The 144,179-nt window shown below is 43.7% G+C and overlaps 5 protein-coding genes and 1 pseudogene across 6 annotated transcripts in view; 4 read left to right on the top strand and 2 right to left on the bottom strand.

Moving 5' to 3' along the window:
• LOC120046151 (leucine-rich glioma-inactivated protein 1-like) overlaps positions 1–4,514 on the top strand; it is an 8,044-nt gene extending 3,530 nt beyond the window's left edge. For both annotated transcript variants that reach the window (XM_038991151.1, XM_038991152.1), the window contains 6 exons: positions 605–676; positions 778–849; positions 1,957–2,028; positions 2,184–2,353; positions 2,692–2,856; positions 3,067–4,514. In XM_038991151.1, the coding sequence (XP_038847079.1) occupies positions 605–676; positions 778–849; positions 1,957–2,028; positions 2,184–2,353; positions 2,692–2,856; positions 3,067–3,887 (1,372 nt within the window). In that variant the 3' untranslated portion in view covers positions 3,888–4,514. The remainder of the gene's footprint in view (positions 1–604; positions 677–777; positions 850–1,956; positions 2,029–2,183; positions 2,354–2,691; positions 2,857–3,066) is intronic.
• A 352-nt stretch (positions 4,515–4,866) lies between these two features.
• Positions 4,867–9,313, top strand: LOC120046150 (solute carrier family 35 member G1-like). The gene is made up of 3 exons (XM_038991149.1): positions 4,867–5,249; positions 6,304–6,475; positions 6,568–9,313. The coding sequence occupies exons 1-3, from the start codon at positions 4,952–4,954 to the stop codon at positions 7,316–7,318; spliced, it is 1,221 nt and encodes a 406-aa protein (XP_038847077.1). The 5' UTR covers positions 4,867–4,951; the 3' UTR covers positions 7,319–9,313.
• A 46,513-nt stretch (positions 9,314–55,826) lies between these two features.
• On the top strand, positions 55,827–91,754 carry LOC120045364 (1-phosphatidylinositol 4,5-bisphosphate phosphodiesterase epsilon-1-like). The gene is made up of 32 exons (XM_038990241.1): positions 55,827–55,832; positions 56,048–56,297; positions 68,572–68,888; positions 71,479–71,624; positions 71,800–72,061; positions 72,284–72,495; positions 74,553–75,186; positions 75,434–75,589; positions 75,705–75,822; positions 76,049–76,196; positions 76,433–76,555; positions 76,945–77,081; positions 77,496–77,734; positions 77,939–78,000; positions 78,120–78,285; positions 78,642–78,749; positions 78,965–79,081; positions 79,263–79,421; positions 79,572–79,701; positions 81,520–81,644; positions 81,818–81,935; positions 82,295–82,432; positions 83,184–83,477; positions 84,278–84,441; positions 85,433–85,694; positions 85,987–86,105; positions 86,269–86,397; positions 86,498–86,695; positions 86,935–87,105; positions 87,341–87,553; positions 87,964–88,172; positions 88,772–91,754. Exons 1-31 carry the CDS (start codon positions 55,827–55,829, stop codon positions 88,129–88,131), a joined length of 5,589 nt encoding a protein of 1,862 aa, XP_038846169.1. The 3' UTR covers positions 88,132–88,172; positions 88,772–91,754.
• Positions 91,755–92,877: 1,123 nt separating this feature from the next.
• Positions 92,878–100,892, bottom strand: LOC120045363 (annotated as a pseudogene).
• Positions 100,893–101,770: 878 nt separating this feature from the next.
• On the bottom strand, positions 101,771–121,094 carry LOC120046149 (TBC1 domain family member 12-like). Its single transcript, XM_038991148.1, has 13 exons — positions 119,506–121,094; positions 117,548–117,671; positions 113,067–113,197; positions 112,498–112,580; positions 111,986–112,103; positions 110,414–110,520; positions 108,464–108,538; positions 107,688–107,779; positions 107,456–107,527; positions 107,230–107,358; positions 106,736–106,845; positions 106,285–106,543; positions 101,771–103,593 (listed from the first exon to the last, which is right to left on the bottom strand). The coding sequence occupies exons 1-13, from the start codon at positions 120,705–120,707 to the stop codon at positions 103,522–103,524; spliced, it is 2,574 nt and encodes an 857-aa protein (XP_038847076.1). The 5' UTR covers positions 120,708–121,094; the 3' UTR covers positions 101,771–103,521.
• A 1,307-nt stretch (positions 121,095–122,401) lies between these two features.
• LOC120045362 (D(5)-like dopamine receptor) lies at positions 122,402–123,526 on the top strand. The gene has a single exon (XM_038990240.1). The coding sequence runs from the start codon at positions 122,417–122,419 to the stop codon at positions 123,524–123,526; it is 1,110 nt and encodes a 369-aa protein (XP_038846168.1). The 5' UTR covers positions 122,402–122,416.
• The last annotated feature ends 20,653 nt before the right edge of the window (positions 123,527–144,179 follow it).

The raw sequence follows: 144,179 nt of genomic DNA, 5'->3' as shown, positions 1-144,179 counted from the left end.
CAGCACATGAACTGGGTGGGGGTGGGGGGTCTTGGCTGCTGAGCTGAAATAAAAATGTCTCAATGAAATGAAACCACAATAAACTTCTCTCAGAGTACTCTTAACATTACAGTAAAGCTATTTTCTGAGGTACCACCCATTCCTCAACATGACTCAGTGTGAAAACCTACTTGCACATAATGTCCCTCATGTGAACAGATTATTCACAATGATCTATCACAAGACATTCGTTTCAGGAAAACATGTATCTTGGCATGGAGGTTTCCCTCTTAATGGTGCCAAATGAGTCAGAGTTTGTGGGAGATATTAATAATACTGTCTGAATAGGCTGTTCTATGACATGTTTTGTTGGGAATACATATGTTATTATTAGAGGCTTGTGAAACAGTTATTTTGGAAACTCAGATTAATAAAACAGTACAAGTGTGAACAGGAGGATTAGGATAAATGAAAATGAAGTGGTTCACATTTTTTAGCAGAGGGGTTGCTTGGAAACTCAACCACTGGGAAATATTTATATTCAAGTGTGAGTAAAAACGACAATGTGACAGACCAGTGGTAATAGAAATTATGGAATGTGAACTCTTTTCTATTTTCTTAACAGTCTATTCACTGCCAACACGTTTGACTCAATTGATGAGGATGCGTTCCTGGGACTACCGCATCTGGAGTACCTGTGAGTTGTACTCTCTCTAATGGATAAGATACTCAAAAAATGCATAATATGATGATTTAATCCTCAAAATATGTTGTCACATGTTATTACCTCATTCACAGGTTTATCGAAAACAACAAAATTGCTTCAATATCACCATATGCATTCCGGAGCCTAAAAGCACTGATACACCTGTAAGTATAAGAATGTCCTTTTTTACTTTCTTACAATCTGAACTCGTGGAAAATGTGTTAGAACAAGGGTCTTGTGTCATTTACATATTGTGGTTAACCATACTTGAAAACAGAAATAAAGTATTGTAACCAATATCCTTGCAGGCTTTTTGCTTCTGCCTAGGGTGCATACCATTATCAGCAACATGGTTGACTGAGGCCCCCATAGGTACATTCAAATATTAAGCAAATGGACCTCGGTGGTGTCCACTTTATCATTGTCAAAAGTGCATAGGATGCAAGTCCTATTCCAGTGATATTGAACAAGGTTAACCTCCCTCACTTCTGCCCACCCTTAGTGGCTTTGGCATAAAGTTGATCTTTATGGTTGTCAGGGATACACTATTTTGGCATAAAGCAGATGTTTCTGGTTGTCAGGGATACAGTATTTTCAACCTAACTTCCGTTTCCCCTGAAAAACATAAGTAGGGACTACGCTCAGGCGGCTTTCTACGACTGCTACGTTAGGTTACTTCTGCCAGATCAAGTTGCCAAAGGACACTCTGTGGTGGATTTAATATCACATGTAACCTTGGTGACCTCGCTGACCGTGAATATTTCCAGTTTTCACACCAGAATATTTGCATCAGGCACTCAAAAACCCTTGAAACGCAAATAATGTATATTGGCAAACATGATACAAAAATATTGGTTTTACTTATCATGTGACCATCATCAGTATGCCTTGCCAACACTCTGAACGGTATATACACTCATTTCTTTCTATAGAAAAAAAGACAGACATGAGTGGATATGTGTTTGCTGAATCATTGTTCTAACTTATATCCTTTCACTATTTTTTTTGTAGATTGTATGAGTCCACTCTTAAATATCTAATTATAACCAAGAACGATATGACCTGGGGGGCAAAACTAAATATAATATCTGCTCTGTAACCTTACTCATACATCTGAAAAGGGCCTATCCAGTGACAGGGTGAAACATAATGCTGGGTTCCAAGAACGTCTCCTTTTGGAAGTCAGCCACAATATATTGTGTTGATTCAGGACATACTGTATTTTTCCTGTTGTGGTCTAAAATTAACATTGTTTTCCTCTTTTTTATTAGGAGCCTGGCCTATAATAACCTTGAGACATTACCCAAAGATGTTTTCAAGGGCATGGATGCTTTGGCTAAAGTGTGAGTCTTTTTTTCTTCTTCACATAACCAGCGTCCTTATGGGTAACGTCAACATCTAAAGTGTACTTATGTTAAACAAAAAAAGTGTGAGTATCTTTTCATTCAAAATATTCAGGTTTTGATTTATGCATACTTTGCTAACCTGTTTTTACCAGAGATCTGAGAGGGAACCACCTGGAATGTGACTGCAAACTAAAGTGGCTGGTGGAGTGGATGCGTACCACCAATGCAACGGTTGACCAGATCTCCTGCAGTGGGCCCCCGCTTTTCCAAGGGAAACTGATCAATGACCTTGTGCCCGGGTCATTTGACTGCATAACAGCAGGTGATTGGTGCAAATATTATTTCACACCTTGGAATGTTAATCTCCTTAACTACTGCTGCCTTGTGCAATTCAGCACTGTGGCCATTTCAATTTAATGCAATAGACTCCAATAGACGCTAAGACTCCAATAGACGCTAAGACTGTAAATGAATTACTAGTCAGGATAAAGTGAAAATGATAACACTAGTGATTAATTACACTGTAGAGTATGTACCTACAGTAGCCTACAGACTACTGAAACAGTCACCAAGGAAGAATTCCAGTAATGTTGCCTCCTCTGGTAGTGATGTAAATCAAAAAAATGTTGTTTACATGAATACATCTGTTTTGTATTGCAGAGTTTGCCTCTTATCAGCCCCTGACGTTTGAATCCATTTCGGTGGAGTCCTTTACCTTTGGCATGGACCAGTTTGTTGTGTTTGCCCAGCCCTTCACTGGTACATGCAGCTTCCTGGAATGGGATCACGTTGAAACGGTTTTCCGAACCTATGACAGCGTTCAAAGTGAGCAATATGTGTTTTATAGTATATCACCAGATGACGAAATGATATGCCAAGTGTGAACTGTTATTGTAGTACTGTATCTGTCTTACCAAAAATACTATATATTTTGTAACCTAAAATGTATAGTTGTATGTTTGTAGTGTTTTTCTCACAAATATTTACTTTATATTCCTATGTTCTAATACTTCGTTTTTGGTCCTTGTTTTACAGGTACATCCACTGTGGTATGCAAACCCATGGTGATTGATAATCAGCTGTTCATCATTGTAGCCCAGCTCTTTGGTGGCTCTCACATTTACAAGCGGGACATCTCTGCCAACAAATTCATAAAAATCCAGGACATTGACATCCTGAAAATCAGGAAACCTAATGACATTGAGACTTTCCTTATAGATGGTGAGTCCTTCTTCGTGATCGCAGACAGCTCCAAGGCCGGTTCTACCACAGTGTACAAATGGAATGGCAATGGGTTCTACTCTCACCAGTCCCTCCATGCCTGGTACCGTGACACAGACGTGGAGTACCTGGAGATCTCTGGTAAGCCCCATCTGATCCTAGCAAGCAGTTCCCAGAGGCCTGTTGTCTACCAGTGGAGCAAGAGCCTGAAGAAGTTTGACCGGCGCACTGATATCCCCGAAATGGAGGACGTGTTTGCGGTCAAGCACTTTAAGGTGAAGAGTGAACTTTTCATCTGCCTGACACGTTTCATCGGGGACTCCAAGGTGATGAGGTGGGACGGTTCCATGTTCAAAGAGGTACAGACAATGCCTTCGCGAGGCTCCATGGTGTTCCAGCCCATCTCCATTGGCAACTGGCAGTACGCCATCCTCGGCAGCGACTACTCCCTGACGCAGGTGTATCAGTGGGACTTGAAGAGGGGCCAGTTTGTTTACTTCCAGGATCTAAACATCCAGGCACCAAGGGCATTCTCTCTGGTGTCCATTGACAACAGAGAGTTTCTGCTGGCCTCCAGCTTCAAAGGGAAAACTCAGATATACGAGCACCTCATGATTGACCTGAGTAATAATTAATTAATGAAAACAATTAAGGAGTGTGCAGTTGACAAGTGCAGTAGCACTGAACACTGTGGAGAGGATGACTATACTGCACCGCTATTTGCATGATATAGCCCACTAATAAGAAAGAATTCCTGATGAATGCCTTGCTAGAAACATCTACCGTGTCCCTCTCTTTCACAGCACTCTTTCTTCTTTTTTCCCTCGTAGACAAAGCAATTGTTGACGTACAGCAGCTAAGCCCTACACTACGGTAACTACGGTAATTCCTGTGCTATTAGATAAACTTAAGAGGTAAAATAAAGTAAACAAGAATTTTGCTTGTAAAGTACTCATTAACATTTAACTGACAATTTCCCAAATAAAATGTTTACGTTTTTACAATGATGAGTGAATTAATACAGCGTTTTGTATGTAGAGGGGACCACTCCAATCATGTTATATCTTTCATATGGAGCTATAGTTTTAGATTTTGAAATTACATTTTTAATTGAACCTAATCTAGGCCTAAATCTGTGTAATTGCAATACTACAAAAACCACATATGTATTCTAATCTGTAGTAAGAGTGTGTTTTGTTTTAAATGTTGCTGTATTTTATGTATAGTAGACTAGTAATAAACCAATTTCATAAAAGCATAAATGAGTTGTCTTCAATGCCTTGTTTAATAAACAACACAATTGCATTAGCCTACACATGATTTAAACATCTTGTCCCATGAAGTTAATCTAAAATTGCTATCATAATCATTCTATAACAACAACCCCTTTTTAGATAAGTACCCCAATAATGTCCAACATTTATTTCAGATTTTTAGAATGAGGTGAAGGTTGAACCCTTTCGTGAACTAGACATGAATTTAGGGTAACGTTTTGGTTGGCCAACTGGATTGCCTACCGGGAAGGAAATTTCGCTACCGGTATGTTGTTTGTTGGATAGCTGCCCCCCGTGGTTAAAGTAATCATTGCATGTTAATACAGTGGCCACCAAGGTTACATATTAAACCGGTGTGACACTCTCTCTCAGGCAGAGAAGGGTGTAAGCTACCTCCAAGGCATGTTCACCTGTTGCATCTTACAATGGGGGATTTAACGGACAGTAATAGCATTGATGACCGAGTTCTATCGGTCGTTCCTCGTAGAGAGGAGGACATCAAAGTTGTATTTCACAAAGTTGGCGATGACGACGACGATGAACACACTACTGAGAAAATCCATTTACAAAGTAATAGTCATGATGAGAGGGGCAATGATAAGGACGCAAGGACTAGAACAATGGAAAGCAGCGCGATGCAAAGATTCTGTCCTCTCATATATTGTAGAATTGGCGGCGGCGGGGATCCCATCTCAACGGACGCAGGAGACACAGTTGCCAAAGGTAGCCTTCACGGTAAAGTTAGAGAGAATGTATATCATTTCGCTATTTTAAGAGATCTACTAACGCAACCACGTGTTTGTTGTGTATTAATGCAGTCCGTTATATGACTGGATCGGCTTCCATCTAGTTGAAGTGATAAACTTTAGGATAGATGGGGTAATGAAAAGCATTGGCGTAGCCAATGGTGACCTCCGTAGCAGCAAGTTATGTAACTGACGTAATCGCTGTTCTCTAACTACGGAATTACTTTACTGATAATCATACACATTGCCGCCAATGCGATTTCATTTAAACTAGTTAATAATAGCCAATATATTGCAAAATTGTGGCCGCGTCACCTCTCACTTTCATCAGACTGATGATTAATTATTGAACGTAATCCGGTTGAACATTTTCATCATCTTTAAAGGGGATGACGAGGCATTTTCCCACCAGTTACAATTATATGTAGCTCTAACTTCTTGAATGGTTTTCCCAATTTTTACAACAGAAAACACTTAGTAATTTATTAGGTTTTTTTCCAACATTGGCTCCTTATTTGTAATTTTGGTATGATTACAAAATTGGAAAGAATGAGCACCTAGCCGACAGGTTGTGAATCAAACTCACAAAGAAGTCTCTAACAATGGTGTCGTCTGTTCTCAGATGACTAACACTCTTCTGCATCCTTCCACACTGTTTCCCATGTGTTCCTCCCGCCAGTTAGAGGACATGGGTTCATTGCACTCTTTTTATGTCGGAAATAAACATTAGCAATCAGTGGGTACAGTGTGTGACAGGCCAATTTTCAGGTTTATGTAGTAATATTCAATACCTGTAATCCCCCTGCAGCTTTTAAAACTTGTCAAAAGGTTGCCTGTAACTGTAAACCTTAGCAGGGATTCCCTTCAACAAAAGGGCTTTTAATATCACATTTGAATACTGTACCTCTTCCTCCTCCCATTTTGCCATTCCAGACAAACACATATTCAATTCCGTCTTAGTAGTAGGTTAATGTTCAGTTCCAGTCAAGCTATTTTAACCAGTTAATGTGTCCTCCTCCCTCTGTCCTCAGAGAAAAAGCATTGTCCAGGACTGGGCCTGTTCTATGGCCTGCTGGCAACAGTGTTCTTCTCCGTTATAGCTCTTCTGGTGAAGACAATCGATGGAATCCATGCTGTAGAAATCAGTGCCATTCGCTGCTTCTTCCAGATGCTGTTTGTGATGCCTATGCTTATCTATCACAAGTACGTTATTACAAAACTGTATTTATCTGTATTGAACAACTTGACCCCTGATATTTACATACAAATATTTCACAATTTCCTGTTTTTTTTAGGACTGGCTTCCTTGGACCAAGAGACAAGCGGATCTATTTGGTGATGAGAGGATTCTTGGGTTCTAATGCCATGATCCTATTGTTCTATGCAGTTCAGCAGATGCCCCTGGCTGATGCAACAGTCATCATGTTCAGCAACCCAGTGTTCACTGCCTTGCTAGCCTGGATCTTCCTCAAAGAGAAATGCACAATCTGGGACTGTGTCTTCACTGTGTTCACACTGGCTGGTGTCATAATGATAGCCAGGCCTCCCTTCATATTTGGTGCTCGTATAGAGGAAATAGAGGGAGACTACACCAATCATCTCAAGGGGACTATTGCAGCCTTTGGTGGAGCGATGGGAGCAGCCTGCACTTTCGTAATACTCAGGAAAATGGGCAAAAGTGTCCACTACTATCTGTCCGTGTGGTACTATGCTGTCATTGGTTTCATTGAGTGTTTCATCACTTTGTTTATACTTGGTGAATGGACCATTCCATTTTGTGGGAGAGACAGGTGGATCCTTATGCTGATAGCGATCCTGGGCATTGCTGGCCAAACGTTCCTCACCAAAGCACTCCAGATCGAGAAGGCCGGCCCTGTGGCCTTGATGAGGACCGTCGACGTGGTCCTAGCTTTTATTTTCCAGTTCATTTTTTTCAACCGAAAGCCCACCATGTGGAGTCTCGGTGGGGCATGTTGTGTGGTCGTCAGTACTTGTGGTGTGGCGCTAAAGAAGTGGTACAGCAACACACACCCAAGAAAGAGCTAAGAACCACACACCACACAAATAAATTACTTTTTTGCAAGGAATAAATTAAAGTTTATCAGTTAATATGTTAATGTTCAGCAGACGAGTGAAAACCAAAAAAAAAAACCCCACAGAAAACCAAAGAAGCAACATTACATCCAAATGTTACTGTAAGGGTTTGAACACAAAACTGGACACATTTCAGTATTTACATCTACATACTGTACTTAGAAAATAGGGTTTCTCAAAGGTGCTTTGGTAAGGGTGTATGTCAAACCATAATGACTCAAAGAACACTTAAATGGTTCTTTGTATTTCAGAAAAGGGTTCTTTCATCTTTTAGTGATAATTAAAATGTAGCAGTGGCAGCTCATTCAAATATTTTGTGGCGTGGTTTGCACACAGATCCTTTTGTGCAACCGTGAGTGAGTGTCATTCCAGTTTATCTAGTATGTTGTGTTGTGTCATTAAAAATGACTCGGGCCAGTAATGGTCTCTTGTTAAGAAGACTCACATAAAGCCTTGTGTCAATTGAGAACTGTTGAGTGAATCTCAATTCTCTCCTCAGAGACCCCCAGTCGTTCCAGAGCTAGCACATCTGATTCAACTTGTGAATTAACATAGTAATAACACCATCATTTTAACAATATAATATGGCTAACCCTATAAGAAGGGTGTTATATATAGCACCAAAAAAGGTTGTAACCTTTTTTTATTGGATATTTGTATAACCTTAAAAAATTGTTCTATATAGCACCAAAAATGTGGTTACAACCGAATAACACTGGTAGTGGCACTATATAGAACACATTTTTTTGTCTGTACTGAGTTCATCAGTACCATGTCAGTACAGTATAGGCTGTCATTGTAAAATAATAATTTGTTCTGAACTGACTTGCCTAGTTATATAAAGGTAATATATATAATTCATTTTTTTATCAGCAACATCTTATTGTATTTTAAAATGGGCTGATATCCTTTATTTTAATATACTGCTGGTCAGAATCGGTTTGTTGTGGAAATTTCGAAAGTGACCGGGTGATTTTTAAAAAAAAAATTCCCGCAAATATGTTTAAAAGATTGCTTTGTGCAATGTGTCACTGAGATTGCTGGATAGCAATAATATTCTGTTGACCCAACGGGTAAGCAGGATAATCAGACGACTTTATGCATACCTTACGTTTCTCCTGCCTAGTTAAATAGTAGAATTTGATGGAAACGTGATATTTACAGTACAAATAGCTTTATGTCAGTATACCACAGAAAACAACTCGTTGCCTTCCATTTAAAACGTTTACTAGTCATTTAGAACTAAGCACTTGAGTTTGCACATTTTTGTTACATGCAGTATCAGTTATGATGCTTTGTATAAGTTGTATACTCCTAGTTCTCTCAGGGTTTCTATGCTGTTTTATAGTATTTCTTAATGTATCAATAGAAATAAATAGATATTTATGCTTTATCAAAAGCACTTTCTCCGACTGATTGAACGTTTTGGACTTGAATTTGTTCTTGTTTATCAAATATATTGATGTAGTGAAAATGCTTCTTAACTTTTTTGTGTTCAATCATTTTCAGGTAGGTTTACATAAGTTGGTCATAACGAAAGTATGAACAATTTAAATGAACCATTTCATTCTTACATTTAATTCAGAGCCTGTTTATATGACATCATACATTGTTTCTAGAACTTCAAGTGACTTATTTTACAATATGTTGTGTTCAATTAAGGTGGACACAGTATATCTGAACCTTTGTCTAGTTCATGTTTGATTTTATTTAACGGATACTGATTTGATTGATGAAACTGTAATGTTGGATGCACTCGCACAAAGAGGAGCATACAATATTTGAGTTACTACCTTCATGCCTTACTAAATCCTTTCTCATCTATGTAATTATTATATTACAGTATTTCTATGACAATTTCAGATTTTTTATTAGAAATAAGGATTATTCTAAATGTTGTATATTTGTCATATTTTTTATTCTAAAATAAATTGCATATACATTTCACATATTTGTCTTGATATCTCAAACTAAGGAAGTTTGATGTTTTCCATGTATTCATACATTCACATGTGTGCAATCCCTGCTGTGATCCACCAGAAGATCTGACCCAATGATTTTGTTCCAGCCTGGCTAGACAAAGTCATCCATTATGAACACTATAGCTTTTCTCAAAACACTGAGTCAGAGCCTTTTACCTCTAAGGGTATTGAATTCATTGAATAACAAAGCTTGTGTACTGTTGTTTTGTTTCGTGCTGTACATGGGACAGATGGCTTCATAATTATATATATATATATATATACACCAGATATACACAGAATATAAAAAACATAATGAACACCTGCCCTAATAGTGCAACTCCATATTAGGAAGGTGTAATTCATGTTTGGTATACTCAGTGTATATTATTTTGTGTACCCCATGTATAACATTTGTAGCCAGCAGAGGGCAGAACAAACTTCAAAATCATCCAATGTGTTCAGACAGGATGGAACAATGATGTACACTATATATACACACAAGTATGTGGACACCCCTTCAAATGAGTGGATACGACTATGTCAGCCACACCTTTTACTGACAGGCGTATAAAATCGAGCACACAGCCATGCGATCTCCATAGACAAACATTGGCTGTAGAATGGCCTTACTGAAGAGCTCAGTGACTTTCAACGTGGCACTGTCATAGGATGCCAACTTTCCAACAAGTCAGTTCGTCAAATTTCTGCCCTGCTAGAGCTGCCCCGGTCAACTGCAAGTACTGTTGTGTAGTGGAAACATCTAGGAGCAACAATGGCACACAAGCTCACAGAACGGGACCGCAGAGTGCTGAAGTGCGTAGCGCACAGTACAGAGTCAATGTGCGGGGTCACCGGTGTCGAGGTAATATGTACATGTAGGTAGAGTTATTAAAGTGACTATGCATAGATAGTAACAGGGAGTAGCAGCATGGTAGAAGAGGAGGGGGGGGGGGGCAATGCAAATAGTATGGGTAGCCATTTGATTAGCTGTTCAGGAGTCTTATGGGTTGGGGGTAGAAGCTGTTTAGGAGCCTCTTGGACCTAGACTTGGAGCTCCGGTACCACTTGCCGTGCCTTAGCAGAGAGAACAGTCTATGACAAGGGTGGCTGGAGACTGTGACAATTTTTTGGGCCTTCCTCTGACACCGCCTGGTATAGAGGTCCTGGAAGGCAGGAAGCTTGGCCCCGGTGATGTACTGGGCCGTACGCACTACCCTCTGTAGTGCCTTGCGGAGACTGAGCAGTTGCCATACCAGGCAGTGATGCAACCCGTCAGGATGCTCTCGATGGTGCAGCTGAAAAACCTTTTGAGGATCTGAGGACCCATGCCAAATCGAGCACACAGCCATGCAATCTCCATAGACAAGAGTTCCAGTGTTTGACTTCCATAGCCAGCTAGCTAACATAGCATCCCTCTCTATTTCAGCCGGGTGTCTGAGTAGGCTAAACCAGCTAGCTGTACTTGATTGCTAAGTAAGTGAAAGTGAGAAAAAAAGATATATATATATATTGCTAGCTCTCTCTCTCTCTCTTGCTTCTTCATTTTGAAGAAATGTATTTATTCAAAACTGTTCAACTATTGTCTTTCTCTTTGAGTCAACTACTCACCACATGTTATGCACTGCATTGCTAGCTAGCTGTAGCGTATGCTTTCAGTTCTAGATTAATTCTCTGATCCTTTGATTGGGTGGACAGCATGCCACTTCATGCTGCAAGATTTCTGATAGGTTTAAGGATGTCTTCCGGAAGTTGTCATATTTACTGTGGAAGTCTATGGAAGGGGGGGGGGGGGGGGGGAGAACCATGAGCCTCCTAGGTTTTGTACTGAAGTCAATGTACCCAGAGGAGGACGGAAACTAGCTGTCCTCCGGCTACACCATGGTGCTACCCTACAGAGTGCTGCTGAGGCTACTGTAGACCTTCATTGCAAAACAGTGTGTTTTAATCAATTATTTAGTGACATGTGAACATATTTAGTATTGTTTTATCTATAAAGGATCACTTTGTTTCACTATACATGAAATTCACTGAGGAGGATAGTCCTCCCCTTCCTCTGAGGAGGAGCCTCCACTGTAAATGTGCAGATACCACTTAAATGTATAGACTGGTACAAAACAAGGTGCACAATGGCAAAGTGATCTCTGTGGTGAAGTATCTGTCATGATATTTCCTGTCCCTCTTGTGGCAAAATAAACTGTGGACATAAATTATGAAAGCCCCATAAAGTCTTGCATACACAGCTACAGTCAACTGACTGAATATCCTGTACTTTGTTTAATGATAATATTTTAATGTGTATCTGACTCATGTTGCAGTTTAAAAATAAATAGTAAAGAATCAAGTTTTATTGATGAACTAAAGTGCACAGATTTGTTGCAATTAAATCAGTAGAATTTCATGTTCCAATTTGATTGGGAGTGGAGGGCTTGCACTGCACATTCCTCCTGAATGGCATACAAGTTCCCATCAGAGGAGAATAAAGGAGATAAACAATTATTTTATTATTAATATATCATGAATAAACTATCACATTTTCCAGGTTTAACAGAAATACAGTTGAAAACTAGCAGCAGGTAGAGTGTGTAGATTGATGAAGAAAAATTACAATTTAATCCATTTTAGAATAAGGCTGTAACGTAACAAAATGTGGAAAAAGTCAAGGGGTCTGAATACTATCTGAATGCACCGTATACCACTCCCCTCTCACATTTAAGTGATTTAGCAGATGCTCTTATAGAGTTAGTGCATGGCAAGACAACCATATATCAGTCATAGTAAGTACCTTTTTCCTCAAAAAAGACATTACATTTACATTTTAGTCAATGCTATTATCCAGAGCAACTTACAGTAGTGGCTGCATACATTTTCATACTGGTCCCCTGTGGTAATCAAATCCACAACCCTGGTGTTGCAAGCACCATGCTCTACCAACTGAGCCACCTATGTTGTGAAATGTAATCACAGGTGACACACCTCACAAGTCAGCAAACCAGAAGGTCTGAACACACTGCCAGAAAGATGACACTCCTTTTACTGACAAATAAAATGTCTCACAGGCAGCGATGCATGTTGCTACCTGGGTATTAGAATGGGGGAATGAGAAATTTAGTTGAGCGTCATCCACATAGCAAAGGACTGGAGCGACCATGACACTATATGACAAAGCCAAGTAATTTGGTGTCTAGAGAAAAGAGGGGAGGGCCTAGAGCCGAGCCCTCGTGGCGGGGGGGGAGCACGGAGTCTAGAACCCAGTCCTCTCCTTGCCACCTGGTAGGAGAGACCTGCCTGTTAGGATGCAATTCATGAGTACAGAGCCTGAGACACCCAGCCCTGAGAGGGTGGAGAGGAGGATCTGATAGAGCCTGAGACACCCAGCCCTGAGAGGGTGGAGAGGAGGATCTGATGGTTCACGGTGTCAAAGGCAGCAGATGGATCTAGGAGAATGAGAACAGTGAATTAATCAGCTTTGGCAGAGCGGAGAGCGTCCGTGATAAAGTAGAGCAGTTTCAGTCTCAGGGACACCGGTCTGTAGTCTGACAGGGGTTGAGTTGGTTTCTTAAGGGGAGCACCTCAGACCATCTTCAATTCAGAGGGGACTCAGCCAGGGGTCAGGGATGAGTTGATGAGGGAAGTGAGGAATGGGAGAAGGTCTCCGGAGATAGTCTGGAGAAGGGAAGAGGGGATGGGGTCGAGTGGGCAGGTTGTCGGGCGGCTGGACATTAGTCAAAGGATTTCATATTGAGAGAGGGGAGAAAGAGGTCAGGCGTAGGGTAGTTCTGTGTAAGTGGGCTGAGTGAACGAGGAACTGATGTCGTCAACCTTTTTTTCAAAGCGGTTGACAAAGTTGTCTGCAGAGGGAGCAGGTGGAGGATTAAGCAGGGAGGAGAAGGTGGAAAATAGTTTCCCAGGGTTGGAGGCAGAGGCATAGAATTGAATGATAGAAAGCAGCTTTAGCAGGAGATACTGAAGAGAAGGTAGAGAGGAGGGAGTGGAAGGATGATAGGTCCTCCAGAAGTTTAGTTTTCCTCTATTTTTCAGCCCTGTTCTGTGAGCATGCAGTGAGTCACTCAGCCAAAGAGCAGGAGGGGAGGGTTGAGTGGGCCCGGGAGGAAAGGGGACAGTGGGAGTCAATGTGGCGGAAAGGGAGGAGAGTAGGGTCGAAGAAGCAGAGTCAGGAGAGGGAAAGATTTGGCAGAAGGAAGAGATGATAGGATAGAAGAGGCGAGAGTAATGAGCGAAGATTGCGACAGCGCATCACCATCTTGGTAGGGGGAGAGTGGGTAGGGTTGGAGGAGAGAAAAATAAACAAAGTAGTGATCAGTGACCTGGACAGGGGTTGTAGTGAGATATAGGCAAACAGTCTAGTGAAGAGGAGGTCAAGCATATTGCCTGCCTTGTGAGTGGAAGCGGAAAGGAAAGAGGTCAAAAAAAGGTAAAGAAAGAGGTGGAAGTCATGAGGCTTAAGTCACCCAGTACAATGAGTGGTGAGCCGTCGTCTGAAAATGTGCTTGTAAAGGTGTCAAGCTCGTTGAGGAACGCCAAGGGCACATGGTGGGCAATAGATGACAACAGTGTTAAGCTTGAGTGGACAAGTGACAGTATGGAATTGAAATGAGATGGACAGGTAGGAGAGGGGGAAAAGAGAAAATCTCAATTTAGGAGAAATGTAGTAGCCCTGTGCTACCACCTCGACAACCAGATGCTCCAGGACTATGAGAACACAAATCAGAGAGCAGCTGGAGTAGCAGTGTTATCTGGGATAGACCATGTCTCCGTTGAAGGGTGACATAGGCTGAGATGAACTCATATGAACTCAGCCTTATTAACCACAGATTGGAGACCAGGACGTCCACATGGGTTATGCATGCAGGGTACACTTGATTAGAAGGTTTGTAGCCACAGGGTGGGGAGCATCTGCAAAATCTACATGGAGAGCAGCGAACATGAATATAAATCATACACACTTGACAAAGCTATTCAAAAGAAAAATGAGAATCTGAAAAGAACAACTAGGTAAACTACTCAAGTGAGAGTTCTGTGAAGCCTTCCTTGAATAACTCCGCACAACTCAGAAAAACGTCTTCGCTAACACTTGCTAAAAAACCCCAGGGGAAACTGAAGTATGAATACGAATTGCTGATTGCCCTGCTGAGGTGAAAAACACACCGCCCCCCCTCTACGCACACACACACACACACACACACAGGGGTGCGTTCAGTTCGATTCAACGTTTGCTACGTTGCATCACGGTTTGTAGTAAATTACACATTTCCACTAAAAGGTGTCCACTGTTCTTCAACAGTATTTGAGGGTATGCTTGCTCTCGTTTGGTGTGTGTGTGTGTGGCCTTATCAATATGGGTTTGACTATTTGAAATCGCAAAACTATTGCAGCCACAACGCCGAAGGTGAGCACCCCAGGTCAGGACATAAGAATGACAATTGAAGTGATTAGGGGGCGGTACTAACAACTGCACATTTTACATTGGAAGTGTAGTTACATTTACATAGGCAACATGTTCCACCACCACTCAAATCATAACATGCAAGTTGTTGACAATAAGCATGGAATTGAACCTGAGTGAAAATGACACGCTTTGTCGCCACAACTCGACTGAGCACAGCAAAACAAAAACTTTTATGGGGCACTGTCCGTAACTAATGTGCTGGTGAAACACTGTAGCCTCAGACATTCCAATGTAGTGACCGTGCATTGAATCTGCTTATCGTAACTACCCAGCGGCTATTGTCCTCCTTAGCCGCAGCAATTGGGCTACTACCAACAACAGCAGCAGCACATCCTAGTCATTGCTTCTGGGGTGGCGTTTTGGGTTCAGCCCCACATCTCAGTCAGCAACTTTCACAGTTTCGTGAGGGATGCACTTTGAATTGAATCGCCTTCGAGGATAACGGACTGTTTACATTGAGTTACCACTGCATTTGTCTACATTTTTGGTAAGTTACGCACATTTTCTGGGAAGAGAAGTTGGCTCGCACGTGCCAAATTTGCTAATCATAACTAGCTTCAAATTATTAGCAATTCTTTACTGCGTTTAACTTTATCGATTTTCATACTCTATGACTACAGATTTATCGGGCTGTTGTATCTCGATTATTAAAGTCCCTTCATTTCATTTGATACTTATATTGACGAACCTCAATCTACACAGATTAGTTATGTAGCCTATGCCCAATTATCTGATTTAATTGCTGGCTCAACTAAATTAATAATTGTCAGGACAGGTGGTCCCTGCCAATGCTATCCATGTTTGAATTGACCTAGTCTTCTCATTCATTGTAAAATGAAAGTGGGGAATGGTAACCCAGAGGACAGTGCATCCTATGTGCCGCCACTGCTTTGAGGGGAAGGGGGTGTGTATTTATTTTGGTAGGACTATTCCAAAATGTTCTGAGGGTATCACCTTTTAGCCTTTAGCTTTTATGTGATTGTCCTCGGACCGCTCCTCTTCCTTCTGGACATTTTTTATGTTTAATTGGGAAGAAAAACATTAACAAATCAAAAGTTACATTTATTTTCAAATAGTTTCAGTGACGATTCAAAGATGGCTGACGACGCTTTCTGCCTGTCAGTTGTTCATATTGTAGCGATCCTCGCTATATCAGCCCTATTGGTGCGATGCGTAGGGTGTTGAGGCACCAGCGACCGGGGTTCGCTTCCCTGCTCGCTACATTGGTGTCAGAAGTGGAATGGCATCCGCGAGGACATCGGAACACCCAGTCTGGACATGTGAGGGGGCTGAGTAGTCGAAGCATGTTGATGTGCCTTCCCGTTCGGAGGGGGTAGTGTAGCGATCCTCACTTTGAGTCACATTACAATTTTCATCAAGTGAGTTAACTGTCATCTCTCTACCTGGGCAGAGCCCTCCATAAGGCGAATAAAATAGCGGTTGACTCATCCACTCCACCCTGAATTTCATCTCCTTCCCTCTGGGCGCAGGTACAGACTACCTAAATAAAAAAATAGGGCCAATTAGTCTTATTCCGAATGCAATTCTACAACTTAACAAAATGTTAGACTAATTGCACTTACACTATGAAACTACACTTATCCTGCCTATTTGCTTGTAAATATCCTTTGCTACTTCGTTTTTTATGTGATATGTTTTATGACTACTGCAAGATTAATTGCCTCGGAGGACATTGACGTTTTCTGAATCTGAAATAAAACTACTGGCATAATGCGTAGTCTGTTTGACTTGTACACCAGCGACCCAGGTTCACTACACTATAATCACTAGCACTCTATCCAGAAAGGCATGTATTTGGGGTATTGGCACAAGTATGGTTAAATGGTTGGTTGAAACCATGGTGTGGTGGTTAGCGGAATGCACTGAAAGAGAAATCCACTGCATTTAGTCAGTTGAGGATTCCAGCCTCCAAATCCAGCAGGCGTCCCTCTTGAACCAGCCCTCTCTGTTATTCCACACAGGGTCTCTGTTTCCACTGGCGTCTGTTGCCTTGTCTTCTAATCAATTCCATATGATCCCAGGTCTCTCACATGAAAATAATTCTGTTTGGTTCAGTTCTTTGGGATTTCAATGTTTTGGACCTCAAAGGATTATATTGAATGGTTTTGTACAATGGAAAAACACCAACACAATGCTTTTAAAGTTTACATACACATTGTTCATTTCCACCAGTCTTTCTTTGGAAGTTATATTTTCCACTTGTATTTAATGTTGCGTAGATTGACATTTCAACATCTTCAAGGGTGAAAGAATGTTAATCCATTGTTTTCACGCGCGACATGTCTGTCTTTTGTGAACTCCTATGAGGGGGATTCCTTCTGCCTTTGCTCAGTTGGCTGCACTCTAATTCTCACCCCATGGGAGTTTGGGTTAATTACATTCCCGGTGAGTCATCACTTGGATGAGTTGAGAAATAATCCCCAGTGAATTAGCCCAACGTTTGGGGTTGGTTTAGTTCTCCCTTAAAAATTACACCCATTAGCAAAGTAGTACCACATTTGGAATAGTGAAGTTGAACATCTGGTGTTCATGTGAACAATATCTGTAGGTAATAAAATCTATTTTATTCTCAAATAAATATGTTCAATTTGGTTTATAAAAATGCAAAAACAGTGTTGGAGAAGTAAAAGTGCAATATGTGCCATGTAAAAAAGCTAAAGTTTAAGTTCCTTGCTCAGAACATGAGAACAAATGAAAGCTGGTGGTTCCTTTTAACATGAGTCTTCAATATTCCCAGTTAAGAAGTTTTAGGTTATAGGAATTATAGGACTATTTCTCTCTATACCATTTGTATTTCATATACCTTTGACTCTTGTATGTTCTTATAGGCACTATAGTATTGCCAGCCTAATCTCGGGAGTTGATAGGCTTTAAGTCATAAACATCACTGTGCTTCAAGCATTGTGAAGAGCTGCTGGCAAATGTAGGAAAGTGCTGTTTGAATGAATGCTTACAAGCCTGCTGCTGCCTACCACCGCTCAGACTGCTCTATGAAATCATAGACTTAATAATATAAACACACAGAAATACGAGCCTTAGGTCATTAATATGGTCAAATCCGGAAACTAGCATTTCAAAAACAAAACGTTTATTTCAGTGAAATACGGAACCATATTTTATCGAACGGGTGGCAACCCTAAGTCTAAATATTGCTGTTACATTGCACAATCTTCAATGTTATGTCATAATTATGTAAAATTCTGGCAAATTAATTATGGTCTTTGTTAGGAAGAAATGGTCTTCACACAGTTCGTAACGAGCCAGGTGGCCCAAACTGCTGCATATACCCTGACTCTGCTTGCACTGGAACGCAAGAGAAGTGACAATTTCCCTAGTTAATATTGCCTGCTAACATTAATTTCTTTTAACTAAATATGCAGGTTTAAAAATATATACTTGTCTTGATTTTAAGAAAGGCATTGATGTTTATGGTTAGGTACATTGGTGCAACGATTGTGATTTTTTTCACGAATGCGCTTTTGTTAAATCATCACCCGTTTGGCGAAGTAGGCTGTGATTCAATGATAAAGTAACAGGCACCGCATTGATTATATGCAACGGAGGACAAGCCAGTTAAACTAGTAATATCAACCATGTGTAGTTAACTAGTGATTATGTTAAGATTGTTTTTTATAAGATAAGTTTAATGCTAGCTAGCAACTTACCTTGGCTCCTTGCTGCACTTGCGTAACAGGTGGTCAGCCTGCCACGCAGTCTCCTTGTGGATTGTGATGTAATCGGCATCCAAAAATGCCGATTACCGATTTGTTATGACAACGTGAAATCGGCCCTAATTAAATCGGTCAACCTCTAGTATGAACTGTGAGTTTCATCACTCTAGTTCAGGGCTGGGCAACTGGCGGGCCTGCAGACCGCCCTCGGAAGGAACTCAGTCGGGGTCTCAACTTGCTGTTGTGAGGAATACACAAGGGGCAATTTTGAAATTTAGTTGTGCATCAGTTTCTCTTATGTTAGTCACTGATATTTACACAGCTCTTTTTATTTGTATTTTTTACTTTTAGATTGGTAAGTTAGCTGGCAGCTAGACAGCTAGCTTGAATTACCATGACAATCTTAACATAATCACTAGTCACTCATATCAAAAACTGGGAGGGGGGTAAGTAGCAAGTGGTTAAGTATGCTAAGCGCATTCAGAAAAGGTCACCTGAACGCCTTCCTAATATTGAGTTGCACCCATTTACCCTCAGAACAGCGTGAATTCGTCATGGCATGGTGTCAAGAGTTCCACAGGGATACTGGCCCATGTTGAATCCAATGCTTCTCACAGTTGTCAAGTTAGCGGGATGTCCTTCGGGTGTTTTTACCATTCTTGATACACACTGTTGAGCATGGAAAAACCCAGCAGTGTTGCAGTTCTTGACACAAACCCAGTGTGCCTGGCACCTACTACCATACCCCGTTTTTAAACGCACTTAAATCTTTTGTCTTGCCTTTTCACCCTCTGAATGGCATGCGTACACAATCCATGTCTCAAGGCTTGAAAATCCTTCTTTAACCTGTCTCCTCCCCTTCATCTACTCCAGCGGTAAGCAACCCTGTTCCTGGAGTGCCGCAAGTACTGCAGGATTAAAATCCAATTAGGCACCACACCTGGCCAACTGAGCTAATTGATCAGTTCAGTGATTGCCTAAATTCAACACACCTGGTCTTCCAGGTCTGTTAAATCAAAAACATGAAGTGCCTGTGGCTCTCCAGGACCAGGGTTGCCTACCCTGATCTACAGTGATTGAAGTGGATTTAACAAGTGACGTCAATTAGGGATCATAGCTTTCACCTGGTCAGTCTGTCATGGAGAGAGCAGGTGTTTTTAATGTTTTGTACACAGTGTATATCATGTATCCTCTATCATCACACAATCATAACTTGTGTTGTGCCATGAGCCTATATCAGCAGACTATAGATTTGGGGGACGTATATTTCCCACATTACAATGAACAAGATTCAGGCCGGGATTCAATCCGATCGCCCCTTTTCGGCTAGGGTATGCATATGTCGGCTCATTCAGAAATTACCTTTAAATGTCAGTTGTAAATTTCCTTTAAATGTCAGTAGCGCGCTATAAGGTGGCTCTAACACCTCTTGGCCTCCCACGTCTACGTGAGGTCAGCTCCCACTCAGCCCAGTCAAAGCTATTCTCTGTCCTGACACCCCAATGGTGGAACCAGCTTCCCTCTAATGCCAGGACAGCAGAGTCCCTGCCCATCTTTCGAAAATGCCTGAAAACCTACATATTCAAAGAGTATCTTAAATAAGACTTCTGTCTTTATTTATTGAGGATAGATGTACTTATTATGACTGTGATAGCTAGGTGAGACAACCACATATTAAGATGAATTCACTGTAAAGGCGTTCGCATGCTTCCCAGGCAAAACAGTTTGGAAAAGTTTGGGCATATTTTGTGATGTTTTTACTTCAGTTACCGTCTTCGACTGTTCGGGCACACACTTTTTCTCTCGAGGCTAGCCGAAGTTGGTAGCCGAAGTTGGTAGGCCCTTCGTGGGTGATTGGTCAACAGTAGAGATTCTTCAGTCTTTGTTGTCAATCAACAAGGGATGACTCGTTTTCATGCAAATACTGCACCAAACATCTTAGTTGGATATAAAATTGTGCGACTAAGATCTCCTCTGCAAAAACATAACTCAAGAAATCGGTCATTCATTGTTATTTTTAGATAAATTCAAACTATCTTGAGGAAGTGTATACTGGCTACGGCGTCTCAATGGACAACAGTACAATTGCCTCTTTTTCAAATTTTTCAAGTGAAGGTCTTTTAAGGAAGTTTGCGAGCACACTTGTTTGCCTAGCTGAGTTCGGTACTAGCCGAACTGAAGCATGCTGACTTTTTCATTCACTCTGGATAAGAGCGTCTGCTAAATGACTCAAATGTAAGTATAACATGAATCGGAATGAATCTCAGCCTCAGTGTGAGACATTTGATTTGTCAGTCTGTTTCAGTAAAAGGAATATCATCTTTCTGGCAGTGTGTTCAGAGTTTCTGGTTTGGTGACTTGGGAGGTGTGGCACCTGTGGTTCAATTTCACAACACAGATACTTGAAACATTTCTCAACCTTGTGTCCAACCAACAAAAACACCATCATAATCCTGAGGTAGCCACAGGGATCTCTGCACCCGGTAGATAGGTCAAATTAAACTTTGTACAACAGGTGGATCTAATCCTGGATGCTGATTGGTTAAAACGGGGAAGAAATCTCTTATGGAATTAAAGAATATCTGTCCATTGTTTAAGTCTTCTTTGACACATCGTTTCTGATCAAATGAAGCACACATTGTTTTGATTGAGTCATCCAAATGACGTCTGCATAGATTCACTCAGACTACAGATAGTGCTGTGATAGTCATGAAATTTGGCAAACACTAGTACAGGTTGGTATTCAAATACTTCCCTTTGTAGCCTACTGAACGTTTATGCTAATTTTAACATGGTTATAGTTGAAAAAATAATATTTGTATCAAAAAAGCTGTACACAAATAACCTATTCCAGACAGGTCTGCACGTTTTCAAGTGTGTATGGCGTTTCTAGCGTAAACAGTTGAAGGCTGGTTACGGTCCAAAGTTTTGCCATGTTAACCTATGGCCATTGAAATGCATTGGCATTTATGCAAATATGGTTGTAGTGTAAAAAGTTATATATTTTTTAAATTAACCTGACCAGTGCTGGGTTCAGTAGCCAAGCGTTGTCAAACGTTGCAGATAGAAATGCCACTCCAGAGCTGACGTGATTCATTATTCTACGTTTGCCAGAGAGGCATTTCTGTTCTTTATAGGGATATGCTATTGGACCGTTTCAAAACGCTGTGTCCTGCTTATTGCTGGGCATTTGAAAGTTGTTTTGGTGTCGGTAGCTTTTAAGGTTTTGGTGCTACAGGTTGGCAGAATTTTGTTGACATATGCAATACGTTGGGATTGATGCAAATATGGTTGTAGTGGCAAACTTTTTAGTAGTATCAAAGACATTCAGCCTGCACATTTGAAAGTTATTTTGGTCTTTATGGTTTTGGTGGTATAGGTGGCAGCGGAAGGAGACTAATAAGCACGCTGGATTACTAAAGTTGTTCTTGCTTTCAGAAAGCACACCTAAATATAGTAGCAATAGAAAGCTGGGATCAGAGTTTTAAAACCATACTCAGGGCCGTTTCTAGCGTTATGGGGGCCCTGAGTGAGATTTGGTTGCCCCCCCCACCTCTTGGGCAAAAGATTTTAGTGGCCCACATCTGCAACGACCATGTTTTTCACTGTGTGAACGAGTTGTTGGCCTTTCTTCAACTCGATCGATCACAGTGAGGTCAAACAACTGTAACGGTGAGATTTCAAAGGCATGATAGGCTACTTCCACCCGACCAAAATAATTAGACTTCCGTTGATAAAGATGATGCACCCCCATCATCAGTTATCCTCATCGTTCAGAGTATTTCAATTTGATCATGAAGTGTTAAATGTTCTTTTTTTTTTTCGTTTACTTTGTCCGTGATAAGGGAAAAGCAGGTTGGCATTTATTGAGATGACTCATGTACTGGGGGCAGCTCTTCAGAGTGGTCACTAGCGGCACAGCCACAGTCATAACTCTAACCACACTGCTAACCCTAATGCCAAACCTTAAAGTAAGACCAAAAAGCAAATGTTTTGTTTTCATGAATTTTTAAAAGAAATAGTCAATTAGTTATGCCATTCAACTGCTCAGTTCTGCCTCCAGGGCAGGACCTATGACAAACGTTAACCTGCGAGGGATAATGGAGCGCTGAGCACCAAGTCATTATCAACTTTAGGGCTGTTGTCTTTAATGCTATCTGTCACAAAGGTGACACTGTTGAAAACAATGAACAAAATCTCTTTATGGAGGCAAAGGCCACCATATAAGTCCTACGGCTGCTCTGGTTGGTTGCCGTCTTGTCCTGACTACCCAACCCCTCAGGCCTCAAGTCAGTGTTATTATGTGTTTGTGTCTTCCAGCAGTGCGCTCAACCCTGAATACCACAGGAGAGGGAGAAGTCTGGCTCAGAAGATGTTTGATCTACAATATTTTCATCACACCCTTCTCAACAGAAACCTAGTGTGTGCCAAGACCTGATAACTGTAGAGGTAAGGACCAAAGTCCACTAATTATATAAAAAGTACAGTATTGAATAGGTTTGGGTCTACTGTCTTTTCCATGATCTGATTTCCTCCCTTGAATTGCACCGAGCTGTGATTAGTTCTCCGGACCTCTTTGTTTGTTTTGTCATGATTGCAGCTGAGCCAAAAACAAAGGAACTTTGATCTGTTGATGTGTGGACTGAGACGGTTGACTTCCAAACTCTACAAGAGATATCAGGGTTACCTTAGTAGTGCGTTGCATATTTTGAATGGGGCCCAACGCTCATTGCCAGTGAGGGTGTTAAGTCTGTTGCACTCCCAGCTTTCCTTTGCTTTGAGGATTCATGTTTTTCTTCATCCAACCAGTTTAGTGTGATTCATGGATCAGAGGAGTTTCCACAGGATATTAATTATTTTAACAACTTTCGGAGTAATTACCTTACTCCCTGTCATAATTATATTGTCACACAAAGTTACTGTAAAGTCGGTGCCTTTCCCGTGGAGCAACAACACACTGACTTTTGTTAGAGAAAGATTAAACTGAAAACGAACACATGCTTCGATCACGAGGGCCTTGTCTTCTGTCATCTGTGGAATATCAAAGCTTTTATTCAAAGGGCACAGACAGGCAGTCAAATGAATTAAATTGTATTAAGAATTGATGCAATTTCCAAACGAATGAATGGATTGCTTGTCTTTCTTCCATTGGCCAAAGTTATTTTCTTTCCTCTCAGAATGTGACATTGAGCCTTGAAAAGAGGCTGCATGCTCTGACACGTTGATTTACTGTGTGTCTGCTGTGTGGGTGTGAGAAGTTGGCTGGCCACTAGGCCTTGACTGCTAGCTAAATTGACCCAGAATCAAGACCCAATTCTCAACCATAATCTTCTCTGGACTGGTCCTCCCCCATTCTCACATTCCAGCTACCCACGCCTTTTTACAGCAGAATGTTCTGCTGCCATCCTCACGAGTGAGGTTTTAGACAGCTGTGTGTTTTTTCTGAGAGGTGACAATTTCTCTAACTTGAGTGTCGCTGAGGGAAAAAATGCGGTAAAAAATGCGGTCCATTGCTGTTCATCTGAAGCCAATAATTAAGCATGAAACCCAAATAGCGTTTGGAGAGACACAACAGAACTAGGATGTGATAACTGACATTCTACCAGCATGATGACAGTCTCAACAAAGTTCAAGTATCTGCACAATATGAAGCACGTGTGCTACAGTTGATCTTAAAGGCCTAGTGAAAATGAGTTGTTTGGCCAGGCTTGTTCTACTGTTGAGAGCAAGAGAAGAACGAAGAAGTCAAAGAAACTTGGATTATGTTGTGGTTATTTACATGTAAAAGGACCCATAAGTACCAACATGCAAAGGCATTTTTTTCTGCCTTCTGTGAGCGTAAGGAACATTGCCTTGTGCCGTGACATTCAGTTACCAAAAACCCACATAACTTTAAGATATTTTCTCATTTCTTTCCCTCATGAGGGAGGATAATGAAAGTTCACAGAAATAACAAGGTAAACCTATCAATTAGCTAGGGTTTTTACTGATATCGATTGTGTTTATGAATTAAGTGATTTAAAACTCAGAATTCTGTTACCAACTTGGTAACAGAATTTTTGAAAAATAGGTACGATTTTCTGCTATTGAATTGGCTACAATGGGAAATCATAGTAGCCACAAACCCTGCTACTGTCGTCCCTTCCACTGGCATATGTTCTGCTGTTTTCTTTCTCTGTCTGTTGTCTGGTGGTCAAAGCAAGAGTGTTAAGTCTGGACCCCCCCCCCCCCCCCCCTCTCTCTCTTCTTGCTCCAGTTAATGTCACTTCTCCCAGCTCTTACTGACACCTACCCATGAGCCCCTTCTTTCTATTAACTGTAACCAGCATCCTTACTCATTGAGCAATGACAGTCACCGGACGTCCGTGGATGTTGAAAAATAGTTTACATTTGGTTTGATTTCAAGGTCCACTCCATAGACATTTTTGTTTGGTACGGTCCAGACCGCCTTTAATTTCAACGTCCACAGTTGTTGATTTTTGTTCTGGTCCTGACCGGTGTTGATTTGGCCCAAACATATACGTCTATGATTGGATCAGATTTGGTCCAGTCTAGACCGGTCCAAATCTGAACCAATCATAGACCTCTATGTTTCACTAGTTTGGAGAGTACAGTAATGTAAAACAAGTTGAGTAGAGTTCAATACACTATAGTGTACTGTACTCTACTTTACTGTACTCGTCTGAGCTTAAGATGTCCAAAGTTGTGAAACATAGACGCCTGTGATTGGTTCAGATTTGGTCCATTCTGGACCATTCAAATTTGGTCTTGTCTGGTGCCGGAGTGTAGAATAACACCCAAATAGGCAAAGGAGGATATTGCGTATTTCTACCTTTTTGTGTACCTATTCAGGATACATCACCGGTAAAACCCCTAGAGTTGTTTGATGCACCCGTGAGTCATTCTAATTAACATAAAATAACTCAAATGTATCAATGTTTTTTATTTTTTTTTAAGGGAGAGATTTTTTTGTGTGGGCTGTGTCTCAATCCACTGCATCCACCATGTCGGACTTCCGCATCTGCGGTGGAAAGTGGCAGAGCTACGGCACTGTTTGTCGGACCAGGAGACATACATACCTACAGGGGTCCTAAACTCCAAAATCAAATAGCTAAATGATCCATGGTATGACCAGCTTAAAAAGAAAATCCATATGTCCGCTTAGTAGGGGTTACGAGACTGACATTCATATCCATTATTATGCATTTCTGTGTAGTACAGATCAGGGACCCATGATTACATTTCGCTACCACATTTCTGTTACCGGGTGTAAATCCACTTCACTTACTGTAGTTAATAACCAAAATAGGTGTCATGTTATAGCTGACGCTCCATTCTTTCTAGACATTTTTTTAAACTTAATTCGGAGCAGATATTTAAGCGTTTTTGGAAAACGTGGACACAAACTGAGGGAGATTTTACCTAAATTTTCTGACCAGACATTGCATCTGCAATTCTTCCAGTAAATGTGTAAATTGGTAAAAAGTAGTCCTTGAGCACAGTGTTGTATGGTTTATTCAACTTTGAATTCACTGTTTGTTTTTTGGACTGTTTTTTGGAGTCTCAGCGCAGATTTTGGATGGGCATTTGTGACTGAGACTGTTCTGGTGCTAATCTGCATTTTCCTCTTGTCTTCTCCTGCTTTTCTCAGATCCAGAAAGCAGGCATACCAGTTGGAGTGGGGAGGAGCAAGCCAAGGTGTCAGTGACTACCTTGCTGTCACACTTAGCCACACCACACTCACTACACTCCGGAGATGGGGTATGTAAGCGCTTGACTCCGGACGGTTCTGTCAGGAAATTCCTCGTTTTGCCAAGGTGGTCACCCTTTCTCCGCGCTGGTTTGTACAGCTGGAAAAGCTTCTGTTTCCACATCAGTCTGGAGCAGCATGACTGGCTGTGTATGTTCCTGATCAAGGCTATCCTATCCACCTCTTAATGCTGTGTGATCTGAAGCTTCTTGCCGGGGAGGGACAAAGGGACATCGGGGACATTCTAAGCGTCACTATGGCATCTGAGGACATAGGAGATGCTGTGGGTCGTGCGACAGTGGTGGACTCTGCCTTGTCAGCCGGGTCCAGAAATAACCATGTCACTTCAGACTACGGCATGCCTCTGAGTCAAAGCAACACACGTCCACATTCTCACCAGCCAGAGGTTAGCGACCAGGGCAGCGGAGACTGCTGCTCACCGCTCCCTCTCTATTGGAAGTTATCTTATGATAGCGGATCTTGTGATAGTGGGGAGGGGACGTTTCTGGATGCAGGATGCAAATGCTGGGAATACTCCAACCCTAAACATGCTAGCGCTGTAGCTGAGCTCAGCACCACATCTCGGGGGGAGAGGGGGACGCGTGCGTTGGGTTCCAGTTCCACCCAGCTGTGTCCGACATGTGATCCAGTGGAAAGTCTCTCAGCCTGCCAGGAGGCTGACTCTGTCTGTGGGACCACTGGGACCGAGACAGAGCCTCGGGAAAACCAGTCTGAGAGGAGAACAGAGGGGTTTTCTTCTCCTGCTGTGACTCCCCAGGCTGGTGCTCTGCCAAAGGTGAGCTACTCCGAGGGCTCTCCCTGCCAGCTGGAGCCCAGCATGGCTGGCACACAACGCCCCTGTCCATCCGCGGTGCCCTGCAGACGCAGCTTTAGGAGGAGCAGCCTGCAAGTGGCATCTCAGTGCCACTTCTCCTGCTCTCCCATAGGAGAGGGAGGAACGCCAGGAATGCCAGCCAGGACTATCGATGCCCGCTGTTGGCACTTCCTGAAAGATGGCTACTCCAGCCTAGAGAGGCTCAACAGGAGACCCAGAGCCAAGGTCTCCGTGGAGAGGTTCTTTATGAGGGCCTCGCTGGATACCATGCTCTCCTCCTCCAAGCAGTCCACCAGCCCCCAGAAGAGCGACAGCGACGGCGGCCTGTCGGACAGCGAGTTCATCCGCAACAGGAAAGAGCGCTCCACCGTGCTGGTGAGGAGGTACTACAAAAACAACCGCAAGGTTGAGAAGTCTGTGCGCGCAGGCACCAAGGCCATCGTGAGGTTTATGCACTCGGGACACATAGCAGAGAGGGCCTGGGAGGCTGTTTGCAAAAGGACCTGGCACCCCAGTGAAAGACCCATCGTGTCAGTCAGAGGGCACGGCGCGGGGCCTCTGGCCGTCAGCCTGCGGGGTTATAGGGGCCTGCTCAGATACACGGGGGCCAGACTCTCAGAGGTAAGCGTCTTTGTTTTTCACAACCAGGCTACAGGGTTCCTGAAAGAAACCTCTGTTGTCAGAGCTCTATGCAGCTGCAGCAGCCTTCTCTTATCAAAGTGTTGGTTTAGCTCCCACACACGACAAATCAACTCCTTCAAATACGGTAGTTGTGCAAATGGTACAATCTTGCAATTCTGAAAATATTTTTGTAATGTGCAGTATTTTTCTCATTATTTGGCTTCAGCAATTCAATCACTCCCAACTAAAATACAAGTGATCATTGGTTCTCAGAAAGAAAATGAAAACACTTTTTTAGTATTTTTTTCATCTGTTTGATTTAATGTTTCGCCTCTTACGCTCTGCAGGGAGAGTCATAAGCAGAACCACTCAGTCACACTGTCTCTTTGTCCACAGTAGTCCGCAGCAGTGGAAAAATGGATCTGGCCCAGTTAGTTCTGGTGCCAATATCACTAACAGCCTGGGCTACCATTGCATTGAAGTTATTGCCATAGAAATCAGTAATATCCACAGAGCGAGAGGGGGAGAAGCCCCTGGTTCAGTGTTATGGTTAATTTCCTATGGAACACGTGCCAAATTCGGTGTGAGGAGTTTTTTGGGATGCCGAGAGGACCTGTAACAGAGCGTTTAGACGAATAAGGCTGGAGAAAGAGCATCTGGCTTCCAGTCTCCCTTGTTGAATGAACCACTGCCTTGGCGGTTTAACACGCTCTGCTCCGCTGAGTGTGTGTACACCACAACAGAGCAAACCTCTGTGTCCAGAGAGTCTGTGCTGTGGTAACTAACCCGGTCGCTGCAGTGGTTGGAGACGCAGGGTTTTTATGAGTCCTTTGTGGTACAGAAATATGGGCTGCATTAAGTCTAAGGCTCGCTCACGTCTTGGCTAATAATGAGGCCATTGAAAAGGGTAATAGTCAGGGCGCCTGTCAAAACACCATCTGCACTATTCCTATGGCGTTACCATAGGAACCAAACAGAATGGTCACTGATTCTTATGCCCCCCCCCAGCCCCCACTTGAGTTTCTGACTATACAATAATTGAGTGGAGTTTTCTGTGAGGAATTCCAAGGTGTCCAGTGTTCCTGGGTTTATTTCCACAGCAAATGAGGTGAGCCAAGGCACACACAGGATTATGTAGTGAAGGGATCTTACCAGGGCAACGTTGGAGTAGTGAACTCCGAGAGAGGAAGGGAAATGAGGAAAAGAGATGTTTAGTGCCACGTACAGTGTCTTCAGAAATATGTTTAGTGCCATATACAGTGTCTTCGGAAAGTATTCAGACTCGTGACCTTTTCCACATTTTGTTACGTTACAGCCTTATTCTAAAATTGATTGATATTTGTTTTTATCTAATCTACACACACTACCCATAATGACACATCTTAAACATGTATTAAAAAAAAAAAACGGATACCTTTATTTACATAAGTATTCAGACCCTTTGATATGAGACTTAAAATTGAGCTCAGGTGCATCCTGTTCCCATTGATCATCCTTAAGATGTTTCTACAACTTGATTGGAGTCAAATTTAATTGATTTGACATGATTTGGAAAGACACACACCTGTCTATATAAGGTCCCACAGTTCACAGTGCATGTCAGAGCAAAAACCAAGCCACGAGGTCGAAGGAATTGTCCGTAGAGCTTCGAGACAGGATTGTGTCGCACAGATCTGAAGAAGGGTACTAAAACATTTCTGAAGCATTGAAGGTCCCCAAGAACACAGTGGCCTCCATCATTCCTAAATGGAAGGAATTTGGAACCACCAAGACTCTTCCTAGTCCGGCCAAACTGAGCAATCGGGGGAGAAGGTCCTTGGTCATGGAGGTGACCAAGAACCCGATGGTCACTCTGACAGAGCTCTAGAGTTCCTCTGTGGAGAAGGACAACCATCTCTGCAGCACTCCAACAATCAGGCCTTTATGGTAGAGTGGCCAGACGAAAGCCACTCCTCAGTAAAAGGCACATGACAGCCCGCTTGGAGTTTGCCAAAAGGCACCTAAAGACTCTCAGACCACGAGAAAGAAGATTCTCTGGTCTGATGAAACCAAGATTGAACTCTGGCTTGAATGCCAAGCGTCACGTCTGGAGGAAACCTGGCACCATCTCTACGGTGAAGCATGGTGGTGGCATCATGCTGTGGCAACATTTTTCAGCGGCAGGGACTGGGAGACTAGTCAGGATCGAGGCAAAGATGAACCGAGCAAAGTAGAGAGATCCTAGACGAAAACCTGCTCCAGAGTGCTCAGGACCTCAGACTGGGGTGAAGGTTTACCTTCCAACAGGACAATGACCCTAAGCACTTCCGGACAAGTCTCTGAATGTTGGGGCAGCGCACAATTGGCCCAGCGTCGTCCGGGTTAGGGGAGGGTTTGGCTGGCAGGGATGCCCTTGTCCCATCGCGCTCTAGTGACTTCTGTGGTGGGCTGGGCGCCTGCACGCTGACACGGTCGCCAGGTGTACGGTGTTTCCTCCGACACATTGGTGTGGCTGGCTTCCAGGTTAAGCGGGCATTGTGTCAAGAAGCAGTGCGGCTTAGTTGGGTCGTGTTTCGGAGGACGCATGGCTCTCAACCTTCGCCTCTCCCAAGTCCATACGGGAGTTGCAGCGATGACACAGGACTGTAACTACCAATTGGATACCACGAAATTGGGGAGAAAAAGGGGTAAAAAAGGTCTCAATGTTCTTGAGTGGGCCAGCAAGAGTCCAGACTTGAACCCGATTGAACATCTTTGAAGAGACCTGAAAAAAGCTGTGCAGCAACGCTCCCCATCCAACCTGACAGAGAGGATCAGAAGAGAAGAATGGGAGAAACTCCCCAAATACAGGTGTGCCAAGCTTGTAGCGTCATACCCAAGAAGACTCGGCGTAATCGCTGCCACAGGTGCTTCAACAAAGTACTGAGTAAAGGGTCTGAATACTTATGTAAATAGAATATTTCAGTTCATTAAAAAATTGCTAAAATTGCTTTGTCATTATGGGGTATAATGTGTAGATTGATGAGGGACTTAAAAAAAATGTTTCAATCCATTTTAGAATAAGGCTGTAACGTAACAAAATGTGGATAAAGTCACGAGTCTGAATACTTTCCGAAGGCACTGTAGCTGGGCTAGTAGGTTAACAAACGTTAGTTGCGTGAGACACCAAACTAGTTTGTAGTTGAAGTTGGTAGCTCATCTTTGTCTTAAGTTTGAATGTCCATTTGCATGCATTTGCAAATTGACAAGAGATCAGCCTCCCATGCGAACTTTATTGGTTACTTTGCAAGTTTCCATGTTGATTTTATTCAAACGAGACCTTCTCAGTAGCTTTATTTGTTTCTTTGATGTGGTCTGAGAGCAGGTCTGTAATTCATCACCATGAGTGTGCTTACCTGTAAAAAAAAAAACACTCCCAGCTCACCTGCCCTCAGGATCAAACATCCTTAAGATGGTGCCTTTTATTGTTTGCTCTTAAAGATCCTACCAATTTAGATTGGACCAAATCCTTTAATTTCCCCCAAAGCAGTTTGTCATGTCAACACTCATCTCTTTTGTAAGTTTGCACATGTAATGCCTCCTGGCAACAGATGTACTAGTGGCCGGAGGGCATGGCGAGAAGAGTTGGTTGCTTCCCGGAAAGTAGCCTGTAAAAATGCTGTTTTCAAATTAGCACTGGTGCAAGAACATCTTGACGGGACGGAAATGCAAACTTCAGCTGACCTCTTAAAGCACCATGACCCACTGGCTTGTGTAATCTCTGGGGATAGTTCTCCCAAGCGAGACCCTGTGTCATTAATTTACATTGGCCAGTGTGGGAGTAAACAAGATCCTAAGATTTTTGCTTAAGACTGGTATGAAGCTACAGTAAGTTGAACTTGTGTTTTCAGCGAAGCCCACAAAAAATACTGTATTTTATGGTATAAATATTATAGTATTCACTAGTTTTTTTGCAGACTATGCTGTAGTATTTACAGTTCACTATAGTATAAATACTTAAGTAAAATAACTATATAGTAATTGTCACTTTATATCAGTTTTTTTCAGATTGTAGTATACTGTAGAATTTACTGTATTGATTTTGAGGACATCACTGTAGTGGTTTTGTATTATCTTTGACATAGAAGGGGAGGCTTTCTCCTTGAGGAAACCTACTGGAGAAATACAAAAAATAAAATTTGACATAACCTGTAGGTAGGAAGAACTGGGTTGTGAACAGACTTGAACGCTTCTGCTATTTTCTATAATCTATAGGGAACCCAATATATGGTCTACACTTGACATGTCGGTTTCTCACTTATGGGAGCCACAAATTGGGATATGGGGGAGGGGAATGGGCAGGGTATATGCACATTTAAATACTTAAGTGTTTACTATAGTTACAAAAGTGTTTTTATGGACATTACTGAAGTATTTACTACGGTGTTTTTATTTTTTTGTGGATAATAATTCTATAGTAAGTACTGCACATGATCGAGGGATGCTACAGTGTGGAGTATAGTATACTACAAAATTAGCAGTGGAGTGAAACACTTCCCGCAATAAAAGGAACCTAGACAAATAGATAGCACACAGCTGTTAAATATTGTATGTGAATAAACTGATAAGCGTAACAGTCTTCAGTACATTGTATTGAGGGGAATTTCCAACGGGCTATGACTAATATATTGAAATCTGAACTTTGACATGAATGTGAGAATTACACATGCGATTTTGTCACTTTTTTTCCCTTCTCGTCTCCACTTAACTACAGGAATCAAGTCTGCAGTTTGAATAACAAAAACAGTCGTGAATAACCCTCATGTGCACAGCACTTCCTGTCTGTGTGGTAGACGGATAACTCGGGCCCTGTCAAGAGAATAAGAATTACAGGATTGGCTGATAAGGATGCTCACCAATGTCACTGACCAGGCTTCTGTCAGAGCCTTTTGAGACTGAGAAAAGAGGGACCCAGTGACAGAGAGGGGAAGTGGCTAAAAACTGGTCCTATATTTGTTTAGCCAGACCTCCATGGCTTTCTCTAGTTTCTCTTAGTAAGAAAAGTAATAGAAGGGATGGGAGTCGGTAGTATCGGCTCTGTGTGCGTGCACATAGCTGAATGTGTGCGGTTTCAGTAATGTAGCTACTAGCTGGTTGGTTAGATAGGAAGAAGGCCTTTTAAAATAGATCCATGGTTTACATAGAAGAAAAGCACTGAAGTCATTGCATTACAGCTAGCTCTTCCAGCAAATCTACCGACCTCGTTAAGTAGAGGGAAGAGCCAACAGGGGCAGGTTCTAAAGAAGGGTAAATTAAAGACAACTTCCTGCTTCCAGAAACCTAATCCTTGAATAAACAATCTTCGAAGGCTGCTGTTTGACCCACTGTGATTATTTCAAGACTAATAAATCCCAGGAAATTAGTAAGATGTGTTATGGTTGTTAGTGTCAGCTAGGACCGTTGCGGTGACCATATTACCACAGCACCGGAAGTAATATGTCATGACCACAGTATAATACATGGTAATCTCCTCTTATGTACTCTGGACATGCGTTGGTAGTACCCGACTTGCTAATGACCATCAGGTCCTAATGGCTTGGTACTCAGGGCTCTATTGTCCCTCCATCAGGTCCTAATGGCCTGGTCCTCGGGGCTCTATTGTCCCTCCATCAGGTCCTAATGGCCTGGTCCTCGGGGCTCTATTGTCCCTCCATCAGGTCCTAATGGCCTGGTCCTCGGGGCTCTATTGTCCCTCCATCAGGTCCTAATGGCCTGGTCCTCGGGGCTCTATTGTCCCTCCATCAGGTCCTAATGGCCTGGTCCTCGGGGCTCTATTGTCCCTCCATCAGGTCCTAATGGCCTGGTCCTCGGGGCTCGATTAGAAAGGCAGGTTGAAGGTTGAAAATGAGTGTAAAACATGGTCGTTGTGGATGTTGTTTCAAAGCCTAACACAATAAAATGGACAGCGCTTTCTAAGGTGATGATTAAAACTACCAAGGCATTTATTTTAAACACCCATATGCGTATTTGAGCTTATACACACACGCTCGCAGTGCATTCGTTAAGTATTCAGACACCTTGACTTTTTCTTCATTTTGTTATGTTACAGCCTTACACTAAAATTGATATTTTTTTTTTAAATGCCCCCCCTCAATCTACACACAATACTCCATAATGACAAAGCAAATACAGGTTTTTAGAAATGTTTGCAAAACAAATAATAAATAAATGATCTTACATTTACATATGTCAGGCATTTGAGCATGTTGGGGATGCTCTGGATCGACGTGTACGACAGGGTGTTCCAGTTCCCGCCAATATCCAGCAACTTCGCACAGCCATTGAAGAGGAGTGGGACAACATTCCACAGGCCACAATCAACAGCTTGATCAACTTTATGCAATGGAAATGTGTCACGCTGCAAGCGGGAAATTGTGGTCACACCAGATGCTGACTGGTTTTCTGATCAACGCCTCTACTTTTTTTTATTTTTTCAAAGGTACACTATATATACAAAGTTTGAACACCCCTTCAAATGACTGAATTTGGCTATTTCAGCCACCCCCGTTTCTGACAGGTATATAAAATTGAGCACACAGCCATGCAATCAGCTTGTTAATTAAAAGTCAATTAGCGTGACACTGGCAGTTTTTTAAATGACAATAACTGGCGGACAACATGTTGACCGCCACAGCCCTAGTGTAAGCCCAGCACCTCCCCAGCAGAAATGGACACAAACACAGTAAACTTCAATAGGACATATTTGTAATTAGTCTTCAGGACAGGGAGGCCTCGGGGTCTGGGACCATCTCTAGGCCGCTGACTAGCTTTCCTATAGAGGCAGCCTAGTGGTTAGAGCGTTGGGCCAGTAACCGAAAGGTTGCTGGATCGAATCCCTGAGGTAAAAATCTGTCGTGAACAAGGCAGTTAACCCACTGTTCCCTCAGCGGCCGACGACTTGGATGTCGATTATGGCAGCCACCCGCACCTCTCTGATTCAGAGGGGTTGGGTTAAATGTGGAAGACACATTTCAGTTGAATGCCTTGTTCAAATCAAAGTTTATTTGTTACGTGCCGAATACAAGTGTATACCATACAGTGAAATGCTTACTTACAGGCTCTAACCAACAGTGCAAAAGGTATTATGTGAATAATAGGTAAGTAAAGAAATAAAAGCAACAGTAAAAAAGACAGTGGAAAAATAACAGTAGCGAGGCTGTATACAGTAGCAAGGCTATATACAGGTACCAGGTAGTATGTAGATATGGTTAAAGTGACTATGCATATATGATAAACAGAAAGTAGCAGTAGTGTAAAAGAGGGGTTGGTGGGTGGCGGGACACAGTGCAGATAGCCCGGTTAGCCAACTGTTGAAGCCTTTTGGTCCTAGACTTGGCACTCCGGTACCGCTTGCCATGCGGTAGTAGAGAGAACAGTCTGTGACTGGGGTGGCTGGGGTCTTTGACAATTTTTAGGGCCTTCCTCTGACACCGCCTGGTGTAGAGGTCCTGGATGGCAGGCAGCTTAGCCCCAGTGATGTACTGGGCCATACGCACTACCCTCTGTAGTGCCTTGCGGTCGGAGGCAGAGCAATTGCCGTACCAGGCAGTGATGCAACCAGTTAGGATGCTCTCGATGTTGCAGCTGTAGAACCTTTTGAGGATCTGAGGACCCATGCCAAATTGTTTTAGTTTCCTGAGGGGGAATAGGCTTTGTCGTGCCCTCTTCACAACCTTCTTGGTGTGTTTGGACCATTCTAGTTTGTTGGTGATGTGGACACCAAGGAACTTGAAGCTCTCAACCTGCTCCACTACAGCCCCGTAATTGAGAATGCTCAGTCCTCCTTTACCTATAGTCCACAATCATCTCCTTAGTCTTGGTTATGTTGAGGGATAGGTTGATATTCTGGCACCACCCGGCCAGGTCTCTGACCTCCTCCCTATAGGCTGTCTTGTCGGTGATCAGGCCTACCACTGTTGTGTTGTCTGCAAACTTAATGATGGTGTTGGAGTCGTGCCTGGCCTTGCAGTCGTGGGTGAACAGGGAGTACAGGAGGGGACTGAGCACGCACCCCTGAGGGGCTCCAGTGTTGAGGATCAGCGTGGCAGATGTGTTGCTACCTACCCTCACCACCTGGGGGCGGCCCGTCAGGAAGTCCAGGATCCAGTTGCAAAGGGAGGGTGTTTCTGTCCCAGGATCCTTAGCTTAGTGATGAGCTTTGAGGGTACTATGCTGTTGAATGCTGAGCTGTAGTCAATGAATAGCATTCTCACGTAGGTGTTCCTTTTGTCCAGGTGGGAAAGGGCAGTGTAAAGTGCAATAGAGTTTGCATCATCTGTATGCAAATTGGAGTGGGCCTAGGGTTTCTGGGATAATGGTATTGATGTGAGCCATTACCAGCCTTTCAAACACTTCATGGCTACGGATGTGAGTGCTACGGGTCTGTAGTCATATAGGCAGGTTGCCTTTGTGTTCTTGGGCACAGGGACTATGGTGGTCTGCTTGAAAAATGTTGGTATTACAGACTAAATCAGGGACATGTTGAAAATGTCAGTGAAGACACCTGCCAGTTGGTCCTGGTAATCTGTCTGGCCCCGCAGCCTTGTGAATGTTGACCTGTTTAAAGGTCTTACTCACGTCGGCTACGGAGAGTGTGATTACACACTCGCCTGGAACAGCTGATGGTCTCATGCATGCCTCAGTGTTGCTTGTCTCGAAGCGAGCATAGAAGTGATTTAGCTCGTCTGTTTGGCTCGTATCACTAGGCAGCTCACGGCTGTGCTTCCCTTTGTAGTCTGTAATAGTTTGCAAGCCCTGCCACACAAGACGAGCGTCGGAGCCGGTGTAGCATGATTCAGTCTTAGCCCTGTATTGACGCTTTGCCTGTTTGATGGTTCGTCGGAGGGCATAGCAGGATTTCTTATAACCTTCCGGGTTAGAGTCCCACACCTTGAAAGCAGCAGCTCTACCCTTTAGCTCAGTGCGAATGTTGCCTGTAATCCATGGCTTCTGGTTGGGGTATGTACGTACAGTCACTGTGGTGACGACGTCATCGATGCACATATTGATAAAGCTAGTGACTGATCTGGTGTACTCCTCAATGCCATCGGAATAATCCCGGAACATGTTCCAGTCTGTGATAGCAAAACAGTCCTGTAGTTTAGCATCTGCTTCACCTTTGAAGTTGTTGTACAACTGACTAGGTATCCCCTTTTCCCCATTCTCCATTCTCTCCCTGCTCCATAGGAGTGTGTTGTGCCATTCCAGTGGAATGTGCCGAGACGGCGTGTTTTTGTCCCAGTTGGGTGATGCAGCTTAAGCAGAGATTAGGGGAGTGTTACACTGTTCTGTTTGCCCAGATGCTCTCCTACACAGAACCGGCTGAGGAGTAAACACACAATCACTGTGAGGAATCTTCTGTTTCTCTGAGATGTCCAGAGTGTTAGGCTAGGGACCTTCCTTATCTATTGATTGAGCTAGTCATTGATGTCCTGATCAACTGGTTAAAATTATATTGATTGAACTGTGATCACGACATTGGTCTTTGGTCTGCCATAATGTGTGACTACAGTACAGATGTGGGGCCCCGCCATCACCTCGTCTACTGTGGGAAAATGGCAGAAGTCCAGAGAGAACATCCCTCTTGTCATGTTCTATGGAGAGTTTTGGCCCCCTGAGGAGACCTTTGTGTGTGTGTTTTTCTGTCTGTGTACTTCAGTGAGGGTAAACAACCAATCTTCTTCTAGGCTGGAGACATATTGTTTTTTATGCTACTGACTAAAGCCTGTCCCATGCTTCTCAGTGGAAACAGTTTGATATACAGCATATAATGATGCTGTTTTTAGCTGTTAGAAAAACACTGATGTTGGAGATACAGCTTCCTGAAAATGACAGGGATAAGCACAAAGTTAACAGATAGAATAGATCAAAACAGAACTATGTTTATTTTGTAACATAATTGGTATGTCTAATTAGTCTGATAGCAAATTAGGTCTCTGCTAATTAGTGCGTTGGACAATCATCTCTCCGTCCCTGCAATGGCTGCCCACTTAGGTCCCCAGGGACTGTGGCTAGCTGATGATTTCTATATTTTTGGGGGGCTGTTCGCGCGCACATTTTTCTTTAGGCAAGTCGAAGTTGGTGATTGGTCAAGAGTAGGGGTGGGACCTATGGACGGGGTTCTTCAATGAAGTGTTTGCTGTCATTGGGCTCAACGAGCAAGACGAGAGAGCGCAGCAGCTAGGCCTTACTGTCTGCAGTGCACTACTAGTTTTCATGCCAATGTTTTCACTTGAGATGTACTGCACCAAACATCTTAGCCAATGTAAAATTGTGCAACAGACCACCTCTGCAGAAAAAAAGAAGTCAATTCATTACATAGGATATTTCTTGATTCATGGCTACGGTGCCTTGAGGGACAAACACAGCTTTTTTCCCCCTTTTGTTTTTCAAGCGAAGACCTTCAGGAGGGTGTATGCGAGCACAGACGTTTGCTTTGCCTGGCCAGTGTCTCTGATTTAGTCATGATACACCTCATGAACTGTGGCCTCCCTAGAGTGGAGCCTTGCTATTGTTCATCACTCACATGTGACATTCGGTAGGCAAGATAACAAACTCCCACCAGTACAAGATGTTTTTACTACAGAGATGGTGCAGTTCTACAGGTTATTTGGTTATCATCTGTTAAGTGAATGAATTCAGTACTTGTTGATTGTTTACATGAGCACAGGCTGTGGAAAGTGCTTTCTCATATCCCGGTAGGCCAGCAGCATGGCTGCTATTTGGGTGCCATCTAGTGACCACAGGCAGTATTTTTGGATGACTTCTCAAGCGTTGCTGGCATTTGATTGCTAATAAACTGGTCCCAAGCCACATTTCTTGGTCTTTATGCAATAGATGATACTGAACCAGATATCTCTATCAGCTATTTCCTGTCATTCCTTCACCTGTATCAAAGTGGTACGTGTCCCTGGCTGTGAACAGTGAACATAGTCGGGGTGAGGCTGTATACTGGATAAGTATGGTCTCACCCTGATACCTTTTCCCTCTGACTTTATCAGTTCATTTTATCAGCAGATTTTAGGCTCCTTCATTCAACGTTGTTTAGGCAGGCAGTCCAATACTTAAAAAGATGTTGCCTGTGTAAACACATTCATTGTGATATAGTCTGTTACTGTACTTCCATGACTCACCACATGGTGGCAGTACTTATCATCTGAACCAGAACCTCAGTCTCACTCGCTCCATGAAAGCTAAAGGAACACCCCCCCTTTAAAACGATAACATGAATAGCATCTATCGTCATCATATCAAGGGAACAGTGTTCATCGTGTTGTACCTAATTTAATTACTGTAGTGCAGTGCATTTAATTTGACAAAGTATTGATCAAAGGCCTCAATGTGTAAGCAAGCATCTGAGTCCTTTGTTCGTGGGATCACTTTGATGCTCACAAGGCATGGAGTGGATTAATTCTCCCACTTGAATTAAATGGACTGAATAAGGGTCCGTGGTAAGTCTGTCTTCACCTCCTGCCACACAGGTACTGATGATGAGAGGTTGCAGGACAAAAACACAAGTGAAGAACATGACAATATGTTCATTTGGGATCAGGGTTAGTATCGGCTTTTTTATTTTTTATAAATATATCATTTTAACAGGAAAGCTGAAATGTAAGGGATTATGGTGGACATTGTGACATTCTGTGTTGCAGTGTGCACGAGGTGGCAGAAAGCTGAAGTACTTAAGTGTCTTTTCTAAGAGGTTCTCATGGCAACGGAGGGCAGAGCTGGCTAATGAGCAGGATCAAGTGGCCTGACATCCCAGGGTGACACGCTCATCAGCTCCCCACAGTCTCAGGGGACATGAGTGGGCAGCCATTGCAGGGGTGGAGGGATGATTGGCCCACACACTAATGATCAGAGACCTGAGACCTGATTTCATCACAGACTAATTAGACATAGCAATTAGGTTACTAAATAAACATTGTTCACAGTAGTGTTTATCTTTTCAATCTGCAATTTTTTTCTGCCAAATTCTTATCCTTGTGATTTTCATGAAGGTGTATCTCTAACGTCAGGGTTATCTAACAGCTCATTTGTTTACATGAAGGTGAAATCGAGCAGGGTTTTTTGTCATAGCCTGGGGAATAGTTCTGTATACCCCAAGAGGCCAACTAGAAAAATAAATATTACCCACATCTGTGTTTTTTAAGTAAAATACATAATTAGCATTCAGCTTTGCAAGTTTCAGAAGGTTATCAGTGCAAAGATCAAAAACGATACAATATATACAAAAGTATGTGGACACCCCTTCAGGCTATTTCAGCCACACCTGTTGCTGACGGGTGTATAAAATCGAGCACACAACCACGCAATCTCCATAGACAAACATTGGCAGTAGAATGGCCTTACTGAAGAGCTCCGTGACTTTCAACGTGGAACCGTCATAGGATACCACCTTTCCAACAAGTAAGTTTAAATTTCTGCCTTGCTAGAGCTACCCCGGTCAACTGCAAGTGCTGTTATTGTAAAGTGGAAACATCTAGGTGCAACAATGGCTCAGCCGCAAAGTGGTGGGCCACACAAGCTCACAGAACGGGACCGCGTAGCGCATAAAAATCGTCTGTCCTAGGTTGCAACACTCACTACGAGTTCCAAACTGTCTCTGGAAGCAATGTCAGTAGAAGAACTGTTAGTCGGGAGCTTCATGAAATGGGTTTCCATGGCCGAGCAGCTGCACACAAGCCTAAGATCACCATGCGCAATGCCAAGTGTCGGCTGGAGTGGTGTAAATCTCGCCACCATTGGACTCTGGAGCAGTGGAAACGCGTTCTCTGGAGTGATAAATCACGCTTCACTATCTGGCAGTTCGACAGATGAATCTGGGTTTGGCGGATGCCAGGAGAACGCTACCTGCCCCAATGCGTAGTGCCAACTGTAAAATTTGGTGGAGGAGGAATAATGGTCTGGGGCTGTTTTTCGTGGTTCAGAAAACTAAGGGCTAGGGCCCTTAGTGCCAGTGAAGGGAAATCTTAACGCTACAGCATACAATGACATTCTAGACGATTCTGTGCTTCCAACTTTGTGCCAACAGGCCCTTTCCTGTTTAAGAATGACAATGCTTCAGTGCACAAAGCAAGGTCCATACAGAAATGGTTTGTCGTGATCTGTGTGGAAGAATTCGACTGACCTGCACAGAGCCCCCAACCCCATCGAACACCTTTGGGATGAATTGGAACACCGACTGTGAGCCAGGCCTAATCGGCCAACATCATTGCCCGACCTCACTAATGCTCTTGTGGCTGAATGGAAGCAAGTTCCTGCAGCAATGTTCCAACATCTAGTGAAAAGCCTTCCCAGAAGAGTGGAGGCTGTTATAGTAGCAAAGGGGGGCATTAATATGGAATTGGTCCCCAAGATTTTGTAATGAGATGTTCGAAGAGCAGGTGTCCACATACCTTTGATAATGTAGTGTATCTTGCTGCAGGTGCATGGCAACAGAGATAACTTAAAATAATTGATCACACTGCTCTTGCTAGTATCACTTGTTTATTGAAGCTTACTTATCGGCCTCTTGGCGTTTGTCAAAGCTTTTTTTACATTTTTATCTTGATCACCTAAAACATTTTAGAATTGATCTCCTCGCGGAAATTCGGATTACTTTACAATTAGGCCTTTATGAATCATGTCCCTGCATGAAGCAAGGCACCACAGTCGACGTGACGCATACATCATTTCTCCTAAAAAAAAAACAGAGACCTTATTACATGGAGACCTCTGAAATCATGTTCTTACATTAATCAGACTATTATCGTACAATCGATTTTTAATGGGAAGCTCATGTAATTCCGACCCCTCTGTCACAGTCTGTTTTAAAATCAACTCTTCAGTTTCTGATAAGATCTCTCTCATTGCCTCTCATTTTCAACCGGCTAGTCATAGCCAAATAAGGGGTGCCCTCATCCCTCCCAAAGGCAAAGCTCAGTGAGTGGTTACTCCTTCCTTCTCTGGTGTAGATCTCTCTTTCTCTCTCTTTTAATCTGGAGTCTCCTCACTGACTAGAAAGGATTTTACATCAGTTATGGTCTGGTTTTCTCTACCATCTTCATTGACTGCCTGAGTCACAGTAGGTAAGTAGACACATTTACTGATGTTGTAACTTTAACTGTAATCTGTTAGGTCTTTTCAGATGCTTGTGAGTTCATTCACACCTCTAGTGTGAGTTTTGAGGGCGATTTGAAAACCACTTTTCTTTCCAAACAGACTTTTTGAGGTATTCAATTTGGCGTACGGTGTAATGTGGCAGATAAAACGTGTGTGGTATTTAAAAGGGCAAGATGGCATGTACACTGCTCATTAGAAGATATCAGACTAGCACCTTCAAAGTACTAAACCTTACTGTATTGAAAGTTTACTTTCTATTGTACACTATGGACTTTTTAAGAAATCACAAGTAGCCTAATGTATACCTGGAATACGGTAAGTATGCAAAATGTAACAGCTAGATGTATGACATGAGAATGGGTTGATGAGATCGCGTAGTGCTGGGAGCTGCAGTGAGAGTCCCTCTCTTTCTGCCTGGTAATGGGTTTCAGGTTGGCTCTGCACTCTAGAGGGAACTGGCCTCCCCCTCTCTCTCGCGGTCTCCTACAGTTCTCAAGGCTGTGAGATTCAACACTCTGTTAGTCAATGTTACGCTACACCTGAACATGGTTAAGGATTCTCATGGGCTTTATTTGGGGTTTAGAACCGTAGCTTCTCTCTCTACCCCCCCCCCCCCCCCCCCCCCTCTCCTCTCAACATGCACACCTCAATTAAGCCGAAGCTTGTTAAAACGTGTACAGTGGTGTTGGGAGGGGAGGGTCTGCCCCTGCATTGGTGAAAAACAGCTCCTTGTGAAATGCAATGGGGCACTATGAAGCCTTCCCCTTCTCTCCTCCCCACAGCAGGCCAGTCTCAGAGCCCACAGATGGCATCTCTGCCATTGAGCCTCTCCTTGGCCTAGATTTAAAAAGCTGCAGGTCCATCAGTACTGGCCTGGCAAACATTCTAGATTGGTCATATTCTGAGGCCTGTGCCTAGACTGGATAGTATTAGCTTTTTCATAATCATTTTGTTGTCACTGGAAAATCTGGATCTCCTGTTTCACACAAGTGGGGGGCTGATTGTATGTAAGTATAGGCCTCTTATACATTCTACAGTCTGTTGGGGGTTTCTTTATGCCTTCTGAGTTCAGTTAGTGTTTTTGCGTGCCTTCTGAGTTCAAGAAAAAAGAGAATGCAAGAAAATAAGTTCTAAGAAGTACTTTGCCGTAGTTCGCGTTGAACTTTCTGAAGGATAAGGGAGTTGCTAGGTCAGACTATCAGCAATTGTTGTTAGTGTTCATCGAACAGATTTACAGTCCCTCCGAGGACCTCTTGAATTGTGGGAACGATTTCCAGTATTGTCAGAGCTGCAGAATGAGATGTGTAGATTGGGTGCTAACTGCAGTCGCTGACTAGCTCTTCCTGTGTTTGACTAAAGCAAACCGTACAGAATATTCCAGAACCGCTAGACTCACATTGCAGTGAGTAGCCTACAGCCGTGACAAAGATGCTGAAGCTACATCTCCCCCTTAAGTTACTGTATACATGTCGTTCCATGACGTTAAGCTGGCTGAACCTAGAACATTCCATGGAAAGTCAGAAATCCACACAGGCGACACTAGGATTGGAAAACTGCCACTAGATTGCAGAACTGAACAGTATGATTTAGGCCTAGAGGTTAAGAGCAGTGCATGTTTTTCATGCTCATAGTTTCCGTTTGGTTTCCAGGAGCTAATACAGAACATTATCCTGGATCTTTCCCTGAGCCTTTTACATAACCTAGTTATGTTTTGATAAGAACATCATTCCTTTATCAGGAAAGGTATTCCGATATCAGCCTCTCTAAACAGCATCAATTGATGCTTTTGATAGGCCCAAGCCAGTTCTCCTATTCTAGGTAAGAGGACAAGGCCTGGCCTGGACACAATTTTTTTTGTCAATGCTGAAAAAGTCCAGACATCCATTTATGGAAAGACAAACATTACCTTGTGAAGACACAGGAAGCTTGGAGGACAGGCATTTGGGAGAGTCTCTCTGCTGCTTGAAAGACATTACAAAACAGGCTTGTCAGTTATTGACTTTGAATAGAGTGGAGGAGTGTACAGTGTTCTCTCAGATTGTCCTCATGTTCTTACAGCTATAGTAGGAGAATGATTGTCTGTGTTTACGTCTCAGGATCGTCTAGTTTACACTGTCTGGATGGATGGCTTGGTCGACTGTCTTTATGCTGTAATGCTGTAGTACAGAGCAGTCTCATTCCTGATGGTGGTCTGGTCTGCAAGGTATGTCATGAATACCCTGTCAGCTGATACTGGAGTGTATACGCGAGGCGCTGTCTCAACCCTAATTTAAAGAGTTAGCTGGGATGTATCTGCCTGACGGGATCCTGACGGGCTATTTTATGATATTAAAAACATTTTCTCAAAGGGTTTTATTGCCTCTGTTATAGCTTTTTTGGCTTAAGTTTTCAACTGTTTTACATATCAGAAATCTGTGGTTTTTACGAGGCCTCTTAACAGTGACAGTCTTACAGCTTTAAGTATGTATCACCTTTCTCCCAGCGACCTCACCAGGGTAACAGGCACAGCACATTAACCGTCTCACCCTAACCCTCCTCCACAATGTTTCGCTTTCTTCAACCGGGAAAAAGTAGACCTTAAGCATAAAATCATAGTCCACAGTCGCTGAGATGTGGTAGTCCGGCGTCCCATAGTGACGTAGTTAGGCTCTGAGACACCCGTCCGCGGGGGACGCAGAGCTCGAACACGCACCTCCCCAAAATTCCCAACCAGCGTGGCTCCTCATTTTATTAATTTTAATATATTGACAGTTGGAGGAATTGCTTGAGCTGCGCTGAGGATTTGAAGTATAAAAGCCAATGGTCCTCGACCCAATAAACTTAATAAATATACAGTACCAGTCAAAAGTTTGTGCAATGTATTTCCTTCTTAATGCGTTTGAGACAATCAGTTGTGTTGTGACAAGGTAGGGGTGGTATACAGAAGAATTGCAAGAACTTTGAAAGTGTCTTCAAGTGCAGTTACAAAAACCACCAAAACCATCATGAGGACCGCCACAGGAATGGAAGACCCAGAGTTACCTCTGCTGAAGAGGATAAGTTCATTAGAGTTACTAGCCCAAATAAATGCTTCAGGGTTCAAGTAACAGACACATCTCAACATCAACTGTTCAGAGGAGACTGCATGAATCAGGTCTTCATGGTTGAATTGCTGCAAAGAACAACTACTGAAAGGACATCAATAAGAAGAAGAGATTTGCTTGGGCCAAGAAACACGAGCAATGGATATTAGGCCGGTGGAAATCTCTCCTTTGGTCTCCCGAAGCCACTCTGTTGTCTTGGCTGTGCGCTTAGGGTGGAAGGTGAACCTTCGCCCCAGTCTGAGGTCCTGAGCGCTCTGGAGCAGGTTTTCATCAAGGATCTCTGTATTTGCTCGGTTCATCTTTGCCTCGATCCTGACTAGTCTCCCAGTCCCTGCCACTGAAAAACATCCCCACAACATGATGCTACCACCACCATGCTTCACCGTAGGGATGGTGCCAGGTTTCCTCCAGACGTGACGCTTGGCATTTAGGCCAAAGAGTTCAATCTTGGTTTCATCAGACCAGAGAATCTTCTTTCTCATGGTCTGAGAGTCTTTAGGTGCCTTTTGGTAAACTCCAAGCATGTTGTCATGTGTCTTTTACTAAGGAGTGGCTTCCGTCCTCTCTACCATAAAGGCCTGATTGGTGGAGTGCTGCAGAGATGGTTGTCCTTTTGGAAGGTTCTTCAATCTCCACAGAGGAACTCTGGAGCTCTGTCAGTGACCATGGAGTTCTTGGTCACCTCCCTGACCAAGGCCCTTCTCCCCTGATTGCTCAGTTTGGCCAGGCGGCTAGCTTTATGAAGAGTCTTGGTGGTTCCAAACTTCTTCCATTTAAGAATGATGGAGGCCACTGTGTTCTTGGGGACCTTCAATGTTGCAGAAATGTTTTGGTACCCTTCCCCAGATCTGTGCCTCGACACAAACCTGTCTGAGTTGTACAGACAATTCCTTCGACCGCATGGCTTGGTTTTTGCTCTGACAAGCGCTGTCAACTGTGGGACCTTATATAGACAGGTGTGTGTCTTTCCAAATGATGTCCAATCAATAGAATTTACCACAGGTGGACTCCAAGTTGTAGAAACATCTCAAGGCTGTTCAATGGGAACAAGATGCACCTGTACTCAATGTTGAGTCTCATAGCAAAGGGTCTGAATAGTTATGTAAATAAGGTATTTCATTTTTTTCTATTTTTTTTTTCTATACATTTGCCAAAATAAAAATTAACTGTTTTCGCTTTGTCATTATGGGGTATTGTGTGTAGATGGCTGAGGAAAATGTTTTATTTAATCCTTTTTTAGAATAAGGCTGTCACATAACAAAATGTGGACAAAGTCAAGGGGTGTGAATTAGAGGTCGACCGATTAATCGGAATGGGCGATTAATCGGGGCCGATTTCAAGTTTTCATAACAATCGGAAATCGGTATTTTTGGGCGCCGATTTGCCGGTTTTAATTTTTTATTTATTTATTTATTTATTTAACTAGGCAAGTCAGTTAAGAACACATTCTTATTTTCAATGACGGCCTAGGAACGTTCTGCCTCGACAGATTTTTAACCTTGTCAGCTCGGGGGTTCCAATCTTGCAACCTTACAGTTAACTAGTCCAATGCTCTAACACCTGATTACATTGCACTCCACGAGGAGCCTGCCTGTTAGCAAATGCAGTAAGCTAAGGTAAGTTGCTAGCTAGCATTAAACTTATCTTATAAAAAACAATCAATCAATGACTGTCATTGCTCCAATGTGTACTTAACCATAAACATCAATGCCTTTCTTAAAATCAATACACAAGTATATATTTTTAAACCTGCCATATTTAGCTAAAAGAAATCCAGGTTAGCAGGCAATATTAACCAGGTGAAATTGTGTCATTTCTCTTGCGTTCATTGCACGCAGAGTCAGGGTATATGCAATAGTTTGGGCCGCCTGGCTCTTTGCGAACTAATTTGCCAGAATTTTACGTAATTATGACATAACATTGAAGGTTGTGCAATGTAACAGGAATATTTAGACTCATGGATGCCACCCGTTAGATAAAATACGTAACGGAATAAACGTTTTGTTTTCGAGGTGATAGTTTCCGGATTAGTCAAAGGTATATGGTTTAGAGAGAAATAGTCGACGCGTTATAATTCCTGTAATAATTTGCGGCTGAACTTGAAAGGGGTTCCTTCGTTATTTTACTGTTCATGTCTTCCATAGAGAATGTCTTGATCTACTTCAAATAAGGTCTGTGTTTCGTGCAGGCTTAAACCGCTTCGACGTTTTGATACCCGTGTAAATCTCACTAGGATAAGGTAACATTTGTCAACATATTTTCATAAATCCACTCTACAATTTTTTTTATCTTTGCTTATATTTAGCCAATATTGATCAGAGTTACCTTGTCCTATGGATATCTACACAGTTATAAAATTGGCACGGTGGTGTAAGCCTACACGAAACACAGACCTTATTTTAAGTGAATCTAAAAATAAATGAAGGAACCGCTTTTCAGATTTTGCTAGAAGGTATCATGGGAATTATGACTCGCACTTTGGTCGTCAATTCTTACCATGCACATTATTAAAATAGGATTTCCTGCATATAGAAATGACAGTTTTTGTTTTCAACATTCATCACAGGTAACTTAAACTCTATTTTCATTCAAACAGTTGAGTATTTGTCTCCTAAGCAGACTCTTCAGTATCATTGTCACTTCAGAGCTGTGTGTGTGTGTGTGTGTGTGTGTGTGTGTGTGTGTGTGTGTGTGTGTGTGTGTGTGTGTGTGTATTTATGTATTATATTAAGTTAAAATAAAAGTGTTCATTCAGTATTGTTGCAATTGTCATTATTACAAAAATGTGTGTGTGTGTGTGTGTATGATATATACAGTGGGGCAAAAAAGTATTTAGTCAGCCACCAATTGTGCAAGTTCTCCCACTTAAAAAGATGAGAGAGGCCTGTAATTTTCATCATAGGTACACTTCAACTATGACAGACAAAATGAGAAAAAAAAATCCAGAAAATCACATTGTAGGATTTTTAATGAATTTATTTGCAAATAATGGTGGAAAATAAATATTTGGTCAATAACAAAAGTTTATCTCAATACTTTGTTATATACCCTTTGTTGGCAATGACAGAGGTCAAATGTTTTCTGTAAGTCTTCACAAGGTTTTCACACACTGTTGCTGGTATTTTGGCCCATTCCTCCATGCAGATCTCCTATAGAGCAGTGATGTTTTGGGGCTGTTGCTGGGCAACACGGACTTTCAACTCCCTCCAAAGATTTTCTATGGGGTTGAGATCTGGAGAGTGGCTAGGCCACTCCAGGACCTTGAAATGCTTCTTACGAAGCCACTCCTTCGTTGCCCGGGCGGTGTGTTTGGGATCATTGTCATGCTGAAAGACCCAGCCACGTTTCATCTTCAATGCCCTTGCTGATGGAAGGAGGTTTTCACTCAAAATCTCATGATACATGGCCCCATTCATTCTTTCCTTTACCCTTTACACGGATCAGTCGTCCTGGTCCCTTTGCAGAAAAACAGCCCCAAAGCATGATGTTTCCACCCCCATGCTTCACAGTAAGTATGGTGTTCTTTGGATGCAACTCAGCATTCTTTGTCCTCCAAACACGACGAGTTGAGTTTTTACCAAAAAGTTCTATTTTGGTTTCATCTGACATTCTCCCAATCTTCTTCTGGATCATCCAAATGCTCTCTAGCAAACTTCAGACGGGCCTGGACATGTACTGGCTTAAGCAGGGGGACACGTCTGGCACTGCAGGATTTGAGTCCCTGGCGGCGTAGTGTGTTACTGATGGTAGGCTTTGTTACTTTGGTCCCAGCTCTCTGCAGGTCATTCACTAGGTCCCCCCGTGTGGTTCTGGGATTTTTGCTCACCGTTCTTGTGATCATTTTGACCCCACGGGGTGAGATCTTGCGTGGAGCCCCAGATCGAGGGAGATTATCAGTGGTCTTGTATGTCTTCCATTTCCTAATAATTGCTCCCACAGTTGATTTCTTCAAACCAAGCTGCTTACCTATTGCAGATTCAGTCTTCCCAGCCTGGTGCAGGTCTACAATTTTGTTTCTGGTGTCCTTTGACAGCTCTTTGGTCTTGGCCATAGTGGAGTTTGGAGTGTGACTGTTTGAGGTTGTGGACAGGTGTCTTTTATACTGATAACAAGTTCAAACAGGTGCCATTAATACAGGTAACGAGTGGAGGACAGAGGAGCCTCTTAAAGAAGAAGTTACAGGTCTGTGAGAGCCAGGAATCTTGCTTGTTTGTAGGTGACCAAATACTTATTTTCCACCATAATTTGCAAATAAATTCATTAAAAATCCTACAATGTGATTTTCTGGATTTTTTTTCTAATTTTGTCTGTCATAGTTGAAGTGTACCTATGATGAAAGTGGGAGAACTTGCACAATTGGTGGCTGACTAAATACTTTTTTGCCCCACTGTACATTTAAAAAAAAAAAAAACGGCCGATTAATCGGTATCGGCTTTTTTTGTCCTCCAATAATCGGTATCGGCGTTGAAAAATCATAATCGGTCGACCTCAAGTCTGAATACTTTCCGAAGACACTGTGTATATATATATATATATATATATATATACACACACACACCTCAGCAAAAAATAAACGTCCCTTTTTCAGGACGCTGTCTTTCAAAGATAATACGTAAAAATCCAAATAACTTCACAGATCTTCATTGTAAAGGGTTTAAACACTGTTTCCCGTGCTTGTTCAATGAACTATAAACAATTAATGAACATGCACCTGTGGAACGGTCGTTAAGACACTAACAGCTTACAGACGGTAGGCAATTAAAGTCACAGTTATGAAAACTTAGGACACTAAAGAGGCCTTTCTACTGACTCTGAAAAACACCAAAAGAATGATGCCCAGGGTCTCTGCTCATCTGCGTGAACATGCCTTAGGCAGGCTGCAAGGCGGCATGAGGACTGTAGATGTGGCCAGGGCAATAAATTGCAATGTCCGTACTGTGAGTCGCCTAAGACAGTGCTACAGGGAGACAGGACGGACATCTGATCGTCCTCGCAGTGGCAGACCACGTGGAACAACACCTGCACAGGATCGGTACATCCGAACATCAAACCTGCGGGACAGGTACAGGATGGCAGCAACAACTGCCCGAGTTACACCAGGATCGCACAATCCCTCCATCAGTGCTCAGACTGTCCGCAGTAGGCTGAGAGAGGCTGGACTGAGGGCTTGTAGGCCTGTTGTAAGGCAGGTCCTCACCAGATATCACCGGCAACAACGTCGTCTATGGGCACAAACTCACCGTCGCTGGACCAGACAGGACTGGCAAAAAGTTCTCTTCACTGACGAGTCACGGTTTTATCTCACCAGGGGTGATGGTCGGATTCACGTTTATTGTTGAAGGAATGAGCGTTACACCGAGGCCTGTACAATGGAGCAGGATTGATTTGGAGGTGGAGGGTCCATCATGGTCTGGGGCGGTATGTCACAGCATCATTGGACTGAGCTTGTTGTCATTGCAGGCAATCTCAACGCTGTGCGTTACGGGGAAGACATCCTCCTCCCTCGTGGTACCCTTCCTGCAGGCTCATCCTGGCATGACAATGCCACCAGCCATACTGCTCGTTCTCTGCGTGATTTCCTACAAGACAGGAATATCAGTGTTCTGCCATGGCCAGCGAAAAGCCCGGATCTCAATCCCATTGAGCACGTCTGGGACCTGTTGGATCGGAGGGTGAGGGCTAGGGCCATTCCCCCCAGAAATGTCCGGGAACTTGCAGGTGCCTTGGTGGGAAAGTGGGGTAATATCTCACAGCAAGCGCTAGCAAATCTGGTGCAGTCCATGAGGAGGAGATGCACTGCAGTTCTTAATGCAGCTGGTGGCCACACCAGATACTGACTTGTTACTTTTGATTTTGACCCCCCCTTTGTTCAGGGACACATTATTACATTTCTGTTTGTCACATGTCTGTGGAACTTGTTCAGTTTATGTCTCAGTTGATGAATGTTGTTATGGTCATACAATTATTTACACATGTTAAGTTTGCTGAAAATAAACGCAGTTGACAGTGAGAGGATGTTTTAGAATACTAGAATACACTAGGTGCAATTTAGAAATGAGCTTGTTCATCAGTTTTTCTCTTGTTGTGTCAGTAACCTACAGTACCTCAATTAGCCATGTCAGCTAACAATTTTTGGAATGGTAGTTAGCTGGCTCGACTATCTGAACTTATAGTAATCATTGCTTTATACCAACCTGGTGCACAGGGCACGTGTACAAATGCCGTGACTCCAGTAGGCACACATTCATTTTGTTTCTCATTCTCACTCAGATATCGTATTAACATGGCATAAGTTAATACAAAATGTGTAGAATTGCAGGAAATTTGCTTAAAACTGCAACAATGTCTCTCCAACCAATGGGAAAATGGGTACAATTCCAGGTAATGAACTTTAAAACTTACATTCTTCTCTGCACTGCCACAAAATATTTTGTCACGAGATGGACGGGACCCCCAACCAAATCTCACTTGGGGCCCCCAAAAGGCTAGACCCGGCCCTGTGTCCATTGGATCTGGGTGAAATCTGAGATGTACTATTCCATATCAGCCAGCATCCCTATGCTCTGAGAAACTAGGGAGGAGCTCTGAATGTGACGGGTCTCAGCGGATACACGGAGCTTTGATCCAGAATACATCCACCTCCCCCACTCCACCACACTCTCCCTTGCCGTAACACTAGCCCACCCTGCTTGTCACTTCCACACCATGGGGGGCTCATATGCCAGGCAGCACAGCATTGTAACATACTGGGGACAACTGTGTTCTGTTTGGGTCACATGACAGGGGACATAGGGGTTCAGAATGCTGAAAGGATCAACAGGTCACTACTGTCACATAGAGGCCACGTCCCACGCATGGCTCAGCTGAGTCAGGCTGTCAGTGCACTGTCCATGCTAATCACTGCCCAGAATGGCTGGCTCACGGGCTGGTTGCCAGGCAGAGAAATCTGCTGGGCCTTGATAATGGGTTAATGCATTGATATGTGTTCTATAGTTTACTTTACTGGTGCCATTTGAGTATAGTATTGGATGGATGAGGGATTTTTACATGTTACGAGACAAAGCAAAGATATATATTGTTAGGTTATAATCAAGGTTTATTTGGGACAGTTGGTCAGCCATGTCTGTTCACTTTTTAAATTTGTGTGTAAACATAGTGGCTCTCCCACGAAACCTGAGAGTTCGAGGAGACTATCGAGGGAATTTCCCCCTCTTCGAAAAACACGATAAAATGTCTCTCCTATTTCGAGCCATATTGCGGATGTTGTTTTCATGTGTGACTGGCTGACATACGTGTGTGTGTGGGTGATAGGGGATAATAAGACTGGTAAGGACTTGATGTACGTGTCTCAGTAGTGTAGGCAGCTGCCGCGTGTCCATCAGACAGGGCACATTCCCTGTGCTCGTCTGCGTCTGCTGAGCCACGGCCGGGCGAGTCTCACATACAGGGCAGTTAGGGTTTCCATCCAGGGTTCAGATTCTCTGGCCAGTGACCACACACACCATCAAATTACTCAAGAGGCATGGAGGACACACACACACACCACGCAACCACACACATGCCAGCTCTGGATTCTAGACACTCAGACGGACAGACCAGATAAGCTCTCTTTAGGTGTTTATGAACTGTGATGAGCTTCTATCTGGGCCATTTCTCTTTTATTCCCAACACGGTGTCTTCTACAGAGTCTGTCAGCATTCCAGTGTATGAAGTATGAAGGGACTCCGAGGGAGTAGTAGGCATGTTCCAGTTGTACCAAGTGAGGAATACTTGGAAAAAGCTCAACAGTTCATACAGGCCGCACTTCGCTAATATCCCTTTGATCTAGAATGGCATGACGGCGATCTAAGGCTGTTGCCAGGCAGACTGGAGAGAGACATGTTGTAATCCCTCTCTACGGCCCATGTTCTGGGTGTGTGTAGAGTAGACGTTGTGCTCCGAGAAATAAGTGCCAGTTAATGGACTTGTGCTGTCTCGGTCTGTCCTGGAACCTAGGACTACCTGGAAAACGGTGACAATTGTTACTGAGTGGACTATCCTGGCTAAATAAATAAATGAAATGAATGTCCTGCGTGGCTCTTTCCTAACTGGTTAAGATGAATCAATATTCTGTAAGAGAGCGAGAGAGTCGTTTGACAACGCGAGGCAGGCAAACATCAAATGGACACCACTCTGCCTACAGTGGCTCTTGGTTTGTTCTCTTGCATATAGCTGCTGCTGGAACGCAGGCAACAAGGGCACAAGAGCTTCGCAACTTTGCTGTCCCATGTGGCTCAGTTGGTAGAGCTTGGCTCTTGCAACGCCAGGCATGTGGGTTCGATTCCCACGGGGGACCAGAACATTAAGTATGAAAATGTATTCACTCACTACTGTAAGTTGCTCAGGATAAGCAAGTGTGCTAAATTACTAAAATGTAAAAAATGTAACAACCATTTTGTGACTGGCTGCTGTAGCCTAATTTACAGAACGTGCAGGCTGGTAGATTTCAGGCCCCTAGGGGCCAGTTTAAAATCTGACAACAGCAAACTGACTTTTCAGACAGGAAACCCATCCCATGAGCAGAACGTTTATCTGGGCTGGTGACTGCAGGGTCCATGACTTCTGGACTACTTTCATCGTAAATGGGAGTTTTTTTTTTTTTTTTGTGTGTGCCATTTTTCTTTCAGCATCAGGGCTTTCTGTTAGTCAGACCTGGGTTGAAATGTTATTTGAAATCTTTCAAATACTTGAGCTTTGGCCTGTCTGGAGTGCCAGGTTTGGACTTTTCTATTGGTTTCATTGCAACAGGTAAGCTCAATCAAGCACAGCTAATGTGTCTGGTTACAAAGAACAAGTAATGGTAGAATAATTGCAGCTGGTTTCACAGAAACGTTGTCGGAGTGAGATGAAATGCTCTCGGAAGCCAATAAGATCAAGCTGTTGTTTTAGTCCTTTTACCTCGGCTAATTTCCTTTTCAGATGTAAAAGGGCTTTTGGATATCATAAGGACGACATTATAGAGACATCCTGATCTGGTACTACTGTAGCCCCTGACCATCCAAATTGCCCTTGTTTTCTTGAACAGTTCAGACACCCTGTGTATTTTTGTAAAAGCTGTGCTATGTAATGTTCTGCGGCACTTCAATAGAGGAGAAAAAATGAGAACCAGCTAATTGAATTGCTAAGTATTATAGACTGTCTGCTTATCCTGGTTGCTGTGGCAATAATCTACTTAATTCTGGCTTTAACAAGGCAAGAGGAGGGTGTTATTGCACTAATGATATTGAAACATGAGATACCTGATGGTTTTAGGGTATATGTTATGAATCAACATTTTTCAGCCCTTAAGATACATTTACCATAAAACATAACTGGATGAATAATTTGGAATAGTTTCTTAATACAATCAAACCCAACCTGCCAAGGTCTTGCTGTCTCTCTAAGGAGTAGCTGCTTTGACTTCACAGTCTGGGAACTTACCTGAGAGAGCACAATGCTCTATTCTCTTATATCATGCTGTCTGGCAATAGTGAATAACTGTGCTGGAAAGTGACTTCCTGCTCAGGTCCTCCATTCATTCAAACCTCTTAAGTCGCTACCTCGGTACATGTGTATACTGTAGGTCTTGTGAAGAGCAGGGACAAATTAGCAGGGTCATTCTGTTCAGAGGAAGGGCAAAGATTTAGCTAACTGTTTTTCCTGGAACCGATTGGTAGTAATGGCAGAATAATGGCAGCTGGTTTCACAAACGTTTTCAGAGTGAGATGAAATGCACTCGGAGGCCAGTAAGATCGAGCTGTTGATTTAGTCCTTTACCTCAGCTCTTTTCCTTCTCTTTGGATATCAGAAGGAAGACATTATGAAGACCTCTTCTGATCTTTACAAATGTTACGTAACCCCGGGTGGGTTTAAGATTACCAGGATTACATTTGTTAGTTGGAGTGTGTCGTTTAACTTTTAAAACCTTGTTTATACCAAAGTCTTGATCAGCCTGCTCATCATTTTGAGGCTGCAGAAGAAGAAATTGGATGTGGGGTAATAATATACTTATAGTAAAAGGGTCCCAGCTGTATTTATGGATCATATGTAAAACATGCATGCTATGCAAATCCCCTAGGGATAGGGGGATTCCTCTATACTCAAATAGACAGTAGTATTTGTATTTATTAAGGATCCCCATTAGCTGCTGCCAAGGCAGCAGCTACACTTCATGGGATCCAAACAAGATTAAGGCTATTACATAAAAATAAATTAAACGGTACGTCATTCAACACATTATTACACCACTACTCTACCACTACATATCTACAGTACCTATGTTCCTCTTTGTGGAACTTGACCATATGACTGGGCAGTAGTCCAGGTGCGATAGACTTCTTCCCATCTTAGCTACCGTTACATCTATATTTTTACCATAACAGTTTACGATCCAGGATTACGCCAAGCAGTTTAGTCTCCTCAACTTGCTCAATTTCTACATTTTATTTATTACAATCTTTAGTTGAGGTTTAGGGTTTAGTGAATGGTTTTGTCCCAAATACAATGCTTTTAGTTTAAAAATATTTAGGACTAGCTTATTTCTTGCCACCCATTTCTTAAACTGACTGCAGCTCTTTGTTAAGCGTTGCAGTGATTTCACTTGCTGTGGTAGCTGATGTCTATGATGTTGACTCATCAGCATACATAGACACACAGGCTTTACTCAGTGGCAGGTCATTAGTAAAAAAAAAAGTCAAAGTCAGGGACAGCTGCCCTGGGGTATGCCCAACTCTACCTGGATTAGGTTGGAGAGGCTTCCATCAAAGAACACCGTCTGTGTTTTGTTATACAAGTACTTCTCAATCCACAATATAGCAGAGGATGTAAAGCTATACCACAAACGTTTTTTCAGCAGCAGACTATGATCGGTAATGTCAAAAGCTGTTGAGTGCTCTTCCCTATAAGCGTGATGAAAGTCAGTTTTTATTTTGTTTACTGTGAAATAGCATTGTATCTGGTCAAACACAATTATTATTTTTAGCTGGAGGAGCTCCACTTTAACCCAGGTCTCCATAACCAGGGATAAGCAGGTCATTATTGTAGAAGATATCATTTGTTCTGAATAACTTAGCTGTATCTGGCCAAACAGCATTTTCTTTTATAAATACATGTCTTCTCTTCTGTCCACAGATCCACCATGCGCTGAGTGTTGAGGACAACCTGCTGCAGCCGTGCAGGAAGCTCCTAGCCTTTGCTGGATGTGTGTGTCTCAGGGTGACATGCCCGGCTCAGCCTAGGTACGGTTACCGTGCCAGCTCCCAGAGGACCTCAGTGTATGCCTGTCTGACCGGGGCCCTGCTGGAGGCCACCGCCGCCCTCGGGGCCCGCAGCACTCTGCCCAGTGTAACCGTTGGCTCCACTGGACACGCCATGCTCAAAGGTAAGGTGTGTATGTGTGTGTTATAGGAGGCTAGTGTATGTTTGTATGTATCTTTACTACTGTTCAAATGTTTGGGGTCACTTAGAAATGTCCTTGTTTTTTAAATAAAAGCAATTTTTTGGTCCATTTGAAATAACATCACATTTTTCAGAAATACAGTGTAGACATTGTTAATGTTGTAAATGACTATTGTAGCTGGAAACGGCTGATTTTTGAATGGAATATCTACATAGGCGTACAGAGGCCCATTATCAGCAACTATCACTCCTGCGGAGTTCCTCTGTCCAGTGTCTGTGTTCTTTTGCTCATCTTAATCTTTTATTTTTATTTGCCAGTCTGAGATATGGCTTTTTCTTTGCAACTCTGCCTAGAAGGCCAGCATCCCGGAGTCGCCTCTTCACTGTTGACGCGGGTACTATTTAATGAAGCTGACAGTTGAGGACTTGTGAGGCGTCTATTTCTCAAACTAGACACTTTAATGTACTTGTCCTCTTGCTCAGTTTGTGCTGTTCTGTGAAGGGAGTAGTACACAGCGTTGTACGAGTTCCTCAGTTTCTTGGCAATTTCTCGCATGAAATAGCCTTCATTTCTCAGAACAAGAATAGACTGATGAGTTTCAGAAGAATGTGCTTTGATTTTGGCCATTTTGAGCCTGTAATCGAACCCACAAATCCTGATGCTCAACTAGTCTAAAGAAGGCCAGTTGTATTGCTTCTTTAATGATCACAACAGTTTTCAGCTGTGCTAACATAATTGCAAAAGGGTTTTCTAATGATCAATTAGACTTTTAAAATTATTAACTTGGATTAGCTAACACAACGTGCCATTGGAACCCAGGAGTGATGGTTGCTGATAATGGGCCTCTGTACGCCTATGTACAATTGAAGTCGGAAGTTTACATACACTTATGTTGGAGTCATTAAAACTAGTTTTTCAACCACTCCACAAATTTCTTGTTAACAAACTATAGTTTTGGCAAGTCGGTTAGAACATGTACTTTGTGCATGACACAAGTCATTTTTCCAACAATTGTTTACAGACAGATTATTTAACTTATAATTCACTGTACCACAATTCCAGTGGGTCAGAAGTTTACATACACGAAGTTGACTGTGCTTTTAAACAGCTTGGAAAACTCCAGAAAATGATGTAATGGCTTTAGAAGCTTCTGGTAGGCTAATTGACATCATTTGAGTCAATTGAGTCAAACCTCAGAAAAATAATTGTAGACCTCCACAAGTCTGGTTCATCCTTGGAAGCAATTTCCAAACGCCTGAAAGTACCTCTTTCATCTGTACAAACAATAGTACGCAAGTATAAACACCATGGGATCACGCAGCCGTCATACCGCTCAGGAAGGAGACTCGTTCTGTCTCCTAGAGATGAACGTACTTTGGTGCGAAAAGTGCAAATCAATCCCAGAACAACAGCAAAAGACTTTGTGAAGATGCTGGAGGAAACAGGTACAAACGTATCTATATCCACAGTAAAACGAGTCCTATATCGACATAACCAGAAAGGCCGCTCAGCAAGGAAGAAGCCACTGCTCCAAAAAAGCCATAAAAATGACAGACTACGGTTTGCAACTGCACATGGGGACAAAGATTGTACTTTTTGGAGAAATGTCCTCTGGTCTGATGAAACAAAAATAGAACTGTTTGGCCATAATGGGCATTTATGTTTGGAGGAAGAAGGGGGATGCTTGCAAGCCGAAGAACACCATCCCAACCGTGAAGCACGGGGGTGGCAGCATCATGTTGTGGGGGTGCTTTGCTGCAGGAGGGACTGGTGAACTTCACAAAATAGATCGCACCATGAGGCAGGAAAATTATGTGGATGTATTGAAGCAACATCTCAAGACATCAGTAAGTTAAAGCTTGGTCGTAAATGGGTCTTCCAAATGGACAATGACCCCAAGCATACTTCCAAAGTTGTGGCAAAATGGCTTAAGGACAGCAATGTCAAGGTATTGGAGTGGCCATCACAAAGCCCTGACCTCAATCCTATAGAACATTTGTGGGCAGAACTGAAAAAGCATGTGCCAGCAAGGAGGCCTACAAACCTGACAGTTATACCAGCTCTGTCAGGAGGAATGGGCCAAAATTCACCCAACTTACTGTGGGAAGCTTGTGGAAGGCTACCCAAAAAGTTTGACCCAAGTTAAACAATTTAAAGGTAATGCTACCAAATACTAATTGAGTGTATGTAAACTTCTGACCCACTGGGAATGTGATGAAATAAATAAATCATAAATCATAATTTCACATTCTTAAAATAAAGTGGTGATCCTAACTGACCTAAGACATGGAATTTTTACTTGGATTAAATGTCAGGAATTGTGAAAAACTGAGTTTAAATGTATTTGCCTAAGGTGTATGTAATCTTCCGACTTCAACTGTAGATATTCCATTAAAAATCTGTTGTTTCCACCTACAATAGTCATTTACAACATTAACAATGTCTACACTGTATTTCTGATCAATTTGATGGTATTTTAATGGACAAAAAACTTGCTTTTCTTTCAAAAAGAAGGAAATATACAATACATAGGTGTGTGTGTGTGTGTGTGATCAACCAATGTTCTGTTGAATCTGAGAATGTCCCTCAGAAGGGCCCAGAAGTCCCTCTGTGGTTTGTGTCCTCATAATAATGCAGCATACCGACTACTACTACCACACTAAACCTTTTTCGGATGCATTTTGTACCACACACAGTTTATTGCAGTTTTAACAGAAAGTGGTCTGAACTTCAGATTAATTAGGTAGAACTTGAATTGGCTTGTATTTCTGTCTGACTTCGTTCTCTGTCCCCGGCTCGTGTTCCAGAAGGGAAGGTCTGTGTGTTCCTGTGGGTTGTTCCTGATATTTGAACTGCAGTTTAATAGAATAGAAGAGGTCCTCATTAGTTATGTATTCCCCAGTGATCTGCTCTCTTATTTTTCCCACATGCTGGCTAGCTCAGGTCTGGCCGCATTGGGCCATGTGAGAGAGGAGAGGATGGGGACTGTGGTTTTCGCCCCCCCCCCCCTTTACATGTCTGTCTGGCTGTCTAACCTAGGCCAGGCACCCGGCACGTTGGGCCCTGTGGTCGTATATACTTTGTTGTTTTAGACTTTCACAGGCTTCACAAGGATTGAGTATCACTAAAAAGCTCATTAATGTAGCTTATTTCAAGCACCTTCAGAACTGTTCAAATCTTATGTTCTCTAAAGTTCTTTATTTGTTAGTGTGGGTTTTCCAACGTTGTTATTCAGAGATATTAGATATCAATCCTTGTGTTGATGAGACTGATGGTGCCAACTAATGATAAAAACAACCCACGCTAATCTATTCACTCTCCCTAGTTTAGCTAAGTGGCCTGCAGTGAGTCACGCTGAGGTTCAACTCTGCACCTCGTCCAAATCAGAAAAGCTAGCAAATTAAAAACGCAATATGCACTTCAAATATGGCTGCTTTGCTCCTTTGATTAGCACAAATACTTTATTTCCCCTCTCTCCCTGATTGTCTCCTGGTCTAATCTGATGTTGGCTGACTTCTGCCTTCTTTCTGGCTGGCCCGCACACTCTCTGTGTCTCCTTGTGTCTCTTGCGAGAGTCTCTCGTGCTGCCTCTCTGTCTCTCTCTCACGCTCCACAGTGATGATTTCACCTTGAAGTCTCCCGTGGGCCTGTCTAGCACGATGATGTAACACCCACACACACAAAGAGAGAGCGGTGTAAGCGTATCCCCCCTCTGGCTCGGACGAAAATCCTGCTGGACAGTGGCCAGGTGACAGGCCGTCTGATGCGGCTTTGACACATTGAGTCACTAGCCCCCTCGCCATCCCCGCCGTCCAAATATATTAATTGCATGAGCATTGCTTTGTTATAGAGTCCGGGAAGGCGTACGGCATTCGTTCAGTACCAGAACTGAAAGCTGATAGGGCCCTTTGTAGGACTTGATTGAGATGCCGGTAGCTGTCGTGCGAGGTTGGATTGAGGCGGTAAATAAGGAGAAAGAGACCCCCGATGTTAGGCTATGCTATGGACTGCAGAATGTATTCACCCAGCAGGTTTAGAAACTATAGCAGTTTACTCCAGTACTTCTCTTATTTGTACAGTATGATCCACAGGAAAGGTTTTGAGTCAAAGCCCGCAGAATACATGAAGACTCTACCTACCTCTGTTTTGATTTGCAGACTCGGTTCTGATAAATAAGAACATTTGGTCCGAAACACATCCGTCGTCTTTCTTTGATATGCAGATTGATGATGATCTCTATATACGGTAGTCTCCCTCAGGAGTCCAGTTGATGTTTTCATCTGTGGAAGAGTCTTTTCATAATGGAATGTCAGTCAGGGGTTTGTGTTGTTTGAAGTGGAGGCTGAGTGTGGTTGGGACTGTACCACACACAGTGGAGGAGTCCATCACCACCTAGCGATCTTGTTCTCGTCTCTGGAATATGAAAACATTGTATTAACCCTTTCTTCAAAGGGTGAGGTCAGAGAGGCTTGTTTTGGGATCCACCTGTCTTCTCCTCTTCCTTGCCTTCTTCCAATTGGCTACATACTGTTACTGTCATGTTCCCTTCAGTACATTGTCACTGATGTTAAAATGCTGTAGTCGTCTTCCAGCCAAGAGCAGTGTTACTGCGACTATCTACTGTAATAAGTAGAGAACAGATACAGTAAGGTGTAGATTGCTATTGAGCGACTTATTTAGAGATGGGAACAATATCATTTTATGACTGGCATTTGTGAAGGCTTATGACTTTAATCAAATATTTCTAGATCATGCCAAATGATCAGAAGCATTCTAACACTTGATAAAGGTGTTTCAAACTTAGATGTTCAGAGGCACGCCGATGACCGAAAGACTCGGTGATGTCAGTGCTGTATGTGGATTGAGGACATTCAAAACCACCCTCGTCGTTATTGTTATGAGGGTTGAGGGTGACATACTGGCAGCTGCAAACACAAATAACGGCTTCAGAAAAATGCTGACTGGAATAGCCAGGTCAAGATCAGGTCAAAGTACAGCGAGATCCACCAGTATGCTAGAATGAAAAACGCTTGTTTGTCTGAAGTGCAGACCCACATGGCGAGAGGCTGCGTGTAAGCCCAGGTTGTCAGCTAGCGTTGTTTATGTTGAACTGCTGCGCAGTGACTGCGCTTGGCCAGCTATCGCATTGTCAGCTTGTGGACAAAAAGCAGGTGTGGGTTAAACAATGAAGCCTTTCGTCCTCTTTTGAGTAGTCATGTTATGAAAAGCCGTGTTCAGTTTTTTTTGGTTGTGTACTGAATAGGGTGAAGCTTGAAGTCTTTTGTCCTACAGATCACATTGTCTAAATGTGGTTTAAATGACTAATTAAGGGGAATACTGTTTGGCTTCCTCCCAACAGGCTGTTGATATATGGTTCAAACACACAATGTATATTTGGCGACATGGCGGGGGAAGCTTAGGGGAAGTCTCCACTTTTTAAGGCTGTCAAGGGTGTATGACCTCATGCTTTACAGAGATGACACCACAGGTCCCAGAGTGGTGGGGCAAAAACAAAAAACCTGGGGCCAAGAGTTTTTCCTTATCTGGTAGCCGATCCAGGTAAAACTGGACCTTATATGGTATGAAGGTGTTTATCAGTTGTTAAAAGTTTTAATATGTGCTATGATGAGACCAGTGTTTTTGTCATCCGGTCACATGGTTTGAAAAACACTCTTGGAAAAACTCCTGGGTTTGGGGAGGATGAAACCCCTGTCAAACTGCGGCAACCTGTACTTGTTTCACATGAATTCATATGGATTATTTTTTTAAAGCTAGACTAACAGGGAATGAACAGACAGCCAGCAACATGATTGGACAATAGCACTCACCTTGCTGAGCTTGCTTCATGCAGGTTTGCATTGTGTAGGCCTGCCCTATGCAACTGTAGGCCTAATAAAAAAATGATCTCAGTCTGTCAGCTATTGTGTTCATTGAGTAATTCAAGTTAATCATTTTGTATTGAAATCGTCTAGGTTGCCTAGTCAGCCTAAGTTTGAAAATAAACCACATTTGATCCCATTCACATTTTCTCTTAACACAAATAAATGGGCTATAAATACTTCATGTTAGTGCTTTGTTTACCCTGGCCAGAGGGACAGAGCGTAGTAATGTGAGTGATGTGTCAAAGTAATAAATAAATAGTATATTCATTTATTTTGGCGTTGTGAAAACAGCTAACTGCGGGGGATGTGTGGTTGTCACGTTTGCTAAATAAATAAGCTACCAGAGGAAAGTGGAGAGCGCGATTTCCTTAAATCTGATTTCTCAAGACACACACAGAGCCTGCTGCAGCACTCCGATGTGAAGGACAGAGAAATTGTGCGTGAGTTGACCAATCATGAGGGAATTTGTTTTTAAAAAAAATTAAATAAAAACTTTGCGCATCTTTTTAACACGTTCGCATCAATATTTTTTTATTAAACTAAATCAGAAGAGGTGAGGCGCTGCCCCACCTAAGTGAAAAGTGCTGGGGAAAATGCCAGCTTACCACATGTATTCTGGCAGCACTCAGTATTACCTTGATATTCTGTTCATCAGACTTAAATGTTCCTTTGGACTGGGGAGTGACTAAGCTTTATCCGAATATATTTATCTGAAAACCATTTTACAACCACCAGTAAATCAATGGTACACTCCTTTTCTCTGAGATTTCCCTCCACTTTGTAATGAGTCATATTTGGCTTCTAGACTACATGCTTAGATACTTGACTCCCCCTCTGTGGCAGGACATGTATAGCCTTCATGTGTATGTAAACTGACCTCACAGAGAGGAGCTGGGGGGAGGGAGGAGTGTTGGGGCTATCGGTGTCTCTCTGTGTGGGGTGTTATAGCTGGAGGTGGGGGGCTGGCTGCAGGCGTTGCTGGCGCATGGCTGTGAGGTTTGTAGCCTGTCAGCTCGGGGAGCAGCAGAGCAACGAGAGCTGGAGAGCAGCTGGCGCTCCTGATGTGGACAAGTGCACCTCGCCGGTGCTGTGTGAACAACCACGGAGCTAACAGTAACGACAGCGCTGCTCCTGCCGTCCGCAGCTCAGCCATGAAGCACTCCCACAGGATGGACTTCAAGCTGATCAGTAAGTGGGCTTTAAATGAAACCGTCTAGAGACAGACAGGATTCAGTGCTGTTGTCCTATGGAATGTACTATAATGGGTGTGTGTGGACTATACTATGACTATACTGGGAGTGTGTGGACTATACTATGACTATACTGGGAGTGTGTGGACTATACTGGGAGTTGACTGTGTGTGTGGACTACTGTGAGTGTGTGGACTACTGTGAGTGTGTGGACTATACTATGACTATACTGTGAGTGTGCGGACTGTACTGTGTGTGTAGACTGTACTGCGAGTATGTGGACTATGAGTGTGTGTACTGTACTGTGAGTGTGTGGACTGTACAATGACTGTGCTGTAAGTGTGTAGACTGTACAATGACTGTACTGTGAGTGTGTGGACTGTACTGTGACTACTGTGAGTGTGTGGACTATACTGTGACTGTACTGTGAGTGTGTGGACTATACTATGACTGTACTGGGGGTGTGTGGACTGTACTGGGGGTGTGTGGACTGTACTGGGGGTGTGTGGACTGTACTGGGGGTGTGTGGACTATACTGTGACTGTACTGTGAGTGTGTGGACTACTGTGACGGTACTGGGGGTGTGTGGACTGTACTGGGGGTGTGTGGACTGTACTGGGGGTGTGTGGACTGTACTGGGGGTGTGTGGACTATACTGTGACTGTACTGTGAGTGTGTGGACTACTGTGACGGTACTGTGAGTGTGTGGACTATACTGTGAAGGTGTGGACTATTGTGACTTTACTGTGAGTGTGTGGACTATACTGTGAGTGTGTGGACTATACTCTGACTGTACTGTGAGTGTGTGGATTGTACTGTGAGTGTGGACTATACTGTGACTATATACTGTGAGTGTTTGGAGGATACTGTGAGTGTGGACTATACTGTGACTATATACTGTGAGTGTGTGGATTGTACTGTGAGTGTGGACTATACTGTGACTATATACTGTGAAGGTGTGGACTATACTGTGACTGTACTGTGAGTGTGGACTATACTGTGACTATACTGTGAAGGTGTGGACTATACTGTGGGTGTGTGGACTATACTGTGACTATACTGTGGGTGTGTGGACTATACTGTGAGTGTGTGGACTATACTGTGACTGTACTGTGAGTGTGTGGATTGTACTGTGAGTGTGGACTATACTGTGACTATATACTGTGAAGGTGTGGACTATACTGTGGGTGTGTGGACTATACTGTGACTATACTGTGAGTGTGTGGATTGTACTGTGAGTGTGGACTATACTGTGACTATATACTGTGAAGGTGTGGACTATACTGTGAGTGTGTGAACTATACTGTGTGTGTGGACTATATTGTGACTATACTGTGAGTGTGTGGACTATACGGTGAGTGTGGACTATATTGTGACTATACTGTGAGTGTGTGGACTATACGGTGAGTGTGGACTATATTGTGACTATACTGTGAGTGTGTGGACTATACGGTGAGTGTGGACTATATTGTGACTATACTGTGAATGTGTGGACTATACGGTGAGTGTGGACTATATTGTGACTATACTGTGAGTGTGTGGACTATACTGTGAGTGTGTGGAGGCTCTCTTCACTCAACAGTAAGCTATCTGCCTGCACCTTAGCAGCCTTCTCAAGTGTGTGTGATTAGATTTCTTCAGTTTCTATAGCTAGCCTACTCCTGTGGGTTGTCACTTGTCTCCACAGAGTTTCTGTCTCCAGAGCTGTCACAGACTGTTGCTACTCCTGTCTCTGTCTGTGGCTAGTTTACCAGGACTGGCTGGTCACATTATGTCCTGGTTTGTAATGGCATGTTTTATTTTGAGCTCCAAGGACAGACTTCTGTTCCTCTACAGTCTGTTGCAATGTTGTTTTGAATGATGTGGATTTGTTGACTTGAAACAGTATTTTTGATGTCATGAATTTGTTGTGTGGTTTGGGCTTTAGAGAGACTCTGGTTAGGTACCGTGGTTATAGTCTGTATCCGCTGATGTAAAAAGGGCTTTATAAATGCATTTGATTGATTGATACAAGGTTTTGGAGTGTTGTGTTAGGTCCTTGTCATGAGACTGATATGGGTAAAGTCAATTTATCATAATAAAGAAATGTGTATATAACCAGGCTGGTTTTAGATAAATAAAACAATGATCTCCGACTTGGTGCACCTGTTTGATTCATCCCCTACTGTAGTTATGATTGTCATCACTGCAACAGTGAGTAACGTCAGACATGTTAAAGGTTCTGTGCTCTGCTCAGGTCAGTATAAATAGCCAGGTGATTCATCATGGCATGGCTCAAGCTACAGTCATTTCAAACTTCTCTTGATCAGGTTTTGTAATGGTTTACATTCTGTTATTCTCCTTCGTCACGCCAATAAGCATCCTACCGACTTGCTCCTCACACAGGAAATACCACAGAGGGGCAAAGGGAAAGAACTCTCTCGACTCAGGTCTTGACTCTCTTTCCTGAGGGTCTGACCTATGGCCTTTAAGCACCCTGAATACAGCTCTGAAGTATATTGTTGTACAGACACGGGCCGTGACACAGGCTGACAGAAAGACGCCGAGTGTGATCACAGAGGACGTCTCCTCAGCAGGATGTACATTAGGCTACAGCCTGGACCAGCCAGCTAGGCAGCCTGGGTATTCCCTATATAGTGCACTACTTTTTACCAGAGCCCTATTGGACCTGGCCAAACCTAGTGCACTACTATATAGGATGCAGTCTATCACAGTGCCATCCGTTTTGTCACCAAAGCCCCATATACTACCCACCACTGTGACCTATACGCTCTCGTTGGCTTGCCCTCGCTTCATACTCGTCGCCAAACCCACTGGCTCCAGGTCATCTACAAGACCCTGCTAGGTAAAGTCCCCCCTTATCTCAGCTCGCTGGTGACCATAGCAGCACCCACCTGTAGCACGCGCTCCAGCAGGTATATCTCTCTGGTCACCCCCAAAACCAATTCTTCCTTTGGCCGCCTCTCCTTCCAGTTCTCTGCTGCCAATGACTGGAACGAACTACAAAAATCTCTGAAACTGGAAACACTTATCTCCCTCACTAGCTTTAAGCACCAGCTGTCAGAGCAGCTCACAGATTACTGCACCTGTACATAGCCCATCTATAATTTAGCCCAAACAACTACCTCTTTCCCTACTGTATTTATTTATTTATTTATTTATTTTGCTCCTTTGCACCCCATTATTTCTCTCTCTACTTTGCACATTCTTCCACTGCAAATCTACCATTCCAGTGTTTTACTTGCTATATTGTATTTACTTCGCCACCATGGCCTTTTTTTTGACTTCACCTCCCTTATCTCACCTCATTTGCTCACATTGTATATAGACTTATTTTTCTACTGTATTATTGACTGTATGTTTGTTTTACTCCATGTGTAACTCTGTGTTGTTGTATGTGTCGCACTGCTTTGCTTTATCTTGGCCAGGTCGCAATTGTAAATGAGAACTTGTTCTCAACTTGCCTACCTGGTTAAATAAAGGTGAAATAAATCAAAAATCAATAGGAATAAGGAGCCATTTAGGATACAACCGGGATTCTTTTCTAAAACAGAATCTCTGCAGACACTCTCCCATGAACCCTGCTTCACCAGGCTTTTATGCAAGGCTTATGCTGTGCTTTGAGTAGGGCATCGTGCATAAAGATTAGGGAGCGGGAGACACTTAGCCCCGGAGTATTGTACGACATGATCAAATGCAATTTATTTCCACTTCAAAAGGTAGCTCATAAAAAGAGGACATTGAGCAGATGTTGGAGATGGATGATAACAGACGTTGATTTGTTGAAAATATTTCCAGGACCGTATGCACAGCTTTAAAAAAAAAAAAAAAATTATGTTCAATATTAGTTTTGAGATATTAACTTGATAAGAAGTCAATGATTTATAGCATTATAAAACCAAAACAAATGCTGCTCTTGTTTAAGGGAGAGTAGTGTTATTGACTACAAGGATAAAAGGGCTAATATGGTCAATGGTAATGTTTGAGCTTCAACTGTAATATGGGGGCCCAATAAAACACCGAGCCCCCTTTACCAAGGTTCTAAAAATAAGAAGAATTAATCAAATGATTGTTTATGTTCTGCTTTTACGCCATTCTAGAACTTTCTGATTATGTTCTGGCTATAAAGCGGGGCCCTTTATATATTTCACCCACGTCAGTATCATTTTAAAGGGGAAATCTGCAGTGGCTACGTAGCCATTTATTCTTGAAGAATATAGGCCCAAATTATAAATGCCTTATAAGCTTAGTTCAACTATCTTACTCCATCAGAATCCAAAACACAGGCTTATTTTACTCCAGTGTAAACAAACACTGTACAGCCTCAAAACAGGGTTAAAACTGTAATTTTAAACTCATAGATGGTCAGTCCCTTTCATCCATAACTCGGTCTATGAATTTGAGTAGTTACATTTCTCCATCCCTCAGCTGTTTACCCAAACAGTGGTGGGATGGTCCCTTTTTCTTATTGTTTAAACTGTCCCTTTTTAAGTCTGACATATTTTTTTTTAGCATTTATTTTTTACCACAAGTCCTAGTGCAGTCTGCGGGATGTTGTGTTTAGTTAGACTCCGCTCTAGGCCGCAGCATGATAGATCGCGTCAATCTCACAATGTAAACGGCACACAATGTTCATTACCGAGAGCAGTTGAGAAACTGCGCCGGATGCACAAATCAACCAATATAAATGGCCGATTTATTTATTTATTTTCCCGCCGCCAGTTATTGCGGTAGCCATGGCTACCTGGCGCACATATCAAAAGGTTTCCCAGGACATCCAGCGGTGGTGTGTGGCGGCTGAGGGCTGACGATGTCCAGAGGGGCATCTAATTCCCTGTATTTATGGTATTTCTGCACCGGTCCCCCGGTCCACCATACCAACAGAGCACACAGCCATTTATCTCTGAGCAGAGACAGCAGAGCTGTGGTGTGTGTGTTCTCAGGGTGTGTAAACACACTGGAAACGGGGCTAATGGCTCCTGTACGAAAACCCGAACACGCACTTCTGCCACTCGGGTGGAAATGTTTGATGTCTGAACTAGAGAGTTTGTTTTTGACGTGTTTTGTATTCTGAAAAGCAGCGGGGTTCAGCTTTCCTACCATGTTTAATATTACCTGGGAATTGACGTTGGAGGATACCTTTTAGTTTACTGTGTACATCTCTCACCCGTCTGTCTCTCTCAGAGCGTCAGCTGTGCAGCAACATGTCGGCGTGCAGCGCGGTCCCGTCCAACGTGACGGGCATCAGCAAGGAGCTGGTCGAGCTGCGTCACCTGATCCAGTTCCCCGAGGAGATCGCCAGCATCCTGACGGAGCAGGAGCAGCAGCTGTACCGCCGCATCTTCCCCCTGGACTACATCTGTTTCTTCACCAGGGACCTGGGCAGCCCCGACTGCAGCAGGCGCCTGCACCCCAGCCTCAAGGCCTCGCTGTCGGCCCCGGCCATGCCCATACAGACCCAGAGGAACACTGTGGAGGACCTGGTCACACGGTTCAATGAGGTGAGACTGGTGAAGAGAGGCTGTCACTAATGTGACTGCGTTGAGTGGTTAGTAACAATCTTAGTCCTAAATATCTACAGGATGGGGTTGAATTAATGAAGGTCTTGATGATTCATCTATTAGTTGAGTCAGGTGTGTTAATGCTGGGCTAGAACAAAAGCCTGCACACATTGTTGCTGTCCGGGACCAGGATTGGAGAGCCCTGCGGTATAAGGTTATTAAAGATCTCACTTACTGTTAATTGTTAGATATTATTTTTGTGGAATTGACCACCCGGTGGTGTACAGTGTTTGATGGTCTTATTCTGCCAGTTTGTTTCCCACACCTGCGGGGATTAGTGTCAAATTACACTCCTAAATGGAGCCCTTTGAGCTGCCCTCTACGCTGATTGACTTTGAGAATAAACAATTAAGAAAAACATCTCGGCGGCATCGGAATGAGGTCAGTCCCAAGCACACGGAGGAAATGATGTCATCTTTAAGTGGAAATTATGTCATCTTTAAGTTTCATGCCTTAACATCAGCTGGTTTTTATTAAGCGAGAGAAGGAGAGTGAGAATTGTATTTCCCCAAATGTGTATCCTAACCATTTTTGGGCATGTGGCGGAGCTACAATCAAATGAGTGACTCTTCTCAACAGAGACAGAGTCTGACATAACCTCCGCAGCATGGTAGAGATGGACTCACTATGTGTGTGGTTACCGGCTGTGCCCCAGTTCCACGAACCGGATCAGAGAAACTGGGCAGGCTGTTTGAGCCGAAATGGCTGTCTGGAGCGGTTAATTCTGACAAACACAAAATGGTCGTGTGGTGAGTTTGTAATAACTCTGTCAACATTGATTATGTCATCGTTCCATCATGGGGAAACTGAACCTTGACACAGAAAAGAAGATTGTAAGCACGTTGTATGTTTTTGATCACTGGTCAAATGGTGTTATTGGCATTCTCACCAAAAGATGTATTCCTGGAATTATAATTCCATTGTTATTGTGTAGCCTATTTGATATATACTATATCATATTGGAATCCGAGTGCCGTTCGGTTTAGTCCAGTGGATTCGGGTTGTCATTCTGATGTAACCCCTATGTGTCTTTATCAAAGGGACGCCACATAACAGGCAGAGACCATTTTGGATCACCGCCGACTGATCTCCCACCTTTTAAATATGGACTCATCCATGGGAGGACGGGAGTCGTGCCGTCTACAATATCAGCCACTCTGACAGATATGCACCTGCCTCTAATCTACGGCCTACCAGTGCTTTCATGTCCACCGCTGACAATGTTTATAGCGCTGAGGGACATGGCTGTAATGTAACACAGTCTGGATTCAAATAGTAATGTACTGCAGACACTTGGGAGAGGGAGAAGTGGAATGTCATGTTTCTCTCTCTATCACTTTGGTGCCGTCTCTCATTGTCAGTCGTTCCTGGAAACGAGCGAGGGGAAGGAGGATGATATCTATGTCTGGGATGGCGCTGTAACTTTTAGTGTCTGAAGTTTTCTCTCTGGAGGGAATCAAACTGAAGTCCCCCCCCCCTCCGTTTACATCTTACATAACCCAGTAATTGGATCTGTGTTATGTTGTTTTTTTAAGCCTACTGGCTTCTCTCTGGGTGTGTACAGATGTAGGTTCTTCATTTGATTGCTCTTGGGTTGCTGAGAATTTTGCACAGCAGGAAATGCAAAGTTGTTTAGGTTTAAGAAGGCTTCTAAAGTTTTTAATTTCCACTTTAAAATGTCATACTGGATTTGCCCTAAGGAAAAATGAATCAACCCCTACAAGATATTTCCATGAATTATAATTCCCAAACAATTTACATTTCCTGTTGCTGCAGGATTATTTTCCTGCTGTAGCAAGCAGGCTCAAATTAAGATCTTACATCTGTAACTGTAGACAGCTGAGCAGTGCGACAAGAGGAATGCTTACAGGGATGACTTTAGAGAGGCAGAGAGTCTGACTGGCCCTGGTTCTGATGACTGGTTCTCCCATAGGAACAGAACAGACCTGACTGACTGCAGTATCAGGAACCTGCCTGTGGAACTGTTTATGTAACCCTCATTGTTTTAGGGGGGGGGGTTTAGCCGCAACACGACAGCGGGCAAATATTTGCTCCAACTGTTATGTCCAGTCCAGGGTTTCTGCCTGAACTTGGATAAACCCTTATCTCTACTATTTTGGTTGGATATATGCAACAAACGAGACCTGATGCAATCAAAAGGTTTCATAACTTGTTGTAGAGCCGACTACCACCATTTTTTCGTGTTAGGTTAGAGATAGTGACCGCTAAACCTGGGTTGAAATTAGGCCTAATTCCGTTTAATTGAGTTCATCATAAATGGTGCTGTTGTCGATGCTGTGTAGAACATTGACCTGCCCAGTGGGAAACACTAGTCCTTTCATTATAAGGGTGTGTCCAAAATGGTGCCATATTCCCTATATAGTGCCTCAACTTTTGACCAGAGCCCTATGAAAGCAGTGCACTATATAGGGACTAGTGTGTCATTTCAAGCGCAGCCTGGCTGTTTCGGAGCATTGACGGGTCATGAAGTAGACGATGTTGTAACTGTGAGAGTTGCTGTCTCTAACAGGTGAGCTCGTGGGTGACCTGGTTGATCCTGACTGCGAGTTCAATGGAGGAGAAGAGAGCGGTGTTCTCCTATCTGGTCCACGTGGCCAAGTGCTGCTGGAACATGGGCAACTACAACGCCGTAATGGAGTTCCTGGCTGGACTACGGTATTTGGTCTTCCAGACACATTTCTTACACTCCTCACTTTCTTCCAACCGGCTGTAATCCTACAGCACCTGTCAATTTTCATTATTCAGATTGCACCTAATTAAAAATCATTCTGCTAAACCTAACGTAAGTAAGATGTGTGATAGATCGATATGGAATTATTCTCTGCTCCAGGTCTCGTAAAGTACTGAAGATGTGGCAGTTCATGGAGCAGTCGGACATTGAGACCATGCGCAGACTGAAAGATGCCATGGCGCAGCACGAGTCTTCGTCCGAGTACAAGAAAGTGTTGAACCGTGCCCTTAACATCCCAGGGTGCAAGGTAGTGCCCTTCTGTGGCGTCTTCCTCAAAGAGCTGAGTGACGCGCTGGACGGGGCCGCCAGCATTATCAGCCTGCGCCACTCAACGCACGACTCGCCAGAGGACTCACTAGAGGTAACGAAGTGGGCCAGGCCCAGGCTTGCATGCCAAGCTTGTAGCATAGTGGGTGAACAAGGCTAGCTGGACAGACAACACCTGCTAGCGCTCTGAAGCTCTTAACACAGCTTTGATGGCTCTTCCTAGATGAGCAGTTTGACACTTTACATCAAGTTGCTATTTTACCTGTGTAGTGCCACCTTTTATTGTTCACGTTACCCTGTTTCTCTTTCTGTGTAGTTTGTGGGGGACTACGGCGGGCAGCAGCACTTCCTGCAGAGGGCGGGGCCAGACGGGCTGCACAGCCAGGAGAAGGAAGCCACGGTCAGCAACATCCTGCAGATCATCCGCTCCTGCAACCGCAGTCTGGAGATGGAGGAGGGAGAGGAGGGCCACCACGAAGGCTCCTCCAGCTCCTGCAAAAAGACATTCATGGACAGGAACAGGAACCAGTAAGTGACTGGATCAGGAAGAAGCGGTACTCAGGCACAGATCTAGGATCAGTTTTAGGATTCCCAAATCCTAACCTTAACCTGTGGGGGGGACACGAAAAATCCTAAAGTGTCAGGAAGAATCTACAGTCGATCCATTGCTCTCGCCATCATATTGTGATGGCGTTCATGTAGGCGTTCCCTCTACTTGACTACTCCCCTCTAGCATATACAGTACTTGCATGTTTGATTCAAAGGTTATTTATACGTGGATTTTCTATGAATGTTTCACATTCTAGATCAGAGTTACATGGATGATACATTTAGATTCCACCTGTTTAAACCCCCTTTAATCTGAGAAAGTTGAGAATAACGTCTTCCACTTTAAATCTTTTCCCCCTGATGTTTCCGTAACCGACCTCCACCAAAAGTGATGTGTTTAAAGTAGCTCTTATTTGAATGTCAACCCTTTCAGAAGGAATGGTGTCCCTGTCTGATAGTGGAAGGCTCCCTTTAATGTCAACTCCTTTCTCCGCTGTTTCTTTGACAGAAACACATAGAGACAGAAGGTGGACGGCCGTAAGAGCCGTAAGAACCACAGTAGCTCTGCAGACATTGTCCATGGACCACTTCCGTTCTGCCATTGTTGCAGCTTGTCCTTTAAAAAAAAAAAGTCAGCACAGTTGAATGTTCTGTCCAGCAGAGGTGTAGTCGTTATGAAATATCATTGTTTGGCCTTGTGGAACGTGCTGAATGCATAGTAACTGCAAGACAAAGAATATTTTAAGACTGGATATTTTAGAGAACATGCAACAGTAAAGCATAGATTATAGTTAAGCAATAAGGCACGAGGGGTGTGGTATATCGCCAATATACCACGGCTAAGGGCTGTTTTTAAGCACGACTCAACGAGGAGTGCCTGGATACAGCCCTTAGCCGTGGTATATTGGCCATATATCACAAACCCCCGAGGAGCCTTATTGTTATTATAAACTGGTTACCAATGTAATTAGAGTAGTAAAAATTGTTTTGTCATATAAGGTCTGATATACCACGGCTGTCAGCCAATCAGCATTCAGGGCTCGAACCACCCGGTTTATAATGTCTGATATACCACGGGTTTCAGCCAATCAACGTCCAGGACCCAAACTACCTGGTTTATGATACTGTATAATCAATGACAAGTGTTACTTGACAGGAAGCAGAGGTTCATGAATCATATTTAATGTCAGGTTATCTGGGGACTGCGAGTGTTAATGATGGGAATTCTTTGTTGAGATGGCAGTTTCACTACTTTCCAGTTTCCTTTTGGCTTTACAAAGCAAAGTCAATGGCATAAATGATTGTGATAGAAATCTGAAGAGTTCCCGTTACCTGTACTAGTGTACTATACTGGAAAACAAGAGCCAGTTTCCAGCGCTGTGTAGTTTCCTGACCCTTATGGGAGATCTGTTTGTCCTCAGACTGGGGTTAATGGTTACTTGGTGGAAAAGGCCTCTGATTTATGACACCATTTTGTTTCCGACGGGGCCTCTGGATCCAGTCAATGGTTTTCTGTGGAAGTCCTCTCACAATGTTGATTGGAGGAAAGATAAGGGCAAATGTGACACCTCTCATCCTTTCAGTCCTTTTCTGTTTTACTTGTTTTATCTAAACTATTTGTAGCGAGACACTTCCTGACCTTTTCTCTCTGTTCTTCCTCCCTCATTCCTCCTTCTACCGTAGCTCTTTCAGGAGCAGGTCAGATTCCAACCGTGTCTTGTAAGTTATCAGACTGCCGTTTAGAGCTTTCCCACTAACTGACTTTGCTTTACTTGTATGTGTCGAATTTGCTGTTACAATTGCATGGTGCGTTTTTTGTTTGTTCAGACTGGGCTGCATTCAATGCATTTTGCTATCCTCAAAGTGATGTTCTTTTGGTAGATTACATGGCTGGGTTGTTACACTCACTGAATAGAACAAGGTGGTGATGAGACAATCATTCCCCCTCTATATGTCCTAGAGCAGAGGCAGAACTATTCACAAATATCCACTGTTTGGTGTTTTGCTCCTCTTTGACCTCCTTGTTCGCCCGTTAGGTTTGTGGTGGGAGACCTGTCAGACTCTGAGGGAGATCTGTCTGAGCTGGCTAAAGAGGTGGAATTCCAGGGCACTGAGGAGACCCACCGGGCCTTCGGCCACGGCACGGAGCTCATCCCCTGGTACGTGCTCTCCCTCCAGCCTGACGTCCACCAGTTCCTCCTGCAGGGAGCCACCGTCATCCATTACGACCAGGAGAACCACCTCACCGCTCGCTGCCTCCTCCGCCTGCAGCCCGACAACTGCATCCTGACCTGGGCTAATCCCCAGAGCGGCAGCCCCCCCGCGGAGCCCCCAGGCCTGGGTCAACCTGTAGTGAACAGCCTGTCGGAGGGTCTGCTGGACCTCTCGGTGGTCAAGGCTGTGTTCCTGGGCCACTCCGGGGTGGACTTGCATGCTGTGTGTCTGCAGAACAAGCTGTGTCACACCATGAGGGCTGAGGAGAATGGGGTCAGTCTGCTTTACGGGCTCCATACTACAGACAACAGGCTGCTGCACTTTGTGGCCCCCAAGCACACAGCCCGCATGCTGCATGAGGGACTGGTGGAGCTGGTCAACGCCATGAGGAAGCTGAAGAAGTTCCCTGATCAGAGACTGCACTGGCTCAGGAGGCAGTACGTCAGCCTCTATCAGGTAAAATACTAATTCATTGAGATTGTGTCGTGGATGACAGGTATATTGAATCAGTCTGGAATACACAAGGTAGAATTGATTTGGGAAGTCTAATGTCCTGTTAATCAATACTCAAAAGGGAAACGGTGAGCCTCCTGTAACTTCAGCACAGATGCGAGGAAGGTGATTTTGACTCATCCTAATGTCAATTAACCTTGAGTGAGCGATCTCATAGACTGCTGTGTGTTTTGTCTCCCATCTGCAATAGGAGGAGGGCAGGTACGAGGGTCCCACTCTTGCTCAGGCTATAGAGCTGTTTGGGGGCCGGCGCTGGAACATGGGCTCAGGGGGCACAGAGAAGCCCGGCGCTCAGAAGCACAACTCCATCTCTACCACCAAGAAGAAGAAGAAGGCTCTCACCAGGGTTAGGAGAAATATACCTAAATATAGTGTTAGTTTGAGAAATACAGCCTTCAAATGTCTTTGTCTGGGTTTGTGGAGATCTGAGTCACTGACTGGGTGTTTCATAAACCACACAGGGAGATAGCGGGGACGCTACCGATGACGAGATATTCCAACGGAAAACCAAGAGCTGCAAGGACACCCTGTGCAGGAACAGGCCGGAGCTGTGTGACGGCATGGACCAGGAAGGGCTAGGTAACCTGTCCACTACCCTACACTACACCACCTCTCACAATTCCTCAGTGACATGTAACTGTCTTCACATACCAGTAGTTTATGGTTTACAGGGAGGGACACTTTCAAAAAGGGGAATATCTGGGATTTTAAATAGACCGATTTTGTTTACTTCTGAATGACTCTTGTTCACTGTGTTTGACCATTTTTACATTGCGTGTAACCCTGTACGTTATTGATCCCATAGAGGACGGCTTCCCTGGACCCTTCTCCCTGTCGAGCTGTAAGACCCCGGGTTCCTCCTCCTCTTCCTCTTCCTCCAGTATGGGCAGCTCCAACCCCTCCCGTCCTCTCTCCTCCCCCGTCCTGTCAGGCAGCACCAAGGCCCAGCCAGGGTAAGACATGAAACCTGACCCCAGACCTGTTCTTAGAGGGGAAACATTGTATATAGTTGATAATACATCTGTAAACCTATTATCATATACTGATAGTGTAAGCCTCATACCGAATACTATTGCCACTTTATTTAAACATCTTTATCTACGACATAAAAAAACACGAGAATACATTTTAAATCTAGTGTTTTTAACTATAACAGTAACCAATCCCCTCTCGTCTTGTCCCTGTGTAGTGCGTGGAGCAGCAGGAGCTGGCACGGCCGGGGGAAGGGCTGCTTCAAGGGCTTCCAGAACCTCATGATCTCTGGCAGCACCATGAGTTTCATCGAGTTCGTTGAGCTCTTCAAGTCTTTCAGGTGCGCCGTCCAACTTCCAGCCCTCCTCTCTTTATACGGCGCAGTAACTATAGTCTATATACAGACACTGGTAGTAATTAAATGCACTCCCACTGGCAAAATAGAGGGAATTGTCATAGCACAAGAGCACAGTTATTGCATTCCATTCAAACATTCAGAAGAAGCTTTTACAAATCCAACCAATCTTTCCCAAGGTTGTTTTGTCAAAGACACACTGTGGTTTTCTGAAGTGTCTCTCAGTTCAAAACAAAGACCAAGGCTACACGCCGAAACATGTTGCTCTTATGTAAAAATGAAAAAGCATACCGTTGTCAATGTCCTCCAAGAGGAGCTGAATATTTCCATCAGTTGAATGTGAACGCCCCCGTTCTTGTTTTGATGTGCTGTAGCATTCGGAGCCGTAAAGACCTGAAGGAGCTGTTTGACACCTACGCTGTTCCCTGCAGTCGCTCCGGCACGGAGTCTGCCCCCCTCTACACCAACCTGAGGATCGACGACAAGGACACGGGACTGCAGCCTGACCTAGGTCTGTCCCACCCATTGTTTTACTGTACTCCTATGTGTTTGTGACTGTGTGAGTGGTTTGCATTGGGTACTGTTCAGTCATTGTTTAAAAGTAAATAAAATAAATATATATATTTAAGGTCAGAAGGTGTATATATATTTAAATATACATAAATGAGAGAACTGGATTGGTTTGGGTGGCGATGGTACAAGCTTTCAGTGCTCAGTCTGTCTAATCATGGTGAATGGGGGCGGATGAGAGCTAGTTGATTGCAGAAGCACCAAACGCTCTGTGATGATTTCTCTCTAGAGGCTTGTTGGTTCAGAAGGACTCTAACAGTGGAGTCACACTGTGGTGTAGGAGTATTGGACGTTAATGTCGTTAGTGTGTTAGTTAGAGAATGACTTCCAATGATGCACTTTTCCTGTCCTCCAGACTTGCTGACCCGTAACGGTTCGGACCTGGGCCTCTTAATCCGAACACGGCAGCAGATGTCGGACAACCAGAAGCAGATCTCGGACGCCATTGCGGCAGCCAGCATCGTGACCAATGGGACGGGCGTGGAGAACGCCTCTTTAGGGGTGCTGGGGCTGGCCATCCCACAGCTCAACGACTTCTTGGTCAACTGCCAGCGGGAACACCTGACCTACGACGAGATCCTCAGCGTCATCCAGGTGGGTCACATGACTGGTCCAGCAAGCTGTACTTAAGGGATGTCTTTTACGGTCTGAAAAAATTGTCAGAATTAGATTTTGGAGTGTAATGTCCCTTTAACTAGGCAGACATGTGATATACTGCACAGTAGACATATCGGTAAGGACCGGAGAATGATATTCCTGTGAAATACTGTTAAATTGGGTTTCTTTTGTCTCCCTCAGAAATTTGAGCCGTGCATAAGCATGCGTCAGATGGGTTGGATGTCCTTCGAAGGTTTTGCCAGGTACATTCATTTCCCAAGAAATATGAAGTCGACCAACTCAAGAAATGCCATCATAGGAATTCTGAGATGACATTCGTCACCAGTTTAGTTAGTGACCTTTTACCTCTAATCCTCCCCAGGTTTTTAATGGACAAGGACAACTTTGCGTCTAAGAACGAGGAGTCTCAGGTGAACACGGAGGAGCTCCAGTGTCCCATGTCTTACTACTACATAGAGTCCTCTCACAACACGTACCTCACTGGACACCAGCTCAAAGGAGAGTCCTCTGTAGAGCTCTACAGCCAGGTGATGATTGACGCAAGCGTATATATTTTCTTCAGGAAATTGACCTTTTCTAGTTTTGTTTCGTTGGGGATTTCTAAGCATCTGATCATTTTACTTAACGTAGCAGGTGTAAAAGAAAGGCCTGCGTGGGATCCCCACATCCGGTTTTCTGATTTAAAGGAAGCGAGGATGTTTCCGGTGTTCAACGACCCCGCTGAGGGTGGTTTGCCATAAGCAGGGCCAGGAGTTTTTCCAGACTACATGAACTGACCAGGACAAACTCGGGGCTCCTGCTGTACTTGAGCTATAAGATGAATTCTGTGTTGGTGTGATCGTTCATCTTATTATTATGGGATGTGGTCGTTTGTGTTGTCTAGGTGCTGCTGCAGGGCTGCAGGAGTGTGGAGCTGGACTGTTGGGATGGAGACGACGGATCACCCATTATCTACCATGGGCACACCCTCACCACCAAGATCCCCTTCAAGGTTAGTCTGTAACCCTGGCACAACCCTTGCACGACCGTGGCACACTGCCACTTTTGACCTTATGTCACTGTTTGGCCTAGATACAGTACAATAATGTCCGACCACTATTGTAGCTTGATTAATACTGCTGGAATCTCTGCGGGTTGTATTCTAGAATACATGGGACTAGTGTCATGTATGTTATGCCTCATGTATTGTAACCTGTGGTCTTCTAGGATGTGGTGGAGGCGGTCAATCGCACTGCTTTCGTCAACTCAGACATGCCGGTCATCCTGTCCATTGAGAACCACTGCTCTCTACCCCAGCAACGCAAAATGGCTGAAATCTTCAAGGTACCTCCTCCTGGCTCCAATGGACCTGATCTGTACGGATTCTAGCTGGCGTGTCATGTGTCCTGTCTCGAAGAACCTTGTTACTGCATTCCTTCCTTTGGAGATTGCTCCAAGTACTTTGATAAAAAAGCCTTTGATTGTAGCGTGTCTGTGAGGATTCCTGTTTGTTTGTGTTTTGAAGACTGTGTTCGGAGACAAGCTGGTGACCAAATTCCTGTTTGAGAGCGATTTCTCTGATGACCCTCTGCTGCCCTCCCCGCTGCAACTGAAGGGAAAGATCCTCCTCAAGAACAAGAAGCTGAAAGCACACCAGGCTCCTGTCGACATTGTCAAACAGAAGGTGAGACCTTATACAGTGTGAACACGTGCATTATTACACACGCGTCCCTCGCAGGATGACGTCAGGTTTGTCTTAGGTAGTTTGTTTGTTGACATGGGGGCAAATGGCTACAGGACTTTCCACCAATCATACCGTGCTCTGTTCCCTCAGGCTCACCAGCTGGCCCACATCCAGGCCCAGGCCAGCAACGGGGTACCGGCTGGCAGCTCACCTGGTAACCACGATGATGATGAAGAGGAGGAAGACGAGTACGACGATGACTATGAATCCCTGTCTGATGGTGAGACAGATACTTGCTTTGACTGTATATAAACCCTCAGTAACAATGTACACAGCACATACATGGACCAGTAATGTACACAGCACATACAATGTACACAGCACATACAATGTACACAGCACATACATGGACCAGTAATGTACACAGCACATACATGGACCAGTAATGTACACAGCACATACATGGACCAGTAATGTACACAGCACATACATGGACCAGTAATGTACACAGCACATACAATGTACACAGCACATACATGGACCAGTAATGTACACAGCACATACATGGACCAGTAATGTACACAGCACATACATGGACCAGTAATGTACACAGCACATACATGGACCAGTAATGTACACAGCACATACAATGTACACAGCACATACATGGACCAGTAATGTACACAGCACATACATGGACCAGTAATGTACACAACACACACATGGACCAGTAATGTACACAGCACATACATGGACCAGTAATGTACACAGCACACACATGGACCAGTAATGTACACAGCACATACATGGACCAGTAATGTACACAGCACACACATGGACCAGTAATGTACACAGCACACACATGGACCAGTAATGTAGGAGTGAGATCTTGTATCTAGATTCTTTTTTTTAACATCTTCCTTGATTCTCTCTTTTTAACATGAGTTACAGTAGCTCTACTTGGACATGGGTTTGTGTTATTCCTGTACTCTCTCCTCCCCTGTCCCTGTGTCCCTGACTGTTCCTCTGTGCTTTAGCTGACGTTCTTACAGCTTCCACTGCCTCGTATAGCCTTGAAGGTAAACTGAACAACATACCCAGCCGCCCTGCCTTCACAGTACCAGCACTACTGCATGGCGCCTACTGTAACACTCTGTCTGTGCAGTGAGCTTGGCCTGGGTGCTGTACGCTTTGCATGTCTCCGTCGCCGGCCTGCTATCTGGAGTGAATTTGAGGCTTTTAATGTACCAAGTGTGGGTACTGGGTGGGTTAGAAGTCTGGAACTGTTACATTGTGTTTGGGGTTTTGTTGTAGTACTACGCTGCAGATGGGATGATGTTCATGTCGCTCGGGGGGGGGGGGGTCATGTCTAATGATTTGTTTGTCTCCGTGTTGTCAGTACACACAGGGCCAGTATAGTGTAAATATGCCACCCCCATCCGCACTGCTGTGTTTTGATATGTACGTCCTGACCTCGCTGGTGGCAGTGGCTCATCAGAGAGAGAAAACAAAGACATCTGTTTTCTCAGGCCCCTGCGCGCCCCTGTCCAACGGGGAGCCGTGGGGGTTAAAAAACTCTACTGTTAGGAGCTCTGGGGATAAGCGACGCTCTCACCAGCCACTACCACATGTAACCAGAGCAGTATGAGACACAGACGATGCTACACTGTACTGTAACTGCACTGAACCAGTGGGATTGCTCCTGTAAAATAACTGTTGGTGAAAATTCCTCTTTAACCGCAAAGCACTTTGGATGTGTGTGATGGATGGCTTACATTCATGTTTTGTGTCCTGCTGTGTGTGGGCGAGAGAAGAACAAGAGGCTCTAACTCCCAGCTCTTTGTTTACAGAATCTGCATTGCATTGTGGTATTTGTGGGGGACCAATGTTTTCCTCGGAATGGCATTTCCCCAATTCCCAGCATTGCAAGCAAGCTGTCTGTTATGGGATGGAATTCTTCTCAGTTTAGCACTTATGGTTTGACAAGGAAGACTCAATGTGAAACCATTGGCTAACATCACATTGAAAGCAGTCCGTTGATTAAATAAAGCTGGTCTGCCTGACTCCCTCCCTCAAAGTTGATGGTTCTGTTTCTCAGATAACATCCTAGATGATAAACCAGACGGGAAGTCCTCAGGTGACAAGGATGATCATCCCATCATTGATGAGATGCCCAAGAGGATGAGGAAAGCAGACAATGCTGTAACCCAGAGCAAAGGGAAGGTGGGTTTCACCTCTAACCCTTGACCTCTAGTCTCTGAACCAAGAGAGACCATTGAGATAAAAACGGATCTTAATTGAGAACTAGGAGACACCAGATTTGACAAATGCACCTGAAATGTTTTCATTCTTCGACGTAATTCCAGATGGAGTGACTGACTCTGCTCCTACCCCAGGTATTTGACATGGAGCTGGGAGAAGAGTTCTATCTCCCCCAGAACAAGAAGGAGAGTCGACAGATCGCTCAGGAACTCTCTGACCTCGTCATCTACTGCCAGGCTGTCAAGTTCCCTGGTAGTCCTCCTTTCATTTCATTGACTTTACTGCATGGCTCATTCCAGCATAGAAATGGTTTATGTTCAAAATGTGGTGTGTTTGCTTATTCCTAGAGTGTTTTTATTCTGCCTGGTGATTTTTCAATCGTGAGGAATACCGATTAAAAGTTCACAAAGGAATAAAATACAGGTCTAGAATTGATGGTAAATTAGAATCAGGTGCACATCTGCTAGGTGCATAATTCTCCAGAGCACAGCCAGAACAAACAAGCAACATTAAACCAGCGAGGGGAGGAGGAGAGATGGTGCCCTTGTCTTACACTCTCGTCTGGGGCTCTCTTTCTGTGTTTGTGTCCATCTGTGTTGTGTGGGAAACAGGCCTCTCCACCCTCTCTCCTTCGGCCTCTGGCAGAAGAAAAGACAGAAAGAGCAGGAAGTCCATCTTTGGCACGGTTCCTGGTCGTAGCGGAGGCAGCCCCGGGGAGGCGGTGACGCTGGGCCGGACCCCAGGGAAGGGTACGTATGGCCGGGCCTTTCCCGATGACCCAGACCCCTAGACCTGGAGCTGGGGGACGGGATGTGAAGGGACAGGGAAGGGTACATATGGCCGGGGCCTTTCCCCATGACCCAGACCCCTAGACCTGGAGCTGGGGGACGGGATGTGAAGGGACAGGGAAGGACACCCACATAGTCGGATTACACCCCATGGGAACCAGCCTGTTAACTTTTCCATACTTAAAATGGCCCTCTAAAAATGAGTGTACGATGTTATCGTGGCATTTGTAAAGGGTTTTGCTGTTGTGGCCTTTGTAAAGGGTTTGTAGAAGGGTTGAAATGTTTTTTAGTTTTTTTTTGAGGGGCATGTTTTTTCTGGCTCAGCACTGAGAGGCTTGGCAGAGCATTTGAATAGTAGTGTAGCTAATGCCTCTTTCATGATCAATGAGAACACTAAGGAAGGTACAATTAGTGTTATTTAAATGTCCTACCTAATGAAATACTAGTGTTACATTGTCTTAAGGTCCTGAAAAAAATCATTTTTTAATTGTGTTCAAATCGTTATTTGATCTGTCCTTGTTATTCACAGTTATTGTTCTGGATAAAAACGTATCAGAATGAGTATCAGTATTAGTATCAGAATTAGTATCAGAATCAGTATCAGTATTATAATCAGTATTATTATTAAATTCAGTATCAGTATCAGAATGAGAATCTGCTAAATGACTAGCTAGGTTATAAATGTACATTTGTCCGTCTGACTGACCTCCAGGTGGCGTGGAGGCCATGCGTCTGGGCTGGGAGGAGCAGACGTCGCCCGTACTCAGCCCCAGCGCGTCACTGAGCGCCATCATCCGCACTCCCAAGTGCTACCACATCTCCTCGGTGAACGAGAACGCTGCCAAGCGCCTCTGCCGCCGCTTCTCCCGGAAGCTGATCCAGCACACCACCTGCCAGCTGCTAAGGACCTACCCGGCCGCCACGCGCATCGACTCAGCCAACCCCAACCCTCTGCCCTTCTGGCTACACGGCATGCAAGTGGTGGCCCTCAATTATCAGACTGACGGTAAGGCGATGGAGTGGAGGTTTACTGAGAGGGTCGGTCCAGGTTAGTCCCTGGATGAGACTATGCTCAATGGAGATTCTTCATTGAAAGTCATTTTATTTTGTCCAGGACCAGGCTGAAACTTTATTTGGAAGTAACCCATGAAGTCTATAACTAGGGCTCTAGAGTTCTTCCCTGGTCAGGTGACATGGTAATGAAAAACTCAGGGCCCTACTTATTGAACTTTTCATGAAACTCTAGTTGCCTATTCATTGGAAATGGCGTGGGCAGGGTACATTACAGTATGACCCCGTGGAGATGTATTGGAGAAACACTGGCAGGGTTGTGCTCGCTTGCATGTCATGTAATTTCTCTGTAAGGGGGCGCTCTGACCTTGGCAGCACCTAGTCCACTCGGTACACTGAACATGGTTGTGATACTGATGGGCCTGATGCATTTTATGGGCTTTGTCTGTTTTACACTAATTTACAAAGCTTGGACGCAGCTTTGCAAGCTGATATGTTTTTCCACTCACCTGTGCCAATTCAGCTTTTCCAAACAAAAATGATGTTAAGTGATGCTTGTGGAACAATGGATTTAGAGTGGAAGGTCTGCTATTTTTTTTCCCTCTCCTTCTCTCTCCCATCTTTCACTCACTTTCTCCATCTCTACCTCTGCTCTCTCTCTCTGCTCTTTCTCTCTGCTCTTTCTCTCTGCTCTCTCTCCTCTCTGCTCTTTCTCTCTTCTCTGCTCTTTCTCTCTGCTCTCTCCTCTGCTCGCTCTCTTCTCTTCTCTGCTCGCTCTCTTCTCTCTCTCTCTAGACCTGCCCATGCAGTTGAACACAGCTCTGTTTGAAGCAAATGGGCATTGTGGTTACGTCCTGAAACCTCCAGTGCTGTGGGATCGCTGCTGCCCCCTCTACCAGCAACTCTGCCCCCTGGAGAGAGATGTAGAGAGCATGAGCCCAACACTCTATTCTCTGACGGTGAGCACACACACACACAACCCTCTATATGTTTTTGGACAGCAAACTTATTTTTTTTATACTCCCGCATTTTGGATTTGAGTTCAAATGAGGCGACAGTACGGAATGTCACCTTTTATTAGAGTGTATTTTCATACATCTCTGTTTTACCGTTTAAGAATGAAAGCACTTATGTATCTAGTCCCCCCATTTGAAGAACTCAAGTATTTGAACAAATTCACTTATAGGGCATTAAGTAGTCAAAAGTTTAGTATTTAGATCAATTTTCAGTTTGTTTTGGTTGTGTTTTGGAATATAGTTTGTCCAATAGGAATTGACTGGACGTGGATATATGGATGGGACTGTACATGGACGCATGTGTGTACACACACACACACACACACACACACACACACACACACACACACACACACACACACACACACAGTGCTCTGGGAGTACACACACAATCTCTCCCCCTCTAGGGATGCCCAGACACTCAACCCAACAAAAACTACATTGTAGCCAAACACACTTCAATATGACCTACATACTGGTTTCTCCCACTAACTACCCTCCTGGGTATAAACACACACTTACCCAAAGCACTCCCATCGGCTCTTCAGCATGGCTTTGATGGTTTATTAGAGCTATTTGCACCAAATATCTGATTTGTCTAGTTGACAGACAGGGACGCCACCCAATAAATCTTTTGCAATAGCGAAGGGTAAAATACTAGTTATGTTTAAACAAAGAGATGTTTAATTTCTCATCCAGAGTGACTAACAGGCGCAATTAGGGCACATCGACAGATTTTTCACCTAGTCAGCTCAGGGATTCAAACCAGCAACCTTTCGGATCCTGGCCCAACGCGCTTAACAACTAGGCTGACAGAAGTATTATAAAGTACTAAGTAAATAAGTCATGTAATGCCATGTATCTGTATTATAGTGTTTTGAGATGATTAAATTCACTTTTGACATGAAGTAAAGATGTCCTCCCCCTCTGTCAGATTGTGTCGGGGCAGAACGTGTGCCCTGCCAACAGCGCGGGCAGCCCCTGTGTGGAGGTGGACGTGCTGGGCATGCCCGTGGACTGCTGCCACTTCCGCACCAAGCCCATCCACCGCAACACGCTCAACCCCATGTGGTCAGAGCACTTCCTGTTCCACGTGCACTTTGAGGACGCCTGCTTCCTGCGCATCGCTGTGGTTGAGAATAACAGCTCTCAGACCACCGCTCAAAGGACGCTGCCTCTACGGGCCCTCAAACCAGGTGAGGAAGAGGAGGGGTGGAGAGGAAAAGAGGAGGAAGAAAGTGATTCATTTAAACTTCTATTTTCACTTTAAATATTCCTGACAAATGTTCTCAAGCGACAGCATGAAACCTATAAATAGGCTATTTGTCCACACGCTATGTAGCAACACGCTACTGTATTTATCAACATGCTATGTTGCAACACACTATGGTACAGAGTTGGCTAGCAGCTATAGCATGACATGTGGCCAGGTTAATACACTTCTACTCCCTGTTGTTAATGTCTGTGGTTGGTTGTGTGTTGTTCCAGGCTACAGACACATCCAGCTGAGGACGCAGCACAACGAGCCCCTGGAGGTGTCCAGTCTGTTTGTCTACAGCCGCAGACTAGAGGAGAGCCCCACCGGCACAGCCCTGCCTGCTGCTATGGTAACACACGCTCTCACACCCCACTAGGGAAGGAACATCTAGGGATTACTTCGATTTTTTTTGCATCCGATAAGCTAATTAGCTAGCAACCTTAAAGTGCATGTAAGGACTGTGTAAAATACTCTGTCGTATCTATCTGTACGTAACACTGTATCCCTGACAGCTGTTCAGTTCTGAGGAGCGGAGGACAGCCCAGCAGCACCAGGTGACAGTCCATGGTGTCCCAGGTCCAGAGCCTTTCACTGTGGTGTCTGTGAAGCAGCAGACCACCGTCAGACAGCTACTGGACGCGGTCAGTCCCAGCCCGCCCACCCACAGACTGACGCATGCCCACACACACCTGCCACACTCTGTTCATAGTGGCTCATGGATTTCCCCTCTCCCGACTTTAGTTACCGACGTCTACAGAAGGTGCCGGGGAGTACTTCCTGTGTGAGGAGAAGGTGCCTCTGGCGAAGGAGCGCAGTGACAGTAAGAGGTGTCCTCAGCAGCGCCCCCTAGCCTCCGAGGAGGAGATCGTCAGGGTGGTCAACAGCTGGCAGCCTGAAGAGGGATATGTGGGCAGAATCTACCTTAAAACCAAGGAAGAGGTGCTACTTTTTTAATCAACACTGTTCTAGAGTCAAGATATTTTTATGAGAAATAGGTCAAGCCCATTAATTTTCAAACAAATCGTGTATTTTTTTGTTCTATACAATTGTTATGAATTTCTTCATGTTCTAAGGTCCCCCTCTTGTGGACATGTTCTAAATTACACACTACTTTACTTTCAAACAGGGGAAAGTCTCAATAACGAAACATTTTGAGTAATGAAATGTTGTGTTGGCAGAACCTGAACTATAAGAACAGAGTGGTGGAGAGAGTGGAGGAGGGCGTGGAGAGGGTGGTAGCAGGGGAGGACGACACCTTCTTCGTCCAGGTGCACGACGTGTCCCCAGAACAACCTCACACAGTCATCAAAGCCCCTCGATACAGCACGGCGCAGGACATCATCCAGCAGGTGAGGAAGAGGAGGTGGCGCTGCACATTAAAAACAGGAATCACAGGAGACTGGCTTTTATTTGCAAGTTTCTGACATCAATTCATGCACTAAACCGGTGTATGCAATTCACAACAAGTGAAACCTACAGATACGCATGAATGAATGAACTGTTGACCGCTGATATGAAATGGCTTTGGACTGACAGGAAATGGTCGTCGTTAAGAAAACTATCTTTCCTCGGTCTCCTTTACAGACGCTGAGCAAAGCCAAGTACTCTCTGAGTATTCTGAGCAACACTAACCCCAGTGACTATGTGTTGGTGGAGGAGGTGTCGAAGGAGGCCAGCAGTAAGAAGTCTTCTCAAGCTAAGCCCTTCCAGAGGGTCCTCCTGGACCAGGAGTGTGTCTACGAGGTCCAGGGGCGCTGGAGGGGCGCAGGGAAGTTCCTCCTCAAGCTCAAAGAACAGGTACACAGGTTTGGAGGGAAGGAATGAACTGTGCCAGTGTGTACCGTAGTCCATTATGGACACGTGTGTGTGTGTGTGTGTGTGTGTGTGTGTGTGTGTGTGTGTGTGTGTGTGTGTGTGTGTGTGTGTGTGTGTGTGTGTGTGTGTGTGTGTGTGTGTGTGTGTGTGTGTGTGTGTGTGTGTGTGTGTGTATATATGTATTAGTGTATATCTCTACTAATTGTAGAGAAATTACTCAGGGCTGAATCTGAACTTGAAAATAAGCACGTAATAACTCAAACTTTTGTGTAAATTATACAATTATGCCAATGTTTGAGATACTCACGCATCAGCTCAAGTTCATATGAGCAGCAATAATCATTCTCGCTCTTATCAGGTATAACACTGACTGTTGGTGTGTGTGTACTCAGATGGCCCGTGAGGACAAGAGGAAGGGCATCTCGTTTGCCAGCGAGCTGAAGAAGCTGACGTGTCGCAGCCGGAGCATCCCGGCCCCAGCCGCCCAGGAGAGCAGTCACAGTAAGGATGAAAACTGCAGGGCAGCATGCAATGTGCCTCTGACTGAGACCCGTGAGTGAGAGACGTTCGGTCGGCAGTGTGTGCATAGAGTCCCCAGAAGGTACGGAAGTCCCTACAGTTTCCTGTTGTCGTTACAGCTAGGGCTTGTCCTGTAGGCTTGACCACCTTCTTTTTGTCTTCCATAGTCAGTTTTCTTTCTTCAATTCCTTAACTTCTGACATCTTCCTTTGTTTATAAAATGCCATATATTTAATGAGATACTTCATCACCTCACTAATTAGCATAAACGTGTCACCCAGGGACCAGTAAGGGCATGATTTACGGCTGTTGGGTTGCTGTGTTTAACCAGGCTGTGGAGTCTCAACGGGTTTATAGATATGAGGTGTGGTTAAGTGTGAGTGTAATATTCTACACCGGAATGCAATAACACTAGCACCACTCCATAACATGTCTAAAGAATCTATTTCTCTCTGCAGTGTTTTGCATCTTGGCTACAATGTGCTTTATTTCAATACTGTTTGTGTGTTATTACATCTACAGATACACAGTAATACTGTATGTTTGCGTGGACAATGACATGGGCAACTGCGTATTGCATCATGCATCTGAAGTCTTTTCTACTATACACAGAGTGTATGTCTGTAGTCCTGTTGTCCATGTCTTCTCTCTAACCCCTGACTTCCGTCTCTCCCTTCGCAGGGTCTCTCTCTGCAGGACTCAAGGCCTGGGTGATGGAGGGCCGGGCTGAGGCAGAGAGGCTCCTCCTGGGGGGCGGGGCCCACACTGGGTATGTGACCCCTTCTACTTGGTCCCTCCCTCTGCTGAGGAACTGGAAGATCCACAAATGAAGCTAGGTCCCCTCCACCACCCTAGAGAGCACCTGTGTTCCTGAACACACCATGATGAGTTGAGTTACTCCCTCCCATGAGTGAAGAGCTTCCCCCAGAAAGTCCCACCCTGACTGGCTGGTTGATTTGGAATGGCGGCTCCAAGTGAAGGAAGACCTCGTCATCTACAGGGTCGTTAGCCGTCCCCCCCTCTACCTGGGTCGTATTCATTAGGGTACGCTGTAGCGGAATATTTTGCAACGGAAAATTAAACAAATGTTTCTTACTGGACAAGTTTAGGTAGTCCCTCTGGTTTTCTTCCGTTTGATGCCCAATGAATACACCCTTAAAGTGACGCCCAGGGACGAGGTAGCAATGTTGAGGGGACAGATACTGGATGTAGCAGCCAGCCTAACCCGGTTCAGCCTGGTTTCTTTGAGAATGAATACCCACAGCTGAGTCATGCCCTTACTGTAGGCTGGTGTTGAATGGCTGCATTGAATCCAGACAGCGTATGTAGTTGTGGTGCGGGAGGCAGCTATAACTGCGGCTCGCAGCCTTTCTCCTGCTAAGAATGAGGACATTGTGAATGTGGCCAACAAGCTGGCTTGTTGTATGATTCCCTTTGTGCCCCAGTTTTCACAGTACTGTAATTTCTAACACATAGTTGTGTATTTGAAGATGTTCAGTGTTTTGCACGTGGTTGTCTTGCTGTTACGCTCAGTACTTGCTCTCTCTACTTTGAGAGTGAGTCATTGTATGATATGAAGTTGAGGTCACCTTGAATGGATTTCCACCTAAATGTGATTTTGGGTTTCAAATTCAAACTTCATCAGGTCAAAGTTGAGAACCACCATCACCTCTTGAATGTCAAACGCAAGAGAGCTTTTCGAATCCCCAGATATAATTATTTTCGTAAAACATAAAAATCTCAAGTGTAGTTTGAATGTAATGTTATTGATTTCTTTCTATTGGAGCACACATAACTAGCATAACAAGGTCAGTACAGGGTTTTAGAGTTTTCTGATATTCTTCCCAATTTATTGATTGGCATATTGATTGCAGACCCTCAGCATTATCTAGTAACATTTGTTTGAATGGTTTGTTGATGAAATTGATTAAAGTAGTAAACTGTAGTCTACTAATGGCGCTCGTCAATCTGGATTGCTGAAGCGTTAGATTGCGAGATCGAAATTGAAACGTCCTTTCGCTAACACGTGAACATTGCCTTTTTAAATTTCAGTCACGCTGATCTTCCGCGATACGGATTGACTAGAACCCTCAAGTGTTTTAACCTATGTCCATTTCAATCAGTTGTCAGAAACTTTGTTTAATTGGGGCCATGTTGTTTCCGTCCTTTGTTTGGACTGTGGATCACTGTGTGTGAGACATGTATAACAAAGTCATTGTTTGTAGTTTTTCCAACTTAGTATATGTTCATGTTTTAAACTATGAAGGTTTGGCATTTTCTAATTCATTCTTTATGTTGTACTTTGTGTGTGTATCTTGTCTTGTTGGTACTGCCCAGATGTCCACTTCCTCAGGGCATTACAGATCTAGATACATATTTCAGCCTCTCCCCTGGGTCCATACAATCTCACAGCAGGCAAAAGGATGGGCTTTTATGCAGCCTCTGTATGAGATCTGTAGATGATACAGTACTTAAATGTCCAATATCAACAAATTAGCAACCAATCAACTACAACTTTTCATCATGACAATATTATGGAAAAAGTATCAACAGACTGCATTATAACTATAATTTTTTACCGAGGTTTTTCTTTTGGTATGTTTTGTCACCCAAGGGACCTTTTTATTTTGAAAAAAGATATTGTTTTAATTTGACTTGGTTGACTATGGCCGCTGGCTCTTCATTCAGTTTTGAGTAATCGAATCCAAACAGTAATTTGACCTTATGAGGATTGTAATGCCGATGACATTTGGCTGACAATGTAATAGCAAACTACCATCTCTTCCCTGTTTGCTTTTGAAGGGGTCAAATTTCTTTCTCTGAACATTTAGACCCGAGTTGTAATATAACATGAATATTGTTGTCGAGATGTTTGTATATTATATTTATTTGATTGTGTATCCCTGGTTGGTTCTTTCCTTTATTAGTTTGTGTACAAAGCTCTTATCGAGTTTTTCCTGCAAGTAGAAAAAATATTTGAATTGTCTTAATTTATTTGAAGGTGTAGAGGAAAAATGCTTTCACTGCTGTGACTAACTTTATATTTGTAATTGAAATATGTACTTTTAACATGGAGGCTTTAATATATAGCTAGTATTAGTCATTCTGCTGCACACTGTTTGTGTGCTTTATGCTTTTCATGTAATGTTTATTAACGTTAATGCTGAACATTTAACGTTTGTCAAGTTGTGTCAAGCGCATACCGTTATGGTAAATTTGATTTCAGCGACTTAACAATTCTGCATATCAGAGTTGAATTATGGAAGACATTTCCACATTTTATGTTTTTAGCTCTTGGAGTCTCTCCCCCATGATGAATGTCATAGTAACGTGTTCACTTCATGTGATGTGACCGTCAGTGGACTACTGTCTTAATTACTTGGACTATTAATTGTTCTATATTATGACCACAATAAATACATTAGTCATATTTCATGTTTGGATTACTTGGTCTAGTAAAAGGCATAAACTGACGCACACCCCAAAAATGTTTTGTAGAGGAGCTGATTATTGGAGAGTAAACTATAAAGTTGTACACTATGCTCCCAAACATTTTAGTGGGTATAGCAACCTACAGTGCTGTTAAAGTATTCACACCTTGACTTTTACATTTGGTTACAGCCTGAATTTATAATTGATTATTTTGTCACTGGCCTACACACAATACCCCATAATGTCAAAATGGAATGTTGTTTCTTCCCAACATTTTTACAAATAAAATGAAAAGTTTAAATGTATTGTGTCAAGTATTCAACCCCTTAAGTTCAAGAGTAAACAATTTCTTAAGTCACAAGTTGCATGGACTCTGTGTGCAATAGTGTTTAACATGAGTTTTGAATGACTACCTCATCTCTACTCAACACGTACAATTATCTGTAAAGTCCCTCAGTTGAGCAGTGAATTTCAACCACAAAGGCCAAGGAGGTTTACTAATGCCTCAATGGGCACCTATTGGTAGATGGGTAAAAGACATTGAATATCCCATTGCGCATGATGAAGTTATTCATTGCTTTGGATGGTGTATCAATACACCCAGTCACTACAAAGATACAGGCATACTTCCTAACTCAGTTGCCGGAGAGGAAGGAAACCACTCAGGGATTTCACCATGAGGCCAATGGTGAGTTTAATGGATGGCTGTGATGGCAGAAAACTGAGGATGCATCAACATTGTAGTTACTCCACAATACTAACCTAATTGACAGTGACAAGTCTGTACAGAATAAAAATATTCCAAAACATGCATCCTGTTTGCAACAAGGCACTAAAGTAATACTGCAAAAAAATGTGGCAAAGCAATTTCTCTTGAATAAAGTAATGTTGCAGCCACCGCATAGTGGTGGCTGCATCATGTTATGGGTATGCTTGTAATCGTTAAGGACTGGGGAGTTTTTCAGGAAGAAAAATGAACAGAATGGAGCTAAGCAAAGGCAAAATCCTACAGGAAAATTTGGTTCAGTCTGCTTTCCACCAGACACTGGGAGATTAATTTACCTTTCAGCAGGACAATAACCTAAAACGAGGCCAAATCTACTGGAGTTCATTACCAAGAAGACAGTGAATGTTCTGGAGTGGCCAAGTTAGTTGACTTAAATCTATGGCAAGAATTAAAAATGGATGTCTAGCAATGATCAACAACCAATTGAGTTAAGAATTTTGAAAATTATAAATGGGTAAATATTGTACAATCCAGGTGTTAAAAGCTCTTAGAGACTTACCCAGAAAGACTCAGAGCTGTTATCGCTGCCAAAGGTGATTCTAACATGTATTGACTCAAGGGTGTGAATACATCTGCATTTCATTTTCAATACATTTGCTAATATTTCTAAAAACATAATTAGTGTGCAACTTTCTTTCTGTGAATACATTACTCTATGAGATTGAGGTTTATAAAGGGGTGTACAGGACTGTAGGGAAATGAGTAATCAATGGGGCAGGTGGTTTAACGCAACATTACTTTAATGTTCTTCGACACTTAACTGTATCAAATGTTTTTTGTATATTCTCAGGTGTCAAAAATGTCTGAACATCAGCGAAGAGAATGATTAAAAAGCAATGTCAAACAGAAACCAGTTTATGGTTGATTGTTATTTTACAGTCCATTTAGATCAAATACAGGCAAAAGAAGAGAGGGGGTTTCCGGTTGGGTGTGAAGTGTTATGTGCTGAAATCCATCGACGTAGGATCCTTTTCCTCCGTTGAGAGAACACGATCAATCTGCTGCTTCAATTTATCATCCAACAGGGCTTCGCCTATCGTGAAATAATCCTGGGACAGACAATGCAGAGGTAGGAGACAGACAACTCACTTAAAGGAAATTTCTGCATCATACCGGGATGATTTCTGTATTTTGAAAGTTACATATCTTGAAAACTTGATTGCTGACAAGCAAAACATTTTGGGACTATATCAACAATGGACTAACGAAACAGTTTTTGGGTGGAGTATTCCTTTAAGTGGGTCCTAATAACATTGTGGAATATATATATTTTTTTTTCACCTTTATTTAACTAGATAGGCCAGTTGAGAACAAGTTCTCATTTACAACTGCGACCTGGCCAAGATAAAGCAAAGCAGTGCGACACAAACAACAGAGTTACACATGGGATAAACAAACGTACAGTCAATAACACAATAGAAAAATCTATGTACAGTGTGTGCAAATGTAGAATAGTAGGGAGGTAATAAATAGGCCATGGAGGTGAAATAATTACAATTTAGCATTAACACTGGAGTGATAGATGTGCAGATGATGATGTGCAAGTAGAGATACTGGGGTGCAAAAGAGCAAGAGGATAAATAACAATATGGGGATGAGGTTGTTGGGTGTGCTACAGGTTGTGTACAGTGATCGGTAAGCTGCTCTTTCCCGATAGGTCAGATCCTAGAGGGAGAAAAGCCATTAGCCAATCATATGAGATGATGTCAATAGTACTTGGATGTAAATGGTAGAGGATTTGTACTACCCACCCCTGATTGGATAAGATGTTGGAGAACATTCAACAAGTCATCAAAGAACTCCAGGTTAATTAGATGAGCAAACGTTCAGAGAAGAAAGGTTGCCGGGTACCAGTTAAAACAAATGAATGGAAGTATACTGTATATGGAGGCAGTCTAGTGCCTAAAATAAGGGGTTAAATAACTGGAAAAAATAAATACAAATAGTTTCCTGATCTTTCTTATATCTCTCAGATAGAGGACAGAAACTTCAGAACAAACTTCCTTTAGAAGCTGTTTATCCATGTACGACGTTGAAGTTGTTATTCAATTAGTTTCTATGGGCGAATAGGCCAAATTCAATGTTTCATCAAATATGATACATGGATAAACATACCTTAAGGGGTCCTAAAACTCAAAATCAAATAGCTAAATGATCCTTGGTATGAGCATCGTAAAACAATTCCATATGTTAGCCTAGTAGAACCCCTCCTCCCCTTAACGATCAAACACAGGTAGACAGGCAGACAGGTGCTTGGGCTACTGACCTTTGCATCCTAGACAGATTCTTCTTTTTGTCTTTGTAGTTCATCAACTTAATTTTGGGAGCTGTGTCGTCTGTGTCTTTCTTCACCTCTACTTCCTTTATCCTCAGCTAGAGGAGAACCTTCAGCATCTGTAGGGTAAAGTGAACCAGACGCATTTCGATAAGAGACATGTTGTCAAAAAGTCTTCAAACTCAACGTTTTGCCGGTAAATAGTACCTCAGGTCTGACGTCGTAGTTCCTGCTCTTGACCAGTCCGGAGATCACTTTGACTGTCCCTAGTGATGCCTGGCCCTGTTTGTCCTGTTTCAACAGCTTCTTGACAGCTTCACAGCACATATCAGACACCTGCACAATAAGAAACTCAGTCAGTACAGTCAAGAGACCCCTAATACCCTAATCACTCGTGGACAGAAGCATGTAACATAAAATGGTAGTAGCGTCTGTCAACAGACTGTGGGATGCAACAACTAATGAGGAACTTTGTTCCGGGTCAGCTGCTTTTCCGTCACTGATCATTTTTGACAAATCACGATTTCGCAGTTGGTCGTATCTTTCGAATATCGGATGGGAAGGGGACATTTGGCCTATGTACTTGCCAGAAACTTGCAAAGAGTTTCTGTTTAGCGGGTGGAGACTTCATAAATCGCATTAGTACCTTTCTCTTAACATCTCCCGCCAGAACTTAAATGAGCATCTGAGGCAATTATGCAAGATTTCATTTCTGGGTTACCGAGATTAACACAACCCTAATACAGACAAGACAAAACCATCCCCAACACATCACAAGATAAAATCATATCCCTATTCAATTTCATAGGTAGTACCCCATTACCCTTGTACACGTATACGAGTTGAAAATGGCAGATTTTGCCACTAATAAACATATAAATTGGACCGTAGTGGCTGTAGAGTAACATGCTATACATGACGCCACAGCTCTGTACGGATTTTGATTGACAGCTGTTCTGAACTTGAGCACCGCACGTGACAAGAAGTTTCCCCCATCCGTCCTGTGAATTGTGAAACCTTTGCAATTTTTGTTGTTGTCTCAATGAGTTAATGCTTTAAAATAAGATGACTCTGTATTTTGAACAATAAGACGTTGAGGATTATAATAAAGACCTCTTTGATGTCATACAAGCAACCTAAACACCCGTGAGTCCAAATGTGCACGTCACATTTCCATATCATAAACCTCATGTCATATACAATATTAACGTCCATGATCACTGTTTGATGTACAATTATAAGATGACATGGCGTCATACCCTAGGTGGTCCTGGACAGAAGGAGCCTATATGTTTGTTTAGTGTTTAGAAAACGCACCGGGGCACACCAACCTGAATGCACTCATGACTTCTTTCTATGTGCACCACAATTACCATCTGTTTCTCTGAATTGCCTTGTGAAAGCATAACACTGTCAGAAAGGTATTTTATAACTTAGCTAGTCATGTTGGCAATACAAGCTTTCAAATCATGCCCACCTGACCCAGACTGAGAGTTATAACAGACCGTTAACGTGACAAAAACATAATGATTCAAGAAGCCTGAACAGATATAATATTTGAGTAAAACAATCATTTCAAACCTTGATTACATTTAGGTACATTGTCTTGCGTAGGGTGCCGTCTTTCAGATGGGACGTTAAAATGGGTGTCCTGACTCTCTGTGCTCATTCAAAATTCCATGGCGCTTATTGTAAGAGTAGGGGTTTTCACCCCGGTGTCATGGCTAAATTCCCAACCTGCCCACATTCCATCATGGCCGCCTAATCACCTCCCTCATTCCTAATTGGAAAATATCACTCCCCACCTCTCCACCTGATAGCTGATGTGTGGTGAGAGTTCTGGCACAAGAAAGGCCGCTGTGCATCACTGAGTTGGGTGCAGCTCATTGATGGGGGATGAGGTGAGTTTCCCCCTACCTCAGTTGGTAGAACAGTGCTATATAAATCCAATCAATTATCATCAATTATTATTATACGATCACGTCTCTCTATTATGCGTGAGAATACTTGGGAACAGATTTCCAAAATGTAAATCACTTGGAGCTGATTTCCTTGTGTTTTACAGTCTTTTATGCCAAACAAAATTTCAACAAAAAATATTTTCTTAATTTTTGCTCAGAAAACATGGGGGGCCAACTTACACCACCCGTGGGCCAGGTGGGGAACCCTGATATAGTCCAATTTAGCCCTATCAATGTAGGCAAATTTCCACAAGTGTAAAGGGTTAACTAAAGCTACAACTCCATATAGCTACCTCCATGTCTCTGCATAACCACACTGTATAATGTTATAGTGAATGTCATGCGACAAGATTTTTGAATGTCCTAATATGGGGTTCTGGGGACCCATCCAACCCTTACTCCAGACTCACCCTCTTGATGGGGTCGTTCATCAAAGGCACCACCATGATGATGATGTTGTTGTGGAAGTTGAAGTGTGGCAGGGCCACCAGCAGCTCACAGATGCAGCGGATGGCCACCTCAGCCAGGCCCTTATAGGACTGCAGAGACAGCGCCTCGCTGCGCTTTCTCTTCTTCTGCTTCCAGTCTACAGGGCAGGGCGTTCCCACAGCAAATCGTTACAACCAACAGCAGCCAGTCATTAATATCAACCAGTCATAACAAGCACAACAATAAGTCACAACAAGTCATTAATATCAACCAGTCACAACAAGTCATTAATATCAACCAGTCACAACAAGTCATTAATATCAACCAGTCACAACAAGTCATTAATATCAACCAGTCACAATATGTCATTAATATCAACCAGTCACAATACGTCATTAATATCAACCAGTCACAATAAGTCATTAATATCAACCAGTCACAACAAGTCATTAATATCAACCAGTCACAACAAGTCATTAATATCAACCAGTCACAACAAGTCATTAATATCAACCAGTCACAATACGTCATTAATATCAACCAGTCACAATAAGTCATTAATATCAACCAGTCACAAAGGGTCATTAATATCAACCAGTCACAACAAGTCATTAATATCAACCAGTCACAATAAGTCATTAATATCAACCAGTCACAACAAGTCATTAATATCAACCAGTCACAACAAGTCATTAATATCAACCAGTCATAACAAGCCATTAATATCAACCAGTCACAACAAGTCATTAATATCAACCAGTCACAACAAGTCATCAATATCAACCAGTCATAACAAGTCATTAATACCAACCAGTCATAACAAGTCATTAATATCAACAGATAAAAAGAAAAGTAGGTTTGGCGTGAGAGTGTGTCCATGTACCTTTGACTGCCTGCTCCAGTTCTCCAGGTAGAACTTGTACTGGCTCACCAAGCCGTCCTCAAACTCCCTCAACTGCTGTGTCTCTTTCTTCACTTTTAAGGCTTTCTCTGTCTCTGTCAGGGGTCTTATCCTGTATGAGGGGACGATGTCCTTGAAGACCTCCATCAGAGAGACCATGACCAGCTTTCTGACGGCCATGTAGGGGTCGGTCTCCATCAACATGGATCGCAGCTCTTGCAGCTTCTTGATCTGAACACAGACAGACAGTGATTTCATACAGAAACCATCAAGGAGAACCAAACAAAACATTTCCCAAGTCCCCTTCTATCTGCTATGAGATTATTGGTATATGTGACATAAGATAATACTTTAAATGTTGCTATGGGGACAAGGAAGTAACAGTAGCCCGAGCAGCCTTACGTTGATGGTGGGTTCTGAGAGGATGTCTGATGCTAGACTGGCGATGCGTAGCATCCTGTCTGTCAGCTTCTGTGTGCGGAGTTTTAGCTGATCCTGAGGGGTCAGGGCCGGCCCGGTCACAGCCCCATCCTCTGTGGACACACATCAGGGTTGATTTCATTACGCCTTGCAACGGAAACCGTTTAGCGTTTGAGAACCAAAACGGAAGCAAACAAAACGGGGCAAGACCTCTCTGAATTTGTCCAATAAAAACGTTCATTTCTGTTTGCCGTGAACCATTTCTGTTCTAACAGAAATGGCGTAATGAATACACCCCAGCAACATCAGAGAGAAGCACCTTCTCTACTGACCAGGACTGGGCTACCAATAGTTGGTCTAACAACACATTCTACACATAGAGGATGGCTGACTCAAGCCAAGAAGGGGTTCATGGGCTCCAAGCCAGTCGGGGCATCTGCTTCCTCCTCAGATTTTTTGGGTTCAACTGAAAGAGACAAAACCATAAAACCAATTTGGATCAACAGAGTTGTAAATTCTAAAACGTTTTAACAATATTTACAATTGAGTCATTGGGCAGACACTCTTATCCAGAGTGACTTACAGTTAGTACAATATGAATTTGGTAGAAATTGACATTTTCAGATGAAGATGTACAAGGGAAACACACATTTGAATCATGATCCTACCAGGTTTCTCCATGCTCTGAGGGAAGAGGCCTCTGATCTTGTCTTTGATTGGCAGGAGGTGAATGACCTCCTTCTCTTCTGTTAGCTGCATCTTTCTGGGCATCTTCTCATAACTCTCTGGCCCCTGCTGCTCCCCCTTGTGCTTTTTGGCATGCACTGGACCACTGTAGGTATTCAAGTAGAAACAAGTAAGGTTACGTGAGAAGATAAGTTACAGACACGTTGCTATGGTAACTGGCAAAGTAATGGAAACTCTTCAATAAATGGGGCATACAAAGTATATTGAAAGCAGGTGCTTCCACACAGGTGTAGTTCCTGAGTTAATTAAGCAATTAACATCCCATCATGCTTGGAGGTGGACACGGTTATTCGAATATCAGAACGGACGTTAGTATTCGATTACTTGGGAGAGTATTCATTTAAATTAAAATATCTATGTGACATTGCTACATAGAATACAAGGATAGACCATTACATTTCAAATGTTAATAAAAACAACGGGACTTTTTATGAGCGAGCCCCTTAAAAAAAGACAACAACAGGCTGATGTTTCGTATGAATGGAGTTGTTGTAGACAAGGATGCCTCAAAATAGCTTTGCCTCTTTAGCTAGCTAGTTTACTAGCTTCTTTACCATGATATGATGCAGTCAAGACAGGCACTACCAGATGGTATGATAGATAACCTATTGCAGCAACAAGTTTGTTTAACTTGCACAAGTTGGTCTCTCTCTCCATTGCTCTCTCTCTCTCTCCATTGAAGTTTCCCCCCAAAAAATGTTTTACTTTCAAACATATTTAGACAATCTGGATATCCAAAAACCTCATGTTTAGGGTCATGTGTAAAAATGCTGGGCAGGCCATTATTTTGGATACCATGGCTATGCCCCCATAGGATGTCAAAGCCCCCATCCACAGGGTACGAGTGGTTGATGAGCATGAAAACGATGTAAACCACACGCCATGGCGGCCTCAGTCACCAGATCTCAACTCAATTGAACACTTATGGGAGATTCTGGAGCGGCGCCTGAGACAGCGTTTTCCTCCACCATCAACAAAACAGCAAATTATAGAATTTCTCATGGAAGAATGGTGTCGCATCCCTCCAATAGAGTTTCAGACACTTGTAGAATCTATGCCAAGGTGCATTGAGGCTGTTCTGGCTTGTGGTGGCCCAACGCCCTATTAAGACACTATGTTGGTGTTTCCTTTATTTTGGCAGTTACCTATAGCCATACATTTCAACATGTGTGCACTTTGCTATGCTCTACTTGTTGTTGGGATGTACATGAAATGAATAGACAGATGGTACATCACACCATAACACTACAAAGAAATCCTAACAGTCTAAATACAGTATGGACTGTGTCATTTCCCCCATCGTTTGTCATTACCTCAATGACGGGTCTCTGGTGAGGAAGGAGGCTTTCTGAGCCATGGCTTTAATCTGCTCCAGGCCATCTTCATCCATCATGTCAATTGGCAGGTACTCCACAAACTCCTCCTCTTCATCCTCTGGAACAGACGCCAGACAGGGACATGTATTTAACGCCACCAAACAGGACTCACACATACAAAATGTGATGATGATAACTTTACATAAATTAGGGAATTATTTCAGTGCCATAGTGTGGAACGGTGCATTGTAAACAGTGCATCGTTCATATTGAGTGCTAGATGTCAGGGTCTAGATATTAGGCTATACTACTGTATGAATGGGTTGTCATGCTGCACACACCTGGCCTCTTCTTGTAGCGCTCCAGGGGGAGGGGGGACTTCAAGGCGGCATCTTTGATAGCTGTCCGGAGCTTCTTCTGCTCCTTGCGGTGTTTCTTGTCGGTGCTCTCCTTCTTGAACTGACGGTTCTTCAGCTTGTAGTCAAGCTTCACGTTGCTCGTCTTCAGCAGCCTGCGAAAGCTCGACTTCCTCATTTTTGCTCTTTGGCTGTTGATGACAAAAGGTCGTCAGTGCTTTGTTTTCAAAAGAACAATTTGGGTGATGAATTGGGATTGAATAGTCACTCGCTACAGTAGTGTGTTGTGAAATCTGTTGTGAAAATATTGCAATGTTTTTCAAATTGTATAACTGCCTTGGTTTTGCTGGACCCCATGAAGAGTTACCATGCACCTGCAGCTAATGGGGATCCATAATAAATACAGTAGCTGAAAGTATGGCAGCAGATAGCCTAGTGGTCAGAGCATTGGGCCAGTAGATGAAATGTTGCTAGTTCTAATCCCCGTTGCCGACAAGGTAAAAATCTGTCGTTCTGCCCCTGAACAAGGCAGTTAACCCACTGTTCCCAGGCCGTCATTGTAAATAAGAATTTGTTCTTAACTGACTTGCCTAGTTAAATAAAACAAAAATGTCTAACAACGATTTCGGATTATTAGTATAATGGTGAGTAACATTACATTAGTAGACAAAATGTTCAGTGAAAATTAAAGCCATTGACTGCTGAGAAACTGCACATCCATCTGCTTAGCTACTAGTAAAGATTGGCAAGTTATCTAGCGATCCATCTATAACAAGAGATACTTACCGGAGTCATCGTAAAGGACTTATTTTAAAAAGATGGGGTGCCTGTTTGAATCGATATAAAATAACTAGCATAAAGTTGACTAATATAATATAAACTGCAAAACGTTGTCATACGTATTTATTTTCTACTAGCTAGGCGTAGGTGAAGACCATTGAAGTAAACTGTGATCTCTACAAATTGATTGGAAAACACCGCCACCTACTGGTTGAGAACTGTTGTGCTTAGGTGTGGTGTGTGGCAGTCAGGAAAAACTGTTGACCATTTGGAAATAATCATCTCTTTGATTTATTTACATAATTCATAACTTCTGGTCTGATACAGTATCACAGGGGTACTTTTGAATTCATTTAAAATATATTTACAATTGTTTTAGTACTCAGTATGAAAACTATACAATATAGAGAGCATAAGAAACGATATGAAACATGTACTGTAGAACCATGAATTACAGCATTGATAATAAAATATGTTGGACCTCAACATAAGTGTTTGGTCAAATGTAAAGTAACAATAGATGTGAGCAACATCACAAACAAGACCAAGTTTTAAAAGTTAATTATGTTTCATGAATAGGTACTTTGAAAAGGTGTCCCATTGCTGTTTTATTCACAACAATATAATAGCTTCACTGTGGATTCATCCAGCAAGATTCATCCAGCAAAACACTGAAACCTCACGTGGCACAACAGGCCTTGATCATAACTCTCAGTTCTATTACATTACACATAAGAGTCATTGGACGGAGGCGTCTTCTGTACGGGGGTGTACGAGCCGCGACGCTCGATCTGAACATTAACACGCGACGCTTACGGTACGATTTCGGAAGCATAACCTTTCACATCCGCGAGAAAAAAATAAGAAACCCGCACACTGCTCTTTATTAAGCTAGATTTACGTATCGGCCTCAATGCCTTCATAAAGCTAGCTTAATAAAGAGAAGTGATAGTAGCAAGAGCAGTGTGCGGGTTTCTTTTTCCCCTAATTGTATTCAACTGTTGCACCTGCAACAAAGATAGCTCATATGTGCGAGTGCCTTTTGAATGAAAACAAAAACAAAAGGTAAATGTAAAGGGTTAGGGTTCCCATACGGACATATTTCCATGTTACAGCGATTGTTTACGAAAAACAGACGGAAGACAGAGTGGACTATCTGTGCTAATTAGCTATATCCGTCTCCGAACACCTGTGTGTAAACGGAAGACAGACGACACAAACGTGTTGTCGCTGAAAAATACTGTCGACTACAACTGTGTTAAAACCAGTGTGTATTTTGCATTTGTGAAATTATTTAGATGTGATATGAAAGTAGAGGGATCTATGTTTCTAGAACCGTGCCGCAATTGAGAATCGATTCACGTTTAGATGGGAGTATTTGGCAGTTTTGTCTTTCAGAGTCAATTCGCCCTTTAAACAGAGCATGCAAGGTCCTTGGACTAAGGAGTAACGGTAGGCTCCTTTAGTCCAATCCTGGGCTAGTGCCACATGTCACACATTTTCTCTATTGCAATTCCTTTCGGAAACAATTGCTCACTGTAATTAAAACCTATTACTGGTAGTTTAGTTAAACTATTCGATGTCAAGCTTCAGACACATAAGAAACGGAAGGGCTCTGTCAATTATTTCATAATTTTCCTTCTATGTTGTAAAGTTGGCTTGGTCAATTAAGTCATATAAATATATGTATGCTTGGAGGTGCACTTTCATAAAATATATATTGTAATGTTAGTGAGATAAAATCCACAGGTGTAACAAAGGGCCTCATTCAATCTAAGAAACTCCATACCTTTCTGATGGGACTAGACAGACCCAATTCATCACATCTACCTACAGTATATCATCATATATTCATGGTATACTACCATAAATACTCTCAATTCAATCAACCTGGCAATGGTGTCTGAGGCCTCCATCTTCAAGTATGATGTCATTCTTTAAGGTCCATTTACCATTATGACTCTAATGTGATCAAAGGCTCTCAATTAAAGAGAGGAATGTGATGATAAAATTGTTCCACGGCTGAATCATGAACTCTTCACTACTTGGCTGCAATTCCTGTCCACGTCCTTGTTCTCCTTTATCAATGCATTAAACACCTGGAGAGGAGAAAGAAGAAGGAGAACAAATCTCAATATAAAACTGCAACGATAGTTCTTTTTAGGCACACACAATACATACCTGTAGGTGGTGCTGCATTTCCACAAAAAGGCAGACTATTATATGGGTTATTTCTTATGCATTTCTTTACCTGACATACATTCACCTCTGCAGGTGCTGTAGTATATGAATTGTAGGACCCAACAAGTTTGAATCTATGATAAAGGTGGGCCGAACAGGCCCCCATTAATTAACTAAGACAGGGCTGTAGTGGAGCGGGTTGAGAGTTTCAAGTTTCTTGGTGTCCACATCACCAACGAACTATCATGGTCCAAACACACCAAGACAGTCGTGAAGAGGAGACTGAAAAGATTTGGCATGGGTCCCCCGATCCTCAAAAAGTTGTACAGCTACACCATCGAGAGCATCCTGACCGGTTGCATCACCGTCTGGTATGGAAACTGCTCAGCATCTGACCGTAAGGCACTACAGAGGGTAGTGCGTACGGCCCAGTACATCACTGGGGCCAAGCTTCCTGCCATCCAGGACCTATATAATAGGCTGGGTCAGAGGAAAGCACAAAAAATTGTCAGACTCCAGTCACCCAAGTCATAGACTGTTTTCTCTGCTACTGCACGGCAAGTGGTACCGGAGCACCAAGTCTAGGACCAAAAGGCTCCTTAACATCTTCTACCCCCGTTCCATATGACTGCTGAACAATTAATCAAATGGCCACTTTTTACATTGACCCCCCCCCTCCATTTGTTTTGTACACTGCTGCTACTCGCTGTTTATCATCTATGCATAGTCACTTCTCCCCTACCTACATGTACAAATTACCTCGACTAACCTGGCCTCGGTACTGGTACCCCCTGTATATAGCCTCGTTATTGTGTTACTTTTATTATTTTTTACTTGAGTTTATTTGGTAAACATTTTCTTAACTCTTCTTGAATTGCGGTGTTGGGTTAAGGGCTTGTAAGTAAGCGTTTCACGGTAAAGTCTACACTTGTTGTATTCGGCGCATGTGACAAATAAAGTTTGATTTGATTATAACCTGAATTATTTTACATTGCAGTGTCTGAGTGACGTATCATTCCCAAATCGTTCCTAGACACACCAGAATCACACATAATTACAGGATATTTGTGAGGAATTCTGGGAGCATGTCCCAGTTCACACAACATACTCTAGAAATGGCTTCACCTTAAACACATAATAATATTCTTATACATTCAGAAAGTATTCTGACCCCTTCACTTTTTCCACATTTTGTTACGTTACAATCTTATTCTAAAATGGATTAAATAAAAAAAATTACTCAATCTACACACAACACTCCATAATGACAAAGCGAAAACCGATTTTTAGAAGGTTTTGCAAATGTATTACAAATAAAAAACAGAAATACCTTATTTACATAAGTATTCAGACCCTTCGCTATGAGACTCAAAATTGAGCTCTAGTGCATCCTGTTTCCATTGATCATCCTTCAGATGTTTCTATAACTTGATTGGAGTCCACATGTGGTAAATTCAATTGATCGGACATGATTTGGAAAGGCACACACCTGTCTATATAAGGTCCCACAGTTGACAGTGCATGTCAGAGCAAAACCAAGCCATGAGGTCGAAGGAATTGTCAGTAGAGCTCCGAGACAGGATTGTGTCGAGACACAGATCTGGGGAAGGGTACCAAAACATTTCTGAAACATTGAAGGTCCCCAAGAACACAGTGGCCTCCATCATTCTTAAATGGAATAAGTTTGGAACCACCCAGACTCTTCCTAGCGCTGGCTGCCCTGCCAAACTGAGAATCGGGGGAGAAGGGCCTTGGTCAGGGAGGTGACCAAGAACCCGATGGTCACTCTGACAGAGATACAGAGTTCCTCTGTGGAGATGGGAGAATCTTCCAGAAGGACAACCATCTCTGCAGCACTCCACCAATCAGGCCACACGGAAGCCACTATTCAGCGGCAGGGACTGGGAGACTAGTCAGCATCGAGGGAAAGATGAACGGAGCAAAGTACAGAGAGATTCTTGATGAAAACCTGCTCCAGAGCGCTCAGGACCTCAGACTTGGGCGAAGGTTCACCTTCCAACAGGACAACGACCATAAGCACACAGCCAAGACAACGCAGGAGTGCCTTTGGGACAAGTCTCTGAATGTCCTTGTGTGGCCCAGCCAGACCCCGGACTTGAACCCGATCGAACATCTCTGGAGAGACCTGAAAATAGCTGTGCAGTGACGCTCCCCATCCAACCTAACAGAGCTTGGGAGGATCTGCAGAGAAGAATTGGAAAAACTCCCCAAATACAGGTGTGCCAAGCTTATAGCGTCATACCCAAGAAGACTCGAGGCTGTAATCGCTGCCAAAGGTGCTTCAACAAAATACTGAGTAAAGGGTCTGAATACTTATGTCAATGTGATATTTCATTATTTCATTTTTTTTCTACATTGCAAAACTTTTCTAAAAACCTGTTTTTGCTTTGTCATTATGAGGTATTTTGTGTAGATTGATGAGGGGGGAAAAATGATTTAATACATTTTAGAGTAAGGCTGTAACGGAACAAAATGTGGAAAAAGTCGAGGGGTTTGAAAACTTTCCGAATGCACTGTATGTATTGTCACTTGGTGCAAACGTGTCCATTTTCTCACTTCCCTGTCTTCTTATGTTTAGAGGAACTGACCTGGGACCATTTCTTGTTTCCGTTGAGCATGGGCATGGCCGCGATGCAGGCGAACAGCCTATCAGAGTCTATATCCTCTGGGAGGCGTGTCAGAAACTGGGCGCTATGGATGAAATCCATCTGTAGGAGCACATCCTCGTAGAGACGCAGGATCCCTAGACCCGTCCGGAACAGAAACTCCTCGCCGTCACGACAGAACACATCCCACACTCTACATGCCACGTCCAACGGCAACGACTTACTGTACAGAGTGAAGATCCTGTAAACAGACACAGACAGATACACACAGGTCAAAAAATGGCAGTTAGCGGAACGGCACAGCAGCTGTGCTCTGATAACTGAATAATGACCTGACAGCATGGCTGGTGTTAAATGTGTGAGAAAACAGCTTGAAGGCCACACTAACAGATAACTGCTGCATGCTTTCATATAGAGATCTATAGTTACTCACCAGTCGATGAGATAGAGATCTGGGGTGAGGTTGGAGATCTGGAAGTGGTTAAACAGTCTAGGGAGGTTCTCTTCAAAGAACACCTCGAACGCAGCAAAGTATTTCAGCATCTAGAGGAGAAGAAAAAAAGGTCAGAGACAGATTCAGGGACCACTAATTCAGTACTGTTAAAGAGCTAATTGTGCATCATGTCAAAATCATCCAAAAGTATCTCAAATTTATTGTGAAGCTCAACAAAGTCACTTATAGATGATATGAACATGATGTGGGAAAAATGCTAATATCAGTCCCATGATTTGAATGGGATTTAGAAAACGTTAGCATGTGGAAATGCCTGGGAAACTAAACCAAAGCATGGATTGCTGTCATACCTTGTCCATAGACTGTGTACAGGGTAAGGAAACCAATATGTAATTTGGGTGAAGTATCCCTTTAAATTAGTTTTAGAGAGGACAGTTTTTTTTTACTGTAGCCACTGTGGAAGTAGGACTCACTAGATCATGGTCCACTCTGAAGAAGGCCAGCTGACAGGGCTTGTTGAGCAGGTTAGCGAAGGCAATGAAGGCGTCAGCTTCCTCCAGGTTGAGAATTAACACTGCAGCTATGAAGGACATGCCCTGAACCTGAGAGAACAGAACCACCATTTTAGTTCACAATCACTGCATGTACAGTATAGCATAAAATAAAGACTTAAGAGTGCTGTTTTGAAGTGTTACTCACATATCCCACATCAGGTCTGTAACAGGTGTAGGCTCCCAGCACGCTGTGGAGGAGATCATGATATGGCCCACCCTGTGGTGGAAGACAATCAGAGGATGAGAAATGTCATGGAGCACGCACGCATGCACGCACGCACGCACGCACGCACGCACGCACGCACGCACGCACGCACGCACGCACGCACGCACGCACGCACGCACACACACAGTAGTGGGTAAGAGATGTACTGTACCTTCTGGAAAATAAAAAGAGGTGGGAATGTGCGGGATATGTCCAGCTTGATCAGGTCCAGACTGGACTCTCTGTCTGCCAGCGATGCCCCATCTAGTATTGAAACACAAACAGATTATTAACGAAAGGAAAAACTTTATAATTTCAGTTTACTAAAATAAACTGATCTCCTGCTGGTTCGACCTCTCTGTATCGTTGTCTGTGCATGATAGACCGAGTAACTCGGTAATCAATGATACATAGAGACACTGATGCCGTGCCAATATTTTGTAACCCTAAAACGATGGCAAGAGGAAGACATCCTGCAAATCTCTCTGTTCAGCTCCATTAAGACCTGTTGGATCCATCTCCTGAGGCTCTTGTTGGCAACAACACAGTCTTTCTGACGAGCTAGAGGAGAGAATGTGTCACTGTTGGCTCTCAGCACTACACCAAAGGCCAGATAGTCTGACATGATGGCAGAAACAGACACTTCGTAGAACACTGGAGTAAAAACAACAGAAAACCTTTGCAGAAAGTTCTCCAGTCTCCTCCAAGCCTGCAAATGATTGCTGAACGAGGGGAATTTGTGCAGCAATGTGGGACACCAATATGGCCGACAGATGTGAAGCAATGAGAGGAAATAGCTTTGCCTCAAAGAGGAAGAGAGGAGAATGGATGAGTCTAGGGTCTGAGGAGTTCAGTCTAACATGCGAGGAGCTTGGCTTTAATTCACAGTCTTGCCATGTGACAGCCCCCCCCCCCCCCCCATCTCAGACGCCCCCATCTCAGACGTACCGTCAGCCTCTGAACCCATCTCACTGAAACTCCTCCACCTCTCCTTGGCTCTGGAGAGGAAGATGTCATACAGCTCTGTAGAGAAGAAAAGAGGGAAATGAAAGAAGATCTCTCGCAATGAGTCAGGCGGTGGGTCCTCCAGCTGAGACATCTATTATACTTTGTTGTGTAACCCACAAAGGCCTTTTCATCCAGCAATTCCTTCCACTACATACACAACAGGCTCGTAAAGCTATTCCAGCTGAAAGAGGTGAGCGTGTTGCTTTGTTAGAAAACAAACAATATGGTACTACATTTCTACAACTATAACCTTGGCTATTTTAATACATTTCAATGTAAACTCAGCAAAAAAAGAAACGTCCCTTTCTCAGGACCCTGTCTTTCAAAGATAATTCGTAAAAATCCAAATAACTTCACAGATCTTCATTGTAAAAGGTTTAAACACTGTTTCCCATGCTTGTTCAATGAACCATCAACAATTAATGAACATGCACCTGTGGAACGGTCGTTAAGACACTAACAGCTTACAGACAGTAGGCAATTAAGGTCACAGTTATGAAAACTGAGGACACCTTTCGACTGACTTTGAAAAACACCAAAAGAAAGATGCCCAGGGTCCCTGCTCATCTGCGTGAACGTGCCTTAGGCATGCTGCAAGGAGGCATGAGGACTGCAGATGTGGCCAGGGCAATAAATTGCAATGTCCGCACTGTGAGACGCCTAAGACAGCGCTACAGGGAGACAGGACGGACAGCTGATCGTCCTCGCGTGGCAGACCACGTGTAACAACACCTGCACAGGATCGGTACATCCGAACATCACACCTGCAGGACAGGTACAGAGTGGCAACAACAACTACCCGAGTTACACCAGGAACGCACAATCCCTCCATCAGTGCTCAGACTGTCCGCAATAGGCTGAGAGAGGCTTGACTGAGGGCTTGTAGGCCTGTTGTAAGGCAGGTCCTCACCAGACATCACCGGCAACAACGTCGCCTATGGGCACAAACCCACCGTCGCTGGACCAGACAGGACTGTCAAAAAGTGCTCTTCACTGGCGAGTCACGGTTTTGTCTCACCAGGGTTGATGGTTGGATTCGCGTTTATCGTCGAAGGAGTGAGCGTTACACTGAGTCCTGTACTCTGGAGAGGGATCGATTTGGAGGTGGAGGGTCCGTCATGTTCTGGGGCGGTGTGTTACAGCATCATCGGACTGAGCTTGTTGTCATTGCAGGCAATCTCAACGCTGTGCGTTACAGGGAAGACATCCTCCTCCCTCATGTAGTACCCTTCCTGCAAGCTCATCCTGACATGACCCTCCAGCATGACAATGCCACCAGCCATACTGCTCGTTTTGTGCGTGATTTCCTGCAAGACAGGAACATCAGTGTTCTGCCATGGCCAGCAAAGAGCCCGGATCTCAATCCCAATGAGCACGTCGGGGACCTGTTGGATCAGAGGGTGAGGGCTAGGTCCATTCCCCCCAGAAATGTCCGGGAACTTGCAGGTGCCTTGGTGGAAGAGTGGGGTAACATCTCACAGCAAGCACTGGCAAATCTGGTGCAGTCCATGAGGAGGAGATGCACTGCAGTACTTAATGCAGCTGGTGGCCACACCAGATACTGACTGTTACTTTTGATTTTGACCCCCCCTTTGTTCAGGGTCACATTATTCCATTTCTGTTAGTCACATGTCTGTGGAACTTGTTCAGTTTATGTCTCAGCTGTTGAATCTTGTTATGTTCATACAAATATTTAAACATGTTAAGTTTGCTGAAAATAAACGCAGTTGACAGTGAGAGGACGTTTCTTTTTCTGTTGAGTTTATGTACATGACATCCTTCACTTTGTATATCTTATTCTGAAAGCAAATCATATTTTGGCATGCCTATGGGAATACAGAATTATGATGGGAGTTCTATGAGTTATGACTATTGAAACACCATACATACCTGGGGTGATGTTGAGCTCGTTGCCGATGGCTAGGCTCCAGACCTTTCCTCTGACGTTGGGGGGCAAGCCCTGCCACCAGAGCTCTCTCACCCGCCGAGTGTTACGCCTACAGGGGGACACAAACAGACTGGCATGGGCCTACTGAACAACGGAGCCCTGACCTATGCCCACTGACTGACTGGCTCATTGCATGACTGACTGGCTCACTGACTCACTGACTGGCTCACTGACTCACTGACTGGCTCATTGACTCACTGACTGGCTCATTGACTCACTGACTGGCTCACTGCATGCCTGGCTGGTTCACTGCATGACTGACTGATTTACTGACTGACTCGCTCACTGACTGACTGGCTCACTGACTGACTGACTGGCTCACTGACTGGCTCACTGACTGACTGGCTGACTCACTGACTGACTGACTGGCTCACTGACTGGCTCACTGACTGACTGGCTGGCTCACTGACTGACTGGCTGGCTCACTGACTGACTGGCTGGCTCACTGACTGACTGGCTGACTGACTGGCTGGCTCACTGACTGACTGGCTGACTGATTTATTTACTGACTGGTTCACTGACTGACTGACTAACAGACTGACTGGTTCACTGAATGACTGATTTACAGACAGACTCACTGACTGACTGGTTCACTGACTGACTTGTTCATTTACTGACTGGTTCACTGACTGACTTGTTCATTTACTGACTGGTTCACTGACTGACTGGTTCACTGACTGACTGAATTACTGACTGGCTCACTGACTGATTCACTGACTGACTGGCTCACTGACTGACTGATTTACTGAATGAATGGTTCACTGATTGACTGACTGGTTCACTGAGTGACTGGCTCAATGAATGACTGGTTCACTGACTGATTTATGTACTGACTGGTTCTCTGACTGGTTCACTGACTGACTGACTGGCTCACTGACTGACTGACTGGCTCACTGACTGATTCACTGACTGACTGACTGGCTCACTGACTGGCTCACTGACTGACTGCTTTACTGAATGGATGGTTCACTGACTGGCTCACTGAGTGACTGGCTCACTGAGTGACTGGTTCACTGACTGATTTATGTACTGACTGGTTCTCTGACTGACTGGTTCACTGACTGACTGATTTACAGACTGACTGATTTACAGACTGGTTCACTGACTGACTGGATCACTGACTGACTGACTGGTTCAGTGACTGACTGTCTGTCTGTCTGAATAACTGAATGACTGGTTCACTGACTGGCTCACTGACTGACTGGTTCACTGAGTGACTGGCTCACTGACTGACTGGCTCACTGACTGATTTATGTACTGACTGGTTCACTGACTGACTGACTCACCGACTGACTGATTCACTGACTGACTGGTTTACAGACTGACTGACTGGCTCACTGACTGACTGACTGGTTCAGTGACTGACTGACTGTCTGGCTAGCTGACTGGCAGAATAACTGACTGACTGAGTAACTGACTGAATATTGTACTGACAGACGGACTGCCTGACTGACTGGACAGTGTACATAGCTGCTCCGTGCCAGTGGAGAGTTGTTTAGCAGGAAGTGGCTCACATGTTGTCCCAGTTGGGCAGGATGTCGTGGTTCCAGACCACCATGGCGTTGGCGATGCTGTCCTCCTGCTTAAACCTCTCCTTCATCTCTTTCCTCTTCCTCTGGGCCTCCTTTAACTCTGTGGGGATGGGGACACAACTCCTTTGGTTACCCTTTACAATAACTTCAATTAATAAGCCATTATACATGCTTATAAATGTTAACAGATGCTTATAAATGTTAACAGATGCTTATAAATGTTAACATATGCTTATAAATGTTAACAGATGCTTATAAATGCTTTATAATACTTTGCATAAAGCTTTACAATTGTTAAAGTACATGTAAAGTTACAAAAGTATTTGCAACAGCTACAACAGACAGACTGAGCTAAGTGCCATCTGGAGATCTGTTCAGTCGACAGGCCAGATGCTGCTGACCACCATTACACAGCTCTGAGGAGACAGACAGTGCAGTAACAGTAGCAGTACCAGCAACAGTACCAGTAACTGTACAAGTACAAGTACCAGTACCTCTCTTCTTGGCCTCGGCCACCATCTCGTCATACTCCTGACGGTGACGCTGGGCCTCCTCCACAGGCTTGGCAGGAAGGTTCCTGCAGAGAGACAAGAGGAGACGGGACACAGTATCAGCCGGTTTCACCGTAATCCGTGCATATCACAGCAACTGAGGACACAAAATGGCTAGTTGAACACATTGAGGACTTAAGAGAAAGTAAGACCTACAAATGAGAGAGACTTTGCCTTGCATAAGGCAAATGGTTCAGGCGACATGCTCATATTTCATATACTGTATCTATTCTTAATGAGGGCCGGAGGTCTTGGATCAGAGAGAGCAGCTGAGGAGAAATACAACACTGCTCGTCTCTGGACGCTGCGTTTCTTACTGTGTTCTTCATAGACACCACACCCTGGCCTGAGCCTAGTTGAAAACAATGGAATGTGTGTAAGTAATATGGCTGCAGGTCTGGGAGGTTAGGCCTTTCCCCTTGTATGAACCGGGGGGCAGAATAAACTAAAAAAGAAGAAAAGAGGAACTGACAAAGAAAGAGAAATAAAAAGGAGAGATAGTGGGGACTTACGGAGGCCTGTCCTCCAGTATAAGAGCTGTGGTGGACAGTGGTTCAAAGTCCAGGTTCTTCCTCCGGCCATGTTGAGGCTGAGTAGGAGACGTTCCCCCAGATCCAGCCTTGCCCGCCCTGGCCTCGTACTCCTGCAGATACATCAAAAACCTAAATCTCCATAGAAACTGGAAAACACAGCCCCAGTATATGCATTTCAACTAGCCCAACTAGACTTGAAAGGAAGGAAAGATAGAGTGGGGTTAGCCACGAGGGGCGACAGGATCAGCTGACAGGATGATGGAGATCACAAAGCCAATACAGGCAGACAGAGAGAGAGAGAGAGAGACAGAGAGAGGAGAGAGAGAGAGAAAGAGAGAGAAAGAGACAGAAAGTGACAGAGAGAGAAAGAGAGAAAGAAAGAGACAGCGAGAGACAGAGAGAGAGAGCGACAGAGAAAGAGAGAGACAGAGACACAGAGAGAGGAGAGAGAGAGAGGGAGCGACAGAGAGAGACAGCGCGAAAGAGAGAGAGAAAAAAAAACTAATGGGGGACTGAGGAGTATGATGGTTGTTGATGACTGGAGAGTTATTTTTAGAGGGGTCAATAAATACCTAGCCATGCCTAATGCATCAGAGCCTGTTGAATGAATGCCTTTATGTTCAGTCGCTCTACATGACGCCACTGATATCCTATGGGTTTGTTTCGTGCGAGTTGATACATTGAGTATCTTAGACTTAGTGACCATACATCCCTCACCTCCACTACACAATAAAAAGTCTCACCTTTGGCCTTTCACGATGCATGAAACTGCTTCTGTATGGATGTCAATGGCTACATTGTCTTGTGTTGTGGCTGTGGCTCCTTCAAGGCATTTATTGGTGCAGTTCGGGGGACCGAGTGGCGCACCGGTTTAAGGAACTGCATCGTAGTGCTAGAGGCATCACTGCAGACCCGGGTTTGATCCCGGGCTGTTTCACAGCCGGCCGTGATCGGGAGTCACATAGAGCGGCGCACAATTGGCCCAGCATTGTCCGGGTTAGGGGAGGGTTTGGCCGGTTTAGGCCGTCATTGTAAATAAGAATTTGTTCTTAACTGACTTGCCTAGTTAAATGAAGGTTAAATAAAATAAAGAAATTACATCGGTGCTATCAGAGGAAATGGCTAGTAGGGACGGGGGAGGGGAGTGCCATCTAAGGAGAGTGAGATTTACCAACACCAGTGAAGAAGAACAGCCCCCCCTAATAGTAAAAATTGAGAAATAGTCACAGCTCTTTCTCCAAATGTATTGCTGCTGTCCCATAGTACTAAGAAAAGTCAGAGATGAACTGTGTATAACCAACACCCATGCATTTCTATTCACAAATGGTATAGCAGAGAAGCAGCTCTGGCACCACTTGTAATGTCAAAGTGTATATACAATCACGTAATCAACTGTGTATTCATAATCCTCAAGTCAAATACACCAGTAAACCAAAAATCCTTACATTCCCAGATAAGGAATAAAAGGAATACAATCGATATGGAATAGATCTATTGCACTAGAGAAACATGTGGTCACATGTACTGTATGTTAGGACAACTGGAACAAAAATATAGTCATACTTTGGATTCATACATTTTGAGCCACAGACTAAGCTGCTGGAGCTATGGCAAGAGTCTCAGAGACCTTGGTATTGTTGAAGAACCTGCGATTATTTTTTTTATTTTTTTTAGATTTTCTAACATGCATTTATTTCCCTTCCCCTGTCAAAGTGCTACGGGTTGGCATGGGCATGAGTTGGATGTTCAATGGAAATGGTTGCTTGGCAGCCCCATGCAGATAGGAGATTGAGAAGATGACTGAAAGGGAAACTTGAGAAAGTCCATACCCCTTCGCTTAAGAGATTGGGTGCAGACACAGACGTGAGACCACCTGGAATACTCTCCTGATGAAAGAAAAACAGAGTTTGCACTCAAGAGTTAAATAGCTCAATCCCTCCAAAAACAACTCCAAACTGTCTTTCAAACTAAACAATTATTTCAAGTACTTCAGTACACTTCCAATCCACATAAGCATCTTTGCCCTTCGGATAGGGTTACGAAGATAGTCAACTTTATTAAAAAAAGGCCTCTGTTGGAGATCCAACTCAGTCCCTCCCTCCCCTTGCACGTAGGATAACTGCATGAATAAATTTCCCATCATCTGAGTTTCTGTACGGCACATTTGTGTAACACATTACAGATGAACCCTCTGACATCTACACCCTGGGGCGGCAGGTAGTGGTTAGAGCGTTGGACTAGTAACCGAAAGGTTGCAAGATCGAATCCCCGAGCTGACAAGGTAAAAATCTGTTGTTCTGCCCCTGAACAAGGCAGTTAACCCACTGTTCCTAGGCCGTCATTGAAAATAAGAATTTGTTCTTAACTGACTTGCCTAGTTAAATTAAAATTATTATTTTTTAAAAACATCAACACTCTTAGAAAAAAAGGTGCTATCTAGAACCTATAATGGTTCTTCGGCTGTCCCCATAGGAGAACCCTTTGAAGAAACCTTTTTGGTTCCAGGTAGAACCCTTTCTGGTTCCAGGTAGAACCCTTTCAATAGAGGGTTCTACATGAAATGCAAAATAATTCTACGTGAAACCAAAAAGAGTTAGTCTACGGGGACAGCCAAAGAACCGTTTTGGAACCCTTTTTTCTAAGAGTGTAAATCCCTGCTCTAACCCACGTAGCTCACTCTAGATGAGATCACTCTTGTCTAGTCATAATCTCAGTAGTGAGGCATATACATTCTCTCATCCCCGTCTGCAGTTGTAGAGTAATAGAGTTAAGTGCACTACTAATCCAGTGAAGGGACAAATGTAATTGGCTTTAGTGTCTGTTTCCATCCAGGCATGAAAACATGTATTATTGCCTCCGACGAGTGTGTAGACAGATCAGTACCTGCAGGGTAGAGTGGGGGAGGTAGAGCGGGAGACAGGGAGTGAGGGAGAGAGAGGGAGAGGAAGAACAGAGCTAGGGGCATAATTCAAGCCCAGCCGAGGCTCAACACAGCAGGCAAGAGGCATCCACCTTGAGTAAGATCAGCTCCTTAGTTGCCCAGCCAGGCACAGAGCCAGCTGGAGCATACACCCTCAACAGCTGTAGTGGCCTGCCAGCCTCCAACATAGAGGACCTGAACCTTACTCCTACCACACCCTACTCGCTCTTGTCAAGTGTTGGGAAGGAGTAGGCCAAGTACAGACTGACTACAGCCTTTGCCACACTTATCTATAAGCTCTGATGTCATCATTACAAGATGCTCTATTACAGGACACACAGAAGGACAGATATAAAGAATTGACTTGAGCTGTGAGTTGCTATCAGTTTGCTACCTGGTCAGACTGGTACAGGTTAGTTATTGTGAGAATAGGGCCTAGGGAGTGATTGTTATGCTGTGGCATTACATATTGCACAAGGCTGCGATTAAACTAATGATTCATGTGATACAATAAAACAAAGGCCTGTAAATGCAATGTATCATTGGTGAAGGAGTTGAACAGAAGGGGTGTAAATGACTTGATTTAAATTAAATAACGGTAGTTCTGGACTTTCTTTAAAGCTTTAAGCTACGTTAACAAAGTGAGGTTACTGTAGGTATGTAAGGCTGACATAACCAAGATGAATAGAGATTAAGTCCTGACTAGCACGTAGGGGAAATTATCTGGGCTAAACATTGAGCTCATTGCATTCAACTAGACTTGCTGGCTTCACTCCAGGGAGGGTCAGATAGCATTCTCTCCCATACACAATACTGTACGGGAAGTTAGACGGGCAGTTAATAGGTTAGTGAATAACTACTGTAGACTTAGGAGCACTGTGACATCAGAGCCTGCATTCAAAAAGCTTCTCAGAGCACAACGCTTGATTCAAAAACTTAAAAGAGTTTCTCCATTTAAATGATTATACGAAATTCAAACAGAACGTTATGTATATAAAACCAGCTCAGCTCTGCAGATTTTGCTACGAAGAGACAGAATCATTTGATCACTTATTTGGTATAGCCTCTATGTAGCTTGTTTCTGGTCACAGTTTCAGGAATAGCTGAAAAATCACAACATTTATCTAAAGTAAACACTACAAATAGCAGTGTTGGGAGATTTGAAAAACCACAGTCAATCAATCAACAATATAATAATACTTTTAGTAAAATATTGACCTTGAACTTACAATCTGTAGATACTATGCGATTAGACAGTTTCAGAATCTATGTGAAACATCACAGCACAGTTGAAATATATATGGCACATGGAAATCATAACAGGGCAATTTCCGGAGATAGGTGGAATGGACTGAGAGTAGCTGAGGGGTGGGTTTAAAAGCTCTAGATCAGCACTCCAACGATGCGATTCTTGATGTATACGGACCCAGGTCCTCCATGTCAATGAAATCCTAGTTATTATGATTTAAAAGACAAAACTGATCCTAGATCAGCACTCCTAATCTGACATGCTTGAAGAATACAGGACCGGGGTACCAACCTGCTGTATGGTCCTGGAGTCCTTGGGAGGGCTCTCTCTGGCAGCAACTTTTCCAAACAGCTTCCACCCAGGTACATTCTGGGACGGACTCTTCGGCTCTATATGCTTCTTGGAAAATAAACCCCTGAACAGACAGAAAAGCCAGGACAATGTGTGGGTAATTATTAATGATGACACACTTTAATTTTATTCCTCCGGTCAGCAAAACAGTTTTGATGAGTAGACATACTGAGAAAACAGTGAAATTAAGGTTTCTCTGAGTCTCTGAATCATTTCCTAGATCTGACATACATCAGGTCCAAAATTTATGGTTACCCTTGATAAAGAGAAGCAAAAAAGACTGTATCAAACAAATAATATAAATACTGAGCTATATTGTATATGCTCAGGGAAATTGATTTTGTTTAACAAGTAATAACAAATAATTTAAAAAAAGATTGGGATCAAAATTATTGCCAACCCTATTTTCAATAGATCACCCTGCGAGGATAACAGTCTTTTTCTAAAATGTTTTACGAGATTGAAGAAACACATTGGGAGGGAACTTAGACCATTTCTCCATACAGAATCTTTTCAGGTCCTTCATCTGCACTTATGGACTGCCCTCTTAAAACATTTTAGAAAAAGACTCAGTGAAGTTATCCTTGCAAAGGGAGGTATTGAAGAGAATAGAAAACAGGGGTGCCAATAAGTTTGACCCCTATCTTTTTATTAAAAAAAATATATATTATTTGTTAAACAAAATCTCTTTCTCTGAGCAATTGTAGTAGTATATAATATACATATATACAGTACCAGTCAAAAGTTTGGACACACCTACTCATTCAAGGGGTTTTCTTTATTTTTTACTATTTTCTACATTGTAAAATAATAGTGAAGACATCAAAACTATGAAATAACACATATGGAATCATGTAGTAACCAAAAAAAGTGTTAAACAAATCAAAATATATTTTAGATTCTTCAAAGTAGCCACACTTGGCCTTGATAACAGTTTTGTACACTCTCAACCAGCTTCATGAGGTAGTCACCTGGAATACAGTTATTTTTTGCAGATAATATAGCCCAGTATTTTCATTATTTATTATATACAGTATGTTTTGCTCATCTTTCTCAAAGGTGCCAATAATTCATACTAATAAGTCATACTGATATGGTCCGTTCAGCTGAGTGAGTGAATTGCTGGCACTCGTATTTCATCACTTGAATCAATTTCACCTGATCCTCTGTGGGATTATAAACCTAGGGGTTAACACTTTACATCAAGGTGTACTCAAAAGTGTTTATAAAGGAGTTATATGTAGTTTATAGACTGTTCATTATTATATATACCAATCAAGTTCTAAGTATTTATTACATATTTATAAACGATCTATGAAGTAATAATTAACTGTTTCTAAATTGTTTACACCTTAAAGCAGGGCTCTCCAACCCTGTTCCTGGAGAGCTAACCTACTGTAGGTTTTTCAAACTGCACGCAGAGACATACAAATGGTATCCACTGGTTCATCTGACTCTTGGGAAGTAGATAAAGGGCTTCATTGCCAAAATCCAGAAGTATCCCTTTAATGTAAATTGTAAACACCTAGGGGATGTCCTTGTGGGAACATTAATATAACAGCATTCACTGCAGCTGGCTCCATTTCCACCAGGTGGGTCTCTGCCTGCGCTAAATGTTGACTGAGACCTAGTTCTAGTTCTGGCTTTGTTCATTCTGTCTGGTGTGCTGTTACAATATCAGGACACATCTCTGTTAGGAAAGCATGGTTAACGGAAGTGACTGCTGTTGTAACGGGTGTATATTGCAGCAATAATGCGGCTATACACAGTATAAATGCAAACATGACGTGAAGAGAGGTAAGCAGACTGAAATAGTTTGTACCGCTCTTGTCCTTGTAAAAAAATCCTCTCGGCACCCTGCAAATAACCTCAGACCACAAAGAAAACAACTCATTTACCTGCCGAAATACTCAGCGATGCCGGGTCTTTTTGACTGTAAGGCCAGTTCAGAGGAGTCCACACTCAGTCCTATATGTCCTGGGGCGGACTGACGTCTGCTGGACTCATAGGTGTTCCTGGAGCTCAGACTGACGTCCATGAACCTGAGGTCACTGTAGCCTTGGGCCCCCAGCTCCACAAAGGTCTCCCCATCCTCATCCTCGTCCCCTGGGCTGAGAATGCTGGACGGGTCATAGTTCAGACTGGTGGTCTTGTGGGACTGAGGATGGAGTCTGGAGGATGGATCACCTCCTGAGTGACCAGATGTTGATGGTTCTGCTCCCTGCCTGGTGTCTGGTTTGACACTGCAGGGGTCTTTCGTTGGTGCTGGGATTGATGGTAAACCCTGAGAGGTGAGACTGGAAGTAGCACCATCAGATAGCTCTCCTGCCACGTTAGCTTGTTTTCTAGGCTGGGCCCCGGCTCCGTCAGGTTCCTCTCTGATATTGCAGGATTCGTGATGGCCCTCCCTTGCACTCACTGCAGACAAGGAGAGTTTTTCACATTGTGGGTTAGAGATACAGGTTGCAGCTCCATCAGAAAGAACTGTTACAGCTGTCTCTGTGTTTAACTTGGCACTGTTGTATCCTATCAATAATCCACCGTTTGCCATTTTGTCCTCCTTGTCAGAGGTCGTACTTCGGTTAATATGTGGTCTAATAACAGCATCACTGTGAAGAGGACTCTGTATAACACAAACGGTGTCTCCAATCGAGAACCCCTCCGGACCAGTCCGGGAGGCTGCTGTGCACCTCTGTTCAAGCTGTCCATTCCAGGAGTGTGCCAATGACTGCAGTGGCTCAGCTGCTGTCACACAGGCATCTAGTCTTTCTGCAGAGCAATCATTGTTCTTCTGAGCCAGGGAGGTCCCCCAGAGAGCACTTCTGTCCATTTCCTCTCGATTCACTGCAGTGATAGCAGAGCAGCTCCCTGCCTTGGAGGCAACCATTATTGACCCAGTAAACCCGTTTGTAGCAGAGTCGCTACCTGGCTCAGGAATGACACAATTGCTTACAGTGCCACCAGATGGGCTGTCAGTAACTAAATCGAGCATTATCGTACTCCCGACACGTACACACGCTACTGTGGAACGGGAAATATCCTCTCCTGCTTCACCGGCTGCGTCCGCTGTCAGTTCAACACGTCTCATCCCTGTTGACATGTTTAGAGAGAAGACCTGCGGCGTCGGCGGTATCGTCAGACAGTGGCTGGTTGAGAGATGTGCTGCTGGTCAACTTTTCGTTCACAGACAAAGCCGGTGGAAAAATGCCATTCTCTTCCTTTTCCATGTCATTCACATTCCCCACACCACCGCTCCACAACAAAAACGCTGTGGTGGCTGCATCAGCTACAATTGATCGGTCCCGGTTGTTCACTGTAGGCTATGCCTATCATGATCTCAGCGTATCCCTAATTATACGATGATGACGCAAGCAAAATACGGTTTCTATTTCGAGAGATAGCGGCAGGAAAAGAGAGAATGTCAGTCGTATGGTCGTGTGTAATTTCTGTTAGAAAAACCGGCATCCGCCCCCACTTGGACAGCGAATTTGAGCAGGAGCCATTTTGAGATTCCAATGACGTAGGGGGAGCGCAAATCCCCCAGCACGCAGACGGAAAATCTGGGATGAGGTGACATCTGCTGTCCGTACGGCGCTATAACACGCCTGGCTTATCCGATTTTTTTTTTTAAACAGCACAATGCGCAGGTATTCAGGATTTGTTCGTTCAGCATAGGTTTTTAAGATGTAGTATCCCGTTGGTCTTTTGTAAAGGGACTCACAACAATGGCGGCAGGCTAAGACCTGGTAAGAGTTGATCACACAATGGAGTAGTTTAATTTGGTTCACTTCATAGCCTACACAGGGTACCTGTAGTGCCCAGTTTAGTTTCAGCACCATAGACAGCGCAAATGAAATAACGTTTTATATAGCTGCTTAAAGGCATCTAAATAACAGGCTATTCCATAGGCTACTGAAAGTGCAGATTATGTCCGCATTCATTCAATAGCTAACTGATTGAATATATATTTTCTTTAGATGTTCTATAATCAATATATAAATATATTGTATATATGTTTTTCTTGTCCGATTTCCGAATTTCTCAGAAATTGCCTAGACGTCAGACTTCTGATAATATCGCAATCATGGGGCATCATTAACTGCATTTTCTACGGTTGATGGTATTACCCCTGATCAGAAAACATTCACATGTTTTCGTCATATCTCATTGTTAAGAGGAGGGGTCTTCATTGCCATCATCAAGCACCGAGAGTCGCTATTCAACCACTGAGGGAGACTATTCACCCATTCACTGTCAAAAAAAGGTGCGATCGCGCACAATGGGTTATGTGCAGTGCACTAACTCACGACCATGGACAATGTTTTACTGGATCAGAGTAAGAAAATAACGGAGATTCTTAAACTGAGCCTCTTAAATTGGCCCACGTACTGTTTAATGTAGATATGCTATATAAAAAAAAAAACATTCAGCAACTTATGAAATAGCTACCGCATGAGTTCCCAAATCCGCAAGTGGGGTCTCCAAAACGATGTGGAAAGAATAATGTATATAGGCAGTGCTGAACGCCAAGTGTAGAAGATGCAAACTTTTATATGTGCAGAAAAGCGGAGAAATTAGTTGTCAATGGAGAAATCTGACAAACAAACCGCAGGTGCTGAAACGGACAGCTCCGGGCGCAGCGTCCGTGCGCTCATCGGTTGCGTCCTGTTCATCCTGATCGTTTCAACGCTTCTTGGGAATACACTCGTTTGCGCCGCGGTGATCAAATTTAGACACCTTCGATCTAAAGTTACCAACTTTTTTGTCATCTCGTTGGCGGTATCAGATCTATTCGTGGCCGTTCTTGTGATGCCGTGGAAGGCTATGTCTGAGGTGGCCGGCTGCTGGATCTTCGGCAGCTTCTGTGATACCTGGATAGCTTTTGACATCATGTGCTCCACCGCGTCAATTCTCAATCTCTGTATAATAAGTATGGACAGATACTGGGCAATTTCGAGCCCTTTTCGATATGAGCGTAAAATGACCCATCGGTTTGCCTTCGTTATGATCGGAGTGGCATGGACCCTCTCTATTCTTATCTCCTTCATTCCAGTTCAGCTCAATTGGCACAAAGCAGAGCAGGAAAATGCAACAGGGAACGACATTAATGAAATCGAGGACTGCAACGCAAGCTTGAATAGCACATATGCCATATCTTCCTCACTGATAAGTTTTTACATTCCAGTTGTTATTATGGTTGGCACTTACACCCGGATCTACCGGATTGCGCAAACCCAGATCCGGAGAATATCATCGCTGGAGAGAGCCGTGGAACACGCGCAGAACAATCAGCAAGCAACCGAGCAAACAAACTCCTTAAAAAGAACTTTTAAAAAAGAAACGAAAGTTTTAAAGACACTTTCTATCATTATGGGAGTTTTTGTATTTTGCTGGTTACCTTTTTTTGTGGTCAACTGCATAGTACCTTTTTGTGACATCAATAATGTTGGTGATCGCCTGTGTGTAAGTAACACCACTTTTAACATGTTTGTGTGGTTTGGATGGGCCAACTCATCGTTAAACCCAGTTATATACGCATTTAATGCTGATTTCAGGAAAGCATTCTCCACCATTCTGGGCTGCAATAGATACTGTTCCAGTTCTACTGTAGAAGCTGTCAATTTCAGCAACGAGTTGGTGTCTTACCACCACGACACTACGCTCCAGAGAGACACAAATATCACTGCCTCTGCGCACTGTGCTCAACGCCAGCCCGTGGTCTCACACGGTGAAGACTTGGACGTACCGTTTGACAAAGTCTCCATTATCTCGGATGTTTCACGTAACCCAAGAAACATTATCCTGCCTGCAACACTGAAGTTTGAATGTGAAGCAGAAATATCCTTAGATATGATGCCTTTCCCCTCAACTGGGCCCAGTGAGTGCTGTGTGATTCCAGGTCAAATTGAGGATATGTGAAACTAGTCTACTTTGTGTCTTTTTTATGTTTGATATACAGTACACTATTATACCTATTTTCTGATCTTCACATGGTGTTATAGTGTACAATATTCTGTCTAGCAGTGTATATAAAAACATTGGTACAAACCTCAGGTAATTGAGTTGAATATGAATAAATAAATAAATGACTGATCAGTAAATTGCATTATTTTTAAAATATTTTTTTTTACAATTTATAACAAAATGTAATTATGTCGGTACCATAAATTGTCTATGTAAAATACCATGCCACTCAAAGGAAATAAAATAGACATCATCTCTGGGTGAGTGATTCTTTGATATGGTAAGATACAGGAACCAAGTAGTATAATTACAGAGTATTGCCTGTTTAATTGCAGTGGCAATTCTGTGGTAGTTATCTTGGGAATGTAGCAGCAGGTTTAAATATGAAAGCATACCCACCCCAGGTAAGAGGTAGAGAGTAAAGAGCATAGGTTTGCATAACATATGTTGATTAAAAACAATCAGGCTTGAGTAGGTTACTTTCTAAATGTAATCCGAAAGTTACTAGTTACCTGCTTTAAATGTTTTATCAGCAACATTGCTTTACTGAGTTTGGGTAATCCAAAAGTTATCTGATTACTTTCAGTTACTTTTGGAGTACTTTCCCCTTAAGCGGCATTAAAAGAAGATTAAAATGATCCATCAAAGCATTTGGTGAGTCATTACAGTGGTCTTTGACTTGTGGTCAGACACCCTCAGGTGGAACAAACTTAAACTTGCGCCTTTTTTCAATACTGAATTGAATGTCATTGAGAAAACAGAAAGGCGTCAATGTATTTTTTTTTCTCGCAAACATCCTTTCTAAATTTAAAAGTAATACAAGATATAATCATTTAGTTTTTCAAAAGTGTCTGTAATCTGATGACAATATTTTTTACAGGTAACATAACTGATTAAAGTTACTGTTTTTTGTAATCAGATTACATGTAAGTGATTACATGTAATCAGTTACTCCCCAACCCTGAAAACAAACATACAATGGAGCCAAAGTAAATGGGCCAGTTTCCTGGACAATGGAGAGTGTGCTTTTTAATCCAAGACCAGGCTTAATGAGTGTCAGTGGGAGTACAATTTGGCCTGTACTCACAAACCGTATCAGAGTAGGAGTGTTGATGTAGGAACAGCTCTGCCATTTAAATCGTAATGAATAAGAGAGGGCAGGATGTGATCCTAGATCAGCACTCCTTCTCTGAGATGCTTCAGTGAACAAGGGCCCTGGATCCTAGGCCCTACTGCACAGGTCTCATCCAAACTGTGTGAACAGCAAGCAGCAGATGGAAGGTCATTGCTCCTCTGCCAGTGTGCCACTTTGTAATGCCACACGTTTGTACCTCTGCTTACTCCTTACTCCCATGCGGTTGTAAGGACAGGCAAGAGTAATCCAAAAGGCCCTCCACCAATCACTTTGGCTGCTTTTCATTTTGCATTGCCCTCACATACATTACCTTTCCAAACTCATTTCCTGAATCTCTAATCAACTGATTGGTATTCCTCAATCTAAGTTTCCATCCCCCAAACTCTCCACTTGTTTTAAAGATGGCCTTCCTGCAGTATCACCTCTCTGGTCAATGCTTGTCAATTTTTGAAGTGTTGGATTCAGTTCTTAGAATAGAAGCACCTTACTGAACGGTATCTCAAAGATCTCAAAGATATAAGATAGATACAAAGTCATCTAAAGGCATGATGACACCCAAGCTATTTCAAAGTGCCACCAGATTTCCACCTACTGTGTGTTGCGACATCATTAAGCTTTTAAGCACACGCCTGGTCTGAGTGCGGATCAAACAGAACTCTAACTGGTGAGATACTAAACTACACTTCAAAGGCTTTTAATATTATTTTATTCATTTTTTTTCTGTCACTGTTGCTGTAGTTCAGCAAACCTTTGAAGCCTTTTTGGACGTTCAGAAGCACACTTGATTGACAGGGTGTCAGTTGAAGACATAGAACAAACAAAACTGTCCCTGAAAGCTATTTTACTGCTTTCATCTCTATGGAACAAAGCACACACACAGAAGCTGCTTTATTTTTTCCAGAAATGGGACTGTCTGAAAGCTTCTCTGTCTGTCAGCTGGCAGGGCTGAGCTGGGATGAAGTGAGTGAAATTGAAGGGTTGATGTGATGACGCAGATACATTATCACTCTGTACAGGAGCTGTGGTGTCAAAGATATGACAACTGTTTGATTCACAACATGCCTTTTCTCATTGCCACCTGTTGCTCAAAGAATAGATTTCACCTCAATCATATGTTTCTGCTTCTTGCTCAAAAATTCACAGAGAAAATGATCATGTGGAAAAATACATAATCAGTCAAGAGGGTGAAGTCAATATATATACATGGACAGTTCTTTTCAGTGAAGTGACTCTTGTAGTTACCATGGTGACTTAGAGAAAATCTAAAGGATATAATGTTGGCAGTAACCCCGGAAAAGAAATAGAATTCCAGTGTGTTTAATTTTTAAACCTTACATTGCAGACAGAACACACACACACACATACCCTCAATTATTCACATTTCCCCTTGTAATGGCATTATAGTACAAGAAGAAACCAGATGTGTGTTCTGGAGAAGCACCTACTTGTGTGAAACAGGATTTAAGCTGACAAATGTTGTAAAGATCTGCTAATATTCACAAGAGAAGTCTATCCGAAGTAATATTCCATTTTCCCATGTCAGCTTGAGTGAACAATTGTGTTAAAAATGGTCACCTAGTTATTAAAGCAAGGGGAATGAAAATTCATAAAACATTGAAATAGTAGCATCTTCAAACACAGGAGTGTTACAGGATTATATTATAAGAAGTATTAAAAGTCCAGTGTGATTCTGGATCCAACACACAGTCCTAAATACTTTGCATCTGCATGTACAGTTCCTTCAGTAAGTATTCATACCTCTTGACTTACTCCACATTTTGTTGTGTTACAGCCTGACTTCAAAATCTATTTTCTTCCCTCACCCATCTACACACAATACCCCATAATGACAAAGTGAAAACGCGTTTTTAGAAATTTGTGCAAATTTATTGAAAGTTAAATACAGAAATATCTCATTTACATTAGGTATTCACAGCCCTGAGTCAATACATGTTAGAATTACAGTATCAGTCAAAAGTTGACACCTACTCATTCAAGGGTTTTTCTTTATTTTTTAAAAACTATTTTCTACATTTTAGAATAATAGTGAAGACATCAAAACTATGAAATAACACATGGAATCATGTAGTAACCAAAACATTTTACATTCTTCAAAGTAGCCACCCTTTGCTTTGATGACAGCTTTGCACACTCTTGGCATTCTCTCAACCAGCTTCACCTGGAATGCTTTTCCAACAGTCTTGAAGGAGTTCCCACATATGCTGAGCACTTGTTGGCTGCTTTTCCTTCCAACCCATCCCAAACCATCTCAATTGGGTTGAGGTCGGGTGATTGTGGAGGCCAGGTTATCTGATGCAGCACTTCATCACTCTCCTTCTTGGTCAAATAGCCCTTACACAGCCTGGAGGTTTTTGGGATCATTGTCCAGTTGAAAAACAAATTATAGTCCCACTAAGGGCAAATCAGATGGGATGGCGTATCGCTGCAGAATGCTGTGGTAGCCATGCTGGTTAAGTGTGCCTTGAATTCTAAATAAATCACAGACACTGTCACCAACAAAGCGCCCCCACACCATCACACCTCATCCTCCATGCTTCACAGTGGGAACCACACACGCAGAGATAATCCGTTCACCTACTCTGCATCTCACAAAGACACGGCGGTTGGAACCAAAAAAATTCAAATTTGGACTCATTAGACCAGGCCTGAGCAATTATTTTCCATGGAGGGGCACATTAGAATATATTTTTGCCATCGCGGGCCAGAATCATATTACAGGATTATACATCATGTGTATGACTGTGTTGACAGATATATCTACTGTAAATCACGTCCAGATATGCTAATTATTTGACTGTTTTAACATGCACAGAAATAAACTACATCCATGTTCTCCTTTTGGTAGGTATTTTCATGATCAAACATGCAATTAACTACACGGAGGGAAAGTACACTGTGCATTCAGCACAGAACTCTTGTTAACGGGTATGCACAAAAACACAAGAAAGAGAGAGAGCTCAAGAGAGAGCGCTTCCATTTATTAAACTACTCAATCAGTGTGAGGAGTGAAGTCTCTGATGGGTATTGACTAGAGCAGTGAAGTCTCTGATGGACATTGACTAGATCAGTGAAGTCTCTGATGGACATTGACTAGAGCAGTGAAGTCTCTGATGGGTATTGACTAGAGCAATGAAGCCAGGTATAGTTTCTGACCTCGCTATGCGCAGACTTGCTGAGAGGTGAGAGTCAGTAAGAGATGAGCTGTGCCTTGACTTGTTATATTTCATCACTGAAAATATCTGTTCACATACATAGGTTGACCCAAACAGTACAAACATATTCTGAGCATGACTCCTAATCTTTGGAAAGTTTTGTTCATTGAGAGATGCTTAGAATCTCGTCGGTGACATTGTTTTGAATAGTTCTCCAATCAAAAACTGAAGCTAGCTCCTCTGTAATATCAAAGTCTGGGGTTTTGCCACGTAAGAATATCAACAACTGCGCCGTGTCACGTGCATCACTGCTCTCATCCAGGGCCAAGGAGAAATAGGTGAAATCCTTTACCTTGTCTTTCAACTGTCGTTACATATTCTCTGCGATGTCCTCAACACGCCGTGTCACTGTTCATCTTGACAGGGAAACATTTTCAAACAGCTCTTTCTTGTTGGGGCAAAGTATTGCTGCAGAGTCAATTAAACATTCTTTAATGAATTGGCCCTCAGCGAATGTCTTGCTGTTCAGCAATTATGTGGGACAATATATACAGTAGCTAGCTCTCGCAATTCCGTCGTTTGTTGAATGCAGTTTCGTGAAAAGTCCTTGCTGCTTTTGCAACTGAGAAAGCAACTCTTAAAATGCAGTTGCCCTCTGCTCAGAAGACATATTCCTATATTTCTCTGCATGCTTCGTCTGGAAGTGTCCTGACAAGTTGTAGTCTTTCACGACAGCAATGCTCTCTTTGCACACTAAGCACACAGCTTTCCAAGATACCTCAATAAAAAAATATTTCGATGTCCACTCTTGCTGAAACACCCTACATTCATTGTCTACTTTCATTTTCTTTGAAATCTTGAAAAAAAAAAAAAATCGCAATCACCCCAGTCAGGCCTTCGCCCTGCATTAGACGAAAGGACAGATTTCCACCGGTCTAATGTCCATTGCTCGTGTTTCTTGGCCCAAGCAAGTCTCTTCTTATTGGTGTCCTTTAGTAGCGGTTTCTTTGCAGAAATTCGACCATGAAGGCCTGATTCACGCAGTCTCCTCTGAACAGTTGATATTGAGATGTGTCTGTTACTTGATCTCTGTGAAGCATTTATTTGGCCTTCAATTTCTGAGGCTGGTAACTAATGAATTTATCCTCCGCAGCAGGGGTAACTCTTTGCTGTGGCGGTCCTCATGAGAGCCAGTTTCATCATAGCGCATGAGTGTTTTTGGCAACTTTCGAATTTCTTGAAATGTTCTGCATTGACTGACCTTCATGTCTTAATTAAAGTAATGATGGACGGTCGTTTCTCTTTGCTTATTTGAGCTGTTTTTGCCACAATATGGACTTGGTCTTTTACCAAATAGGGCTATCTTCTGTATACCACCCGTACCTTGTCAAAACACAACTGATTGGCTCAAACGCATTAAGAAGGAAAGAAATTCCACAAATTAACTTAAATGCATTCCAGGTGACTACCTCATGAAGCTGGTTGAGAGAATGCCAAGAGTGCGCAAAGCTGTCATCAAAGCAAAGTGGCTACTTTGAAGAATATACAGTATATATATATATATATATACACTGCTCAAAAAAATAAAGGGAACACTTAAACAACACAATGTAACTCCAAGTCAATCACACTTCTGTGAAATCAAACTGTCCACTTAGGAAGCAACACTGATTGACAATAAATTTCACATGCTGTTGTGCAAATGGAATAGACAAAAGGTGGAAATTATAGGCAATTAGCAAGACACCCCCAATAAAGGAGTGATTCTGCAGGTGGTCACCACAGACCACTTCTCAGTTCCTATGCTTCCTGGCTGATGTTTTGGTCACTTTTGAATGCTGGCGGTGCTTTCACTCTAGTGGTAGCATGAGACGGAGTCTACAACCCACACAAGTGGCTCAGGTAGTGCAGCTCATCCAGGATGGCACATCAATGCGAGCTGTGGCAAGAAGGTTTGCTGTGTCTGTCAGCGTAGTGTCCAGAGCATGGAGGCGCTACCAGGAGACAGGCCAGTACATCAGGAGACGTGGAGGAGGCCGTAGGAGGGCAGCAACCCAGCAGCAGGACCGCTACCTCCGCCTTTGAGCAGGAGGAGCACTGCCAGAGCCCTGCAAAATGACCTCCAGCAGGCCACAAATGTGCATGTGTCTGCTCAAGCGGTCAGAAACAGACTCCATGAGGGTGGTATGAGGGCCCGACGTCCACAGGTGGGGGTTGTGCTTACAGCCCAACACCGTGCAGGACGTTTGGCATTTGCCAGAGAACACCAAGATTGGCAAATTCGCCACTGGCGCCCTGTGCTCTTCACAGATGAAAGCAGGTTCACACTGAGCACATGAGCACATGTGACAGACGTGACAGAGTCTGGAGACGCCGTGGAGAACGTTCTGCTGCCTGCAACATCCTCCAGCATGACCGGTTTGGCGGTGGGTCAGTCATGGTGTGGGGTGGCATTTCTTTGTGGGGCCGCACAGCCCTCCATGTGCTCGCCAGAGGTAGCCTGACTGCCATTAGGTACCGAGATGAGATCCTCAGAGCCCTTGTGAGACCATATGCTGACACACGCACATTTGTGGCCTGCTGGAGGTCATTTTGCAGGGCTCTGGCAGTGCTCCTCCTGCTCAAAGGCGGAGGTAGCGGTCCTGCTGCTGGGTTGTTGCCCTCCTACGGCCTCCTCCACGTCTCCTGATGTACTGGCCTGTCTCCTGGTAGCGCCTCCATGCTCTGGACACTACACTGACAGACACAGCAAACCTTCTTGCCACAGCTCGCATTGATGTGCCATCCTGGATGAGCTGCACTACCTGAGCCACTTGTGTGGGTTGTAGACTCCGTCTCATGCTACCACTAGAGTGAAAGCACCGCCAGCATTCAAAAGTGACCAAAACATCAGCCAGGAAGCATAGGAACTGAGAAGTGGTCTGTGGTGACCACCTGCAGAATCACTCCTTTATTGGGGGTGTCTTGCTAATTGCCTATAATTTCCACCTTTTGTCTATTCCATTTGCACAACAGCATGTGAAATTTATTGTCAATCAGTGTTGCTTCCTAAGTGGACAGTTTGATTTCACAGAAGTGTGATTGACTTGGAGTTACATTGTGTTGTTTAAGTGTTCCCTTTATTTTTTTGAGCAGTGTATATAGGTTACTACATGATTCCATTTGTGATATTTCATAGTGTTGATGTCTTCACTATTATTCTACTCTGTTGTTATGGCAAGCCTAAATAAGTTCAGGAGTAAAAATGTGCTTAACAAGTCACATAATAAGTTGCATGGACTCACTCTGTGTGAAAATGATTGTGTTTAGTAAAAATAAAGAAAAACCCTGGAATGAGTAGGTGTGTTCAATCTTTTGACTGGTACTGTACCTTTGGCAGTGATTACAGCTGTGAGTCTTTCTGGGTAAGTCTCTAAGAACTTTCCACACCTGGATTGTACAATATTTGCACATTATTCTTAGAAAAATTCTGTCAAGTTGGTTTTTGATCATTGCAGTTTCAAGTCTTGTCATAGATTTTCAAGACAAGTTTAGTCAAACCTGTTAGGCCACACAGGAACATTCAGTGTCATCTTGGTAAGCAAGTCCAGTGTATATTTGGCCTTGTATGTCTGTTGGAAAGCAGAATGAACCAGATTTTCCTCTATGATTTTGCCTGTGCTTAGCTCTATTCCATTTATTTTTGTCCTAAAACTCCCTAGTCCTTGCCGATGACAAGCATACCCATAACATAATGCAGCCTCCACTATGCTTGAAAATATGAAGAGTACTACTCAGTGATGTATTGTGTTTGATTTGCCCCAAACATAACGCTTTGTATTCAGGACATAAAGTTCATCTAGTTGCCACATTTTCAGTTTAAATTTAGTGCCTTATTGCAAACAGGATGCATGTTTTGGAATATTTTTATTCTGTACATGCTTCCTTCTTTTCACTCTGTCATTTACGTTAGTATTATGGTCGAGTAATTACAATGTTGTTGAGCCATCCTCAGTTTTCTCTTATCACAGTCATTCAATTCTGTAATTGTTTTGAAGTCACCATTGGCCTCATGGTGAAATCCCAGAGCGATTTCCTTCCTCTCCTGCAACTGTGTTAGGAAGGATGCCTGTATCTTTGTAGTGACTGGGTGTATTGATACACCATCCAAAGTGTAGTTAATAACTTCACCATGCTCAAATGGATATACAATGTCTGCTTTTTAAATTTACCCATCTACCAATAGTTGCCCTTCTTTGCGAGCCATTGGACAGCCTCCCTGGTCTGTGTGGTTGAATCTGTGTTTCAAACTCCCTACTCGACTGAGAGAACTTATAGATAATTGTATGTGTTGGGTACAGAGACGAGGTAGTCATAAAAAAATCATGGTTAACACAATCATTTTCACACAGAGTGAGTCCATGCAACTTATCATGTGACTTGTCAAGCACATTTTTACTCCTGAACTTATTTAGGCTTGCCATAACAAAAGAGTTGAATACTTATTGACTCAAGACATTTCAGCTTTTCATTTTTAATAATATGTAACAATTTCTAAAAACATAATTCCACTTTGACATTACGGGGTATTGTGTGTAAGCCAGTGACATAAAATCTCAATTGAATCTGTTTAAAATGTAGGCTGTAACACAACAAAATGTGGGAAAAGTAAAGAGGTGTGCATACCTTCTGAAGGCCCTGTGTTCAGTTTACGACATACTGTTCCACTCAAAAATGCATACCAATGGGCAAATTATTTTTCTTCCTATTTTGTCTGATCAGATAAAACATCTTTAAGGATAAAGTGACTTATTCTATCCATGGTCTAAAATAATTGTATGGCAGAAGTTTACAACTGCCCACACACAGCTAAGGCGACAGTGTCTGCACATTGCTGTTCTAAAGCCTTGAGTCACTCTACGTGACTATGAAAAAGGGACACAAAGCCTAATGATCAATAACTGTGGTGAAATGTATTTTTCTAACCACAGGAATCCAATTACATACAGTATGAAACTCAGTTATTAATCTCAGATATCAAGCATCATTTTTAATTGAAGTATAGACTGCCATAATAGTCAGACTGCCAACCAATAGTTTATTCCTCTCTAAAGGTGGCCATGACATTTTCTCCAGAGGTATTACTGGACAGAAGATGTACTCTTTCTGAATGGAACCTATTTCAACTGAGTGTTGCTCTTCACAAGCAGCTTGTCAGAAAACATTTCTGTTCATGGCTGTGTTGAAAGATATGTTTGAGACCTCTAAAGGGCCCATTTTTGACAATTGCCACATCTGGGATTTTTGTTGTTGTTGTTGTTACAGTATTATAATTTTGATTCTTTCCTTCCTCTCCTCCTTCCATAGTTGGCCTCGTTTGGACTTGATCCGGGCATCAGTTTTACTGGAGCACAGTGTGAACATCATGTCCTGAGTGTCTATTAAATCTGATGTGCATGACAACCCCCCCAGAGTAACTTAGAAATGTCTATGTTTAATTTATTCAGCCAGAGGCAATGTACCACAAGTTAAGCTTTAATAGTTTTAAGGGAAAGGTTCAATGGTAAAACAAAGTAGTATTGGGCTCCACAGTGTGCCTACAGTTGAACTATCTTATTCTGGTTGCATGAAAGGGGGAAGTTTCCATGGAAATACGTCACAAATGTGTACTTGAGTGCCTCTTTCTAATAGCCACCAATCAACAGCTTAAATCAGCTGTAAAGTTTGATTGAATGACAGGCCCCCCAGTGTATCACCTCCCGGCTGGCATCACAATCATTTCATCCACTGTAACTACAGTAGCCTTGCATTATCAGAGGGGTTAATCTCTTGGCAGGGGAAAGAGGAGAGGAGGGAGGGATGGAGGGAGGGAGGGAGATGAGAGAGAGGAGGAGATGTGATGAGAGGAAAGGAGAGATGGGAGAGGAGAGGAGAGAGACGTGAGAGTGAAAAGGAGAAGGGAAATAAGGAGAGAGATGAGAGAAGAGGAGAGAGACGAGAGAGGGAAGAGCCTTCTCCACAGTAGCAGAGGTCTGAGGAGGAATAGTGATGAAGTTGCTGATGACTGACAGCTCTCCCCCTGTGGGCTCCACCAGTATCTCTATCTCTGAACCTGCTGCTACACTTGCCAATTATATCCCACAGACATACTGCAGAGAAGATAACAATGAGGCACCCTACCCTGAAAAACAAATTACACCATGAATATATAAATAATAAGGAAATATTACAAAATCCTAGATGGAAGAATTTGGGGAAACTGAAACACAGACAGAATGCAAGAGAATATATGAAGATGAAATTTGATTTGGGGCCATTTTTACATCCATTTTTTTTTACTTGGGGTAGGGCTTAATACAATAAACTCAGGTACATAGACTATAAACAAGCCTGGGGCAACAACATCAAGCCAGAATCTTTTATATTATTTTAAAGTTTTCATTTATTAATAAAAGTAGAGGCAAAACAATGTATTTTGTGAAATACTTTGTACAGTTGCACTGTAATATATTTGCGCCATTGCAGGTTTAAAAAATAATTAACAATTTTTCCAAAAATAAGTTCAAATTGAAAAAAAATGTGGTCTTCACATGTGAATTTGTGTGATTTACAACTGCACAGGACCAAGAAAAATGATCATGTATATTCTGCTAATGACCATACTGTCACGTTCCTGACCTGTTTTCCTTTGTCATGTATTTGTTTTAGTTGGTCAGGGCGTGAGTTGGGTGGGTTGGTCTAGGTTTGATTTTCTATGTCGGGATTTTGTGTTCGGCCTGGTATGATTCTCAATCAGAGACAGCTGTCAATTGTTGTCCCTGATTGAGAATCATACTAAGGCAGCCAGGGTTTCACTTGTGTTTGGGGGGTGTTTGTTCCTGTGTCAGTGTTTGGGCCACACAGGACTGTTTCGGGTTAGTCACGTTTGTTGGTTTTTGTATTTTGTAGTGTTTGTTGTTTTTCCATTAAATAATGAATACTTACCAATCCGCATCTTGGTCCGATCCATGCTCCTCCTCGTCTGAGGAGGAGAACGACTACGACAGCCGTTACAGAAACACCCACCAAAACAGGACCAAGCGGAGTGGAGAAGGAAGGCAAGAACAACAGCAATGGGGAAAAGAGGAATGGACTTGGGAGGAAATCCTAGACGGGAAAGGACCCTGGGCAGAGCCAGAGGAGTGTCGCCGCCCCAAAGCGGAGCTGGAGGCAGCGAAAGCGGAGAGGAGGTTTTATGAGGCGAAAGCAAGGCAGAGTGGCTGGAAGCCCGAGAGGCTCACCCAAAAATTTCTTGGGGGGGGGGGGGGGGGGCTAAAGGGGAGTGTGGCGAAGCCGGGTTGGATACCCGAGCCAACTCCCCGGGCTTACCGTGGAGTGAGAGGGCGTCGTACTGGTCAGACACCGTGTTATGCGGTGGAGCGCACGGTGTCCCCAGTACGCGTGCTTAGCCCAGTGCGGGCTATTCCACCTTGCCGCACTGGGAGGGCTAGGTTGGGCATCGAGCCGGGTGCCATGAAGCCGGCCCAACATATCTGGCCTCCAGTACCTCTCCTCGGGCCGGCGTACATGGCACCAGCCTTACAGGTGGTGTCCCCGGTTCGCCTGCATAGCCCAGTGCGGGCTATTCCACCTCGCCGCACTGGCAGGGCTACGGGGACCATTCAACCTGGTAGGGTTGGGGAGGCTCGGTGCTCAAGAGCGCGTGTCCTCCTTCACGGTCCGGTATATCCGGCGCCACCTTCCCACCCCAGCCCAGTACCATCAGTGCCAACACCACGCACCAGGCTTCCAGTGCGTTTCCAGAGCCCTGTTCCTCCTCCACGCACTCTCCCTGTGGTGCGTGTCTCCAGCCCTTTACCACCAGTGCCTACACCACGCACCAAGCCTCCTGTGTGTCCCCAGAGTCCTGTGCGTCCTGTTGCTGCTCCCCGCACTAGCCCTGAGATGCGTGTCCTCAGCCCGGTACCTCCAGTTCCGGCACCACGCACCAGGCCTACAGTGCGTCTCAGCCGGCCAGAGTCTGCCGTCTGCCCAACGGCGCCTGAACTGCCCGTCTGCCCAACGCCGTCTGAACTGTCCGTCTGCCAAGCGCCGCATGAACTGCCCGTCTGTACTGAGTATTCAAAGCCGCCCGTCTGTACTGAGCCTGCAAAGCCGCCCGTCTGCCATGAGCCTTCAGAGCCGTCCGCCAGACAGGAGCCGCTAGAGCCTTCCGCCAGACAGGAGCCGCTAGAGCCTTCCGCCAGACAGGATCAGCCAGAGCCTTCCGCCAGACAGGATCAGCCAGAGCCTTCCGCCAGACAGGATCAGCCAGAGCCTTCCGCCAGACAGGATCAGCCAGAGCCTTCCGCCAGCCATGAGCAGCCAGATCCGTCAGCCAGCCATGAGCAGCCAGATCCGTCAGCCAGCCATGAGCAGCCAGATCCGTCAGCCAGCCATGAGCAGCCAGATCCGTCAGCCAGCCATGAGCAGCCAGATCCGTCAGCCAGCCATGAGCAGCCAGATCCGTCAGCCAGCCATGAGCAGCCAGATCCGTCAGCCAGCCATGAGCCGTCCAGCCAGGATCCGCCAGAGCCGTCCAGCCAGGATCCGCCAGAGCCGTCCAGCCAGGATCCGCCAGAGCCTTCCGCCAGCCAGGATCCGCCAGAGCCTTCCGCCAGCCAGGATCCGCCAGAGCCTTCCGCCAGCCAGGATCCGCCAGAGCCTTCCGCCAGCCAGGATCCGCCAGAGCCTTCCGCCAGCCAGGATCCGCCAGAGCCTTCCGCCAGCCAGGATCCGCCAGAGCCAGCCAGCCAGGATCCGCCCCTCAGTCAGGTGCTACCCCTCAGTCAGGTGCTACCCCTCAGTCAGGTGCTACCCCTCAGTCAGGTGCTACCCCTCAGTCTGTTACTGCCCTTTGGAATAGTGGGATTGACATGGAGGGTGAATATTGGGAGGAGGCCACGGAAGCGGGGGTTGACTATGGTGGGGTGGGGACCACGACCAGCGCCAGAGCCGCCACCGTGGACAGACGCCCACCCAGACCCTCCCCTAGACTTTGTGCTGGTGCGCCCGGAGTTCGCACCTTAAGGGGGGGGGTTCTGTCACGTTCCTGACCTGTTTTCCTTTGTCATGTATTTGTTTTAGTTGGTCAGGGCGTGAGTTGGGTGGGTTGGTCTAGGTTTGATTTTCTATGTTGGGATTTTGTGTTCGGCCTGGTATGATTCTCAATCAGAGACAGCTGTCAATCGTTGTCCCTGATTGAGAATCATACTAAGGCAGCCAGGGTTTCACTTGTGTTTGGGGGGTGTTTGTTCCTGTGTCAGTGTTTGGGCCACACAGGACTGTTTCGGGTTAGTCACGTTTGTTGGTTTTTGTATTTTGTAGTGTTTGTTGTTTTTCCATTAAATAATGAATACTTACCAATCCGCATCTTGGTCCGATCCATGCTCCTCCTCGTCTGAGGAGGAGAACGACTACGACAGCCGTTACACATACAAAACAGAGAACATGTACAATATGGCAAATTTAGCAAAAATAAGAATTTGTTGTAAGTGCACAGGGCCGCCATTTTTATATACCTCCTTTATTGCTTAATCGTTGAGGATTGCATAAAAAAGTTACCATGCCAATACACAATATAAATGGGTTGAAAATGTAATTTAGTTGTTGGAGACTTTACCTGTAATATTTCACATTCGGAGGGGGATCTGTCTGTGAGATCAGAATAGCTAACTTTGAAATCTCTCTGAATAATGTATGGTAACAGAGTAGAGGACTTCGACTAGAGACTAGAGACATTTTGATTGACAGCAATTACACAGGGCTAAAACAATAAGCTGCTCAAAACATTTAACCGAGAGAGAGAGAGAGCGAGCGAGGAGAGAGACAGAGAGAGACAGAAAGAGAGGAGAGAGAGAGAGAGAGAGAGACAGAGAGACAGAGAGAGACGTGAGACGATGAAAAACTAAAGATGAAATACGAGAGAGGGAAGACAATAAGATGCTCAAAACATTTAACTGAGAGGGAGAGCGAGGAGAGAGACAGACAGACACAGACAGTTGTGTAGGTCTGAGGAGGAATTTAAGAGAGGTATGAAACAGACTTAATTAATTCATTAATCCAGCATCTAAACAAGGTCACTCAATAACAAACGCTACAGTAAAAGAAACCACAATAACAACCGGGGTTTGAACAAATATTGCATTTGGGTATTCAAAAGACCTTGAGAAGTTTCTCAAAAGACATCAAGAGAAAAAGCACAGATACGTTTTTTGTTCAAAGCTGCGCCATTGCCAGTCTCCGACAAGACTTATGACGAGAGCGATGAATCCGGGAGTTGAAAGTAGCGGAGGACGGGATGTGAGAGGAGACATCTGTGTTTCCGTCAGATGAATGGGACGAGAGACACTGATTAGATGAGAAATTGTTGCTATGAAACTAGACCAGCTAAAGTAACACCTGCATTGGACGAATGCCACATTTTTAAAATCAAAATCTTATCTTCGTAACACACAGTAAAGCTTGCAGAGTACGCAAACACACACACACACACACACACACACACACACACACACACACACACACACACACACACACACACACACACACACACACACACACACACACACACACACACACACACACACACACACACACACACACACACACACACACTTCTTTAAGGTCAGAACTGAAAAGGGCAGGCGTCTTTCTGGGGAAAGTATCCAGTGCTCCATCTCTGTCTAATCATGGTGAATGGGGCCTGATGGAGCTCCTTGATTGCAGAAGCACCAAGCGCTCTGTGGTTATTCCTCTTCACGGTTTGATGGTTCAGAAAGACTCCAACAGTCACGTTCATTCATATCAGCACCCTGCTGCCTGCATAAACACTCCCCTCCCATTGTTTTTAGACGGTCAAGCTATTTTTGTTGTTTTTATTTGGCTTTATACTCCAGCATTTTGGATTTGAGGTCAAATGTTTCATATGAGGCGACAGTACGGAATGTCACCTTTTATTTGAGGGTGTCACGCCCTGGCCATAGAGAGGGTTTTAGTCTCTATTTTGGTCAGGCCAGGGTGTGATTAGGGTGGGCATTCTATGTGTTATATTTCTTTGTTTTTGGCCGAGTGTGGTTCCCAATCAGAGGCAGCTGTCTATCGTTGTCTCTGATTGGGAATCATACTTAGGCAGCCTTTTCCCACCTGTGTTTTGTGGGTAGTTATTTTCTGTTTTAGTGTCTGCACCAGACAGAACTGTTTCGTTTCTCACTTTGTTATTTTGCTTGAGTGTTTTTGGTGAATAAATTATCATGAACACGTACAATGCTGCGCTTTGGTCCACTTCTTCAGACGAGCGTTACAGAACTACCAACCACCAAAGGACCAAGCAGCGTGGCCAGGAGGAGCAGGGATCCTGGGCCCGGGAGAGGAGAGAGTGGAGGACATCTTGGACATGGGAGCAGGTTATGGCAGGGGACAAGATCCTGCCATGGAAACAGGCGGAAATAGCGAGGGAGGAACGACAACGATACCAGGAGTCACGGCAACGAAGCAAGCACGAGAGGCAGCCCCCAATTTTTTTGGGGGGGGAGGCATACGGGCAGATTGGCGGAGTAAGGTTATAGATCTGAGCCAATTCCCCGTGCTTACTGCGGGGAGCGTGGTACTGGTCAGGCACCGTGTTATGCTGTGGAGCGCACGGTGTCTCCAGTGCGCGTTCACAGCCCGGTGCGCTATATTCCAGTATCACCGCATCGGCCGGGCTAGAGTGTGCATCCAGCCAGGACGGATGGTGCCGGCTCAGCACTCCTGGCCTCCAGTGCGTCTCTACGGCCCAGGATATCCTGCGCCGGCTCTGCGCACTGTGTCTCCGGTGCGCCTGCACAGCCCAGTGCGTCCTGTGCAGGCGCACCGCATTTGCCGGGCGAAAGTAACCATCCAGCCAGAACGGGTTGTGCCAGCTCTACGCTTGAGATCTCACCAGGCCTCCAGTGTGTCTCTCCAGCCCGGTGAGTCCTGTGCCTGCTCCACAGACCAGGCCTCCTGTGTGTCTCCCCAGCCTGGTGAGTCCTGTGCCTGCTCCACGGACTAGGCCTCCTGTGTGTCTCCCCAGCCTGGTGAGTCCTGTGCCTGCTGCACGAACGAAGCCTCCAGTGATGATCCATGGCATGAAGCCTCCAGTGATGATCCATGGCACGAAGCCTCCAGTGATGATCCATGGCACAAAGCCTCCAGTGATGATCCATGGTAAGAAGCCTCCAGTGATGATCCATGGCACGAAGCCTCGAGTGATGATCCATGGCACGAAGCCTCGAGTGATGATTCATGGCACGAAGCCTCCAGTGATGATCCATGGCACGAAGCCTCCAGTGATGATCCATGGCACGAAGCCTCCAGTGACGATCCATGGCACGAAGCCTCCAGCGACGGTCTCCAGTCCGGAGCCTCCGGCGACGGTCGCCAGTCCGGAGCCTCCGGCGACGATCCCCAGTCCGGAGCCTCCGGCGACGATCCCCAGTCCGGAGCCTCCGGCGACGATCCCCAGTCCGGAGCCTCCGGCGACGATCCCCAGTCCGGAGCCTCCGGCGACGATCCCCAGTCCGGGGCCTGCAACGAGGGTCCCCAGTCCGGGGCCTGAAACGAGGGTCCCCAGTCCGGGGCCTGCAACGAGGGTCCTCAGTCCGGGGCCTGCGGCGAGGGTCCCCAGTCCGGGGCCTGCGACGAGGGTCCCCAGTCCGGGGCCTGCGACGAGGGTCCCCAGTCCGGGGCCTGCAACGAGGGTCCTCAGTCCGGGGCCTGCGGCGAGGGTCCCCAGTCCGGGGCCTGCGACGAGGGTCCCCAGTCCGGGGCCTGCGACGAGGGTCCCCAGTCCGGGGCCTGCGACGAGGGTCCCCAGTCCGGGGCCTGCGGCGAGGGTCCCCAGTCCGTGCCTGCAACGAGGGTCCCCAGTCCGGGGTCGGCGATGAGGGTCCCCGCACCAGAGGCGCCACCAAAGTGGAGGGAGCCAGAGGTGGAGCGGGGTCTACGTCCCGCACCGGAGCTGCCGCCGTGAATAGATTCCCACCCGGACCCTCCCCTTTAGAGTCAGGTTTTGCGGCCGGAGTCCGCACCTTGGGGGGGGGGGGGTACTGTCACGCCCTGGCCATAGAGAGGGTTTTAGTATCTATTTTGGTTAGGCCAGGGTGTGATTAGGGTGGGCATTCTATGTGTTATATTTCTTTGTTTTTGGCCGAGTGTGGTTCCCAATCAGAGGCAGCTGTCTATCGTTGTCTCTGATTGAGAACCATACTTAGGCAGCCTTTTCCCACCTGTGTTTTGTGGGAAGTTGTTTTCTGTTTAGTGTTGCTGCACCTTACAGGACTGTTTCGTTTCTCACTTTGTTATTTTGCTTGAGTGTTTTTGGTGAATAAATTATCATGAACACATACCACGCTGCGCTTTGGTACACTTCTTCAGACGAGCGTTACAGAGGGTATAGAAATTAATGATGAATAATGGTGAATAATGAATGCATTGTGTCATTTTGGAGTAACTTTTATTATAAATAAGAATATAAGATGTTTCTGAACACTTCTACATTATTGCGGATCCTACCATGATTATGGATAATTATGAATAAATCATTAATAACGATGAGCATATCCCCAAAATAGATTTAGTAGATTTATTCAGTTTAATGTTGTATTATTCGTTAAAAAAATTTACATCTGAAGATCTACAAAGGTCTTCAGTGTTTGCACAACAAACCTGTCTAGCATCATCCTTTTGTTGTGCATTTATTTATTTTTCCTCTTTGGGGTCTAGGCCAGGTTACTGTAAAATCACTTTGTGGCAGCTGCAAATGTAAAAAAGGCTTTATACATTTGATTGATTGAAAAAGGTTTCTTAATCTACTAGACTGCCAACCCCGAAGCACAGTCACACTGAAGAGACGTGAGGAGTAGGTGAACACCCCAACACTGTGACTAAGAGAAATGCTACAATACACAGTCTGACTTCACCTCCTCTTCCAGTACTGAAAAGCAACATTTGGATGGCAGACAGTCGCACAACCACTTTCTGGAGCAAGCTGTGTGTGATTAGCTGCAGTACACCTCTGTGTTGTGTGGGATGTTTTATTCTTATGATGTCCTCTTTTTTTTGTATCTTGTTTTTAAGGGGTGGATCAGCTTTAATATTGTGAATAGATTGTTGCTTCCATCAATGTAATTGTCTGCATCATTTCCAATCCCCCATATATTTTGGGGGTAAATATATATATATATATAAATATATACTGTATGTACAGTGGGGCAAAAAAGTATTTAGTCAGCCACCAATTGTGCAAGTTCTCCCACTTAAAAAGATGAGAGAGGCCTGTAAAGTTCATCATAGGTACACTTCAACTATGACAGACAAAATGAGAAAAACAAAATCCAGAAAATCACATTGTAGGATTTTTTATGAATTTATTTGCAAATTATGGTGGAAAATAAGTATTTGGTCACATACAAACAAGCAAGATTTCTGGCTCTCACAGACCTGTAACTTCTTCTTTAAGAGGCTCCTCTGTCCTCCACTCGTTACCTGTATTAATGGCACCTGTTTGAACTTGTTATCAGTATAAAAGACACCTGTCCACAACCTCAAAGAGTCACACTCCAAACTCCACTATGGCCAAGACCAAAGAGCTGTCAAAGGACACCAGAAACAAAATTGTAGACCTGCACCAGGCTGGGAAGACTGAATCTGCAATAGGTAAGCAGCTTGGTTTGAAGAAATCAACTGTGGGAGCAATTATTAGGAAATGGAAGACATACAAGACCACTGATAATCTCCCTCGATCTGGGGCTCCACGCAAGATCTCACCCCGTGGGGTCAAAATGATCACAAGAACGGTGAGCAAAAATCCCAGAACCACACGGGGGGACCTAGTGAATGACCTGCAGAGAGCTGGGACCAAAGTAACAAAGCCTACCATCAGTAACACACTACGCCGCCAGGGACTCAAATCCTGCAGTGCCAGACGTGTCCCCCTGCTTAAGCCAGTACATGTCCAGGCCCGACTGAAGTTTTCTAGAGCGCATTTGGATGATCCAGAAGAAGATTGGGAGAATGTCATATGGTCAGATGAAACCAAAATAGAACTTTTTGGTAAAAACTCAACTCGTCGTGTTTGGAGGACAAAGAATGCTGAGTTGCATCCAAAGAACACCATACCTACTGTGAAGCATGGGGGTGGAAACATCATGCTTTGGGGCTGTTTTTCTGCAAAGGGACCAGGACGACTGATCCGTGTAAAGGAAAGAATGAATGGGGCCATGTATCGTGAGATTTTGAGTGAAAACCTCCTTCCATCAGCAAGCGCATTGAAGATGAAACGTGGCTGGGTCTTTCAGCATGACAATGATCCCAAACACACCGCCCGGGCAATGAAGGAGTGGCTACGTAAGAAGCATTTCAAGGTCCTGGAGTGGCCTAGCCAGTCTCCAGATCTCAACCCCATAGAAAATCTTTGGAGGGAGTTGAAAGTCCGTGTTGCCCAGCAACAGCCCCAAAACATCACTGCTCTAGAGGAGATCTGCATGGAGGAATGGGCCAAAATACCAGCAACAGTGTGTGAAAACCTTGTGAAGACTTACAGAAAACGTTTGACCTCTGTCATTGCCAACAAAGGGTATATAACAAAGTATTGAGATAAACTTTTGTTATTGACCAAATACTTATTTTCCACCATAATTTGCAAATAAATTCATAAAAAATCTTACAATGTGATTTTCTGGATTTTTTTTTCTCATTTTGTCTGTCATAGTTGAAGTGTACCTATGATGAAAATTACAGGCCTCTCTCATCTTTTTAAGTGGGAGAACTTGCACAATTGGTGGCTGACTAAATACTTTTTTGCCCCACTGTATGTATATATGTTTATGTATATGTATGAATGTTTATGTATGTATGTATGTATGTATGTATGTATGTATGTATGTATGTATGTATGTATGTATGTATATACACATACATACATACATACATACATACATACATACATACATACATACATACATACATACATACATACATACATACATACATACATACACACACACACACATAAACATTCATATATATATATACATACATATATACATACATACAGTATACACACTTTTTTTAGAATGTACCTTTATTATTTCCCGCAAACCCTACCACCCTTCCCCCAATTGGAGTAAACTAATAAACAATAACACTTAGGCTTCTACATTCAGTTTACACATATTATACACATTTTACATACACAATCTAATTTACCATAGTTATATTTTGTTTGTTTTTAGTCCTTCCTCTATTTCTAATGTCCATA

The sequence above is a fragment of the Salvelinus namaycush genome, chromosome 4, assembly GCF_016432855.1.
Source record: "Salvelinus namaycush isolate Seneca chromosome 4, SaNama_1.0, whole genome shotgun sequence".
Lineage (NCBI taxonomy): Eukaryota > Metazoa > Chordata > Actinopteri > Salmoniformes > Salmonidae > Salvelinus > Salvelinus namaycush.
This window is presented reverse-complemented; position numbering and strand designations above follow the sequence as displayed.

What these genes read in the sequence shown, in the direction of transcription:
- LOC120046150 (XM_038991149.1), top strand. Translation starts at nt 4,952, where the DNA reads ATGGGGGATTTAACGGACAGTAATAGCATTGATGACCGAGTTCTATCG. An exon ending in AGGAGACACAGTTGCCAAAG is followed by an intron (nt 5,250 to 6,303) that starts GTAGCCTTCACG and finishes CTCTGTCCTCAG; the next exon opens with AGAAAAAGCATTGTCCAGGA. An exon ending in CCTATGCTTATCTATCACAA is followed by an intron (nt 6,476 to 6,567) that starts GTACGTTATTAC and finishes TGTTTTTTTTAG; the next exon opens with GACTGGCTTCCTTGGACCAA.
- LOC120045364 (XM_038990241.1), top strand. An exon ending in TGGTCACACGGTTCAATGAG is followed by an intron (nt 68,889 to 71,478) that starts GTGAGACTGGTG and finishes TGTCTCTAACAG; the next exon opens with GTGAGCTCGTGGGTGACCTG. An exon ending in TCCTTCGAAGGTTTTGCCAG is followed by an intron (nt 78,001 to 78,119) that starts GTACATTCATTT and finishes AATCCTCCCCAG; the next exon opens with GTTTTTAATGGACAAGGACA.
- LOC120046149 (XM_038991148.1), bottom strand. Translation starts at nt 120,707, where the DNA reads ATGTCAACAGGGATGAGACGTGTTGAACTGACAGCGGACGCAGCCGGT. An exon ending in ATCGCTGAGTATTTCGGCAG is followed by an intron (nt 117,672 to 119,505) that starts GTAAATGAGTTG and finishes CTGTCTGTTCAG; the next exon opens with GGGTTTATTTTCCAAGAAGC. An exon ending in GGCCGAGGCCAAGAAGAGAG is followed by an intron (nt 112,104 to 112,497) that starts GTACTGGTACTT and finishes CCATCCCCACAG; the next exon opens with AGTTAAAGGAGGCCCAGAGG.
- LOC120045362 (XM_038990240.1), top strand. Translation starts at nt 122,417, where the DNA reads ATGCCGTGGAAGGCTATGTCTGAGGTGGCCGGCTGCTGGATCTTCGGC.